Here is a 144179-nt window from a genome sequence, read left to right on the forward strand (position 1 = left end):
AGTTTTATAAAATCCCTTCAAGGGGTTTAGGAGATATAGAGCGGACACAAAATGGCAGGCTCAAACCTTTGACCTTGAGTTGTGACCTTGACCTTAAACCGACAAGGCTGACTCATGGGTTCTGCACATCGTCTTGATGAGGTGATCATTTGACCCAAGTTTCATGAAAATCCTTCAAGGGGTTTAGGAGATATTGACCGGACACGATTTTGAAAGACGGACGCAGACCATTCCTATAATCCCTCCGCCACGGCGGGGGATTAATAAGTATAATTCTAAGTAAAAAGGGGGCATAATTCATGAAATACTGGTACAAGAGCGATGCATCTTGTGTCATATGATGTGGGTGATGATGTGGAACAACTTCTACGACTTAAACTTGAAATTCTAAGTAAAAAGGAGAGATAATTCATGAAATACTTGGCTAGAGATATGGTCCTTGTGTCATATGATGTGAGTGATGATGTTGAACAACTATTTTAAGTTTGAATCAAATCCTCTCTGCAATAACAGAGATATAGTGCAGATGCGTCAACATTAACCTTAAATTCCAAGTAAAAAGGGGCATAATTCATAAAAAATTGGTGTCATATGATGTGAGTGATGATGTGGAACAACTATTTTAACAAATCCTCTCTGTAATAACAGAGATATAGTGAAAATGCATCAAAATTAACCTTTAATTCTAAGTAAAAGGGGGGCATAATTCATGAAAAATTGTTGCTAGAGTTATGGACCTAGTGTCATATGATATGGATGATGATGTTGAACAACTGTTTTAAGTTTGAATCAAAGCCATATAGTAATAAATGAGATAGAGTGGAAATGCACCAAAGCTTTACCTGAAATTTTAAGTAAAAGGGGGGATAATTCATGACTACTGGTGTGAGATTTATGGCCCTTGTGCCGTATCATGTGGGTAATGATGAGGAATAACTATTTTAAGTTTGAAACAAATTCATAAAGTAATTACTGAGATAAAGAGGAAGTGCATAAAAACTTTAGCCAAGGTGGGGACGCGGAAAGATGCTGACGCCGTGTCGAGTAGGTCAGCTCTCCATACCTTGTATAGTCGAAATAAAAACTCTACTATCAGCAAAGTATAGTAGAACCTCTCTTGAAACAAGTGAATGAAGTACTGTCATGCAATACAAAGGCACCTAATTTTCTCTACTGCAGTATAACATAATGAACTGATATCTGTCAATGATGTATAAACAATATTGTACCATATATACGAGGGTTGATCCAAAAGTAATGTCACTGTAGCTGTAAAATCATGTATAATGAAAGGAAATAAACAAAAATGCATACCAAAGTACCTTTATCTATTTCCAATATTGTCTAACAAGAGCTGTCACTATTGGTGACAAATGCCCCTGAGTAGGCCCAAGAATGCCACAGTTGTATTCGCAAAAAATCACATATCATTTTGTGACCTTGACCTAAGAGGCCTCGGTCATAAGTGTGACACATCTTCTCAATATGGTTAACATTTGTGTCAAATTATTTTCAAATCCTTTGATAAATGGCAGAGTTATGGACCAGACAAGAAACACCTTTGACTTCTAAGTGTGACCTTGACCTTGGAGCTAGGAGTCTGGGTCTAGCACATGACACCTCATCTCATTATAGGGAACATTTATGTCAAGTAATTTCAAAATCCCTTCATCAATGGCAGAGTTCTGGACCGGACAAGAAACAGATCATGTTAATCTTTGACCTCTAAGTGTGACCTTGACCTTGGAGCTAGGGGTATGGGTCTTGCTCATGTCACGTCACCTCATTATGGTGAACAATAATGCCAAGTAATTTCAAAATCCCTTAAAGAATGGCAGAGTTATGGACCAGACACGAAACATACCCTGTTAACCTTTGACTTGTAAGTGTGACCTTGACCTTGGAGCTAGGGGTCTGGGTCTTGCGCATGAAATGTCGTCTCATTATGGTAAACATTTATGCCAAGTTCTTTTAAAATCCCTTTGTGGATGGCAGAGTAAAGGACTGGACACAAAACAGACCATGTTAACCTTTGACCTCTCAGTGTGACCATGACCTTGGAGCTAGAGGTCTGGGTCTTGCGCATGACACTTCGTCTCATTATGGTGAACATTTATGCCAAGTAATTTCAAAATCCAGTAAGGATGGAAGAGTTACAGCCCGGACAAGAATTTACCGGACGCACACACTCACGGACGGACGGACAATGCCATATTAATATGCCCACCTTTGGGGGCATAAAAATATTGATAAGATAAAGACTTGCAGCGACCGCCGCACGTCACTTACTTTATTGATGTCCGAGATGACGTTTCTTACTAACTGCTATCAATATTCATTCCTTTTCAAAGTATCGTCTTTGATTTTCTATACAGCGCTCATGTCTGTTCATCAATTTACGGAAAGCAGCAACATACCAGTCCTTTGAAAGAGATGAAAATACATTTTAACAAATATTTTCAAATGATCAAGGTCCTGGAAAAAAAAAAGATGGACCCCTCGGAGATTATCTTTCAGATGGGGAAAAAGCGCAAATTCACACGGCGCCAAAATCACGGGTCTTCGGGTTCTCTGGCGATCCTCTAGAGACTCATTGCCGTCCCTGAAACGGTTATACCACCTGTATACTAGTCTCCTGTTTACTGTGTTTGGTCCATATGTGTTATTTATTGTCTGCATGGCCTCTAACGGTGATTTTCCTAATTTAAAACAAAAATGCAGAACAGCACGCTGCGGTGTTTTGTCAGAAATCGACATATTTGCTCTTAGCATAAACAAGCGTTAACACTGTATAGATATTTTCAACGAGCGATGACATCAATAAAATTTCAACAGCAAATGGCGGAGATACGTAATGTCATGTTGTAAAAGTTTCATATGATTCAGCGTGTTATTTTGATAAAGAACAGTGGCTGCATTTGACAGTTTTGTTAATGAACCAATGATATTTTAGCATGCGACATCGCTTTAGTGGTATGTTTTGAATTCAGCTGCATTTTAAACGAAAAAATGCCGGAAATAAATATTTTGCCATATTATCAGAACTGAATTTTTGTACATTTTGATATATTTTTATTATTATACGCAGATGAATAAGTGCACCATGGACGCAGTGACATTACTTTTGGATCAACCCTCGTACAATATGCTATAACAAAACACTTGAATTAAAATTTGCATATACAAAAACCTACGGTTGTTTATTGTTTCATAACATCTATAAATATAAACAAGAGTACCAGAATGTCACAATATACGCCCGTCATAGCAGATTTCTTTATATTAGCACCAGTATTTCCAATTATAAAAAAGTTATAATACAAGTTATTTATAGTAACAACAAAGGGAAGTTAATCCTAAAAAAAAAAAAAGAACCCCTGGGACGGGGTCAATTTTGACCCCGGGGTTATGATTTGAACAGATTTTGTAGAGGTTCACTAGGCAATGCTACACGTGAAATATCTTAGCTGCAGGCCTTCTGGTTTATTTTTAGAAATTTTTTGAAGATTTTCCTATGTAAAATCAAGTGACCCCTGGGCCGGGGTCAATTTTGACCCCGGGGGTCATGATTTGAACAAATTTTGTAGAGGTCCATTAGGCAATGCTACATGTCAAATATCTAAGCTGTAGGCCTTCTGGTTTATTTTTAGAAAATTTGAAGATTTTTCTATGTACAATCAAGTAACCCCATTGGGGCTGGGTCAAATTGGACCTGGGGGTCATGATTTGAAAAATTTTGTAGAGTTGCTAGAATGCTACAGTCAATTCACGTTCTCGTATATTTTAAAATTGCTTTGGATTTCATTTTAAAATTATTGACTCTTGTAAAAAAGTGATGGGCGGGCAAGTTTCCGGGGCATGATGGAAAAGTTTGTAGTACTAGCAATGACATTCTTCTAAGTCTAGGCCCTGGGGCCGGTCATTGACCGGGTTGATTTGATTTTGTGGTATAGGCATGCACAGTCAATATCTAAGTTAGGCCTTTTGGTTTTTAGAAATTTTAGATTTCTATGTAAATAATGACCTGGGGGGGGGTCATGATTGAACATTTGTGAGTCCATAGGCATGCTACACGATATTAAGTCAGGCCTTCTGTTTATTTTAGAAATTTTTAAGATTTTCTATGTAATCAGTGACCTGGGGGGTCAATTTTGCCCGGGGGTCTGATTACATTTGTAGAGGTCTTAGAGCTAATGAATATTAAGCTTAGGCTTGTTATTTAGAAATTGAGATTTTTCTAGTAATCAGTACCGGGGGTCAATTTTGACCCGGGGGTCATGATTTGAACAATTTGTAGAGGTCACTAGGCAATGCTACATGTGAAATATCTAAGCTCTAGGCCTTCTGTTTATTTTTAGAAAATGTTTGAAGATTTTCCTATGTAAAATCAAGTGACCCCTGGGGCGGGGTCAATTTTGATCCCGGGGTCATGATTTGAACAACTTGTAGGAGGTCCTCTAGGCAATGCTACATGTCAAATATCTAAGCTCTAGGGCTTCTGGTTTTGGAGAAGAAGATTTTTTAAGATTTTCCTATGTAAAATCAAGTGACCCCTAGGGCAGGGTCAATTTTTGACCCCGGGGTCATGATTTGAACAAACTTGGTAGATGTCCACTAGGCAATGCTTCACACCAAATATCTAAGCTCTAGGGCTTCTGGTTTTTGAGAAGAAGATTTTTAAGTTTTCCTTTTGTTCCATGGCACCAGGTTCTGCATGGAATCAATCTTGACAATTTTAAAGAGACCATCCAAGGAACATCCCTGTGAAGTTTCATCAAAATTGGCCTGTTGGTTTAGGAGATGTTGTTTAAAGGAAGTGTGGACGACGGACGGACGCCGGACGGTGGGCGATCACAATAGCTCACCCTGAGCACTTTGTGCTCTGGTGAGCTAACAAGAGGGTCATGATGACCCTGGATCGCTCACCTGAGTAATATGAGCTACATGTTTCAAATGTCAAACTGATGCTTAAATATCAAGAAAGTCAGTAGGTTACATTCATGGTCAATGAAATTGTTTTACGATCGGTGTGCGAAATTGTGTATGTCATCCAAATTTTAAAGTTGTATCTTAAAAAGCAATAAAGTAGGTCAGCAGGTCAAGGTCACAGTCAAGTGACATCATATTACTTGGGGTCATCAGGTAATTATAATTAAACAGTCTTGGAAATAGGATCAGATGATTTTTTAAGTAATTTTCCTATATAACTCACATAATAACTAAGTGACCCAAGGCTCTTTAACCCCAGGGGCATAATTTGAAAAATTTTGGTAGAGGACTACTAGACAATGCATCATACCAAATATCAAAAGCCTAGGTTGTATGGTTTCAGACAAGAAGATTTTTAAAGTTTATTCCTATGTTAGTCTATATAAAACTTGGGACCCCCAGGGCAGGGCCTCTTTTCACCACAGAACAAATTGAACAATTTTGGTTGAAGACCATAAGACAATGCTACAAACCAAATATCAAAGGTCTAAGTGTTGTGGTTTCAGAGAAGAAGATTTTTAAACTTTTTTTCCTATAAAAGTCTATGTAAAACTTGGGACCCCCGGGGCAGGGCCATATTTGACCCTAGGGGAATAATTTGAATAATCTTGGTAGAGGACCACTAGATGATGCTACATACCAAATATCAAAGCCCTAGGCCGCGTGGTTTTGTACAAGAAGATTTTCAAAGTTTTCCCTATATAAGTCTATATAAGCCATGTGACCCCGGGGCGGAGCTACATTTGACCCTAGGGGTATAATTTGAACAATTTTGGTAGAGGACCACTAGATGATGCTACACACCAAATATCAAAGCCCTAGGCCTTCTGGTTTTGGACAAGAAGATTTTTAAAGTTTTTCCTTTCGGTTGCCATGGCAACCAGAGTTCTGCATGGAATTCAATTCTTTGAACAATTTTGAAAGGGAGCCACCCAAGGATCATTCCTGTGATGTTTGGTGTAATTCTGCCCAGTGGTTTTCAAGAAGATTTTTTTTACAAATTGTTGACGGACGCACGATGCATGATGGACGATGGACATTGAGCAGTCACAAAAGCTCACCATGAGCCTTTGGCTCAGGTAAGCTAAGAAGGAGCTGCGTTCAATAAACGCTTGATGCCCCCGGTGGCATCCTTGTCGATACAAAGCAACCTAAGTTCAAAACGAGGTCAAGGTCAAACTGGGGTCAGGTGATGTTTGAAGATGAGGAATGGTCACAGGCTACATCTGTTTTAGTATCAATTCATTCTTGTAAGCGGTATTGATGCTAGACCAAGCGGTCCCATTTGGTTAACCAAGAGATGGCCCATATAAAGCAACCTAAGTCCAAAATGAGGTCAAGGTCATGGTCAAACTGAGGTCAGGTGATGTCTGAAGATGAGCAATGGTCACAGGTTACATCTACATTAGTATCAAGTCATTCTAGTAAGGGGTATTGATGCTAGACGAAACGGTCCCATTTAGTTAACCTCGTATGGATGGACGAACGAACGGACAGGACAATCACTATATGCCTCCCGCATCAGTAGATGCCGGGGGCATAACAAGGGTTCCTCATGGTGGTGAACATTTGTGCCAAGTTACATCAAAATCCCTCCATGTAGGAAGAAGACATGATCCGGACAGTCATTCTTGAATTTGACCTTTGACCTCTAAGTGTGACATTAATCTTAGACTTAGGGACCAGGTTCTTGCGCATGACAATCCGTCTCATGGTGGTGAACATTTGTGCAAAGTTACATCAAAATCCCTCCATGCATTAAGAAGAAATGCTCGGGACAAAGTCATCCTTGTATCTGACCTTTGGCCTCAAAGTGTGACCTTGACCTCAGACAAAGGGACCTGGTTCTTGCGCATGACACTCCGTCGCATGGTGGTGAACATTTGTGTCCAGTAGTTACAGACTGGAAAGGAAAAAAGCCAGTTTGGCATTTGACTACAAAGTGTGACCTGACCGTTCAGCAAAGGGCCTGGGTTTTGCGCATGACACATTGTCTCATCCAGGGGAATATTTGTGCCAACTGATATTTAAATCCTGTTTTGCATGACAAAGTTATAGACCGGACAGGAAAAAAATCCTACTGACCTTTTATCTCAAAGTGTGACCTTGACCTTTAAGCTAGGGTTCTGAGTGTTGCACATGACGTGTCATCTCATCATGGGGAACATTTATGCAAAGTAATATTGTATTTCGATGATGAATGCACGAGTTCTGGACCGGACACGAAACAGACCCTGTTCATGCCATGTTAACATTTGACTGCCAAGTGTGACCTTGACCTTTGAGTTAAGGGTCTGAAAGTTGTGCATGGCATGTTGTCCTATTATGGGGTACATTTGTAACAAGTAATATTAAAATCCCTTCATGGATGGCAGAGTTATGGACTGGACAGAAAAAAAAACCTGTTGACCTTTGACCTCCAATTGTGACCTTGACCTTTGAGCTAGGGGTCCAAGTTTTGCACATGACATGTCGTCTCATGGGGAACATTTGTGCCAAGTAATACTAAAATCCCTTGATGAATGACAGAGTTATAGACTGGACACGAAATAGACCCTGTTCATATCATGCTAACATTTGACTGCCAATTGTGACCTTGACCTTTGAGCTAGGGGTCTGAAAGTTGTGCACGACACATCATCTTGTTATGAGGTACATTTGTGCCAAATGATATTAAAATCCCTTGATGGATGGCAGAGTTATGAACTGGACAGGAAAAAAGCCCTGTTGACCTTTGACCTCCAATTGTGACCATGACCTTTGAGCCAGGGATCCGTGTTTTGTGCAAGACACGTCATCTCATCATGGGGAACATTTGTGCCAAGTAATATTAAAATCCCTTGATGAACGACAGAGTTACGGACTGGACACAAAATTGCCGACAAACAGAATGACAGACGGATGGAAAAACGCATTCCTAGTCCCCAAAACTGGTTTTCAACCAGTGGGAGACTAATAAGATAGAGAGCACTGACTAAATTAAGGAGCTTTAAATCTATTAATGTTCAATGTATTTCAATTAAATCATTTTGAGCTGTCTCTTCATCTCTAAATATCTGAACTTCTCTTGAATTATTTAATCCGCTCGAAGACTATTAATTTATTTGATGATCGCATCAATGGATTTAACGAGTCAGAGATGTAACAAATCCTTGAAAGAGCCCTCTAAAAAATTGTACATAATTTGCTAATCCATAAATGTTTTCGACGCAGGTTAAATCAATTTTAATCTCTCTTTGTTTTTATTTATTGCCTCTACAACCAATTTGAATCTTTTTTTAACTACTTTAATGCTTGGTACAAATGATATGAATTATTCCGTGCATTATTCATTTAGAGAGAGAGATACAATCAGTAAATGTGTGCAATAATTCATTTAAATTCAGCATTAATTAAGTTTAATCAAGCCGAGATGTTGAAATAATTAAGTTTCTCTGAATTTAGAGACCAATTCGTAAATAGCTTCAACCAAGGTCTAATTGTTTTTAGCCACTCTTGACCATTCAAATAGCCTCTACCTCAATTTAAGTATTTTAAGGCACGATACAAATAGGATGATATTGGTGTTATGGCACAGATGTGTGTTTATAGGACACTGGTGTACCCACTTCCTATCACTGTATGGTCACATAGTACTAGACTAAGTCAATGTTTGTATTACATATTATTTGGGGTGTGAGTCATCTTGGGTGGGGGTGGGGGAGAGATGGAGGGTATGGATACTACAAAACATAACAAGAAACACAAGATAAAAGAAACTCACAGAAATTGTTTTGAAAGAGGCTGGGGTGGGTAATGTGGGACGAATCCCAAATAGAATCATATGTGCACAACTTCACTTGCTGAAAAACATTTCTCCTGTTTCAAGACTCTAGGTTAAATACTTTTTGAATATTTGGGACACAGACATTTATGCACTTACTATATTTTTGACTAAGTCAAGGGCCACAACTCTGGTCTTGCAGTGTGAAATCCCAAGAAAAACCAACTCATATGCTGAATAATATTCCTTCATTGTTTCATGACTGTAGGTCAAATATGATCAAGATAATGTATATGCAACACTTTTAAGCATCATATGTATTTTTCCCTAAATAAAGGACCATAAGTCAGGTCTGACCCAATGGAATCCCAAGTAGAACACAAGTTGCACAACTTCACATGCTATATAACAATCCTCTAATGCTTTATGACCTGGTCAAATACTTTTTGAGATACATGAGACACAAATTTTCATGGCCTTATTGCATATGGTTTTACTAAATCAAGTGCCATAACTCTGGTCTGACTCAACAAGATCCAAAACAAAACCCCGGGTGCACACTTTAACAAGCTGAATGTAACAGTTGAACTAAAAATAAAATTTTGTGAATTTGGCTTTCAACATTGACATATTTGTTGCATTCAAATCAGAGGAGTAAACAAGAAGGCCATGATGGCCAAAGATCGCTCGCATGAGTTACACTGCTTACGTTTGGTAGGTTATGCAAGGAAGATGTCTGTGAAATTACTTTAAAATAGTACCAGTGTTTTCTGACTAAAATGTTTTATGTTGTTACTATATAAATGTGGGAGACTGTGTGTGTGTGAGCTGGGGGAGATAATATTGATCAAGAAGATATTTAAAGTTTCCACTACATACACACAGGGAAAGTGTCCACTCCAGACGGACATGTTCTGACAAAACAGATTAATTTGTAAAATCTTTGTAAAGGGTCACCAAAAAATTTGACACTAAGATTTTTAAAGTTTCCACTATATACATATAAGTAAAAGTGACCATGCCCCCTGGCAACCATGTTTTTTGGTGAATCAAAATAATTTGAACTATCCTATTAGAGGGTCCCACACAAGGACCATTTGTGTGGAAGTATTTTAAAATCTAGCTAGTAGTTTCGTACAAAAGATTGTTAAAGGTTCCACTTTATACATAAAAGGTTTAATTGACCACACCCCTTGGCAGCCATGTTTTTTATAAATCAAAATAATCTTATCAATCCTGGAAGAGGGTAACACAAGGACCATATGTGTGAACTCATTTTAAAATCAAGACAGTAGTTTTAAAGAAGAAGATTCTTAAAGTTTCCACTATTTACATATAGAGAAAAGTCACCATTCCTCTGGTGACCATGGTTTTTAACAAATCAGAATAACTTGAACAATCTTTGTAAAGATTCACACAAGGATCATTTGTGTGTAGTAATTTCAAAATTGGGCCAGCACTTTCATACAAAAAGCTTTTTAAAATTTCCACTATATACATATAAGGAAAATTGACCATGTCCCCTTGCGGCAATGGTTTTTAACAAATAAAAATAATTTGAGTAGTCTTGGCAGAGAGTCACAGAAGGACATTTTGGGTGCAATTATTTGAAAATCTAAATAGAATTTTAGGAGAATCTGATGTTTGAAGATTTTTCTATTTTTAGCCCTGGCAGCCCCTAAGCAACCAAGCAGAACTGTTTGAACAATTTTGGAAGCAGACCATCCAGGCTAAGTTTCATCAACTTCCACCACACTATACTCTTGAAGAAAAGTATGGATGGAAGGATGGATGGACAAATGGTGAGTGATCACAACAAAATAGCAACCTTCTTGAATGAGAAGAACTACAGCAGGAGGACATGTTCTTTAAATACTAAGTATTTACTTTGTCCTTGATGGCATTTTCTGTTCATTAATCAAAACAGAAACAGGTACAAAGCCAATATAAAAAGATTTTAGTTTTATTGCATAAAGAATATTGCACTGCAAAAAAGTTCATTATCATAATACAGATACAAGAAGAATGTCAACACTGTCTGACACATGCCCTTGAAAAAACACTTGATACAGTATCATATTACAAAGTTCAAAATGTAAAGTCCAAAAAAAAAATCAACAATATGCGCATATCTATTTGAGGTTGAAGACATTAACCAACTTCCATGTAATGGGGGAGACATAATAATCTTGACAGAGGACCACTACATGGTGCTACATACCAGATATCAAAGCCTAAGACCTGTGGTTTTGGATAAGAAGATTTTAATAGCTTTTCCTTTTGGGTGCCATGGTAACCAGAGTTCTGATGAAATTCAATTCTTTGAATTTTTTTTAAAGAAGACCATCCAAGGAACATCCCTGTAACAGTTCATCAAAATTGGCCTAGTGGTTTAAGAGGAGATGCTGTTTAAAGGAAAATGCTGATGGATGACCGACCATCACTGACCACAATAGCTCATCATTAGCACTTTGTGCTCAGGTTAGCTAATAATAACCGAACATCAAAATCCTGACAATATGTGCATATCCACTTGATGTCGATGATGTATACCAAGTTTCATCTCCATCAGATGGGAACTGTACCCAGATGGGACTGTGAAGTCCAAAAAGGGGCATAACTGAGAAAAAAACTGAGAAATGAAAGCCTCAACAATATGTACATATCTACTTCATGCTGATGATGTACACAAAGTTTCATTTGAATTGGATGGAAAATTTGGGAGGAGCTTAGTACATAGAGTACAAACCACAATAGTATGTGCACATCCATTTGATGTTAATGATGTAAACCAATTTTCATTTGAATGGGATTGAAACTGTTGGCGTTGAGAACATACGTGTGATGGGCGAATAATTCAAACACTACACTTCCCAGGCATTGGACCACAGGAGGTATAGTAAGACGAAGTACATCACAGTGACATTCACAACCATGGTTACATATGTATATAAAATTGCAAAAAGGTATAATTACAGTCAATGCATAAATATTAGGGCAAAACTAGGTAACCGCTTATCCAACTGAAATATCATGGTTCAAAATACCCACTCCCTGCACCATAAATCAAAAATTCATATTTAGAATCCTAAAGTTTAAATCGAAGATCATGGAGCTATGGTCAAACATTGTCTGTTCTAAAACTTGCATAAATAACATTCCTAATATAAAAACAATTTGAGTTTTCAACCTCAGCCTTTATCAAGATTAGAAACACTTTATAGTGTTATGTTACATCAATCTTTATGTATAATATTTCAAGGTATGAAAACACTTCCTGTTATGACTCAAGGTCATTCCCTTAATAACAGTTTACAAACTTACTACTGGGTATATGCTGCTTTAATATTTCAGTTGTTTTTAATAATTACTGGCATTATTGAAAAATTATTTATAATGCTTTTTCCATGATGGTTTATACTTTTATAATTATAACTAGAATGTGTCTGTAGGACACAGGGTGTGCCCCCCACTGGTACATTAGTCACAAATAAGGGGCAATAATTCAAATGTTTGCAGTCTTAATGGGGTATAGCCTCAACAAACATATTATGAAAAGGGTTCATTATTCTAGGCCCTATACTTTTTGAGCTATGAGCATCACAAACAAAAAATCCACTATTCTGGCTATTTCAAGGGCCATAACTCTGTAATAAGAGTAAGATTCTCAAGAAGAATGCCAAGAGTGCAAGGCCACATCATGATAAAGACTCCTGCAAGGTTTCCTGAATTTACATCTAATACTTTTTGAGCTAGGCACATAATTAGGTGAAAAAGTGCATTTTTTACTATTTCAGGGGCCATAACTTTAAAAATAGGGGTGGAACCAGCCAACAAAATTTGAGGTGTGCAAGTTTATACCATGATAAAGACTTATGCAAGTTTTCAACCATTTATATCAAATACTTTTTGAGCTAGGCGCGTCACAAGGTGAAAATGTGCATTTTTGACTATTTCAGGGTCCATGACTCTAAAAATAGGGGGCATAGCCAGACGCAAGTTCATATCTTGATATAGACTCATGCAAGGTTTCATCAATTTATATGAAATACTTTTTTAGCTAGGGGTGTCACAAGGTGAAAATGTGCATTTTTGACTATTTCAAGGGCCATAACTCAAAAAATAGGAGGCAGACACAAAGAAAAATAGGAGCTGCGCAAGTTCATATCATGATTAATACACATGCAAGGTTTCATGAATCTATATCAAATACTTTTTGAGCTAGGCGTGTCACAAGGTGAAAATGTGCATTTTTGACTATTTCAGGGGCCATAACTCAAAAATAGGGGGCGGAGCCAAATGAAAAATAGGAGGTACACAAGTTCATATCATGATAAAGTATCATGCAAGGTTTCATCAATTTATATGAAATACTTTTTGAGCTAGGCGTGTCACAAGGTGAAAATGTGCATTTTTGACTACTTCAGGGGCCATAACTCTGAAAATAGGGGGCGTACCCAAATGAAAAATAAGAGGTGCGCAAGTTCATATCATGATTAATATACATGCAAGGTTTCATGAATCTATATCAAATACTTTTTGAGCTAGGCGTGTCACAAGGTGAAAATATGCATTTTTGACTATTTCAGGGGCCATAACTCTAAAAATAGTGGGCGTGGCCAGATGAAAAATAGGAGGTGCGCAAGTTTATATCATGATAAAGACTCATGCAAGGTTTCATCAATTTATATGAAATACTTTTTGAGCTAGCCGTGTCACAAGGTGAAAATGTGCATTTTTGACTATTTCAGGGGCCATAACTCTGAAAATTGGGGGCGGACCAAAATGGAAAATAGGAGGTGCGCAAGTTCATATCATGATTAATACACATGCAAGGTTTCATGAATCTATATCACATAGTTTTTGAGCTAGGCGCGTCACAAGGTGATAATGTGCATTTTTGACTATTTCAGGGGCCATAACTCTAAAAATAGGGGGCGGAGCCAGACGAAAAATAGGAGGTACGCAAGTTTATATCATGATAAAGACTCATGCAAGATTACATGAATTTATATCAAATACTTTTTGAGCTAGGCGTGTCACGAACTTCGGACGGACACATGCACAGATAAGACCAAATCTATATGCCCCCACCACTCATGGGGGGGGGGGGGGGGGGGCACAATAAAAAACACCATGTGTTGCTTTACAGACGATTTTTGCATATTTGTTAAATAGAACCCTCTAAAATGTCTTTCAAAATTTCACCCATTGCAAAATCACTCCCAATGTAGCATCTTCACGAATACAATCAAGTATCAAAAATCCAAAATACCAGTATCCAAACACATACAAAAACAAGAGCTCGTCGAACAGGAAATGCCCCCCTTGATGCATTTAGTAATTGCACAAGGAACAGAAATTATATGCACACTGTAAATAAGTATATGTAAACCATGTGACCCACAGGGCAGAGCCATATTTGACCCTTGGGGAATAATTTGAATAATCTTGGTAGAGGATCACTAGATGATGTCATATACAAAATATCAAAGCCCTAGGCCCTGTGGTTTTGGACAAGAGGTTTTTCAAAGCTTTTTCCTATATAAGGCTATATAAACCATGTAACCCTAGGGGTGGGGCCATATTTGACCCCAGGGAAATAATCTGAACAATCTTGGTAGAGGACCACTAGATTTTGCTACATACCAAATATCAAAGCCCTAGGCCCTATGGTTTTGGACAAGAAGATCAGAAACCACTTAACTGTTCCTGGCCAATGTGACCTTGACCTTTGACATACTGACCTCAAAATCAATAGGGGTTACCTGCTGGTCATGACCAACCTCCCTATCAACTTTCGTGATCCTAGGCCTAAGCGTTCTTGAGTTATCATCCGGAAACTGTTTTACTGTTCAGGGTCACTGTGACCTTGACCTTTAACATACTGACCTCAAAATCAATAGGGGTCATCTGCTGGTCATGGCCAACCAAACTATCAATTTTCCTGACACTAGGCCCAAGCGTTCTTGAGTTATTGCCTGGAAACCATTTTACTGTTCCTGGTCACTGTGACCTTGACCTTTGACATACTGACCTCAAAATCAATAGGGGTCATCTGCTGGTCATGACCAACCTCCCTATCAACTTTCGTGATCCTAGGCCTAAGCGTTCTTGAGTTATCATCCCGAAACTGTTTTACTGTTCAGGGTCACTGTGACCTTGACCTTTAACATACTGACCTCAAAATCAATAGGGGTCATCTGCTGGTCATGACCAACCTCCCTATCAACTTTCATGATCCTAGGCCCAAGTGTTCTTGAGTTATCATCCGGAAACCGTTTTACTATTCAGGGTCACTGTGACCTTGACCTTTGACATACAGACCTCAAAATCAATAGGGGTCATCTACTGGTGATGACCAACCTCCCTATCAACTTTCATGATCCTAGGCCCAAGCGTTCTTGAGTTATCATCTGGAAACGGATAGGTCTACATTCCGACCGACCGACATCTGCAAAACAATATACCCCTCCTTTTTCAAAGGGGGGCATAATAACATAGAAAACTTTAATTAATGTCCTATTCTTAAACAAAATGCAATTTTTTAAAATTTGGATTGTCCCCAGACATAGAGTTGAAACTGAAAGCAGGTATTAAAATTAAAATTTAGCTAGGTCTACAACTGATAAGCAATGGCTGGAAACAGCTATAGCTATGCAGTGCTGCAGTCAAATAAAAGCTGACAAAACAAAATAAAAACAACACTCAATCTACAAAGACTTACAAGTCACAACCATTTAAAAAGATGTGCTTAGCTGTTTCCACTAAATAGTAGTGGTATTTTACAATCTTTTTATAACCTCAGAGCAGTACAAACAAAAATTTTCACAAAGAACTTCCCATTTTCTGAATATAAAAGCAGTCAAAATTCTGACAAAATGTGTGAGAGTTTTGGTTCTCGGTCTAACTAATCAACTAATGATGATAAACAAGACTTGGTGTACATAATTTCAAAGCTATAGCTATTAGTTTTCAAGAAAAACCAATGCCGACATAAGATGATCAAGTGACAACCTTTTTTAAAGTATCAGATAAACTAACTAGATGCCCACTGGCAACATGTCGAGGCTGCCAGCTGTCAAATGGACTAGGAGTTGCACATGACACCCTGTCTCATTGAGGCAAACATTTAGGTCAGTTATTTATAGTAACAACAAAGGGAAGTAAATCTTTAAAAAAATCTAAGTATTTATGCCAAATATAAACAAGATTGCTCCATGCATGTCAAAGTTATGGTCCGGACAAGCAAATCTGGACGGAAGCACGGACGGACGCCCATACACCGAACAGCCATTTGGACAACTATGTCTTCGCTTCCACAAGCGGGTTCGACAAAAATCAAATTATACAGCAAAAACTGTAATCAGATTAAGAATAACATTATATTTTTACAACTACACGGGCAATTTTATAAGTAAACCTTTATTAGTGAAATCATTTCCTAAGTAGCTTTGCTGGAAATCACTGCTTTTCTGGCGTTCCAAAGAGACTTTTATATTATAAGACAAAGGAAAGCTCTTTAAAGATATGTTACTTGTGTTGATACAAAAACCAAAATTAAACCAGAGGACCATGATGGTCCTGAATCACTCACCTCTTCCCACATGACCCAGTTTTGAGTAGGACGTCGTTTTTTTCTATTATTTGACATAGTGACCTAGTTTTTGAGCTCATGTGACCCAATTTTGAACTTGACCTAGATATTATCAAGATAAAAATTCTGACCAATTTTCATGAAGATCCATTGAAAAATATGGTCTCTAGAGAGGTCACAAGGTTTTTCTATTATTTGACCTATTGACCTAGTTTTCGAAGGTACGTGACCCTGTTTTGAACTTTATCTAGATATCATCAAGGTGAACATTCTCACTAATTTTCATGAAGATCTCATGAAAAATATGGCCTCTAGAGAGGCCAAAACGTTTTTTTATTTTTATACCTACTGGCCTAGTATTTTATCGCACGTGACCCAGTTTCGAAACTGACCTAGATATCATCAAGGTGAACATTCAGATCAATTTTCATGAAGATCCATTGACAAATATGGCCTCTACAGAGGTCAAAAGATTTTTCTAATTTTAGACCTACTGACCTAGTTTTTGACTGCAGTTGACCCAGTTTCAAACTTGACCTAGATATCATCAAGATGAACATTCAGACCAACTTTCATACAGATCCCACGAAAAGTATGGCCTCTAGAGAGGTCACAAGTTTTTTTTATTATTTGACCTACTGACCTAGTTTTTTAAGGCACGTAACCCAGTTTCAAACTTGACCTAGATATCATCAAGGTGAACATTCTGACCAATTTTCATGAAGATCCATTCAAGGGTATGGCCTCTAGAGAGGTAACAAGGTTTTTCTATTTCAAGACCTACTGACCTAGTTTTTGATCGCAGTTGACCCAGTTTCAAACTTTACCTATATATCATCAAGATAAACATTCAGACCAATTTTCATACAGATCCCATGAAAAATATGGCCTCTAGAGAGGTCACAACGTTTTTTCATTATTTGACCTACTGACCTACTTTTTGACGGCACGTGATCCACTTTCAAACTTGACCTAGATATCATCAGAGAACATTCTGACTAATTTTTATGGAGATCCATTCACAAGTATGGCCTCTAGTGGGGTCACAAGGTTTTTCTATTTTTAGACCTACTGACCTAGTTTTTGACCGCACATGACCCTGTTTCAAACTTGACCTAGATATCATCAAGATGAATATTCAGACCAACTTTCATACAGATCCCATGAAAAATATGGCCTTTAGAGAGGTCACAAGGTTTTTCTATTATTTGACCTACTGACCTAGTTTTTGATGGCACGTGACCCACTTTCGTACTTGACCTAGATATCATCAAGATGAACATTCAGACCAACTTTCATACAGATCCCATGAAAAATATGGCCTCTAGAGAGGTCACAAGGTTTTTCTATTATTTGACCTACTGACCTAGTTTTTGACAGCACGTGACCCAGTTTCGAACTTGACCTAGATATCATCAAGATGAACATTCAGACCAACTTTCATACAGATCCCATGAAAAATATGGCCTCTAGAGAGGTCACAAGGTTTTTCTATTTTTAGACCTACTGACCTAGTTTTTGATGGCACGTGACCCAATTTCGAACTTGACCTAGATATCATCAAGATGAACATTCAGACCAACTTTTATACAGATCCCATAAATATGGCCTTAAGAGAGGTCACAAGGTTTTTCTATAATTTGACCTATTGACCTAGTTTTTGATGGCATGTGACCCAGTTTCGAATTTGACCTAGACATCATCAAGGTGAACATTCTGACTAATTTTCATGAAGATCTTGTGAAATATATGGCCTATAGAGAGGTCACAAGGTTTTTCTATTTTTAGACCTACTGACCTAGTTTTTGACGGCACGTGACCCAGTTTCGAACTTGATCTAGATATCATCAAGCTGAACATTCTGACCAAATTTCATAAAGATCCCACAAAAAATGTGACCTCTAGAGTGGTCACAAGCAAAAGTTTACGGACCGACGGACGCACGCCGCGCGATCACAAAAGCTCACCTTGTCACTTTGTGACAGGTGAGCTAAAAAAAACAACACCCACACACCATGGGAAGAGTGCTTGATGAACCAAAAATACATGGTTAAATTATTTTTCAGTAAAACATTCTTGAATGGTCATGACCCAAATACAGTCATTTACATTTTCTTGCAAAAATGACATAGAATACGTCCTTGACCAATTAACATCTTAGCATTTGTTAAAATTATATTGTCATACTTGTGTCTTTGAACCAAGCTTTACTTGAATACTTGGACTCAATGTAATAAAACTGTCTGAAGAACAGTCTCAGAAATCTAAATCTGAATAGAAATTTAAGCACAAATCTGTAAACATGCTGGCAAGACTGTCTTAGAGCCTGTACAACAACAAAGTTGTATTTCATATAAATCCATATTCTATGTCAGAAATTAAGAAGAAATACATTTTTTCCACTGGATTACATAGAATTAAATATGCATAAACAACCGTTAGACCTTCGTCTGTGAGCAATCACATGCTTAATGAAAATTGTCCAAATGCTGCAGTTAACATAATGGAAAGCTCTGCAACTGTTTACTTAAGAAATAATAAGTTCCCAAACGTGGTTTATCATAGAATATTTATTTATTTATTTATTTGGGTTTTACGGCGCACTAACACAATATAGGTTATATGGCGCCAAACAGGACTACAAATTTTGGTTTCACATCTCATTTACATCGAAATAAAAACATGAGGTATGGAATCAAAATTTGCATACCTGCTGGAATCAATGAGTTACAGCAAAACCAAGTGTTAAGACCCTATTAGTCGCCTCTTACGATCATGCAAGGGTAAGGCAGTGGTTCCAGTTTCTTTTCATACATAGATTGTCCCAGAACTACATGGAGTTTTGGGTTATTATGCGTAAGAATATATCACGAAGGCCGTAGGCCTGAGTGATATATTGTTTTGCATTAGAACAAAAAACTTGGATTATTCTATGATAAATCACACTTGGGAACTTATTATTTCGATTCTAACACGACATACTAGTATCAACAGTGTTAGAAAAAAATGGTAACTACTTTTTACGACCATGCTACGCACCTGCATAGGATGACATCATTGCATGCGAGTGGTTTATTGCAGAATAACCGGAGATAGATTTTGCTCTACATGTATGTAGGTTATTTGCTGGTCGTGTTAGAATATATAATAAACAAGCTTATGGCAAAGAGTATAAGTTTATATAATTTCAAACTTAAAACATGAAAGATACTATAACAGTGGCATGGGTTGACTTTGAACAAAAAACACAATAACCAGTATTAAAGCTAATATAAATTAAATTCAACTAAAGTGACAAAACAAAATTGTCCAAAGACCAATATTTTATCAAGCTGCTTACTGACTAAACTGAGCACGTCTATGTCATTTTACAAATATATTATACAAACACACAGGAAACATCACAAATCATACAGAATTAACATAAGTTTGTGCTCTGATTCCAGCATTGAGCAATTCAGCATACAACACAATAAGTATCTGCTCAATTCAAGTCTTGCAAGTAACAGTCTCGCATGAAACAGTCACAGTCATGCATGTACATTACAGAACATCATATTTGCAAGCTTTTAACAAGGCACATAGTCCTAGAACACTCTCTCGCAGTAAAAACAAGAGGCATTACAATGTATCACATCATTACTTCACAATGACAGCCTTCTACAAACATGTCATCCAAGCCACAAGCAAGTCCTTGGAGCATTCCAAGTTCAGTCAAGAACAGCTTTCAGTTTAATATCATCAATAAGAAGTCTCGGAAGTGGCAACTCCTCAGCTTTGTGACTGATGTTATCACCCAAAGTCTGTCGAATGCACAAAACGGTGGAATCAAATAATGAGCGTGGTTCCTGCACATACTGTCGCAACTGTTCCAGGATGTCTGGTCTGTTTTTCAAGCATTCAGGAACTTCACTCGAATAATCTGACAAATACTTTATTTTCGAGACATTGTAACCAACTTGTACCAGAAGTAAAGCCATTTCCGGACATCCTTCGTGGATCGCAAGTTCGAAAGAGTCATACAGCATTTCATAATCGCTGAATTTAAATACCCGTGCCTTCCAGTGCAAATCACATGACCAGTTTAACAACACCTTCATTGTGTCTATATCTTTCTTTTTAATAACATGCAGCAGTGGTGAAATACCTCCAAAAACTGAAATATATGAATAGTAAAGATGTGTAAATTAATTTTTTAAGCTCTTCCATACTTCAATATTTTTGCAATTTGATATACAACTAATATCTGAATTGCTAGGGATTCACACTGTATTTTGTTCTGCTTTTGGAGATTATGCATCTCTTGAAATATTCACAAGTGCCTTAGAATTGTCTGTCTTTTTCCTTGCAAATATTTGCAAAGAAGTAAACTTACCACACAACCAACCTACAATGTTCTCTATGACTTTATTTGAACTAGTTTTTGACAGATAAAATTGATGCTCATATGACTAATTTAATCTATACTGATATGATAAATATTCATAAATTGCACATACTCATGAGGACTATCACTTAAACATGCTAAATATTTAACCTTCTATCTTCTAGCCTTGAAATTTATCTAAAATTCACATTTAACCCTAGAACTGGAGTACAGTTCACAAAATTAAAGGGGTAACTGACAATCTTCCTCCTGTCTAGTTTTGTCTATCAACAGGTGATTCATATAAAAATTAAAGTCTAACTTAAATCTACCTCCACATAGCTTTATGTACCAACAGGTGGTTCACAAAAATTAAGGTGTAACTTACAGTCTCCCTCCACCTTAGCTCCATGCACCAAAAGGTAGTTCACCAGAGAAGTACACTTGAAATTGATAGCAAGTATCAAAGGACTAGAATTCTCATATCTGAAAGAATACAATTTCTATGGAAATTATTATTTTCAAAAAATAAGATTAACAAAGAATTACCTTTATTCTTTTCCTGGTCCTCTACAGACAATATAGTGTAACAGCGATGAGAAGACTGATTTGTTTGCAGTACATAGATCGTAGCCAATGGCATAATCAGTTTACTTAAAATTGAGTGTATATGTGTTTAGATTAAGCATCTTTTTCAACAATTTTTCAGTCATATTAACAACTGTGTCCCCCTTGTAGCAGTGAGCATAATGCCCAATTTTATAGTGCTGCTTCACTAGAATGTCATGCCATAGACATGAGAAATTATCCCTAACCAAGTCACACTGTACCGACACCAGACTGACCAGTCCTAAAACTATCCTCTTAATGCTTAACGCCAAGCAAGGAAGCTAGTACCATTTATTCATGTCTCTGGTATGACACAGCTAGTGAGCGAATTAACCCACAACCTCCCAAGATTGAAGATTTAATTTATGAATCACCTGAAATTCATTCAGAGACCATTCCATTAAGAGACCACTTTTTAGCAGTCCCTTGGGCGTTCTCTTTATACAATGTCGACTGTATCAGTGCCAAAAACAAGACTCTGAATTTGAAAAATATTTCTTATTACTTTATTTTGACTTATAAAATCTGATAGCCATTACATTCTTAATATAGCATAAAAAGAATGACAATTTTTCTGATGCTGTATGAGTTGCTAAACAAACCACAAGAATTGTTGGAGGACATGTTAGTTCATTACAGTGAATAACTGTGTCAAGTTTCAATCTATTCCCACAGGAGGTTACTGAGATACCAGCTTCTGACCTGAAAATGAAGACAATATGCCCATCTCCTTTTGGTAGTGAATTCTCCCATGAAGTTTTGATGAATTCTAGACCATGGTTGCCGAGGAATACTCCGGACAGGAAATGGTTCTACAGTTTACCAATGTTGAATAATCAAAGGGCAATAACTCAGTGATAAATCATCCGGCCAGAACACGAAGATACTATGTACATCTTCTCTTGATAGTAAAGCTTCCTATGAAGCTTGGCTTAATCCCAACCAGTGGTTCCTGAGAAATACTTCTGACAAGAATTGTACTAAAGTATACTAATGTTGAATAATCAAAAGCAATAACTCAGTCAAAAATCATCCGACCAAAACACAAGACTATATGCGCATCTCCTTTTGACAGTAAAGCTACCTATTAGTATGGCTAAATTCCAACCAGTGGTTCCTGAGAAATATCCCGAACAACAGTTGTACTATAGTATACTATTGTTGAATAATCAAAGGGCAATAAATCGGTGAAAAATCATCCTACTGGAACAAGAAGACAATATGCGCATCTTCTCTTGATAAAGAAGCTTCCCATGAAGTATGGCCAAATTCCAACCAGTGGTTGGTGAGAAATACTATGGACAAGAATTGCCAAACAGACTGATGAAGCAGTGACAATATGCTTCCCCTTCGGAGAGAATTAAAACTTTACCAAATCGGTACACCAACACAAAGGAATGGGTGAGTGTAATAGCTCTATCTATTCTTTAAACAGTCAAGCTAAAGAGTCAAGGTAAAGACAACCAGAAATACATACTCCCAATAAAATTTATTCAAAACTTGCAAACATCAAAATGCACTCAGCAGAATTCTGTCATAAAATTTTGCATTCTAGTATGAATGACACACTGAAGTTTCTCGAAATACAGAATTTTATCTTCCACAAAGAGAATGCACTAAGCCATGCTGCAGACACTGATAATTCTCATTTTCTTCTGACTGGAGTGTCTTATTCTTTCTCAATATAATCTAGGCCTCTGATACCAAGAATGATCAATGATAGCAGATCTGCGCAGTATCAAGTTTGAACCACTAAAAAGCCCTGTAGTCATATAAGCTACATGTGTACATATTGGAACAAGTAGCATAATAGGAATGTAAAATCTGCTGTCCGTTAGTGTAAGATAATTGATGATGCACAGAACAAAGTTAGTATTCCTTATATTTTGTATCCCTTCAATAATTTTAAACTAACTTTACCCATTTCTCATGTACAACATCAAAAAGCATCGCCAAGGTGTCACAATGCTTATGTTGAAAATGTAAAACAGATCTATGTAGTTTAACCATTTCTTTCTACATTTTATCATGACAGACCTTTTATTTGTTAAAGAAATTACATACATCTAAGTCTTTATTTAAATATGTATTTGACAAGAATTTCCAATTTTTTATGATCCATATTCTTCTACTTTCAAGGAAAGTTTCATACAAGGGAAATAATAATCGATAAAAAATTCCAGCATTTGAAAGTGTGAAATTATTAGGAAATAGCCCAGGTTATAAGGCAGCAGACCACTAAAAAACATGTAATAGATCCTTGATAGTACAGTATAACACCAAGTGCCCAAGAGGACAAGGAGATAAGGAAATGATCATATTAACATGGGTTTAAGTGACCCAAATATTGAGAACATAAGGACACATACATAAGGAAACAGGAAGAGAACTACATGAACTGCTTGAGTGAAGTAGGGTATTTGAGTCATCAATGTTTGAATGAGCTGTGTTTCACTGTACATCATTAAACTTACCTATTGCCATCTAAGGATGATCCCGCCATGACCAGCATGTGCATTATAGTCGTAACATCTGGGTCGATCTCCCGTACTCCAGGGTGGGTTCGGATATGTTCCCAGATAAGGTTACTTGCAGGCGTACGTCCACTGCTGTCTACAGTATTAGGATCCGCACCACAGTTCAGAAGAAACTGCACAGTGGGGATGTTTGTGGACATTGCTGCTCTCTGAAATATACCAGAAATACAGTCAAACCTGTGCAGAATAGCACATATGAGCAATCACAGACTACCTTCAAATAAAGACTCCAATATAGCCCCCTTATACTATATCTGTGCAAACATTTATTTGGGTTTTACGGCGCACCAACACAGTATAGGTTATATGGTTATATGGCGCCAAACAGGACTACAAATTTTGGTTTCACATCTCATTTACATCTAAATAAAAACATGAGGTATGGAATCAAAATTTGCATACCTGCTGGAATCACAGAGTTACAGCAAAACCAAGTGTTAAGACCCTATTAGTCGCCTCTTACGATCATGCAAGGGTAAGACAGTGGTTCCAATTCTTTTCATACATAGATCGTCCCAGAACCACATGGGGTGCCTGTGCAAACAGGTAATGTGCCTGTTATCATGAAAATGAAATGATTTGGATTTTCCCCTTTTTTGGGGTTTACCATGCTATATCTTCCCCTTCAGAAAGCCACAGGTTGTTTTGAACAAGAGGGCCATAATGGCCCTATATCGCTCACCTGTTATCATTGCACTTAAGGACAAGAAGGTCAAAAAATCATATTCAAGATCAGTAAGTCCAAAGGACAGGAACAACAAAGGTAAAAAATTTAACCAAAAAGAAAAAAAAAATCTTACAAGGTACAGATATGTCAAAATACACCTAAAAATTGGTGGTACCATCCATGTTGTACCACAGAAAAGTGGTCTCGATTTTTCCCTATGGCCAATTATAAACCTAAAAATTGGAGGTACCATCCATGTTGTACCACAGAAAAGTGGTCTCGGTTTTTCCCTATGGCCAATAATAAAAAAGTTACTAAATAAGCTATTTATAGTAACATAAACGGGAAGTAATTAAAAAAAAATTATTGTAAGTGAACAAAAGAATCTGCCAAATAAAAACAAAAGCACTGCAATGCAACGCAAATGCAGAGCAATATAAACACTAAACAAAGTCATATGACCTTTGACCCCTAAGTGTGACCTTGACCTTGAAGTGAGCCAAACGAAACATGCACTCTGCATGTCGTTTCGATGAGGTGAACATTTGTGTCAGGTTTCTCTGAAATCCTTCAAGGGGTTCAAGAGTTACAGAGCGGAAGGGAAACTGCTAACCAACAGACAGAAAGACAGACAGACGGACACCAAGGCGATAACATAATACGTCCCTTTGGGCATATAAAAAGGAATCAAGAACTTATGGTGATACATGTTGTGTGCAAGTTTGGTTAAAATCAAATCATAAACTAGAGCTATCACTAAAGGTGATGAATGTACCCCCCGCATGCACTGACACAGTACATTGCAATTTGAAGCACACAAGACTGCATAATTATGTGGACTGTATATATATAGACTGTGTGTATACAGTATAGTAACAAACAAGAGCTGTCTCCATAGGATGACACATGCCCCCGATGGCACTTTGAATGAATAGTTATGGCCGATGTTAGAGTTTAGGACCTTTGACCTACGGACCTGGGTCTTGCGTGCGACACGTCGTCTTACTGTGCCGCATATTCATGCATAGTTATTTATAAAATCCATGCATGAATGACAAAGATATGGACTGGACATGCCCATCATTGCACTATCATGAAATATGACCTTTAACGTCTAAGTGTGACCTTGACTTTTGAGCTACGGACCTGGGTCTTGCGCGCGACACATCGTCTTACTGTGGTACACATTCATGCCCAATAATTTTAAAATCAAAACAAGAGCTGTCCGTAAGACAGCCAAGCTCGACTATTCGAAATATTGTCCCAGAGGCAGGAAAATATTACCTAAAAAGGTTAAATATCAAAAGAGTTTTAAGTCCAAAAGGGGCAATAATTTGACCAAAATGCATATCAGTTATGGGACTTGCTGCTATCAACTAGTTTTATAACCCCTAAGGCACATGTGAAGTTTCAATTCAATATCTGCATTAGTTTTGGAGATAGAAACTCGCATGTAAAACTTTAACCAAAATTTTCCAAGTCCAAAAGGGGGCATAATTTGGCCAAAATACATGCCAGAGTTATGGAACTTGACCCAGTGAGGTTGGTAATTGATCTAGAAAAAGAAAAAATAAGTTTCAAATCTATATGCCTTTTAGAAATAGCTGTATGTACTTGCACGCAAAACTTTAACCAGAATTTTCTAAGTCCAAAAGGGGGCATAATTTGGCCAAAATGAAGGTCAGAGTTATGGGATTTGCTGCTATCAACTAGTTTTATAACCCCGAAGACACATGTGAAGTTTCAAATCAATATCTGCATTAGTTTTGGAGATAATAACTTGCATGTAAAACTTTAACCAGAATTTTCTAAGTCTAAAAGGGGGCATAATTTGCTCAAAATACATGCCAGAGTTATGGGTCTTGACCCAGTGAGGTTGGTAATTGATCTAGAAAAAGAAAAAATAAGTTTCAAATCTATATGCCTTTTAGAAATAGCTGTATGTACTTGCACGCAAAACTTTAACCAGAATTTTCTAAGTCCTAAAGGGGGCATAATTTGGCCAAAATGAAAGTCAGAGTTACGGGACTTGCTGCTATCAACTAGTTTTATAACCCCGAAGACACATGTGAAGTTTCAAATCAATATCTGCACTAGTTTTGGAGATAGTAACATGCATGTAAAACTTTAACCAAAATTTTCTAAGTCCAAAAGGGGGCATAATTTGCTCAAAATACATGTCAGAGTTATGGGACTTGACCCAGAGAGGTTGGTAATTGACCTAGAAAAATAAAAAATAAGTTTCAAAGCTATATGCCTTTAATTGATGGCTGTATGTACTTGCATGCAAAAACTTAACCAAGGTGTGACGCCGACGCCGACGCCAGGGTGAGTAGAATAGCTAGACTATTCTTCCAATAGTCGAGCTAATGAAGCTGCTTTTGTGCAGACAAGGTCAAAATAGCTAATTTTGGCCCTTTCAGGGGCCATAACTCTGGAACCCATTATGTTATCTGGCCAGTTCAAGAAAGGAACCAAGATCTTATGGTGATACAAGTTGTGTGCAAGTTTGGTTAAAATAAAATAATAAATGAAACCACTATGGTGCAGACAAGGAATTGTTGATGCACGGTTGCATGCATGGGCTGACGACGGACGAAGGGTGATCACAAAAGCTCGGCCTGTCACTATGTGACAGGTGAGCTAAAAATCAAAATCAAATCACTGATAATGATTTTACTGTCACCTTGTGGTGAGCAACTGAATAGGCTAAAATACGATCAATCTGAACACAGTTTAAATAGTTCTGTGTTAATTATTATGTTATTTTAAATGCATATCCATAGATTCTCTCAAGGCATACTTGCATGCATGAAAGAATTATAGCTTCACATTCCTAGACAGAGCTAAATTTCTCACAGTTTGACATAAATGATGTTAACATATCTGAAGGAAATGAATAGCAAGAACCTCCTACAAGGCCATTTAATGCAATCACTTAAACTTAAGTGTTTGAAACATAGCGGAATCTTTGAACATACTTGAAGAGCTGTTCTCTTTGATTTAAAATCTTTTTCATCAATTTGTGCGCCAGCATCCACAAGTAGATCTACAATCTCTTCCATGTGTTCTGATTCCTTTGTTGAGCATATCTTCATCAACGGAGTGATACCAAATATGTTGAAGATGCTCACATCTGGATTGTACTTCAGGAGTAGCTTAACACCCTCTACACTGTCATTACCTAAGGGAAATAACATATGTCATCAATCCTGCCTAGAAGGTGTGTCTCAGTTAGAATGATTAATATGACACTCAAATGAAAAATAAATGATCAATATCTAATATATCATAATTATGATATTTTTATATTTGGAAATATGCTTCACTTGTAAACACCTTTTCACAAGCTTTCAAAAACAAGAGGGCCCTGAAGGCCCTATAACATTCACCGGACCTAGTTTTTACTCCAGATAACCTAGTATCTAATTTGGCTTAGATTTCAAAAAGACAAAATTCTGACCATGTTTTCTGTAAATCAAGTGGATCATTCACCAAGTTTTTCAACGATCTGACCAAGTGACCTAATAATAATTTTTTTACCAAAGTAACCCAGTTACAAATTAACCCCAGCTTTTAAACAGAACAAGAGGACCATGATGGTCCTGAATCGCTCACCTGTCCCCACATGACCCAGTTTTGAACTGAGTATGACGTCGTTTTTTCTATTATTTGACATAGTGACCTAGTTCTTGAGCTCATGTGTCCAAATTTTGAACCTGACCTAGATATCATCAAGATAAAAATTCTGACCAATATTTATGAAGATCCATTGAAAAATATGGCCTCTAGAGAGGTCACAAGGTTTTTTATTATTTGACCTACTGACCTAGTTATTGATGGCACATGACCCAGTTTCAAATTTGACCTAGATATCACACGGCTACTAAACGCTAGCGCCACCACCAAATTGTGGTGATAAGGAAAAGAGCTATCGACATTTCCGTGGTGCAGCTATCGCCCGTTTGAAAATGTAAACACGTGAGTAAAATTTATATTTTATCTTATATTTTTATTGACAGAACCTTTTTCAAAAATCGGAGAATGTAGTTCCGTGTAACAACACTTTAACTAGCGTTTGGCTGTGATTTCATTAAAATAATATGCAAATTGTGGTGTCAGGAGTTTTTCTCCCGAATCTGACGGTGGCACATTTTCATATCGGCCAGTATTCGAACACCATTCCGATTAATGGACACATTGTTAGAACATACCTGCGCATGCAAATTGTGTAGAAATGATAAATAACTATATACGTACACACCATGAATAATAGAATCTCGGGTTAGAAGAAATATTCCAGGAATTTTTAAAAGTGGTGGCGCTATAACTCTAGTGATGGCGCTATACAGTAGTGGTGGCGCTGTTACGGCATTCAGTAATACAAAATGATGGCGCATCCGGAACAAAACAAACACCAACATTCTCTAACTGATAATATTCCTGCAAGGAATTATGTTATTAAAGAATTTCAAAGAAAAACACGATCATAGTTTATTTGCCTTTATGAAACATTCTCTATCCAAGAAAACAAAAGAAAATACTCACAGACCCTTGAGACTCTTGTAGTCAAAATAAATTTCCTTTGTTTAATTAAAATGTTAATGTATAATTATTTCTAACCTTTAAATATTCTACCTAAATACAAACGTAAGTGTACTTTAAATTCAGGTCATGAAAAATAATAGCAATACTTTTATTTCAAACATATTATTATATTAAGATTCTGAAAGTTACTTGCCTTTGTATTTTTACGTCGTTTGCATGCATTGTAAACAAAAGACCCTACCTTCACAATTCTTTCTGAAAAGTACAGTACATTTTCAATTCCCATCGATTAAATATGATTAATCAATACAGCTTAGATGTACAATCTGAATCCATATATACATGTAGATTATTTTACGATCATGTACAGGTTACTACATGTATTTTGTTGAGTAACGTAATTTGGGTGTAGTGTGGGATAAGTTGATAACATCAATTATTGTAGAAATTTCCGTGGCTTGCAGTCAGACATTTTCATATTTTAAAATTGAATATATCAGCCACTAATCATATACAACAGCGCCACCACTACTGTATAGCGCAACCACTTGGGTGATAGCGCCACCATTTTCAAAAATAGTCGTGTTTTAACTTTTTACTGTGTTTTTCGTCATTCTTTGGTGTATGGGAATACCTGTTATTCAGTTCTACACGATTTGCATGTGCAGGTATGTTTTTACAGTGTGTCTTATCATCGGAATGGTGTTCGAATACTAGCCGATATGAAAATATGCCACTGTCAAATTTTGTAGAAAAGCTCCTGGCACCACAATTTGCATAATATTTTAATGAAATTACAGCCAACCTCTAGTAAAAAAGTTGTTACACGGAACTACATTCTCCGATTTTCGAAAAAAGTTTTATCAATAAAGAAATAAGATAAAATATAAATTTTACTCACGTGTTTACATTTTCAAACGGGCGATAGCTGCACCACGGAAGTGTCAATAGCTCTTTTCCTTATCACCACAATTTGGTGGTGGAGCTAGCGTTTAGTAGCCGTGTATCATCAAGGTGAACATTCTGGCGAATTTTCATGAAGATCCATTCAAAAGTATGGCCTCTAGAAAGGTCAAAAGGTTTTTCTATTTTTAGACCTACTGACCTAGTTTTTGACCGCATTTGACCCAGTTTCAAACTTGACCTAGATATCATCAAGATGAAAATTCAGACCAACTTTCATACAGATCCCATGAAAAATATGGCCTCCAGAGAGGTCTAAAGTTTTTTTTATTATTTGACCTACTGACCTAGTTATAGATGGCACGTGACCCAGTTTCAAACCTGACCTAGATATCATCAAGGTAAATATTCTAACCAATTTTCATGAAGATCTTGTGAAAAGTATAGCCTCTAGAGAGGTCACAAGGTTTTTCTATTTTTAGACCTACTGACGTAGTTTTTAACCACAGTTGACCCAGTTTCGAACTTGACCTAGATATCATCAAGATAAACATTCAGACCAACTTTCATACAGATCCCATGAAAAATACGGCCTCTAGAGAGGTCACAAGGTTTTTTTATTATTTGATCTACTGACCTAGTTTTTGATGGCACGTGACCCAGTTTAAAACTTGACCTAGAAATCATCAAGGTGAACATTCTGACCAATTTTCATGAAGATCCATTCAAAAGTATGGCCTCTAGAGAGGTCACAAGGTTTTTCTATTTTTAGATCTACTGACCTAGTTTTTGACCGCACGTGACCCAGTTTCAAACTTGATCTAGATATCATCAAGATGAACAATCAGACCAACTTCCATACAGATCCCATGAAAAATATGGCCTCTAGAGAGGTCACAAGGTTTTTCTATTATTTGACCTACTGACCTAGTTTTTGAGGGCACGTGACCCAGTTTCGAACTTGACCTAGATATCATCAAGGTGAACATTCTGACCAATTTTCATGAAGATCTTGTGTAAAATATGGTCTCTAGAGAGGTCACAAGGCTTTTCTATTTTTAGACCTACTGACCTAGTTTTTGACCGCACGTGACCCAGTTTCGAACTTGACCTAGATATCATCAAGGTGAACATTCTGACCAATTTTCATAAAGACCCAATGAAAAATGCGAACTCTAGAGTGGTCACAAGCAAAAGTTTACGGACGGATGGACGCTGCGCGATCACAAAAGCTCACCTTGTCACTTTGTGACAGGTGAGCTGAAAACATTGATAGAGTCTCACAAAAATCAGGTAGAAAAAGTGGCCTTTAAAGTTTTAATAAGGTCTTGCTGTGGTTTGAACTTGTGACCTAGTTTTCTGAATAGATAATCCAGTTTAAACTTGACTTACATTTCATAGCAACAAACATTCTGACACAGCTTAATGAAGATCAAATAGAAATTATCGCTTGAAGTGCATAAACATGACTTTTCCGTGATTTAACCATGTGACCTAATCATTGATCTCGTGTAACCCAGTTTTGTGGCCACTAGTGTTAACAAAGTTTTTCTATGTTATAATCAAGTGAGCTAGTTTTAGATCTCATGTAACTCAGATACAAACCAAACCTAGACTTCTTACAGACAAACACTGAAAATTGTTGACGACACAGACGGACAAAGGGTGGTCACAACAGCTGATCTTGAGCACTTTGTAAAAATTGCAATGAAATCAAAGAAAAGAGCTCTACAGACTACAGAACAAAAACAAGAGATGCCCATAAGACAGAGAGCTCCACTATTCGGCAATTTGACAGTAAAATGAATTTATGTCTCAATAAGAGACCTTTACTTTAAAAGGAAGATACACCAAGATGTAAAAAGACCCTACTACTCAGAGGGGTTAAAGGTCAAGTATGGAAGGGGTAATGATGATGATGGTAAAGATATATTCTGAGTTTCAATTCATTATCTTATATAGTACCAATGTGATGTCCAGAAAACGAAGTCTGTCAAAAATTTTAAGTATTAAAGGGGCATAATTTGGTCAAAAATACAAATCAGAGGTATGGGGATTGTTACCACACATGCAGATGATGATGATAAAGATACATTTTAAGTTTCAAGTCATTATCTTATATTGCACTAGAGTTATATCCAGAAAGCAAAGACTGCCATAACACTTTAAGTATGAAAGGGGCATTATTCTGTCAAAAATACAATTAGAGTTATGGGGATTGTAACCACACATGCAGATAATGATTACAAAGAAATATTTTTAATCTTAAGTCATTATCTTTTAAAGTACCAAAGATATGTCTATAAACGAAGCTTTCGAAAAATTAACATGAAAATAATTCCGAAGTATAACTCCTTGGTGACCTTGACCTTGGGTATAATGGGCCCAGCCCCTGAACATACTTTGTTTGTACGCTGGACAATGTTAATGTGAAGTTACAGTAAGATATAAGCAATAGTATCAAAGATATGACAGAAAAACAAAGGTTGCCGAAAAACTTTAACCTTGAAAATAACTGGTGACCTTGACCTTGGGTATAATGGGCCCAGCCCCTGCACATACTTTGTTTGTATGCTAGACAATGTTATTGTGAAGTTACATTAGGATATAAGCAATAGTAACAAACAAGAGGACCATGATGGTCCTGAATCGCTCACCTCTTCCCACATGACCCAGTTTTGAGTATGATTTGACATAGTGACCTAGTTTTTGAGCTCATGTGACCCAGTTTTGAACTTGACCTAGATATTATCAAGATAAAAATTCTGACCAATTTTCATGAAGATCCATTGAAAAAAATGGTCTCTAGAGAGGTCACAAGGTTTTTCTATTATTTGACCTATTGACCTAGTTTTCGAAGGTACGTGACCCTGTTTTGAATTTTACCTAGATATCATCAAGGTGAACATTCTCACTAATTTTCAAGAAGATCTCATGAAAAATATGGCCTCTAGAGAGGTCACAAGGTTTTTCTATTTTTATACCTACTGGCCTAGTTTTTGACCGCACGTGACCCAGTTTCGAAACTGATCTAGATATCATCAAGGTGAACATTCAGATCATTTTTCATGAAGATCCATTGAAAAATATGGCCTCTAGAGAGGTCAAAAGATTTTAATAATTTTAGACCTACTGACCTAGTTTTTGACCGCAGTTGACCCAGTTTCAAACTTGACCTAGATATCATCAAGATGAACATTCAGACCAACTTTCATACAGATCCCATGAAAAGTGTGGCCTCTGGAGAGGTCACAAAGTTTTTTTTATTATCTGACCTACTGACCTAGTTTTTTATGGCACGTGACCCTGTTTTGAATTTTACCTAGATATCATCAAGGTGAACATTCTGACCAATTTTTATGGAGATCCATTCACAAGTATGGCCTCTAGAGAGGTCACAAGGTTTTTCTATTTTTAGACCTACTGACCTAGTTTTTGACCGCACATGACACTGTTTTGAACTGACCTAGATATCATCAAGATGAACATTCAGACCAATTTTCATACAGATCCCATAAAAAATATGGCCTTAAGAGAGGTCACAAGGTTTTTCTATTATTTGACCTATTGACCTAGTTTTTGATGACACGTGACCCAGTTTCGAACTTGACCTAGATATCATCAAGATGAACATTCAGACCAACTTTCATACAGATCCCATGAAAAGTATGGCCTCTAGAGAGGTCACAAGGTTTTTCTATTATCTGACCTACTGACCTAGTTTTTGACAGCATGTGACCCACTTTCGAACTTGACCTAGATATCATCAAGATGAACATTCTGACCAATTTTCATGAAGATCTCATGAAATATATGGCCTCTAGAGAGGTCACAAGGTTTTTCTATTTTTAGACCTACTGACCTAGTTTTTGACCGCACGTGACCCAGTTTCGAACTTGCCCTAGATATCATCAAGATGAACATTCAGACCAATTTTCATACAGATCCCATGAAAAATATGGCCTTTAGAGAGGTCACAAGGTTTTTCTATTATTTGACCAACTGACCTAGTTTTTGAAGGCACGTGACCCAGTTTCGAACTTGACCTAGATATCATCAAGGTGAATGTTCTGACCAATTTTCATGAAGATCTTTTGAAATATATGGCCTCTAGAGAGGTCACAAGGTTTTTCTATTTTTAGACCTGCTGACCTAGTTTTTGATGGCACGTGACCCAGTTTCGAACTTGACCTAGATATCATCAAGATGAACATTCTGACCAACTTTCATAAAGATCCCATGAAAAATGTGACCTCTAGAGTGGTCACAAGCAAAAGTTTACGGACGCACGGACAGACAGACGGACGGAAGACGGACACCGCGTGATCACAAAAGCTCACCTTGTCACTTTGTGACAGGTGAGCTAAAAACAAAGGTTGCCGGAGAACTTTTACCAAAAAGGTCACGCCGACACCGGGGCGAGTAGAATAGTCCCCCTATTTTCTGAATAGTGGAGCTAATAAGTGAGCTATCTGAATCTGCCATTATGCCAATTACATTTATTTTTGTGTCATTTTCCCTATTAAGCATCTGTATACCATGTAACAATTAGATATTTACCTATGGCATAGTGTAGAGGTGTGTTTCCACTGGAGTCTTGCTGATCTACCACTTTCCTATTACTTTTAATAAGAAGTTCTGCTATTTCAAAGTACTCGATCAACATACACAACATCAGGGGGGTCTGGCCCCAGGATCCCTGGATATCTGCCTGTGCTCCATAATCCAACAACACCTATAAACAGCAGTGCAAATTTACTATTATGCTGACACCTCGATAGTACTTTAGAGAAAACTATCTTCAGAATTTCTGACTGTTTTATCTCTTTAACTACTTGAACATAGCTTAAGGATGAAATACTCAATTACCGGCAATATTAAAGTTAGAATGTTTTAACTGTTATCAGAATCACCACTCGTGGCAGGGGATTAACAAATCTGAGAGAAGTCTGTGCAAGGATACTGTGGATCAAGTTTGGTGAACATCAGTCACATTATTCATGAGAAGAAGTAATTTTTTCCCCTATTTTAAGCTCTGGTCAGGCATAACAAATTTGAGAGAGATCCATGCCAGGATGCCAAAGGCCAAGTTTGGCATAATTCTAACTAGCAGTAGATGTTTAAGTAACAAACAGGCTATGATGGCCCTAGATTACTCACTTGAGTTTCACAGACTGAACAGAGTATAATTTAAGAAGAGGGTCATGCACGGAAAATATCAGAAGATTCTGTGAAATTACTTTGAAATTTGGCCAATGTATTCTGAAAAGGTTTTCTTTAACACTATATGCATAATATGAAATACCATATACATAATTATATAAAGAAGTGATGACCCTGCTCTGGTAGCCACGTTTTCAACAAACTGGAATAATTTAAACAAATTGTTGATGGTGGATGCCAGACCATCCACCTATACTAATACCTCACCCTGAACCTTTGGTTCATGTGAGCTAAATAAGGAACATGAACTACCATAGATTTGAACCTGGGCAGATAAAACAAGAGCTGTCTCCATAGGATGACACATGCCCCCGATGGCACTTTGAATGAATAGTTATGGCCGATGTTAGAGTTTAGGACCTTTGACCTACGGACCTGGGTCTTGCGCACGACACGTCGTCTTACTGTGCCACACATTCATGCGTAGTTATTTTAAAATCCATGCATGAATGACAAAGATATGGACCGGACACGCCCATCAATGCACTATCATGAAATATGACCTTTAACGTCTAAGTGTGACCTTGACCTTTGAGCTACAGACATGGGTCTTGCGCGTGACAGGTCGTCTTACTGTGGTACACATTCATGCCCAATAATTTTAAAATCCATGCATGAATGACAAAGATATGGACCGGACATGCCCATCAATGCACTATCATGAAATATGACCTTTAACGTCTAAGTGACCTTGACCTTTGAGCTACGGACCTGGGTCTTGCGCGCGACACGTCGTCTTACTGTGGTACACATTCATGCCAAGTTATTTGAAAATCCATCCATGGATGACAAAGATATGGACCGGACAAGCCCATCAATGCACTATCATGAAAAATGACCTTTAACGTCCAAGTGTGACCTGGACCTTTGAGCTACCGACCTGGGTCTTGCGCACGACACATCGTCTTACTGTGGTACACATTCATGCCAAGTTATTTGAAAATCCATCCATGGATGACAAAGATATGGACAGGACATGAAAATTGCGGACAGACAGACAGACGGTTCAAAAACTATATGCCTCCCTTCGGGGGCATAAAAACTGATGTCATACTTTCATTCAAATGCTCTAATGACTGAGCTACAGGACTAAAGTCCAATGAAGTTCAAATAGCTACTATCTATGTACTAGCATTCTCATGTGCATTTCCCTTAATACTAGTATGCTAATAAATAGAAAAGTCACATTTTTGGCAAAATTCATTGTTCTCAACATTTACAGTGAAATGAGTAAAATACACTTATTATCTAGTCAGAGGGTAGATGACCACAGGTCTTTAAGAGAGTCCTTTTTCTGGCACTGAGTCTATTTCACAATTTCACATTTTACCTGTGAAGCATCAAATGTGCTGCTCACAAAATAATTACCTAAAACTAAATATGGTGTTGCAAGGAAAGAGTGACGTTTCGAATCACTGAAGAAATAGAAAATGTTCAAGAACTCAAAATTATCCATAGTTTTAGAACCTTAAAAAGTTGTCAACAATCATGTATAGCAAAAATAATCATAACTGACAAGTTCATAATTTTTAGAAAATCTTTTTTTTCTGACTAAGACAGGCCCGGATCCAGAAATGTTTGGCTGGGGGTGGGGGTGGGGGCACCAGTCTGGAATAAAGACAGCTGGGAGTTTTTTTGAAATACAGGTATGAAATGGTGGCTTCTGGTGCATTCACTGGTGACTGTACACCCCTCATTTTAGGGAGGTGAGGGGGCTCTCCCCCTGGAAATTTTTGAAATACAGACATGAAATGGGGGACCATTGGTGCATATTTAGGTCTAAATTTTGAGGTAATGGAGGAATTTCTCCCCTCTTGAATGGAAGTGGGAAAGGGGGAGGGGGGCTTTCCCCCTGGAGAAGTTTGAAATACAGGTATGAAATGGTGGCCTCTGGTTCGTTTCTGGATCTAAATTTTGAGAAAAAATTATTCCTTTGCCAAAATAGTTGGGTGCATCTTTGGTGAGTATAGGTCACTTCTCAGCCAACTGGTGGGGGGGCACTAGCCCCGAGCTGGCCCTGGATCCGGGTCTGCTAAGGTATCAGCAAGTCTAAGTTTTGCAAGTACATACTGAGTGCATACACTATAATTGTGTGAAAATTGTAGTTTTAAAAATTTCGATACCTCACAACGTTTATTAAACTAGAGTCTGGAATTCCTCAAATATGTGCACCTCTACAAGTATGGAATCTCGACATTTCTTTTAACCTTTAGCCTGCTGGTGGCAAGTGATTCTGCCTTTGCGACCATTGCAGACCAAGATCAGCCTGCACATCTGTGCAGTCTGATCATGGTCTGCACTGTTTGCTATTCAGTCAGTATCTTTTTGGTTAGCACCCCTTTTAACAGTTAATGGTACTGTCCAAATTGAAAGGTGGACCAGCCCATTTTAGAAATTTAGCAGGGTAAGGGTTAAAGATGTATTCCTCCAGATTTATGTCAAATTTTTGAGAAATTTAGAAAATGCTATCTACTAATTTCAATAGGATTCTTTTAACCTATAGCCTGCAAAATTTCTATAATGGACTGGTCCATCATTCAATCTGGGCAGTACCATTTATCCTTTGAAGGGATGTTTACTGAAAATTTACTGAGTGAATAGCAAACAGTGCAGACGATAACCAGACTGCATGGATGTGCAGGCTGATCTTTGTCTGCACTGGTCGCAAAGGTAAATCACTTGCCGGCAGCAGGCTAAAGGTTTTAATAAGTGAATCCATACACTTGAGAAACCCATTGACTAGAAGTCTGCTTCAAGATGGTGACTCCATCAATTACAGAAGCTATTAAATTGGTAGACTTAGTAATGCAGTACTTGAGACATGACATGTTGCATGATCATTTGAGCCGTGCCATGGGAAAACCAACATAGTGGGTGTGCGACCAGCATGGATCCAGACCAGCCTGCGCATCCGCGCAGTCTGGTCAGGCTCCATGCTGTTCGCTTTTAAAGCCTATTGGAATTGGAGAAATTGTTAGCGAACAGCATGGATCCTGACCAGACTGCGCGGATGCGCAGGCTGGTCTGGATCCATGCTGGTTGCACACCCACTATGTTGGTTTTCCCATGGCATGGCTCATTTAATAAAGTCTTTATTCTACAATTATTGAATTAAACTTCTTATATTACATTACTTAAACTTTTTCTGCTAAAAACTTAAGTGGATTTCCAAATTTGTCCTGAAAGTAACACATGTCAAATAAAAAAAATTGGGTTAGGAAACAATTACTCCACAAAAGATAATCATCAGCAGAATACAAACAAGCTGTTTTCTCATGAAATCACACATGGCACTGATCAACTGATAAAATGCTTCCATGCTCTTGTAAACCAGAGTCCAGGCACTAATCACACTTATGTCAGTAAGTGTAACAGGGACAGAGTATCTTCAATGATTACTGTGAAATCATTAATATATGTGGGGGCACTAATTTTCGTGGGTGAGGCAATCCTAGAAATTTAAACCCAAAGAACAAGTAAAAGTCCCATTCACTTTATGTTCAAGAGTTGAAATCCACAAATTCATATCTCCACGAAATAGCCATTTTGACCAAAACCCTGAAATTTCATGCACACAAAATTAAATTTTTTTACAGTAATTAGATCTTGTTTTTAGGTATGGCCAGACTTTTCTCTATTACAATAAAACTCTGTTATAAGGAACTTGTAGGGGCCCACAAAAAGTGTTTGCTATATCCAAGGTACACTATTTCCTTATTGCAAACATAGACAAATGAACAACATCTGACTTACAGGGATCAGGACGGGCAAAACTGTGATTTAAGCTATTGTTGATGTATTTAATTGCTTTTTTTTTTTAAATTAAAGTTGTCCTTTAATATTTATATTCATTAATAAATCATATTCATTAATAAATTGTATGATATTGATCTGTCATTGATTTTATTCTTATTTTTCATTCAAATTTGGGTTTTCAGCATTGGTAGTAAGAGAAAACATAGAATATATATATTTTTTTTTTTGTTAGTTCTTTATCACCTTGTTTGTATATCATGAAACACAGCCACAGTTTTTCTAATATCAGGGGTATGGAAATCCCAATATTTTTCATTTGTCCATGGACCAGTGAGACTTAACAAGAGCTGTCTGTTGACAGCATGCTCGACTATTCAAAGAACTGATGGAAGTATAGGGTCAAAATATTACCAGATTTTCCGAAAAGGTAAAAAAAAGGGCCATAACTGAGCTAAAGTCCTTGTCCTAGTTATGCAGTCTTGCCTAAATATGTAGACTATGATGGTAAAGAAGTGGTCAAAGTTTCAAAGCCATATGACAAACAGGTTAGGCAAAATATGGACTGAAAAATTTCACAGATTTCCAAGTTCAAAAATGTCCATAATTCTGCCAAAATAGTTGGCAGAGTTATGTACTCTTGCCTACAGATGATGATAAACAAGTGTTCAATGTTTCAAAGCCACATGTCAAACAGTTATGACAACACTGACTTGTACAAAAACAGAGCCAATTTCCAAGTCCAAAAAGGGCCATAATTCAGCCAAAATAGTCGACAGAGTTATGTTCTCTTGCCTTCAGATGGAAATCATGATGATAAGCAATCGTTCAAAGTTTCAAAGCCACATGTCAAATAGTTTTTACAACACGTGGACTTGTACGAAAACTGAACCAATTTCCAAGTTCGAAAAGGGCCATAATTCAGCCAAAATACCTGACAGAGTTATGTACTCTTGCCTACAGGTAGAGACTGTTATGATAAATAAGTGTTCAAAGTTTCAAAGCCACATGTCAAATAGTTTTTTACAAAACGTGGACTTGTACAAAATCTGAACCAATTTCAAAGTACAAAATGGGCCATAATTCAGCCAAAATACTTGACAGAGCTATGTCCTCTTGCCTACAGGTAGAGACTATTATAACAAACAAGTGCTCTAAGTTTGAAGTAAATATATTTGATGGTATACAAGATATTACAATTTCATACAAACTTTAACCAAAGCCAATACCAAGGTGAGTAGTACAGCTCTCCATAATCTTCGAAACAGCTGCAGCTAAAAATCTATTTCCTGCAGTCAAAATTTACTCACCCAGATTTTCAACATTAAAACCTGCATGAATCTGCCAATAATTCTTTATTTTGGACAATACAAAGGCAAACATAATACAGTGTATTACTGTAACTGACAAAAACCAAGCTGCCAACACTTTTACCTGTATGCAAGTCAGAATTTAAGTCACGTCTGCGAGGCAGTGGAACATTTAACAGAAATGCCCAAAAGACTGCCTATGCCAAGCCAAATCAGGACTCATGAAATTCTCTTACTCACAAGCTCTTTATGCTTTTGATTTTCCTTTTTACCAAACTGTTGATTCCTGTTTTAACAAAGAATTTGTGCAAAATTTCGCAAAAAATGTTTATATTTCCAGTTTCTTTTCGCCAAGTAACCATCATGACCACGTGCAAAATCATGTGACACCGAGACAAAGAACCAATCAGAACATGGAAAGAGATGCCAAATTAAGACGGAAAGGTATGGTTTTCCCAAAACTGCAGCAATCGAGAGGTAGATCAGGTAAAACATTTGTTTTGTACGCTAATTTTTAGCAGCGTTTCTAAATTATTCTTCCCTTTTCCATTTTAAATCTGAATATTTATGCTAGTACGCAGATAAAACGAATTTAAACTAGAAATGTGTCCATGGGACACAGATGCTCCCACTACATGACATTAAAATGACAATTTTTCCTAGGTCAGGGGCCATAACTCCTACAATACTGAATGAATCTGGACGCAAAACTCCAGGTGCACAACTGCACATGCTGACCAACATTCCTGTAAACTTTTGTGACTCTAGGTCAAATACTTTTGGAGCTATGCGCGACACAACATTAAAATGACCAATTTTTAACTAAGTCAGGGGCCATAACTCCTACATGACTGAATGAATCCGGACGCGAAGCCCCAGGTGCACAACTCTACGTGCTGACCAACATTCCTGTAAACTTTGGTGACTCTAGGTCAAATACTTTTGGAGCTATGCGCGACACAACATTAAAATGACCAATTTTTAACTAAGTCAGGGGCCATAACTCCTACATGACTGAATGAATCCCGACGCGAAACCCCAGGTGCACAACTGCACATGCTGACCAACATTCCTGTAAACTTTTGTGACCCTAAGTCAAATACTTTTGGAGCTATGCGCGACACAACATTAAAATGACCAATTTTTAACTAAGTCAGGGGCCATAACTCCTACATGACTGAATGAATCCGGACGCGAAGCCCCAGGTGCACAACTCTACGTGCTGACCAACATTCCTGTAAACTTTGGTGACTCTAGGTCAAATACTTTTGGAGCTACGCACGACACAAAATTAAAATGACCAATTTTTAACTAAGTCAGGGGCCATAACTCCTACATGACTGAATGAATCCCTACGCGAAACCCCAGGTGCACAACTGCACATGCTGACCAACATTCCTGTAAACTTTGGTGACTCTAGGTCAAATACTTTTGGAGCTATGCGCGACACAACATAAAATGACCAATTTTGTACTAAATCAGGGGCCATAATTCCTACACGCCTGGATGAATCCGGAAGTGAAACCCCAGGTGCTAAACTACACATGCTGACCAACATTCCTATAAAGTTTTGTGACTCTACTTCAAATACTTTTGGAGCTAGGCGCGACACAACACTAAAATGACCAATTTTTACAAAGTCAGGGGCCATAACTCCTACACGACTGAATGAATCCGGAAGCGAAACACCAGGTGCACAACTACACATACTGACCAACGTTCCTGTTAAGTTTTGTGATTCTACGTCAAATACTTTTGGAGCTAGGTGCATCACAACATTCTTGTCCGTTGTCAAAAAGTCCCGAGTTGGAAGAGTCGGATAGAGGAATTCCTCTCCCGTGAATATACTACACTAATAAGAGATACAGCTTGATTTTTCTCTACATTCTAATTAAAAATACAGCTAGGCTCCGTGCTATAAACAAACCAGACTTTGCTCTAAACTACAGTTTCGGGTCTGGTTCATTTTATAGATAATTAAAAACACCTACCATACCATGCAGTCACACTGCTAGTATCAATGTGTCAGTTTTCTGGGTATGTAAATGCATGCAACCATTCCAAATAAAGGTCATGCTCCATTTGCAAAATTGTTGTCATACAGTTTTCTACACACAATTAATAATGTCTGAAATATGGTAAATGAGGAATGATAAATAACTAAATATACTTAATCAAAGTATCACTATTAACTATCAAGCATTAATTTAATAACACAAAATAATACTACCCGTAGTCTGGCTTTAAGTTATTTTCTTAACAGTTTTCACTAATACCAGAGGGACATTGTGGCCCTAAATTGCTCATCTGAGTTTCACAGATTGCTTGAACAATTATGGTAGTGGGTCATGCATAGAAAATATCTGAGAAATTATTTCGAAATTGGGTCGGCATTAACCCTTTTCTGACTTTAACATTCTAACCATGTCACATGGAGATCAGGTAGAAAATGTGACCTCTATAGAGGGTTAACACGGTTAACCCAGTTTTGAATCTGACATTAACTGTAAAGGCAAATATTCTGACAAAGTTTTATGAAGATGGCCTCTAGCGTGATTACAAGGTTTTTCTATGACATGACCTGGTTTTTCGTCTCAGGTAACCAAATTTTGAACTTGACTTTAATCAGGGCTCCTGATAATTTTTTTGGCCTATGAGTATTTACTCAGCATATTTTTTGTGAATGAGTAAAATGGTAAAATCTGAAATTGACTAAGAGTAATTTTACTCAGGAAAATCTATGAATGTGAAGAAAACAGAAATCAGTTTTATAAGTTAAACATACTTACTGGGTACATAACACCCATGAATTGTTTGCAGTTCAGTTTCAATTCAATATTCAAGTTTTTGCTTCTTTTTTTCTCCCTTGGCTTGCTTTGGCTTCACACTCACTACTGAATCCAATATTCAAAATATACCTTCAGCTATGTTTTTGGGATCATTTTTGTTAGTTTAAAAATGCGTGTTTGTGTTTGTTCACTCTTACATTCTTAGAGAGAGAGACATTTTTGTTGTTTACTCCACACTGGAAGTTGATATTTTAAATGGACACCGCTTTAAAATACACTACCGTAATGTCAATATTAATTCCCAACTATTTGATTTACGCACGCATTGAGTGTATAATATAGTTGAGCCGCACCATGAGAAAACCAACATAGTGCATATGCGACCAGCATGGATCCGGACCAGCCAGCGCATCCACGCAGTCTGGTCAGGATCCATGCTGTTCGCTTTCAAAGCCTTTTGCAATTAGAGAAACCGTTAGTGAACAGCATGGATCCTGATCAGACTTGGCGGATGCGTAGGCTGGTCTGGATCCATGGTGGTCGCAAATGCAATATGTTGGTTTTCTCATGGTGTGGCTCAGTTTAACCTAGGTTTATTGAGTACCATTCAATGCGTGTGTACGTTCAATGTTGGAGAATTAATGCCTACCTGCTCTGTTACATAAAGCATCCAGACGATTCAGATTTTGTTTATGCTAGTAAAAAGTCATTGCGTGTGTTTCTGTAATTTCATATACGTTTTTATATGCTTAAAAATGATCAGACATGCGTATATGCATTATTTCAAAGTGTAATTTATGCTAAAACGCATCTTATCTGGAGCCCTGCTTTAATTTCATAGACATAAACTCTGATAAGATCTGGTAGAATATGTGTCCTCTAGTATGTTCATACCGATATGGTAGAACCTAGTGACCAAGTTTTTCACATCAGGTTAATACCCAGTTTTTATCTTGATCTAGATTTCATATAGACAATCACACAAAGTATTATGAAGATCAATTAGACAAGAGCTCGTAGAACATGAAATGCCCCCCTTGATGCATTCAGTAATTGCACAAGAAACATAAATAATTTGCCCACTGTAAACAAAAGCTCTACTGTTCTGGTTTAATGTGACCGTGACCTTTGACCTCAAAATCTAAAGGGGTCATCTACTGGTCATGACCAATCTCCCTATCAAGTTTCATGATCCTAGGCCCAAGCGTTCTTGACTTATCATCCGGAAACGGATTGGTCTACATACCGACCGACATCTGCAAAACAATATACCCCTCCTTCTTTGAAGGGGGGCATAAAAATGTGGCCTGTAGTGTTTAAACAAGGGTTTTCTATTATTTGATAAAGTGATCTATTTTGGGGACCTTAGGTTTCCCCATTTTAAACTTGACCTAGATTTCATAGAGACAAACAATCTGACAAACTTTTATGAAGATCATTAAGAAAATGTGGACTCTGCAGTGTTACCAAGATTTTTGATATTAATTGATCTAGTGACTTAGTTTTTAACCCTGAATGTACCAGTGTTAAAAAAATCAGTGTTTTATTGTTGGCTACATTCTGACCAAGACATGCACAGGGTGATCACAATAGCTCACCTGAGCACTTTGTTCTCAGGTGAGCTAAAAAAAAAAAAAATACTTCTACATCTATATAATCACTTCAAAACTTGGAAGATGGCTGCAAATTCAAATATAAATAAAAACTTTGCAATTTTAGACAGTACAAAAATTCCCTTATAATAATAATTTCAAAACAAACAAGGCTGTTCTCACACAGGTGACTTCAAATTTATTAGAGAAGTAAAAATTCTGTATCAAATAAACTGCAGAAAAATACCTTCACACATCTAATCCTGCCTTTCTCACAACATACATGTAAGAACGATTTAGCTGATATCCTTGCAGAGTCCTCGATCCACATATTTGGGTCACCGCCTTGCCGCAGAAAAGATTCAAGTCTTGCTGGACGGTCATCGCAGATTGCATGATAAACTAGTTCATCCATTATAAATATATATTGTCTCTCAGTTTTATACTTTATAATGTCTCTCAGTTTTTAACTTTTGTGCTACTGTAAAACAAATCATTATATTTAGAGTTAAACCATTTCTTTTTCTTAAAATGAAAGACTTAATAATGAAGTTAGTATAAACATCTAGCATGTCTAATGGCAAAGTGTTCTATCTCGTTAGTATTACTAATCAGGGATCAAACAGATATCAAATTCATGTCTTATAGTTAATCATGTAAACAAACCTTTTTTCTGTTTCTCCTTTTATTCCAAACCAGAAAGATCTTCTGTCAATTTGTGCGACATAAGGGAATTCAATGCTTTTGCCATAAAAATTGCTTTTATTATCATAATACAGAAAGCAACATCATAACTGTTAATCTGCATCCAAATTAACAAAATCAATCAATACTACAATGAAAATTCTGCTGTTACCTTTGCACATTTATAGCGTCCTTTCTCACAACATGTATGTAGAAGGTATTTTCCACTTTTGGCAGAAACGTCTTCAAGCCAAACATCTGGATTTGCACCATTACGTAACAGCATTTTCAATAAAATAGGATCATCTTTTATAACTGCGTGGTATACTTTCCCATCCATTCCACTGAAATTAAAGTACAGCATTATAATTGTACGAGTCTTGATATTGCTATTTTCAGGGTTCTTGCCAGAATTTTGTTATAGTCTGGCTCTCAGGAATTATAGCTGGGCACACTTTCAAGTGGTTTATTGAAATACGTATATTATTCTTTCAGTGAATTGAGATGACAATTAAATTATAAATGAAAAACCAAACAGAACATGCAAATTCAGTGAATTTATATCCACCGCTTAGGCCACACCAAACTGATTACCTGTTCATCGGATTTCCCGCACCAAATTGACGGGAAATGAAAAAAAATATTTTAATTTTTTTTTACCACCTGCACCTGGCGCATTTTTGGCGCTGGGTCGAAATCATTAGGAACGAAAAAAGAGGAGGAAATTCCAAAGTTTAAACGCACCTTGCTTGTAATTTATCAGAATATTGGAAGAACATGTTCTCTGACACAGCCACCGATTCGACTACGTAGTCTCCCTACCACACAGAAAGGCCTCAGTAGTATCAGTTTATTCAATTAAATTTTTAAATATTCGATCGCTTTAAAAATCGGGCATAACAAAATGGCAGCCTCCTATGTCTGCAAGTATTTCCAGCAACAGCTGTTGAGATTTCCCCGAGCTGCAGTTTTACAGCATTGTTTTAGGGCTGCTGCACTATACAATAAGATGAATCTTTCCACGTAAAACCCGCCAGGGGCATGTGTGTTTCTCAAACGCGGGTTTTTGTTTTGTTGATTGTTTTAACATTCTTTATTTGGTTCGAGTGATATTGAAGATGATACATGATAATACATCAGGAATTCTAGACATTTGCTTATATGTTACTCAAAAGTGTCAACATTTGTTTTTGTATACTTTGTATAATTAAACATTCAAAGTGCTGGATTTTCATTTGATTTCTGACCGTAAAACCCAGCCTGCTGACTTAGTCTCTTAGCACCGAATAGTACCACCTCAGATTACGTAGCAGGTTCAGTTGAGTACTGCGTGATCTGCATTTGTAATAGATACATGTTATCCAGCATTTTAAGGGTTAAGAGGTCTAATGTCACGAGCAGAGAAAATTGTTATATGAAATTTCAGAATAATAATAGCGCCGATATATTTCTTACTTTTTATTGTATGTATCACACATTAAAAATTCAAAGCTCCAAAGACAATGCCATCTGAATGTTACTTCACACACATTTGTTTTTCCGGCTTATGAACAGAAATACACTTAATCTGGTGTTAAATATGATGCAAGTGATTATTTTCTCTCTTTTCTCTCATCGCTCTTCGCTCGCTTCAAAAAATGATGATTTGAAAAAAAAATTAAAAAAATTTTTTTTTGCTTGCTCGCCCCAAATATTTTGGAAAAAAAATCCGAAGAACAAGACATCAATTTGGTGTGGCCTTAATAGGTTTTTTGTGAATGAGGGGACTATAATTTAAAAAAATTTTTTTTTCAGATATTTTTACAAATTTAAATATGGTATTGTGTTTCATGATGATCACTCATTATATAGGTTCCTTTGATATATTAATAATACATTTTTTTAACAAGTCAACAAATGATCAAGGAAAAAAACTGGTCAGAGGGGCATAACACCAAATGTGAGTAAAAATGTGCTCATTAAGGATTTTGTGATGTTTGGTGATTGTAGCTAAAGTTCTTTTTGAATTTAAGCATTTTCAATTTCAGACGAACGGACAGCCTTGCACCTATCATCCATATCAAACAATAATAAATTGTTAAATAGATAAAGTTAATATGTAAAATTATCAAAAACATATTTGAACAATTTAATATGATTTCTGTAAAATTTGACCAAAAAATGCAAATAAGGTGACAGTGAAAGAAGTTTGATATTTCTGGTTTTAGCGACCCTTAATATTCTTATAAAACAGTTCTATAGGACTGGAGAGATCGCTGTGACATCACACATTAACATCTGTTTATCTGATGGCGGGCAAAACATTATGTTTCTACACATCGTTTCTGTATGGGATCGGAATTTTTAATTTTAAATAACTTTTTCGCTCATTTATGGATTTTCAAAATTTAAAAAGTTTTGAAATACATACAATTTTCGTATTCAAATATATTTTTTAAATGAATACTGGTTTAAATGACAAATAATTTAAACAGTGACGTAGAGATGTTCAAAACTTTTAGAAAAGCACTGTAAATTAAGCGTTCATAATTATCCATTTTATTTCGAAATAATAATAAAAAGTAGGAAGTGGCTACGATTACGGTACTGTAATCCTAGCATCTGGTTCTAGGATAACAGGAGTTCCATATTCCTAGACAAACCTATGAGAATAGGCTAGGATTACGAAGTATTTTAAGACGCATCAAATTTATGTTAGGACATGCATAAATGACATTGTCATGATTGTTAACTTACATTTCACTTAATTTCCCTAAATATTTCGTGCTATCGATCGGCCGTTTTGGGTTAGTATAATCTTAATGGCGGTGCGCGGAAATATTATAGAATTATCTATATTTCGTATATACCTGCATTTTTTCATCAAGTCAACACAAATGGTATTTAATAACATACAATATGGTTATAAATCATAAAATTCAAAGTATAGAATTTTTTTTTAAATCTAACTTTTACACTCATATTTCTAATATATTTCCGCAAGCTGCCATTAAGATTATACTAACCCAAAACGGTGGATAGAAAACACGAAATAATAGGGCAGGCATGAAAAATTAAGTGAAATAAGTAAGTTTACAACATCATTTATGTGTGTCCTAACATATACTTTATGTCTCTTAATTACTTCCGTAATCCTAGCCTATCCTCATAGGGTTGTCTAGGAATACGGAACTTCCGTAATCCTAGAACCGGAGGCTAGGGTTATGGTACCGTAATCGTGCCTAAAAAGTAACTATAGTAATTAATAAATTGCTTGTTTTATAAACTTTCCATTGATCAAAAAATTATTGATATAATTTGTGATTTAAGAAACTAGGCTGTTAGAAAATCATTACTTTTTACAAAAAACATGGACGTTTGGCGTCTGCCCACCCGATCACTCTCTTATCAGGCCTCGACCTTAGCGGTGGACCGTTGGACCGACGCAACCAAAATAACGACAGGTCCACTAACTATCAAAAGTTGGGTAGACCGACGGTCAACCAATTGTCAGTCACGGTCTGCAAATAAAGTAAAACCCTTAAAAGTGAAAAATAGGGGAAAAATCATACCCATATCGGCGAATTCACAAAACGAATAAGTACGGCATTCTACAGTTATAAGCATTGGCGAGTTAAAGTCAGGAGAGCACGAATGGACTACTCCACCGATCGGGTGGTTCTTACGTGGTAACATTACCCAATTGAGAAATTACATCAGGCAAAATTGAATTTACCCGCGAATCGTAAAAATATCAAAAGTCATGCTGGTAATTTTCCATTCCACAAGCACGTGCGCCCTATCGTAATATCTAATTTACATCGCGGTTACTTTTGACACAAAAAAATGCGCGTAGTGCATTCATTTTTTATAATAATCGCTTCAAATTTTAAACACCGCTTGAGAACTAATACAGTTTGAATTCTTAACAATTTTAATAAGATATCGACAGGAATGTAGGCAAAATTCTTTAAAAACGATCAAATTTTCATATAATGTTTTGTAAAATTTCAAACAGCGCGATCTTGATTATTTATTTCTTTCTTAAAGTAAATAAATAGTACATACAATGGTAGTAAAATTCAGACTTTTTACTAGAAAGTACAAAAAACACAATTAAAAAATCTTAAATAATGAAAAAGTGGCAGCAATTTAAATACATGGAGTAAAACGATTTTTGGCAAACAGATTTCTGTTAGCGCGGCAGAATAGGTTACGTGACCTCGTGAACGTAAATAGAAATGTGGTTTTAATAAAAAGCACTGCAGTATGATGTCGTTGCGGGTTTTAATAAGTTTTAAATGATTCTTTGTACATGTATTTTTTGACACAACACTTTGTTAGATATTCTTCTCAAACAATAATGTCAAATTTCTTGAGGGCAAATAGGTCACAGAGGTAGGATATCCGCTATCATCGTTCACGGTTTGACACATTTACATGTCAGTTTATTCGGGATATTGCACATTCGCTTTATATAAATTATAAAAATTAAAGAAAAAACTTTTTTATTGATTTCTTCTCAATAATTTAAGGAATCGAGAAAGTACGATCAGACAGTGATGTGTCACATGGCGCGAAAACATGACGTAATGCCATGACAATCTCGGGCAACTATACCGCTTTGATCTCTATTTCAGATGCCATAATAACCGACACACTTCTTTTAGCTCTTTGAGGGGGTGTTAATTGATGATGAAAACACGGCCAATTTTTTAGTTTATCATCAGAATAATAACCGATAATTGTTAATGTTTTTTTTTCATTTTCAACACGGGTCGGGTGGATGATGATTATTGACTCCATATTTTGGGACACTTTTCAAAATAATTATTTTTCGGGATAACAGATTGCTACAGTCTTCCATTTTTAATTATTTTATAAATAAGTCCTGTTTCTTTGAGTCATATGAAGTTATGACGTCTACAACATCACAATTTATGTGATAGAATTGGAGGTCCACTAAAGTTTGAGCAGGTCTACTAGATTTTAGCAGTTGGTGGACCTGCTGGCAACTGCTGAAAAAAGTTAAGGTCGAGGCCTGCTTATCAGTTCTAAAAATAGAAAATACAAGGGATTTGTATACAAACACGATCTCTCCTATTAAAAAATTCTAAGTAGATATGTAATTTTCCATTTGTTTTAATTGAGAAAATATGTTTATTTTGTGGTTGGATATTTGGCCTAAATAGAGCACCATGAGAACAAATTATGTTCTTGGGCCTGTTCGTGTCGTTAGGGCTATTTCTATCTCTGGTCGGACACAAAAGAAAGAAGCGCCCAAGGACGTCCCTTATGTCGCTGCGAATATGAGAAAACAGGATAAGCCATTACAAGAGAATTTGGAAAGGCGTATCAGTCTTACTTACATAGATGTTTACTTCGCTTCTTCTAACCTACGCATTTTCATTTTGGTCCAGAGTCTGGACATCAAAGCGCCGCCTATGCATGTGATAAGTTCCCGTATACGTACTGTACGGTTAGTTACTTCGCACTGTTCAACGCCAGAAAAACGGGAGTAGAAGTAATCAAAGAAGAACAAAATACATATATAGCTCTTTGGAGTAATTAGTTTAATATCTAGAAAATGGGTGCTGGAGTTATTTTAAGGTCTTGAACTGTCTATGATACGTTTTGACTTGTACCCTAAATGCCTTTGGGTCAAAGTTGCAATACGGGCAGGACGGGTTTTAGCGGAAACCTGAAACCGGAAGTAAATATGTGTTCATGTCCTGCAATATTTCCACGAACTTCCCAAAGTTTTGATCAGTTAATATGTCTCTTGATGACAGGTTTCAGATAACAGGCTTAATGCAGAACATTTACCTCGATAACAGATAGTAAATATCCAGGAAGTATTAGCAATGACAAGTCGCTGGAGCCGATATTGCAGCAGTCTTGTAAGTAAAGAGGGTGGGGCACTAAGGTAAGGGTGGGGCAATTTGAAAACAAAACAAGTACGTGATTTTTGTATTTCTGTTTAACACAATATTTTTAACGTAGTTCTGTCATTTGTTGAGTGTATACAAATGCTTAGTATTCTCATCATGTAACTGTACACTTCCTTGCAATGATGAATGAAGGAAGTAACAAAAAACTTCCCTTTTTTTTATTACGACTGAAATTATGGCCTTGGTCTCATATACAGTATGTGTTCAAATGACAAATCAAGTGTGTTTTATGTTTTTACAGGGTGTTCTTGAAAGTGACAGTCGTGTCCTAGAATTTGACACATATCACAACCTTTTCAGGCTTTCTGTGCAAAATGGTGTCAGCTCTTATTTGCAGTCTTTCTGCTGCATATATATGGCTTGTTTTAATCTCTTTATCTATTACAAAGGAAGATTTTAGTCAGTATATGTTTCGAGTAATGCTAAAAGGAAATGTTGACATTTTGTATTATTAAAGGCAAAAGATAAAAATTGTCATGAAATTTTTGTCCCATTGAATTATGTGTAGGTTTCCAATCTCTCCCAACTTCACAGACATGAAGTTCACAGAAATGAGTTAATACTATTTTTTTGTCAAATGAATTTTGATTCTTTCATTGTTAACTTTGCATCTGAATAGGGATAACTAAGTATGGTAAAGTGTCAATAAGGATGTATGACAATCAAGTTTTGTTTAATACTACATGTGTCATAATATATTACGCTTTGTCTGATATGTTAAAGTTTGAATGTGTCTCAATTTATCACACACTCATTTATATTGATTTATAAGGTCCTAGACTCAAATCACAATGAGATTTGGTTTATGTTCTAATCTGGTTTATTTTTGTTTGATTGCTGCAGCTTTATTATGAATGGCATATATCAAATAAGAAAGCATTATGAATCACTTTATGACTACTTTCATCCCAAAGATGAATTGACATGATTTCTTTTGAAACACTAGGAACACACTACTCATTTTTACTGTTGTGTATATATAATATGAGTGTTTAAGGGGACATGACACAAGATGATCATCAGAGTTAAAAAAAAAAGTGGCATGGATTCAGTATAAATTTATACCATAAATATTTAAGTTGACATTTTATGAGTAAGGTAGATTGAAATGTGACTAAATTCCCTCCATTTGATATCCCATTTTTATCGCACGACAAACACTTTGCCAAGCTGAAAGCTTACATTTAAACTGAAACACTTGATTTTTTTTGTTTGCAGTGGGTCACTTTCAAAATAGGTTCAGATAGCAAATTTAGCTAAAAGGTCAAAAATGGCGCATCATATTTTGTGGCTGGAGCATAACTAAACAACCTTTGCAAGAAATTTAGGTCAAAGGTCAAGGTCATAAATTAAGCTCAAAGATCAAATCTGTCTGTCATATCATAATTAATTAATCATTCAAGGTATTAACTTCAAACTTAGGATTTAGGTAGGTGGTGATGAGATGATATGCAGAGTGTATGAACCAGGATGGTAGGTCAAAGGTCAAGGTCACAGCAAGGTCAAATCTGCCCATCATATTACGTGTCTAGAGCATAACTTAAAAAGAATATTAACCCTTTACTCCATAGAGATACAATAGTATTGATTATTGATACCCAATACACTCAGTAGCATTATCTGTACACTATCTCCATACAGGTTATTGGAGATAAAAAGCAAAAAAAACTTTTATTTGCTGTGTTACTCAATCAAAATTAGTTATGAATACTTGTTTTAAACCATTTAGCATCCAACATAATTTTATTTTTAGAAATTAAAATTTCCTTTCTGATGGTATAATTTCATAATTTTGGATGTAAATATTTTTCACAATAGAAAGCTACAAACCTAAGACTTTAGAAATATTATTTATAATTTAGTGTTTTTATGCATGTCACACAACAGAAAGAAATATTTTTACTGTTACAAATGCACAATTTTATTTAATTGAAGGTAAATGAAAAGACTAGAAAGGTCTGTATTAAGTGATTTTCAAATAAGCAAACCCATTTAATTATAATCATTAAAATCTACACCCCTACCAAACTTACAGAACTTCATAAGATCATTAAATTAATTAATTCATAATGTTTTGATAAGAAGCACTGATCAATGACACTTTCTATTAAAATTTGTTTAATCCACATCATTAAATAATGATGCAAACAAACACCTAATTGCTTTGTTTTGGACAGCTGTGCACAATAACACATCTTCCAAGGGTCAGGTCAATTAGCATAAATTCCATATGTTGACAAGTGATCTATGGATTTTAATGGTTGTTATGGTAACCACACCTTTTATTACACCAATCTTATGTCTATTTTTTACATAATTTGCCATAGTTGAATGATGAATGCAAATAATAATTGTTTTGGGTCCCCCTATTACTTTTCCATCCATCAATAGCTGTCCTAATATATAAAGTCAGTGTGATTTTCAGAAAATGCCACCTGAATTAAAAGTGATATTATCAATAAATTACAATATAACCACAAGATTTTCTGAAACTGATCTTTTATTAACAGTTTAACTTCACAAATATTGCTTTTGTGGGCTTCAAGTGCCAATATATTTTATTGGTATTTTGCATTTAAACTATCAGTGTAGTAGAATGCGATAAAATGCGTATCTATGGAGTAATGCATAGATGCGTTAAAAGGAGTATCTATGGAGTAATGCATAGATGCGTTAAAATGCGTATCTATGGAGTAAAGGGTTAAAGGTATTGACTTGAATTTGGAAAATAGGCAGGTGGTTCAGGCGATGAGCAGACTGCAACAATCTACATTACACCCCTCCCCATTAACTCCCCCGGGACCCTCCCCTGCCACCCCGCAAAAATCATTTAGTTTGCTGCCCTTTAATATCCTGTCACCACCACCATACACACACACCCTGCTTCCCACCCCCTCCCACTCATACCTCCCAGCAAAACAAAAAATCTTTAAATTTTGCTTTTTCTTTAAATTTGGTCTGTCCTTCTTTGATATAACCCTTTTGGCGTATATTGCCCAACTTGATGGAGCTCTTGTTGTTTTAAAATTTGAAAAGTTTGATGCAAAATTGGAGGCCAACTACTTTAAAATTTCTGGGCCTGTTTTCATCTATGTTTAGAGTATGGAACTAAGTTTCTAATATGCTAATTTTTCATTTTGCTCTGACATTGATAAATCTGCACAGAATTTGCAAGAAAATTTGCTTGAATCTTCATTCTGCAGGGAACAATGATTCAGCAAAATTTCAGCAGTATGAATATGCTATAAACAAAGTTATAGCAAATAAGTTTGTGTTTTTGTTAACATTATACATTTATTTTTTAGCCATGTAATCAACAGCAGAGGCCAGCCAGTAGAACAGTATATGTTGGAAACAAACACCCACATGATGAAGAAGTGTTCATCCCTGAGATATATCCGGATAACAAGATTGTCTCCTCAAGGGTATATAACCTTTACTTGTCTTGCAGACCGTTTTTCATCATTTTGGGAATGCTATAAACACCAGCATTAAAGTTTGAATAGTTGTTCGTCATCATTACCCACCTCATGTGGCACCACAACCACAAGTATTTCATGAATTATGCTCTCCTTTTAATTAGAATTTCAGGTTAAGGTTTGATGCACCCTTTCTCTATCTCTGTTATTGTTAAACTGATTTGATTCAAACTTAAACTCTTGTCCCAGGCTATTAATCACTCAAGTGATTATACCCCCACCAAACATGTTTGAGGGGGGTATATAGGAGTCAGTTTTGTCGCGTGTCGCGTCCCGTCCCGTCCCGTCCCGTCCCGTCCCGTCGCGTCCCGAAATCTATTATCTCAGTTATCACCAAATGGATTTGATTCAAACTTAAAATACATGTTCCACCTTATCACCCACATCATGTGACACAAGGTGCATAACTCTTGACACCAAGTTTTCATGAATTATGTCCCCTTTTACTTAGAATTTAGGGTTAATTTTGCTGTATTTTCACTCTATCTCAGTTATTACTAAATGGATTTGATTTAAACTTAAAATAGATGTTCCACCTCATCACCCACATCATGTGACATAAGGTGCATAACTCTGACACCAATTTTTTTTATGAATTATGCCCCTTTTTACTTAGAATTTAAGGTTGATTTTGATGTATTTTCACTATATCTCAGTTACTACTGAATGGATTTGATTCAAACTTAAGATAGATGTTCCACCTCATCACCCACATCATGTGCCCACATCATGTGACACAAGGTGCATAACTCTGACACCAAGTTTTCATGAATTATGTCCCCTTTTACTTAGAATTTAAGGTTAATTTTGTTGTATTTTCACTATATCTCAGTTATTACTAAATGGATTTGATTCAAACTTAAAATAGTTGTTCCACCACACCACCTACATCATGTGACATAAGGTACTTAACTCTGACATAAATTTTTTATGAATTATGTCCCCTTTTACTTTAAATTTAAGGTTGATTTTGATGTATTTTCACTATATCTCAGTTACTACTGAATGGATTTGATTCAGACTTAAAATAGATGTTCCACCTCATCACCCACATCATGTGACACAAGGTGCATAACTCTGACACTAATTTTTCTTGAATTGTGTCCCCTTTTACCTAGAATTTAAGGTTAATTTTGATGTATTTTCACTATATCTCATTCTGATTGGCTTTAGAGCCAAAGGAAGTAAACCTTTTTTTTAACTTTGTATGGAGTTTCTCACCTAAATTCCAGGAATTAGTCTATTTTTAGAAATCCTATTTTTAGATTTCAATATTTTAGGTATTTTTCTAACTTTTTTATTATAAGTCCTATGTAAAAAGTAAATACATTTTTCTGTGGTAACATGGGTCGGTAAGACACTTTTTTGTATTCACTTTTAGTGTATCTCTAATATTAGAGATTTAATATATTTACTAGTATTACTATACTAGTATTATACTAGTATTACTTACATGTGGAAGCCCAGGATGAAGTACTCCAAAGACTAAGTATTTTTAAGATTTCTTATGGTTGCCATTCTTCTGTGACAAGACCGTATGGTGGGGGTATGAGTCACTCCTGTGACAGTTCTAGTTACATTAGTTTCCTCAGATTTGCCCTATGTCACTACCAAGCGTGTTGTCTCCTTTGACAGCTCTTGTTTGCTTTGGTAACTCTATATGGGGAAAAAGCCCTGTCTGGGTAATTATGTCTCCCACCACACAGTGGTGTGGGACACAAAATGATTTACTCCTGCCTGTGTGTGTGTCTGTCACAAATCTTGTCCACGCTCTAAGTCGAACATTTCTCATCTGATCTTCACCAAACTTGAAAAAATGTGTTTGACCATAAGTCCTTGGCCAAGTTTGATAACTAGCCAAATCTGCCCAGGCACTTCGGAATTATGGCCCATGAATTACCGAAAATTGGCCTTTTTACTCTTGTCCACGCACTAAGTCGAACATTTCTCATCTGATCTTCACCAAACTTGAAAAAATGTGTTTGACTATACGTCCTTGGCTAAGTTCGATAACTAGCCAAATCGGCCCAGGCACTTTGGAATGATGGCCTGTGAATTACGGAAAATCTGCATTTTAGCTCATCTAAATTTTGAAAAAAATGATGAGTTATTGTCATCACTTGATTGATGTCGGTGTTTGCGTTGCCGTTGCCTGGTTACGTTTTATGTTTAGGTCAGCTTTTCTCCTAAACTATCAAAGCTATTGCTTTGAAACTTGCAACTCTTGTTCACCATAAATAGCTGACTCTGTTCATAACTCCATCCTGCGTTTTGCAAGAATTATGGCCCCTTTTGGACTTAGAAAATATCAGATTTCTTGGTTAAGTTTTATGTTTAGGTCAACTTTTCTCCTAACCTATCAAGGGTTTTGCTTTAAAACTTGCAACACTTGTTCACCATTAATAGCTGACTCTGTACAGCAAAAACGTAACTCCATCCTGCTTTTTGCAAGAATTATAGCCCATTTTGGACTTAGAAAATCAGATTTTTTGGTTAAGTTTTGTGTTTGTCAGCTTTTCTCCTAAACTATCAAAGCTGTTGCTTTAAAACTTGCAACACTTGTTCACCATCAATAGCTGACTCTGTACAGCAAGAAATAGCTTTTTGCAAGAATTATGACCCCTTTTGGACTAAGAAAATATCAGATTTCTTGGTTTAGTTTTGCATTTAGGTAAACTTTTCTCCTTAATTGTCGAAGATACTGCTTTAAAACTTGGAGCAATTATTTGGCATTAAAATTTGGCTCTGCACAGCAAGTACGGTGACTCTGCATTGCTTTTTGCAAGAATTATGGCCCCTTTTGGACCTAGAAAATCATGGATAGGACAATATTTCTATTATACAGAGACAAAAAAAAATCAGATGAGCATCTGCACCCGCAAGGCAGTGCTCTTGTTACTCTTGTCTGCGCTATAAGTCAAACAGTTCTACTCCAATCTTTATCAAACTTGAACCAAATGTTTTTGACCATAACTCCTCAGCCAAGTTCATTAACAAGTCAAATCACCCCAGGCACTTTAAAATTGTGGCCCTTGAATTACCCAAAATCAGCCTTTTTACTCTTCAAAGGTATATTTGTCATGTTTGTAGGGAGTAAGCAGTATATAAAGACTGACTTACTACTTAGATGATTAGGCCGTTGTGAGAGACATGCACTTTTCTCAAAAGCAGCTCTAGTTAATTAACTGGATTTATACCTAAATAAGGTGAAATATGCTTCCTAGATTGTGCTTTCCAAAGCTGGACCTCGATAATTTCTGCTTGCCAGTCTTAGGCTGTTTTCCAACTTAGAATGATTTATAAAACTAAAAGAAAAAAAATTGATTGGAGAAAAGAGAAGAACATTTTTGAATGGAGAATTTGGTCAGAAATTACAATAAAGTTATATGCACCTTTCATTCGAAATTTTCCTAAATGTCGGCTGATTTCTTAAAAATAGCTAAAAAAATCTCCCCAGGCCTGTAAGATGTACTTTATAACTTGAGTAACATTTTCTCAATAAAAATGATATAGTGGCATTTTTTCATTGTGCACAGAAATAAAATTCTTGAACATAATGCTTGTGCAATTTTCATATAATGCTGTTTTACCGACAGGGTGTGTAAATGAGGAAATTTTTAATTGAAAATAGTTAACTATGAATTTGAGCCACAGGTGCATGTTTGGTTAATTATCTTGTCAAAGTTTTTATGCCCCCGAAGGGAGGATATTAGTTTTCAACTGTCAGTCCGTTAGTTGTCATACAACGTTAACTTTTGCATGAAGGCACTTACCGCGAACCACTGCACCCAGGACTTTCAACTTAACATGCTGATAGTACTTATTGATGACACGACTCTACTGACTTGGGCCATCCAGTCAAAGTCAAGGTGCTGCAGGGGCATTTGTCAGCATTAGTGACAGCTCTTGTTTAAAAGCAATTATGCTTACATGATCTCGTTTTATTTATTCTGTTTTATCTATGCTCTTTTCAAATTTTCAGTATACATCGTGGAATTTTCTCCCAAAGAACTTATTTGAGCAGTTCCGACGTGTTGCCAACTTCTACTTCCTATGTGTTGGAATTGTCCAGGTAAGTATTTTGCAATTTTGGTGATAAAGTTCTGAGCAACAACCTAGTTACAATACATGCATGTTAATCTTCCCAGTGGTATTGGCTCTGAAAAGGCATCCTTGCTGTAACAGTTAAGCTCATATTTAAACATGTGAAGAACCATCTTTAGCTTGACTATTTGAAGAGTAGGTAGAGCTATTGCACTCACCCATTTGTTGACATCTGGTCATGTTTTTGCAACCCTTTTTTCTCCCACCCCAAGTTTCTTTTTGGTGGGAACAAGATTCGTCTATGTCCGTCTGTCTGTATCCAGATGTCTGCCTGAATTTATGTTATGCATATCTGAAAAGTATTTCACTTAGACTCATGAAACATCATAGGATTGTTCTTCAGCATGTAAAGTTGTGCATCTGAGGTTTAATTTGGAATTTCATTCAGTAAGACCTGATCTGCAATGCACAGGTTCCGCAACCTTTTTATAAACTTAAGCCCCTGTTTTGACTTAGCAATTTTTGGTTAAGTTTCTTTATGTAAGTTGGTATCTCAGCAATCACAGGTGGTAATGGCTTGAAACTAAGCACGCTTGTTCAGAGTAATGCTTTGAAATGAAATGCACAGGGCCCACAACTATGTTTTTGCTGTTTTACAAATATGTACCAATTTTTGACTTTTTTCAGCCTGAGCACAAAGTGCTCAAGGTGAGCTATTGTGACCGGTCATTGTCTGCGTGCGTCATCCATTGTCTGTCGTCCATCAACATTTGCCTTGTAAACACTCTAGAGGCCACAGTTGTGACCCAATCTTTATGAAACTTGGTCAGAATGTTAGTCTTGATGATCTCTAGGTCAAATTCGAAACTGGGTCATGTGGGTTCAAAAACTAGGTCATTAGGCCAGATCAAAGGAAAAGCTTTTGAACACTCTAGAGGCCACAATTATGACCCAATCTTTATGAAACTTGGTCAGAATGTTTGTCTTGATAATCTCTAGGTCAATTTTGAAACTGGGTCATGTGGGATCAAAAACTAGGTCACTAGGCCAGGTCACAGGAAAAGCTTGTGAACACTCTAGAGGCCACAGTTATGATTCAGTCTTTATGAAACTTGTTCAGAATGTTTGTCTTGATATCTCTAGGTCAAGTTCAAAACTGGGTCATGTAGGGTCAAAAACTAGGTCACTAGGTAAGATCACATGAAAAGCTAGAGGCCATAGTTGTGACCCAATCTTTATGAAACTTTGTCAGAATATTTGTTTTGATGATGTCTAGGCCATGTTGGAAACTGGGTCATGTGGGATCAAACTCTAGGTCAGTAAGCAAAATCAAAGGAAAAGCTTGTGAACACTTTTGAGGCCACAGTTGTGATTCAATCTTTATGAAACTTGGTCAGAATGTTTGCCTTGATGATCTCTGGTAGGTTTGAATCTGTGTCATATGGGTCAAAAACTATGTCACATGTCAGATCAAAGAGAAGCTTGTGAACACTCTAGCGGCATTAGTGTGACTCAATCTTTATGAAACTGAATCGAATGTTTGTCTGATGATTTCTAGGTCAAGTTATTGAAACTGGGTCATGTGGGTCAAAAACTAGTCACTAGCAAATCAAAGGAAAACTTGTTAACTCTAAAGAGCATATTTAAGTTTGAAACTGATGCAAATTAGTCAGAATGTTTTCTTGATGATCTATAGTTACAGGTTTGAATCTGTGTCATGTGGATTAAAAAACTAGTCACCTGGTAAATCAAAGGAAAAATATGTGAAACACTCTAGAGGCCAACAGTTGTGACCCAATCTTTATAATACTTGGTCAAAATGTTATGCTTGTGATCTCCAAGTCAAATTCGAAACTGGGTCATGTGGGGTCAAAAACTAGGTCAATGGCCATCAACTCTGTTGAGCGATATAGGGCCATTATGGTCCTCTTGTTTTTTTTTTGGTTTGATCTAAAATTTGACAAAGCAGGGTTACTGTTTTATGTGTATGTTTTTATTTATATTTTTTTTTAAGTGACAAGGCTTTTAAATAGTCAAGCGTTTCTGTTCCCGAAAAATGGTAAGAATTGGCAGCTTTTTAAAGTTTTTGAAATCTGTGATTCTGTTTAAATTGGGAATTTTGTAAAAAGTAATATTTAAAATGAAAATGTCTTGAGTTTATTTTTCACAAGGAAGTGGTTCAGGAATGACATTTCCTTAAAAAGTTCAGGTTGACATAGAGGAATTCACATACTTTAGAGTTTTTTTTCAACAAATATTATTATTTGCCTATTTCAGAGTAATATAACATGAATTAGCACTTTGAACTTACTAGTATCTGTGGGGACCAATGACCGTAAAAGCTTGAATGGTATATGTATTGTCAGAAATGTTTATCATTGATTTGAGCCGTGCCATGAGAAAACAACATAGGCTTTGTGACCGGCTGGATCAGACCAGCCTGCGATCCACGCGTCTGGTCAGGATCCATGCTGTTCGCTTTCAAAGCCTATTGCAATAGGAGAAACCATTAACGAACAGTATGGATCCTGACCAGATTCAATATTTACACTATGTTGGTTATCTCATGGCATGGCTCATTTGTTCAATATTTACAGTTGACGATTGACACTCCAGTGAGTCCTGTCACCAGTATTCTTCCTCTTGTGTTTGTCATCACATGTACAGCCATAAAACAGGTAAGTCACTGTATAGTAAGGTAGTGGAACCCATAAAGACTGTCTGCAGTTTTTGTTTCATTACATTTATATGCAAATTTTACATTTTCCTGTCATAATGCAAAAAAAAGACAGGTTTCTCCTGTGACCAAAGGATAGGGAAATATGATACAAAGAATACATAATCGCGGAAATTTATGAGTACAGGTCTACTACTGAAATAGCTGTCAAGTTGTAAAGTTGAAATTGGGGATTGTCGCTTTGATTCCGGTTTCTGGAGAAAAGTTACTAGTACTTTGGATTTGATTTTCATTTGTCAGTGAGGCCCTGGGAAAGCTTCTAGAATTGAAGTATCTTCTGTGTCACCCATATAGGCAACCAGTGGCAACTATATCAATATAAACTTAGAAACACATGTTATTTAGAAACTAGGGATGGGAATGAATACTGAAATCAATATTCGAATATTTGGTTTGCTATATTCGAATATTCAGCATGTTTTAATGGAATTTTTAAATCTTTATTAATTGATTGGCATATACACAATATATTCCGCTGTTTAAAATGTGAATCATCATACGTAATAAGGCCTAAAAATGTTTGTTTCGGGTTACCTGACCATACCTAGTTAGACCCGCCGATCCTAGTGTTTTATTTCACGACTCTGTGAGTATAATCATGAACATATTTAACTTATTCAAATTTTTAGAAGAAACATTCAAATCGATTAAAATTTAGACCGTTGCAACGTTATCTAAAAATAGCAGGTCATCCAATTCAAGCACGTGTCGCGCTATTGTATTACCGCCGCCATTTTGAAAATTTTCAATCGGCGAGTAAAAAGCCGACAAACTTAACGAAGGCAGACTAAACCTCCTTCAACATGATCATATATTATTTCTTGATTTTATTATAAACTACTTCAAAATTCATTTCAAATACGGCCAATTGCCCAGGCGCTGTGTGTTTGAGTTACCCAGGGGTGCTTGAGTTAACCTGGGTGCTTGAGTTAGCCTAGGTGCTTGGGTTAACTTGGGTGCTTGAATTAACCTGGGTGCTTGAGTTAACCTGGGTGCTTGAATTAACCTGGGTGCTTGTGTTAACCTGGTTGCTTGAGTTAGTCTAGGTGCTTGGGTTAGCCTGGGTGCTTGAATTGAGTTAGCCTGGGTGCTTGAATTGAGTTAGCCTGGGTGCTTGGGTTATCCTGGGGTGCTTGAGTTAGCCTGAGTGCTTGAGTTAGCTTGGGGTGCTTGAGTTAACCTGGGTGCTTGAGTTAACCTGGATGCTTGAATTAACCTGGTTGCTTGAGTTAGTCTAGGTGCTTGGGTTAGCCTGGGTGCTTGAATTGAGTTAGCCTGGGTGCTTGGGTTATCCTGGGGTGCTTGAGTTAGCCTGAGTGCTTAAGTTAGCTTGGGGTGCTTGAATTAACCTGGATGCTTGAGTAATTAACCTGGGTGCTTGAGTTAACCTGGTTGTTTGAGTTAGCCTTGGTGCTTGAGTAAACCTGGGTGCTTGAGTTAGCCTGGGTTGCTTGAGTTAACCTGGGTGCTTTTGTAATTAACCTGGGTGCTTGGGCTAGCCTGGGTGCTGTAACACGTTCAAAATTTGAATTTTTAAGTTAGATTAAGTTTTACCTTTGAAATAGTCATGCTAGTTTCTGTCTGATTTTAATACGTTTAATAGGTACACCATACAAAAAGAATGGAAGTGGAGTACGTCTTGATCAAAAACAGACAGTTAATAAAACTGAATTTTAATTAATCCAGCCATGTTTAATAGATATATGAGATGGTTTATTCATACCTGGCTAGGAACTTTACATACATAATAATTTGCATTAGAGCTATCATAATATTATATTGATTGCAACAAAGATGTTTTTCATTCTATTGGACATCCATATAAAGAATTATAGAGCTTCAAAATGTCAAACCAGAGGTTATGGGTTTGATTTCAGACAAAAAGGTTATCCTTGATTACTATTGTCTTTTTTGAGGGGCCTCTTTGGCTGAGTGGTTAAGGTCGCTGACTAAACCCAACAAGATAAAAATAAATAAATGTCTTTTTTGAACAAAGATTTAATGTCCATTGCAGTTATATAGTTAACCATTACTGTTCTAAGATGGGAAGTTGTCTTTGCACAAAGAGATTAATTTGGTACTTTAGGAAGTCCACAGACCATGTTACATTTAATATTTGAAAGAGTTTAGAAAAATAGCCTTTTGGGCTTTAAACTGAAACATTGTTTTACTAGTTAGAGACTAACAAATTCCATTGCGGACTAGTACTCAGTTTTCAAGTTGGTAGTCCTGTAGACTACTGCAGCTTTGTGTTAGAAAATATGTAAACTAATCCACCAGAGTGCATGCCCTTATGTCAGTTATAGATATATGTATTACTTCCTTCACTGATTATGTATTAAGATTACAACATATAATATTTTGTCATCTACTACATGTTGGACTATAATAAAATAATAAAATCTGGTTGTGAGTTACTAGTCCTGTTGACTAGCACAGTGAATAGTGAAAGAGTAAAAGGTTCCCTATTGAATTCAATACTAACAGTTCTGTATTCATTGTTTTACAGGGCTATGAAGATTGGTTGCGTCACAAATCAGACCGGGAAGTCAACCATAGAGAGGTTGAAATCATACGAGACGGGCACCTTACAACGACTAAATCAATGCATATCAAGGTAAATTACAGTTATATAATTATTATCTGATTATCTCACATTAGAATGAATAGATAATGATATATTATTCCATATTTGTTGTGTTGCTTCAACTGATTAAAACAAAGATGTTTTAAGAATAGTTGAAATGAAAAACAAATATTAAAATACTTTCTTATTCACATGGCAGAACATTTTCAGAGACTTATATTCCCATTGAGAATTATACCTCTACTGTGCAAAAAGTAATAGAAAATTGGTGTTAGCTTTTTTATAGCACAGGGATCCGTCACATGCTATGATAGAAGGGAAAAATTTCTTTTAAATGTTTTTTAAATGAAATTCAGGAACTTATCTGTAAAAAAACACAAAAAACACCCATAAACCACTTATGACTCTTTATATGTGGTTTATGGGTGATTTTTTTTTACATATAAGTTCTTGAATTCCATTTAAAAAAAACATTTAAAAGAAATTTTTCCCCTCTATCATAGCATGTGAAGGATCCCGGTGTTTTATAGGATAGTTAAATTCATTAACTACAACTCCCTGAATTATCTCCTTTTTGCTTCTTGCAGTGTGAATTTTTGGAACGTGAAATTCTTGTGCCGCCGTTTCTATCTAGCATTTGATAGGAGCATGCAGATTTCAACTGAACACTTCAAATACTTACTAAAATGTAGTAGAATAAATGAAAATACAATGTTATTGAGAACAGGCATGAGGAAAGGAAAGGAAGAAAGATTAGGACTAATTATATTTGGACTACTCGGGACTAGAATGAATATCTGACCTATATTTTAAATGATGGCCTCGGTAGCAAAGTGGTTGAGCATTTTGAGTGTGGGAGGTTGTGGGTTCACTCTATGGCTGTTTCATACCAAAAAATGGTACACCAGGTTCCTAGCTTGGTGCTTAGCATTAAGAGGATAGTTCTAGGTCTGATTAGCCTGGTGACAGTATAATGTGACTGGGTTGGGTATTGGAGAGATATTCCAGAGAGGCAGGACTATAAACTCTCTATACCTGTCATTTATATGACTGAATAATATTGAAAAAGACGCTAAACTGGAACATACACACATACACTAAGTTTCACTGTCTATTAAGAGTACTGTTATTCAATGAATTTATTAAATTTCTCATCTCGTTACAGGTTGGTGATATAGTACGTGTGAAAAGTAACAAAGGGTTTCCGTGTGATATGGTCATGTTGTCTTCCGCTGACCCAGAAGGAAATTGTTACATAACTACAGCAAATTTAGATGGAGAAACCAACTTAAAGGTACTGTGTGTGTAATTTTCATTGATGGTAATTTTTAAAGTTGGAAAGAAAGAAAAGATCAATGGTTAAGTCTTAGTTATTGAAAGGAATAACAATTTACAAATCTTTATGTGGATATTCTACATCTTTAATATGTTTTTGAAAAATATAGACATCTTTCTTTGGAAATGAGATTATAAATGATGCCGTCAGACATTTTAGTAATCTTTGAAATGGTTTGCTAAAAAATGTGCCCTAAATTACCCTGTTGTAAAATAGATACAAGTTGGTACATACATGAAGATGACTTCCTCAGAGTTACAGCAGTTACTGAAGGTCAGAAACCAGCTAGAGTTAAAAGAATTAAAGATTGTTTCAGCAGTTTAATTTTTTAGCTGGACTATTCGAAGAATAAGTAGAGCTATCCTACTCACCACGGCGTTGGAGTCACACCTTGGTTAAATTTTTCGTACCAGTCCACATTTTGACAAAGTCTTTTGAGGTAAAGCTTTGAAACTTTCAACACTTGTTTACCATCACCATATCCAGTTATAGGCAAGAGTACATAACTCCATCAAGGATTTTGACTGAATTATGGCCCCTTTTGACTTAGAAATCTTGGTTAAGTTTTTCATACCAGTTCATATTTTGTATAAAGTGTTTGACATATTGCTTTGAAACTTTTATCATTTGTTTATTATAATAGTCTCTATCTGTAGGCAAGAGTACATAACTCTGTCAACTATTTTGGCTGAATTATGGCCCTTTTTGGACTTGGAAATTGGCTCTGTTTTCGTACAAGTCCAAAACTATTTGACATATGGCTTTTAAACTTTGAACACTTGCTTATCATCATGATTTCCATCTGTAGGCAAGAGTACATAACTCTGTCAACTATTTTGGTTGAATTATGGCCCTTTTTGGACTTTGAAATTGGTTCAGTTTTTCGTACAAGTCAATGTTTTGTCAAAACTATTTGACATGTGGCTTTGAAACTTTGAACACTTGTTCATCAACATAATTTCCATCTGTAGGCAAGAGTACATAACTCTGTCAATTATTTTGGCAGAATTATGTCCCTTTTTGGACTTGGAAATCAATTAAATTTTTCATACCAGTCCATATTTTGCCGAACCTGTTTGTCATATGGCTTTGAAACTTTGACCACTTGTTTACCATCTTAGTCTACATTATGTAGGCAAGACTTCATAACTAGGCCAAGGACTTTAACTCAGTTAAGCCCTTTTTTGACATAGAAATAAGTTAAGTTTCTCATACCATTCCATATTTTGTCTAAACTGTTTCACTTTGAACACTCCATTACCATCATGGTCACACATTGCCATTTAGTGCAAGTCTTATCCAAATCCACAAATACAGGAACATTGTTTGTCTAATCTATTTTTTTCTTTTGTCTGAAAATCTGTGGTAATATTTTGACCCCATTCTTCCATCAATTCTTCGAATAGTCGAGCGCGCTGTCATCCGACAGCTCTTGTTTTGTTTAAATCCTGATTTTTGTGTAACAGTCCCTGAATTTTGTGTAACAGTTTCTATCTTTTGTATAACAGTCCCTGTATTTTGTGTAACAGTTTCTATCTTTTGTGTAACAGTCCCTGTATTTTGTGTAACAGTTTCTATCTTTTGTGTAACAGTCCCTGTATTTTGTGTAACAGTTTCTATCTTTTGTTGTGTAACAGTCCCTGTATTTTGTGTAACAGTTTCTATCTTTTGTGTAACAGTCCCTATATTTTGTGTAGCAGTTTCTATTTTTTTGTGTAACAGTCCCTATATTTTGTGTATCAGTCTGTCTTTATACCCCCACCAAACATGTTTGAGGGGGGTATATAGGAGTCAGTTTTGTCGTGTCCCGTCGCGTCGCGTCCCGTCCCGTTGCGTCCCGAAATCTATTATCTCAGTTATTACCAAATGGATTTGATTCAAACTTAAAATACATGTTCCACCTTATCACCCACATCATGTGACACAAGGTGCATAACTCTTGACACCAAGTTTTCATGAATTATGTCCCCTTTTACTTAGAATTTAAGGTTAATTTTGTTGTATTTTCACTATATCTCAGTTATTACTAAATGGATTTTATTCAAACTTAAAATAGATGTTCCACCTCATCACCCACATCATGTGACATAAGGTGCATAACTCTGACACCATTTTTTTTTATGAATTATGCCCCTTTTTACTTAGAATTTAAGGTTGATTTTGATGCATTTTCACTTTATCTCAGTTACTACTGAATGGATTCGATTCAAACTTAAAATAGATGTTCCACCTCATCACCCACATCATGTGCCCACGTCATGTGACACAAGGTGCATAACTCTTACACCAAGTTTTCATGAATTATGTCCCCTTTTACTTAGAATTTAAGGTTAATTTTGTTGTATTTTCACTATATCTCAGTTATTACTAAATGGATTTGATTCAAACTTAAAATAGTCATTCCACCTCATCACCCAGATGATGTGACATAAGGTGCTTAACTCTGACATAAATTTTTTATGAATTATGTCCCCTTTTACTTAAAATTTAAGGTTGATTTTGATGTATTTTCACCAAATCATCACCAACATCATGTGACACAAGGTGCGTAACTCTGACACCAATTTTTCATGAATTATGCCCCTTTTTACTTAGAATTTAAGGTTAATTTTGATGTATTTTCACTATATCTCAATTACTACTGAATGGATTTGATTCAGACTTAAAATAGATGTTCCACCTCATCACCCACATCATGTGACGCAAGGTGCATAACTCTGACACTATTTTTCTTGAATTGTGTCCCCTTTTACCTAGAATTTAAGGTTAATTTTGATGTATTTTCACTATATCTCATTCTGATTGGCTTAGAGCCAAAGGGAAGTAACCTTTTTTTAACCTTTGTACTGAGTTTCTTCCCCTTAAATTCCAGGAATTAGTCTATTTTTAGAAATCCTATTTTTAGATTTTCAATATTTTAGGTATTTTTCTAACTTTTTTATTATAAGTTCTATGTAAAAATAAAAACATTTTTCCGTGGTAACATGGGTCGGTAAGACACTTTTTTGTATTCACTTTTAGTGTATCTCTAATATTAGAGATTCAATATATTTACTAGTATTACTATACTAGTATTATACTAGTATTACTTATATGTGGAAGCCCAGGATGAAGTACTCCAAAGTATTTTTAAGATTCCTTATGGTTGCCATTCTTCTGTGACAAGACCGTATGGTGGGGGTATGAGTCACTCCTGTGACAGTTCTAGTTTGTGTAAAAATCTCATTCTTTTATGTAACAATCCTTATCGTCTTTGTAAGAGGCTTTTGAATGGTTTGCTAAAAACATGTGCTAGATTACCCTACAAGGTGGTATGTACATGAAGATGAACATGAACAATCCTTATCTTCTTTGTGTAAGAGAATTTTGACATTTTTCTTTCAGACACACTGTTGTACAATAGATACAAGGCGCTATGTACATGAAGATGACTTCCTCAAACTTACAGCATTTATTGAATGTGAGCATCCAATTGCTGACTTGTATTCATTTGTTGGAAACTTGACAATAGTTAAGGACAGTGGTGAACATATTGTTAAACCATTAGGACCAGAAAATATACTGTTAAGAGGTGCTCGGTTAAAAAATACACCATTTATCTATGGTAAGAGAAATATTTATCATTATGTCATTATTTTTTTCCCTTTTTATGCAGTTTGTCTTGATTCTTATAAAGGATAAAAAGAAGGTCAGTAGCATACAGTTGTGCTTTATTTTCCATTATCATGAAGAGTTTTTATGTCAGTTGACTGTAAATGACTTTCCATTATCAGCTCAGAGCATGTGCTTCTTTTTTTTCAAACTTTGCAAGCAGGTCATTTAAGAAGTTGCACATAAGTCTTAATTCTTCTTAGAAATCAAGTAATTTGCTATAACAGTTACCTTTCTACAGCAAATGATGTTTGCTCAAGATTGGGAATACTGTTTTGTCAGATAAGGGATGTAATATCACATAATGCAGCTATTAGCCATCAGATTTGATATCATAATGTTCTCTTACCTGTTTGTTTATTGCAGAATACGCAATGCTTTATTTTCTTTCTTTGTGTAACTGACAAGGAACCATGTAAAAATGCTAGATAGGACAGCTTTTAAATGTTTATTGATAAACTAAATAAAATGTTAAAAATCTGGATCAAAACTCTGCATGTCTGTTTAACTAAGAAGGTCATGCAGTAAATAACGTCACTGCCTGAATATTTTTTTAAAGTAAATTAAATAAATATAAATGTAATGCAACACAATGCAGGATTATCTAAGGAAAGACTTTGAGCATGAATGAACAGATTCCATTAATTAGTATTTCACCAGCACTTTTTGTTGTAACACATATACTGGGTTGGTCCTGCGATGCGATATTTTCACATTTATCAAGAAAGTTTTGAAATTATCATTTCTTTTATCAATGTCTGATAACAGCTGCAAAAGACATGTTTATCATCCTGTGTACCTGATTTTATGGTCTAAGCTTAGAAAACAGACATACCACAACATGAAAGGTGGCCCGATGGTCTAGTGGTAACACGCTAGATTGTCAGTCCAGAGGTCCATGGTTCGAATCCCGGTCCAGGCACTGGAAATTTCTGAGATGCTCTTAAGTGTCTCCCACCTAAGAGGCTAGTAATGGTTCTTCCCAGAAAAGACAACTTCGCCTGTATCAGTGCTAAACACTGGGCATGTTAAGGAACCAGACTGTCTATTCCCAAAGAGCTAGGCTAAGTTAGCCTGACAGGCCTGTACCTAAAAGGAGTTCTCTCTCTCTGTTCTGGGGACTTTGTCTGTCCCTGTGGTCAGATCTCTCTGTGTCTGTACAAGTAGAGGATGAATTTGGTGCCCTGAGTAGCTGCCTTTGCCCTATGGGCCTTTGAACGTGTTTATCTTGAAAAGGATGCTATATAAATCTGGTATAATAATTATAATAATAATACCATTGAAAACTATTTGAATTTTTTTGTTTGGTTTTACCAAGGAAGTCCTGTTTCAAAATATGACATGTTTCTTTTTCAGGATGTGCCATATATACAGGCCAAGAAACTAAAATGGCCTTGAATTCCAATACCAAAGTTACCAAGTTTTCTCGTGTTGAGAGGTAATATGTCTGATAAATTCTCCACTTCTCTTTACAATAAATAGTGGATTATTTCTTTGTTTCAATGTAATATCAAATTAACGTAAACCAAGTGAACACCAGATGCAGTATGAATGAACATGCTGTAAGATCATGCTGTTCATTAGTGAAAGATATTTTGAACTTACATGTAAACCAATCAATGTTGTTCCTGTTTCTTGTCGTGTTCAACAGTTTTGACCAGATTTTGCTCATTTTGTAGTTCCATACCAGAGAATAATATATTCAATATATTTCACTAATTCACTGAAAAGCATGTAATAAAACTTCTTTTTTTAAATTGATTTTGTTTCTCTTTCATGCATTTTCTTGCCTTCTGCATACGCTCGAAATTAGAATGTAATATCCATTGATGGCAAATTTTTCATTCTTGCAACTTTTATGCAAATATTTTGGTAAACTTTTATCATAATTCATTAAATCTGATCTAATTAATAGGTTTTTTTGTTATACTTGAAGCATGACAATTATTATCATTGCATGTGAAGATCATAGCATGTATTTTCAGTATTCAGGTAATACTGGTAATAAAATTTAGTGTCAATTAAAAACTCACAAACCACCATTTCTTTTCAAAATTGCCTGACTTTTTGAAGAAAAATAAGGCATATTTATTAAAATATCAACTTTCAATTTTTTCAAAAATAGGTATTTGTTTGCATTAGTTTCTATATGTATTTCTTTTTTTTCCAGACGTATGAATACGTTTCTCTTGATATTTCTTGTGATATTGTTGTTAGAGTCTGTGTTCTCTACATGTATGAAATACTGGTATGTGTTCAGGCCAACAGTAGGCCAGCCATGGTATGTTCCACAGATTGAAATTGATGCTCAAGTTACGGTATGTATCATTAAAATGATTTAAAGTGTTTTGAATATATGTACTGTAGTTCACTGTAAAATCTTCAGTAGGTATATAACTAAGGAGAATATCTGGTTGAAAGGGAAAAGATCATTTAAGGTGTAACAGTTAACTGGTGCCATATGGACTTAGTGTCATCATTTTCTGGCCCTTTGGGATCATGGAGTACATTCAATTTTACTACTTGCTATTATTTTGCTTGGTGACGTTCTATGCTTCCAGAAGACCATTGAAATTTTAGCTGGATTGAGACTAACACATTCATAAGACACATGTAGAGTCAACTTTTGCATTTCCATACAATTATACCTCTTTATTTTATGCTAACTAGTGAAATACTGTATTCTATCAGTTAAATATTTTTATATCTCATCACGTACACTGTGAAAATATGAAATCTATATATTCACACTGTGAGAAATATAGCTCCGCCCCCTCATACATTGTGTATGAATTTTAAATTATTTGCTTAAAACAGGACGAAAATTGTAGTCACACTTTGTTCTTTATAGTATATTTCTCGATTCAAATTATTTTACTTAATGAGAATTTCATAACGTTATGCAGCAAAAAATAAAATAAAATGGAACTTTATATTGTGTGCATCTTTCTAATGTCACAACACGTCTGACGTCATGTCTGAATAATTTGACACTGATGCAGTGAACTATATTTTCAGGTTAGACGGGTATTTGAAGACTTCCTTGCTTATATTGTTTTATATAATTACGTCATTCCAATATCATTGTATGTTACTATAGGTAAGTCTCTTTATTTCATCACAATATAGAGTGGTGGAACCTATGCTCACGTTATTCCCATGCTCGCGGTATTTCGATAAATATGCTCTCTGCAGAAGCACTGATAAAAATATTTTATCGTGCTATGTTCAACATCGGCCAGTGGTGAAATGCCTTTACAACAAACGTAGCGATAGCCGCTCACGTGACGTGTACAGCAGCCGATACATTTTACGCAATCTGTATCCGTCGCACAAATCTTACACAAATATGTCAAAATCACTCAACTAAAGTTAGTTTTTTAGAAACCATGCATTACATTCAGATATAAGATACATTTAAGAGCAAGATGCGATGAATGTGACGCCTGGCTACACAATGAGTGCCTTTCAGACCATGAAAAGATCGATGTTGATCTTAGTATTTTGACAAAGTCCAAATGGTTCTTTCTGAGATGTAGAGAGGAGTAAATTTCCTACACACAAAAGAAGTGTAGAAAACATTAGCGAGTTAATCACTGTCGTTTGTCTGAATCTTTAATACTTGAACATTCTGTTTTTAAACAACATTATTATACGTTTTTAAGCTTTGTTCCAATAATGACTCCATTCCTGTAAGGGAAATATACACATAGAGGCACATACTAAATTTTATCCTCATTTCTCTTGTTTTTCACATAATAAATGAGTAATGTTCTAAATATTATATTCACATATGCTTGTTTGTTCATTTTTAGCCTGCTGATTTTTTTTCACCCTTAGTTTAATCGATATTACATACCGCCAGCATAGGTTCCCTTTAGGGCGAATTTTCACCTTTTCACGTATGCCGTGTCGATAGCTCACGAGACGACTAAGTCACATGATGACGCACATCAACAACATTTTTCGATAAAAGGAGGATAACTTTATGTTTTTGCATTGGCAAATCGAAATAATAATTTTTTCTTGCTTCTTAAAAAGATTATATATGTACAAAATACCGCGAGCATAGGTTCCACCACTCTAGTATATAGTCATACCAGTCAGTCAAATTGCAGTGTATCTGTTACTAAGTTTAAGATAGTGGCTTTATTTCTTGATACTACTTAGAACAACTGAACATTTGATCAAAAGGTTCCAGAAAAGGAAAGCATCATAAATAATGTTTTTTTTTAGAAGTTACAAGGGGAAAACTGGACTTAAGATGAAACAAGACAGTTAAAATACACAAACAAAACTTCTTTAGTAACATCCATTTTTTTAAGACAAAGTTCAGCTGTTTCAAAGAAAAATGTTTGACCCCTTGGTTTTTCAAAATTTAGGTTAAATCCTTGTTAAATTAAATCCTTGTTAAATTTCTAATGTTAAGTTTCAAGTCCAGTAATACATTATGCAAATTGGAAAAATATGCAGTGACAGTTGTAAATGAAAATCATGATTTGGTCATAAATGCTGTAAAAATGGTAATGACCAGAGACTAATAATCTGTTAATGGTAAGTTAAAGCTTGAATTAACATGTACATCACTAAAAACATAACACTTAAACTATTTCATAATGAAATAATTTGAAATTAAGAAAGTGGTGACTGTCTACAATTCGACAAGTAAATTAAAATATCCCTAGAAGTCAAAGAAACCGTTGATAAAAGCTGTTGCTTTGTTTGAGATACTGATTTTATTCATGGCAAATTTTCAGAACTCCAAAAGTTTGTTGGTTCCATGTTTTTTGCCTGGGATAAAGATATGTTTGACCCGGGAACCAATGAACGAGCCAAGGCAAATACATCTGATTTAAATGAGGAGCTAGGCCAGGTAAATATACCTCTTTTGTGATATTTCATACAATTAGCATTATACTATATTATTTCAAAACAAACAAGATCTGCAGAAAATTTCTTTTATGCATATTTTAGAAAATCTAAAATGTCTTTTTAACGTTATTTTTGGGCCTAGCAGATTGAAATTCATTGAAATGAGGGAGCAGGAAAATTTCTGATGTTGCTTCACATTGCGCTTTACATTTTTGACATAATTATAGTAAAATTCTGGTATCTCATTTGATAATGAGGCATATGTAAACATGTGCAAGCAGTCTAAAATATTGACCTTGGAAAAACTTTGGCTTTGTTACTAGTATTTGTCACAGCAATTGAAGTACAAGCTTTGTACTATTGTAGGAAAAGCATTTAGACTAAATATTTTAGTTCTAAACTCCTTAAAACAACAAGCAAACAAATGAGGAATTAATATTTCAGGTGGAGTACCTGTTTACAGACAAGACAGGGACTTTAACAGAGAATGATATGCAGTTTAGAATGTGTTCTATTAATGGTAAAAGATACGAGGAACTTGGAGGAATGCTGTGTGAAACTTACCCTGCCGGCAATGCTCCCAACCCCGTACCCGTTCTCAGCGTAAGATCTCCGCATGATTCATAATCACCGTTATCTATTATTAAATTTCTTAGCCATCCCAAAAATAATATGTAACTTTGTTTTTCTTATTTTATTGTTTTGACATGTTTCTTTTAAGTTGATAAAAGGTAGTTGTTTCATTAAGCATTTTTAGAAGATTGTCTATCAGTCTGAGAATAAAACGAAAAATTGCTGGTAAGGAGTGGAGATGGAAGCTTATGCAGAGTCCTGTATCATGAGAACTGTTTTGTTTTGAGATACTAGTTTTGTACTGTGCAGAAAGCAATGATTCATTTTGCTATTTTTACAGCTGAAATCGAACCTGCATAGCAAAAAAATAGCTATATTTTCCTCTAAATAAGGTCATATCTTCCTCTTGTATTATAAAAGAAAACATTCCATAATATACATAGTGAATAATTTTATGAGAGTTGGAGTTTATATATTTTTCAACCTTAGTCTTCAAATTTGACTCACGACTGATGATTATGCCATAATGTGTTTACTTCTCAGGTGCAAAAGTTCAAAAGTAAATTGGCATCAGTTTTTGCAAATTGGAATTTTTGTTATCATGACATTCTAATGTCTAGGTTTCAGATTTGGAAATTTCCCTTTTTGGCATTTATAGCACTATATTTTCCACTGCAGAAAGCCACAGGTTGTTGTAAAACATAAAAACAAAAATACAAAGTACATTTATGAGTACTGTGAAATCATTAATATTCATGTGGGGGGTGGGGGGGGACTATTTTCCGTGGATTTAGTGGTTAAATCAGACCAGAAAACCAGTGAACAAAATTCCCATGTATTGTGTAGTATATATAGATAAACAAGATCTGGTGTTTATCACAAAAGTTGATAAGAATTTGCAGAATTTTTTATTTGTTGTATTTTATAAATCTTTAGTTTTCTATTTCGTAACATGTTTTTAAATATTTATATAACAGCCAAGTTTACCACCATTTGTAAGTGTATTTACCCTGTATATAAATGTCCTTGTGTAACTGCCTGAACACACACACTCACTCACACATATACATGTTTAACCAAGATTTTATATGTTTGAAACCACAGATCTTCCTTGAATACAATCATGTAATTGTTCTCCATAATTATACCATTTATTTCTTTACTTCCCTTTACCAAGAAGAAATGTGCTAAGTTGATTTTCTCTACCAAGAAAATGCCCCACAAGTTGATAAATGAATTAACAACTAATCTACTGTTTACAGCGGAACATGCTATGCTAAAAAGATAATTCATGAAGTGGTTTGCATATTCAAAAAAAATGTTCAGTGTTCTAAGTAAGTTGTGTCACGTCATGATAAGTAATGGCATATAAAGAAATGCATACCATGGTTCCAGTCCTTAGCAGTTACTTGTAATAGGAAGTAGTAATGGGAGCCAGATATGCCTGAAGTTACATTTTAATTCGTTTACATCAACATCTGTACAATATTTTCTGTAATTTTTATATTTGAATTGCCTTTGGCTTAATCTTTGATTTTGGAAAATCCCTACTTACTGTTACAGTATCCAAAAATATTTATACAAATTTGACCCTCACAAACTAACACTATCCCAGTCCATAATATTAAGGTTACTATCAGCACTGACCTAATTTTTAAGGTCTGCTTATGCACTGCAGTATAAGCATAAATTATGAAGCTGTCTTTGCATACAGAGATTGTGGGTTTTAGTCCCAAAAGGATTTCTTGGTGTAGGTGTAGTTAAAACATCAAATTTAGGTGGCCTATGTGAAACTGTGGTTCTGAGACTCTGCCCCTCTGCTCTGTTGGTTGGAGACCTGCTTGTGTTCTCATATAAGGATGTTGTCTATCTGGCTGGTTCTGCCTGCCTGTCTATAACAATGTTTGGGGAGTCACCTGGGTTCTTTCTTGACAGTTTAAAAGCTGGGAAGTCACTATATGACATGTATTGTGATGGTGTCAATAAAAACCCAACTCAAATGAAACAAACTTGATATGATTTTCAGGGATAAATCAATGTATAAAAGACTGTATTTATATAACTTGAATATTGTTTGTCTCAGAATATGTACTTCCAACATACAAACACTGAAAAGAAAACCATAGACATCTCGACACCTGAGTAAAGTTGCTCCATGTTAGCATTAAAATAGTTTTAACACTTTGTAATTAAATAAATTCTAAATTTAAACAGATTTTGAAATACAAATGCAACTTTTCTTATTCCATTAGGATGAGATGGAGACGTTTCTTACAGTGTTGGTTCTGTGTCATAATGTACGTGTAGATCACCCGAATGCTGCCGACCTCGGAGCCTCTACCATGTATAGCTATGGAGGATTTGATTATGAATATCAGGCATCCTCTCCTGACGAGAAAGCTTTTATTGAGGCTTGTAGAAGGTACGGAAATTTCTGGTAAACTTTGACACAAGTAACAACTTATACATAAAAAAATATGGGAAAAATGAATCGTGTTACACCATCAGTCTATGACTTGGTAGTTTTTGATGTTCTTTGTTCTGTGAAGTTTCTTCATAGTGACTGACTTAGAACCAGGTACTCCTGTTCTGTGTCGGTTGGAGCCCTGTTAATGTCATCATGAGAAGAAGCCGTTCAGCTGGCGTACAGAATGTTAGTGGTTCTACTCAGGCGCCTGTCCTTACCTGAAATGGTGCCTGTCCTTACCTGAAATGGCGGGCCTGTCCTTACCTGAAATGGCGCCTGTCCTTACCTGAAATGGCGCCTGTCCTTACCTGAAATGGCGGGCCTGTCCTTACCTGAAATGGCGCCTGTCCTTACCTGAAATGGTGCCTGTCCTTACCTGAAATGGCGGGCATGTCCTTACCTGAAATGGCGGGCCTGTCCTTACCTGAAATGGCGGGCCTGTCCTTACCTGAAATGGCGCCTGTCCTTACCTGAAATGGCGGGCCTGTCCTTACCTGAAATGGTGCCTGTCATTAACTGAAATGGCGGGCCTGTCCTTACCTGAAATGGCGCGCCTGTCCTTACCTGAAATGGTGCCTGAATGGGCAACTTGGGTCTTCCTGTACCATCAAAAGCTAGAAATTTCGGTATGACATGAATGATGTAAGTTCAACATAAAGCAAACAAGCTTAAGAAGTGTAAGAGTGGTACTTTTGATAAGAGCAAAATCACTCTGAAGATTATCATTTTTGTTAGCTTACCTGTTACAAAGTGACAAGGTGAGTGATTGTGACCGCTTGATGTCCATCATCCGTCAACAATTTCTAAAAAAAATCTTCTTGAAAACCACTGGGCAGAATTACACCAAACTTCACAGGAATGGTCCTTGGGTGGCCCCCTTTCAAAATTTTCCAAAGAATTGAATTCCATGCAGAACTCTGGTTGCCATGGAAACCGAAAGGAAAAACTTTAAAAATCTTCTTGTCCAAAAACACAGGGCCTAGGGCTTTGATATCTGGTGTGTAGCATCATCTAGTGGTCCTCTACCAAAATTGTTCAAATTATCCCCCTAGGGTCAAATATGGCCCAGCCCCGGGGGTCACATGGTTTATATAGACTTATATAGGGAAAACTTTGAAAATCTTCTTGTACAAAACCACATGGCCTAGGGCTTTGATATTTGGTACATAGCATTATCTAGTGGTCCTCTACCAAGATTATTCAAATTATCCCCCTAGGGTCAAATATGGCCCCACCCCGGGAGTCCCAAGTTTTACATAGACTTTATACTATTAGGGAAAAACGTTTAAAAATTTTCTTGTCTGAAACCACAACACTTAGACCTTTGATATTTGGTTTGTAGCGTTGTCTTATGGTCCTCAACCAAAATTGTTCAAATTGTACCCCTTGGGTGAAAAGAGGCCTTGCCCTAGGGGTTTCAAGTTTTATATAGACTTATATAGGAAAAAGCTTTAAAATCTTCTTGTCTGAAAGCATACGACCTAGGCTTTTGATATTTGGTATGATGCATTGTCTAGTAGTCTTCTACCAAAATTGTTCAAATTATGCCCCTAGGTTTAAAAGAGGCCCCGCCCTGGGGTTACTTAGTTATTATATGAGTTCTATAGGAAAAATACTTAAAAAAATCATCTGATCCTATTTCCAAGACTGTTTAATTATAATTACCTGATGACCCCAAGTTTTATGTTGTCACTTGATTGTGACCTTGACCTACTGACCTACTTTCTTGTTTTTTTAAGATACAGCCTTGAAATTGTGATGACATACACAGTTTTGCACACAAATCGTAAAACTGACTTTCATTGACCATGAATGTGACCTACTGACTTTCTTAATATTTTATCAACAGTTTGACATTTGAAACATGTAGCTCATATTACTCAGGTAAGCGATCCAGTGTCATCATGACCCTCTTGTTGTAATACTCGTTTTATGTTTCATTATCTGAAATACATCATATGAATTATAGATTTGGTGTGGTTTTCCATGGGACACATGATGACAAATTGGAGGTTACATTTAAAGGAGAAATGCGAAGATACAAACTGTTACATTCCCTTGAATTTGATCCGACGAGAAAACGCATGAGTGTCATAGTCCAGAATGAGAATGGTAAGTTGTAGCTTATACATAGCAGTTTGTACATAGGTTTTGAACTCTTGATGAATTGTTTTGTTATGAAATCATAGCTATTGTTAACTAGGGAATGCTGATACTGAGTTGTTGTTTAAAAGAACATGGGTACCTGTCCGGCCCGGCCTGCACATAATTTTCACAGGTATAGTTTATTAAAATTTATTAAAAATGTCCTAGGTTATTTCTTCAAGAATAAGTCTAAATGCACCATAGATGTTCTACACTTCAAAATTCTGCCTTCAAATACATTCTTGATGACAAAGTCCCCCATTTAAATGGATATCTGTCAAAATCCAGAATTATTTCCTGTATTTAAACAGATGTTATACTTTGTTGAAGAGTCTGTTGAAATTTGTGCATGGGGCCTCCGTGGCCAAGTGGTTAAGGTCACTGACTTCAAATCACTTGCCCCTCATCGATGTGGGTTCGAGCCTCACTCTGGGCATTGAATTCTTCATGTGAGGAAGCCATCTAGCTGGCTTACGGAAGGTCGGTGGTTCTACCCAGGTGCCCCCTCGTGATGAAATAATGCACGGAGGGGCACCTTGGGTCTTCCTCCACCATTAAAGCTGGAAAGTCGCCATATGACCTATTATGTGTCGGTGCGACGTTAAATCCAACAAAAAAAAAAAAAAAAAAAAAAAAAAAAATTGTGCAAGTCATTTGTAGTTTGAGCAAATGAAGCAAACTTAAGTTACAGTGTTTCCAGTATAATTAGTTCTGACTTACCAGAGAAACATGAAAAAGTGTTGTTTGTCAGTGATTGAGATTCTACTTGCACCTTCTGTTGTTGGAATGAAGTGATTTGGTCTATACTACATGTGTATCATATGATATTGTCTTTGGGACTGGCAGTAATGTTCATGAGTTCTAGCCATCTTTGTTAGAATAATACGTGTGTATATAGAGATACTGGACTGAACAATGAGTGCAGGAGAAGAGAAGTATTTAACTTAATCAGGTTCAAGTGAACAAAGTGGGACTGTAGATGATTTTGTGCCGATTGGAATATTTTCAGTTTGTGTAATGGAACATACTTTGTTTGTTTCAGATGAGATATATTTGTTATGTAAAGGAGCAGAAAGTGCCATATTGGACAGGGTGATAGAGGGAGATAAGTCTGGCACCCTGCTTCATGTCAATGAATATGCTGTGGTATGTTGTCTTGTGTGTCAAATTCACTTGCTTACTGTGTACAATTGTTAAAGTGTTGCTCTTCATGTACATGTACTATATCATGTGAGGGAGCTCCAGCCCCACCTATTTAACACAGTTCAATCACAGTGTTGTGTGAGGATTTGACAGAAAACAATGTGTGTGAAGTCATTCACCGTTCAACTCTCATTCATGTTTGGATGTAATGTTTTTTAATGGAAATCATAAATTAATTTACAATTTACAATCCAGGTTAGATCTTGTGTCCACAAGTGAAATGTTTTGATAGAAATATTTTTGTTTGTTTGTTTTTAGTGGTTTTAAATAAAAATTTACTCTGCTTAATAGTATGTGGCTAGTAAAATTAAATACCAGTTACCTGATCTTGCTTGGAATAATGCTGTGAGTGGCACTGGGATCTTCCTCCACTATCAAAAGCATGAGAGTAGATATAAGAGCTAAATTTGTGTGACTTTAAAAGCTAAAAATCACACTAAAATGAGCCGCGCCATGAGAAAATCAACAAAGTGGCTTTGCGACCAGCATGGATCCAGACCAGACTGCGCATCCGCGCAGTCTGGTCTGGATCCATGCTGTTCGCTAACGGTTTCTCTAATTGCAATAGGCTTTGAAAGCGAACAGCATGGATCCTGACCAGACTGCGCGGATGCGCAGGCTGGTCTGGATCCATGCTGGTCGCAAACCCACTATGTTGGTTTTCTCATGGCACGGCTCAAATAAGTTTATAAAATTGATTTTTGTGCTGTGATATTATGGCACATTTCTCACTGTTATATTTGAATAATGCACCAAAAATCATGTAAATATATTTTGATATTACACATACATTACAGCTAGGACTGCGGACCCTGGTGATTGCAATGAGACAACTGGAACCAGAAGAGTTTACAAAGTTTGACCAAATGTTGTCAGATGCAAGAAAATCCCTGCAGGACAGGGAACAAAAGGTGCTGTATCATTCCGCACAGTCTAGTCAGGATCCATGCTGTTCGCTTTTCAAAGCCTATTGCAATTAGAGAAACCGTTAGTGAACAGCATGGATCCTGACCAGACTGCACGGATGCGCAGGCTGGTCTGGATCCATGCTGGTCGCAAATGCACTATGTTGGTTTTCTCATGGCATGACTCAGTTAAAATATGATAAACAGAATTCATTTTGTCAGTAATACTCGCTGTAAAACCTTATGGTTAAGAGTGATAATACAGTTGTGTTGGTTGGCATTTAAGCCCAGTCAACTAGAGTCAAGTCATACCAGAGACTTTATAAAACTTTACAAGTATGTTCCTCACTTGGGGCTGAGCATGAAGAGTACTATGTGTAATTCTAAGACTGATCAGCCTGGTGTCAGTATAATGTGACTGGATTGGGTATAATGTTGTGTGTCTACAGCGTGATATTTCATTAAGGCAGCATTGTATTGTTACATATTGTGTTTACTGCTTCAAGAAGCATCAATGCTACATGACTAGATTTTTAAAAAGAAAATGCTTAATCTGGACACACATACAGTGATAATGCATTATTCAAATACCAAAGAAGGAACAAGGAATTATTCAGAGAAATTTTTAAGTTTTCAGCACCAAAAATTTGAAAGTCTTCCCAAACTGAAATCCCAAATTGAAATATCTTGTCTACCAATGCACTAAAGCTACTTACTTTGAAATCATTTTATTGTTTGGGTATAACATTTTGTGTTTGGTAAAAATTGCTACTTCATATGGGTTTCAAATTATGTCAGTATTGTCAAATTTGTCAGCTCAACGCAAGAAATAGATAACTGCATTGACTTTAAGAAGGACTTATTCACTTTTTGCGCTAAGGTGACGATTATTTTATTATTTAATTATTATTGGGAACTGTGTTTATTCATTGAGATTAAATATTGTAAATTTACACAACCGTGCCATCCATGAAAATTAATCTGACACAAATATTACTGATTTAACAGTAAAGAAGATGGTTTAAAGCAGACATTAACATTTTGTAAAATATTTTGCGTATTTAACATGTTCTTCCTTTTATTCAAACATTTGACACTTTGTAAATACGTGTTTGTATTGTTGTTTTTATGTTTGTATATATTTGATTTCTGCAGTGCAAACTGTAGTTTTTCTCCTTTTATTAGTTACTGTAATAATAATATTTTCATTAAATTAAATGTTATGTCAGATTTATTATTATTATTATCATTATTATTATTTATTTATTATTACAGCTTGCAGAAGCATTTGATTTTGTAGAGAGGGATTTCCAGTTGCTAGGGGCAACCGCTGTAGAGGACAGACTGCAAGATAATGTTCCTGAAACAATACAGGCCCTTCTTACTGCTGGTATCAAGGTAACTTGTTGCATTTAGAAGAGAAAATTTTTCAAATATCAAAATAATATTTTGACTTAGAAAAAATGATGACACAAAGATGCACAGGTAAACCTGGATTATCTGCCACTCGTGTTCAGGAATCACTTACTTTAAGAAGGCCTCCGTGGCCGAGTGGTTAAGGTCGCTGACTTCAAATCATTTGCCCCTCATCGATGTGGGTTCGAGGCTCACACAAGGGTTAAATTCTTCATGTGAGGAAGCCATCCTGCTGGCCTACAGAAGGTCGGTAGTTCTACCCAGGTGCCCGCTTGTGATGAAATAATGCGTAATGGGGCACCTGGGGTCTTCCTCCACCACCTAAGCAAAGAAGTATAAAATACACAGAATGGCAACTGGCTGTAATCTCGCGTGAGCTCGTGTCAGAACGTGATTCGGCGTTATCTTACTAAAAACAAACATCGGCGAGCATGCAGTTACAATTTGTACCTTTAAAACTACATTTAAAATACATGTTAGCTTCTAAAACAAAATTAGTTTAATGAGAAATGGTCTTAAGACACGAAGTACAGGGGGTTTTTTGCCATCGAAAGAAGCGTGGTCATACGGTGATAATTATTTTACCGATGAATAATTGCTTTCGCATACAAAATGGCGCGTGGAGAAAGCGCCACTTCCGGTAACGAGATCTCGTTTTTTTGTCATGGGAGGTTGGCGAGATTTGCTCTATATGCCTTTCAAGTTGCCAATCTATTTATTTTGTAGTTCTTTGACCTAAGTTACAGCAATAACAAAACTTGTATTTTGCACATTAAAGTCGAACTCTATAGTTTGGACTTAAAATATTAACTTGTACAGATTATGATGTTTTTAGCTCGACTATTCGAAGAATACGGGAGCTATTCTACTCGCCCCGGTATCGGCGTGAGCGTTAGCATGAGCGTCACACAAATGTTTGCGTACAACCCCAAATATTTTCAAAGTCCATTGAGATATTGCTTTCATATTTTACATACTTGTTAACCATCATGACCCCAGTTTGTAAAAAGGAGGAGGCAACTCTATCAAGCATTTTGACAGAATTATGGCCCCTTTTCAACTTAGAATATGCTTAATGTAATGTTAAAGTTTGCGTACCACCCCAAATATTTTCAAAGTCCATTGAGATATTGCTTTCATATTTTGCATACTTGTTTACCATCATGACCCCAGTCTGTAAACAGGAGCAGACAACTCTATCAAGCATTTTGACTAAATTTTGGCCCCTTTTCAACTTAGAATATGCTTAATGTAATGTTAAAGTTTGCGTACCACCCCAAATATTTTCAAAGTCCATTGAGATATTGCTTTCATATTTTGCATACTTGTTTACCATCATGACCCCAGTCTGTAAACAGGAGCAGACAACTCTATCAAGCATTTTGACTGAATTATGGCCCCTTTTCGACTTAGAATATGCTTATTGTAATGTTAAAGTTTTACTCATAGCTTATATTATACTATCAAGCACTGAGAATAGTCAAGCGCGCTGTCAACTGACAGCTCTTGTTATATGTATTGTGATTAGTTTGGGCAGTTGATGATGCACACTAAATTGTGGGGTTAGGAAAGCAGCATATGGTTTTAAAACTTTGGTTTATAATTGTATGTGCTTTTATCAAAGTATGTTTAAAAGTACCACGTTTACCATTATCCTCACTTCCTCTTAATTCATATTTGCTGACTGCTTAACCATATTAATATTTACCAGGTGTGGGTGTTGACTGGAGACAAAGAAGAGACTGCAATCAATATTAGTCATTCAGCCGGACATTTTTCTTGTGAAATGAATGAATTGAAAATTACACAACAGCAGTCTAGCTTAGACTGTGCCGAACTGATACGTAAACATTCCTCTACGTAAGTATGCCATTGCATTTTTATGATGTTTTTTATGCATGTGAAATGCTTATTTTCTAGTCAACTTGGGCCTCTTTTTTCTGTAATAGTTTGCAAGTAAAACCTTTAATTGACCTTCCTTTAATTGACCTTCTATGTATTATTATTATTCTAGATTTATATAGCATCCTTTCATCAAAAACATATTCAAAGGTACTGTGCATACAAAGGCAGCCACTCAGGGCCCCAAGTTTATCCTCTTCTAGTAAAGACACGTTTTTACCTGAGGTATAGAGCCAGAGAAAGCCTCCAGAACAGAGAAATGTTTATAACAGGCATTTCCCGTCAACTTAGCTCTTGCGGATAGATCCTTGATTCTTCATTGTGCCTGGTGTATGGCACCAATACATGTGAAACCCTCTTCCCTGGTATGACCGGGCCACCCATATTTGTCTGTAGAGTTTTAGCCTTTGTTTTTAAGTATTTTTCTGTGGAAAATAACACTTCACAACAAACATGCTTATATCTGGTCTTTGATTATTAGCCCCCTACTGGTTGAAAACCAGTTTCAGGGACTATAGGAATGCGCTTTTCCGTCATTCCGGCATTTTGTCCATCTGTCTGCAATTTCGTGTCCGGTCCATAACTCTGTCATCCATGTAGGGATTTTAATATTACTTGGCACAAATGGTTCCCATGATGAGACAACGTGTTGTGCGCAAATTTCGAACCTCTAGCTCAAAGGTCAAGGTCACAATTGGAGGTCAAAGGTCAACAGGGCTTTTTTCCTGTCCGGTCCATAACTCTCCCATCCATGAAGGGATTTTAGTATCACTTGGCACAAATGTACCTCATAATAAGACGATGTGTCTTGCACAACTTTCAGACCCCTAGCTCAAAGGTCAAAGTCACACTAAGCAGTCAAATGTTAACATGGCATGAACAGGGTCTGTTTCTTGTCCGGTCCATAACTCTATCATTCATTAAGAGATTTTAATATCACTTGGCCTAAATGTTCCCATGATAAGACGACATGTCATGCGCAAATCCTGGACCCCTTGCGCAAAGTTCAAGGTCACAATTGGGGGGTCAAAGGTCAACAGGGCTTTTTCCCTGTCTGGTCCATAACTCTGCCATCCATGAAGGGATTTTGATATTACTTGGTACAAATGTTCAAAAGTTCCCGATGATGAGACGATTTGTTTTGCGCAAATCCAGGACTCATAGCTCAAACGTCAAGGTCACAATTGGGGGTCAAAAGTCAACAGGGCTTTTTTCCTGTCCAGTCCATAACTCTGCCATCCATGAAGGGATTTTGATATTACTTGGCACACATATTCCCCATGATGAGACAACATGTCATGCACAAGACCTGGACCCCTAGCTCAGAGGTCAAGGTCACAATTGGAGGTCAAAGGTCAATAGGTTTTTTTTCTGTCGGGTCCAGAACTCTGTCATCCATCTTGGCATAAATGTTCCCCATGATGAGAAAACGTGTCATGCACAACACCCAGAACCCTAGCTTAAAGGTGAAGGTCACACTTTGAGATCAAAGGTCAAGAGGATTTTTTTCCTGTCCTGTCTATTACTTTGTCATGCAAAACAGGATTTAAATATCAGTTGACACAAATATTCGCCTGGATGAGACAACATGTCTTTAGCAAAAACCGGGCCCTAGGTCTAAGGTCAAGGTCATACTTAGAGGTCAAAGGTCAAATTCAAGAATGACTCTGTCCATGGAGGGATTTTGATGTAACTTGGCACAAATGATCACCACTATGAGACGGATTGTCATGCACAAGAACCAGGTCCCTAGGTCGTAGGTCAAGGTCATACTTAGTTGTCAAAGGTCAAATTCAATAATGACTATTCGGAGCATTTCTTCTTCATGCATGGAGGGATTTTGATGTAACTTGGCACAAATGTTCACCACCATGAGGCACCCTTATTTTTAGAATTTCGTCCCTTTGTTTTACTATAAATAGATTGATTATATTGTAACTTTTTTATTACTGGCTGTAGGGAAAAATCGAGACCACTTTTCTGTGGTACAACATGCACGTGTTACATCCAAATTTTAGGTGTATTTTGACCAATCTCAACCTGGTAAAGAGTTTCTTGTGGACTTACATTATATAGATTTGTTTTGGATTTTTTTTCTTTTAAGGATTAATTTATCTTTGTTGTTACTATAAATAACTTATATGATAACTTTTTTATAATCGGCCAAAAAATTCCATTTGAAAAAGAACTGTAGGTTTTTATATATGCAAATTTTAATCCAAGTGTTTTGTTATAACATAATGTATATATAGTACAATATTGTTTATACATCATTGATAGATATCAGTTCATTATGTTATACTGCAGTAGAGAAAATAAGATGCCTTCCAGTAGGGGACTTTGTATTGCATGGCAATACTTCATTCACTTGTTAACCATGTATTTTTATAACTACTTTAATATTTATGTTTTGATGTTGGTATTATTTTACCTCTAGTCTAGAAAATGGAGTCAGATGTGGCGAGAAGTTTGCTTTGGTGATAGATGGTGCTAGTTTGGCTTACTGCCTGATTGAACATGCTGATATTCTCTGTGATCTCTGTTTAAAGTGTTCCGCAGTTCTTTGCTGTAGAATGACCCCACTACAGAAAGCTGAGGTATGCCCTATCATTTAGTTTTACTCTTACTACTTTTATATCAGTAGTAGAGAAAGTTTTAACAAGTTATTATGTCTCCCACCATACAGTGGTGTGGGAGACATATTGGTTTACTCCAGTCTGTGTGTGTGTGTGTGTGTGTGTCACAAAGCTTGTCCGCACTCTAAGTCAAACATTTTTTATCCGATCTTCCCCAAACTTAATCAAAATGTGTTTGACCATAAGACTTCGGCCAAGTTCGATAATTAGCCAAATCGGTCCAGGCATATTGGAGTTATGGCCCTTGAATTTCCAAAAATCGGCCTTTTTACTCTTGTCTGCACTCTAAGTCAAACATTTCTCATCCGATCTTCACCAAACTTGAACAAAATGTGTTTGACCATATGACCTCGCCCAAATGCGATAATGAGCCAAATCGTTCCAGGCATTTTGGAGTTCTGGCCCTTGAATTATAGTGAGTAAACAGTATATAAAGACTGACTTGCTATTTAGATGATTAGGTAGTTGTGGGAGACATTCGCTTTTCTCAAAAGCAGCTCTAGTATTATGTTTACTTTTCTTGTGGACTCTTACCACTATGCCCTGATCTAGTTTGTTCTGTTTTGGTTCACTCTGACACTGTTCTGGTCACCTGACATTCAAAGCTTTTACTGACAGAGGAATGCTCTAAGCACCACAGTGAGCATAGTTTCAGGTAAAAACGGAACTTTGGACAAACGACTGACCTCCGGTATGCCAGTAAGATGGCTTCATGGTATGAAAGAAAGTGACACTTAATGCATAGCCTGGCTCAGACCACAGTGTATGGCAAGAAATTCCAAGTTGCTGGACCTCTGTTCTAAATGTTGAAGTAGAAGTACGAGAGGCTAACATAAATCACAGACATGTTAGAAAGTGAAATAAGTTCCTGCTTTTCTGTACCTAGTACTTTTTGTTTTCATTTACATTCCGTATTAACCAGAAATGTGTACTTGCTTGTAGGTGGTGAAGTTAATAAAGAATTCCAAAACAAATCCAGTTACTGCTGCCATAGGAGATGGTGCCAATGATGTTAGTATGATAGAAGAAGCTCATGTAGGACTTGGTAAGTTTATATGTGCTGTGTCATGACTAAAGGTGCCAACTATGATATGATAAAGAAGGAACATGTAAGATTGTGTATCAAAGTATGTTAATATATGAGCTGTGTCATGACAAATGGTGTCAGTGCTGATAATGTTAAAAGTAATAAGATTCCTATCAAAATAAAAAAAATTGGATGAGACTTACTTCTTTCTTAAAAAAACACAACACATTCTAGTTTGTATTTGGTTGTATGAAAGGACGCCGATCAGATATATTTCACAATATTGCAGGTATAATGGGAAAAGAAGGACGTCAGGCTGTGAGAAACAGTGACTATGCATTTGCGAAATTTCATTTCCTGATGAAGGCACTCCTTGTACATGGACATTTTTACTACATCCGAATTGCTAATCTTGTTCAGTATTTCTTTTATAAGGTATGTTTTGTATTCTTGACCATTAATGTTATGTAGGTTGTACATGCAAGCCAGAGGATAAAAGTCAACATATGGTAAATAACTACAGTAATTCCTCATGACTCTTAGCCAGGTTTATACAATGTGTGTTTTACTTTAGTTTGATATTCAGGAAGTGTTTGGTCAGTGAATTGAAACCTCTTGTTGGGTCTTTATCCAGTTTTAGACTGACATGAAATATGCGTATTGTTATAATCTTAAAGTTATTCAGTTGGGACAAATAACTCAAAAGGTATAACCTTACTCAGAATTGAGAAAATGGACAAAGTGTATGTAATAACTTGAACACTTTCAGTATGCTGACAAGTAATGTTTACTTCTATAGTATCAAAGTATATTTGATAACCACCTAGTTTGAACCAGTGACCCAAGAATTCTGGTTTGTTGACAGTTGTTTGAAAGTTTCCTGATTCACATTTTTGAGTGACTGCCTGTGCAGACAACATTTGCTGCCCTTATTTCCGGAAAGTTTCTTCTTAAATCCTTACCTGACCATATATCTAATTGTATACTTTTGAAGGTCTTGAAATGTCCTTGAAAATGGGTCCAAACTTGAAAAGTTCTGAAATTTGGTATTGCTTTAAAAAGGATGAGAGAGAGAAAGAAGATCAGAGAGCTAATGAGCGGATAAGAGAGTTTGGTATTTTCACTATTGGAGACTATTTACTTTTAATTTTCTTTACACCGTGACATTTACATGTCATGAGAATTACTTTGAAGGCCACTTCATACTAAATATGAAATGCTTCACATAGTACTCGTAGGCATCACAGTTACTTGACATTCTTCACAACATAATGTCAATGATAGATGGTGCATTAACATGAGACAGCTATAAAAATGTGTTTGATATAAAGTTTCTGTATACCTGTTTTGAAGTTTACTTCAGGGTTATTTTGTTTCAAGCATTACAATAACATGTCTTACTTTTCAGAATGTAGCATTCATCACTGCCCAGTTGTTCTACACATTTTTCTCAGCATTCTCAGAACAAGTAAGTCTGTACTGTGATGCATGTCAAGAGATGAGTTTATACCATTGCAAATGTCAAGGAATAAATCTATACTATTTCATATGTCAAGGTATGAGACTAGTATACCATTACAAATGTCAAGGGATGAGTCTGTGATGTGGCAAATTTCAAGGGAAACTATTTATGTTGTTAACTTAGTTGATTTATTCTCAGGAATTAATCTTGCTTGATATTCTGTTTATCAAAATTGAGAAGTTAGTCATGGCTAAATAAGTGATCTGGTTTGTCCTTAAACTGAAAAACCTGTTTGTTGAAAGCTTTTCATCAATATTTAGTGAATAATGATATAGTTGGGTTTCATACTTAGAGGGCTAAACATTGCTTTAGGACGTTTTGTCTATTTGGCTGTTAAAAGTCTTCAATATCAAGGTTCCAAACATTGAAAGTTCCACCAGATTTAGATAGAAATATTCACAAAACACTTTCGAAGTTCGAAGTACCTTTATTAATTAATTGGACATTTTCCATAAGTTATATATATTTTGTACATTGATATCCTACACATGTACTGATGGCTGTCAGTTAATTTGACAACAGTATTAAGACTTGTCTCTGTTTCATTTTTCAGACATTGTATGAGAGTTGGTATTTGATGAATTTCAACATGGTATTTACTGCATTCCCTATACTGATGTATGGCATCTTTGAGCAGCATCTGAAACCAAGTCTCCTCATGGGAAATCCAAAACTTTACAGGTAGAAATCTTTGTCATGCTGACTTTTTTTCAGATTTCTAGTGTAAGAGTTTTGATAAAGTAATAAGAAAAAGGTACATTTGATAAATCCTTTTGTAAAACTGTCAGCTTCTTTTTTGCAGCATATTTATTCAGTCATGACTTGTTATGGTTTTATAACTTCTCAAATATTCACGGCCTACACAACTTGTACATCTTCACTGATAATAGACTGCTATAATAGTTGAACAGTTTTAGTTTGAGAAAACATAAAAATTGTGTTTGGCAGTTGGAACTTCCATCCGTCCATCTGTCCATTCACAAATCTGGATCCTGCGATAATTCAAAAAGTAATCAAGCTAGGCTCATAAAACTTGATATGTGAATAGAGGGCAATATCGAGGGTTCAAAGGTAAAAGGTGATAACTGCCATTTTTGCCGAAAATGACATTTTGTGATTTTTCAAATGTACTTAGTGTCCTTTATATCTGGCAAAGTTTTTGAAGTAAACTTCAGTCCTTATTTGGGCAAAAATCAAAGAGGTATTTAGTGATAACTTCTTTTCAACAAACTTTGTAGAGGTAAAAGGTTGTAAGTGTACTTATTACCCTCCATTTGAAAGTTGCTGAAGAATCTGTAGTGGAAAAAGGTAATAACTGATTTTATTACCTTTTACCATTGACAGAATATTACATTCATACAATCCACAGTGCACTATCTGCTATCTCCTTTTCCCATGAAATTTCTGGGTTATTATGTAAACGTTTGAGTCGTAAACGTAGTGTTAACAGACATTTGTGGAAAGCAAATATTAGAAAAGAGCAGTGGTCGAAATGACGGGAGTACACAAGTAAAACTAGGAAGACAATCTGAGCGAGAAGCCTTAAGACAAAAGATTGCTCTAAGTGCAGATTCAAGTGTAACGAGAATATAACCGAAAATGAAAGACAGTCAATATTCAAAACATATTGGTCAATGGTTGATTATACAAGTCAAAGGCAATTTATTTGTTGCCATGTCGCCAATAAAGAACCAGAAAAGATTTCAAAAAGGAGAACAAAACAAAGAACTCTTTCAAATTCTTTTTTCTTCACTGTTGATGACAAAAGGGTGAGAGTGTGCAAAGACTTTTTCCTAAAGACACTAGATATCGGCACAAAAACAGTTGCAAACGCAGTAAAACAGAAGGCATCAGAATATCACAGACCATTTGTTAAAAGCATATCGAAAGCTTTCCAACTGTTGATTCTCACTTCACAAGAAAAGACTACAACAGGAAATATTTAACACAGAATTGAAGTGTAAGGCGAATGTACTTACTTTATGTAGAAAAGTGCAAAGAACAAAACAGAAGCTGTGTTTCAGAGGCTGTGTACAGTAATATTTTTAAAGAGTACAACTTGTCTTTTTTTCACCCAAAGAAAAATAATGTCCGGTCTGTAATCATTATGACACTTTGAAGATGAAAGATAAACTAGATGGTGCAACAAAAACATAATATCACGCACACCAAGAAAGGAAAAGAAAGGCCAGAAAAGAGAAAGAAAGTGATAAAGAAAGAGCAAGGAAAGATCCAAAATTTTCTGCGTCAGCATTTGACCTCCAGGCTGTACTCACAACACCGTGCAGTTTAACTGGAGAACTTTATTACAAGAGAAAATTGTGTTGTTATAATTTCCCATAAAGTACACCGACGTCACATACTACAAGTGGTACAAAGACCAGAACTTTGGCTCCATGAAAACCGACGTTTATGGTAAACGTGTTAATTGGCTTAATATAAAATGGATACAAGTTCGCAAAGACAGTGGACAAAGTATTTTTGTGAACTATGGATTTGATCCAAGTGATTTCAAAGAAATAAAGTTTATCCAGAAAAAGAGCAAAAGCAAAGAGAAATATCTCAAGGCGCCACGAAAGGCTTACAGAAAAAAAGCTTCCAAAATCCGCTGCAAAAAAGGCAGATCTGTTGTCACTTGTTGCTTCCGGGACGATTCCAAAAGAATATGAATCATACTATATGTCATTGCCCTGCAGCAAATCTGCGAAGGATGAACTTCCGTTACCTTCTGTTAGTGAGTGTGAAGACGACGTGTGAAGTTCATGAAATTAAGGAACAATAGTTCCCCCATCCAGTTGGACGATTGATATTATCAAATCGGCAACCATTCTATCAAAGATTTGTGTGAATAGCATGCCCTTGGAATTGATAAGTTCTGTCTGATAATATTAATGAACGGTGTAAAATTAAATTTTTAAACACTATGAAACTTTATTTGAATGAGGTGTTTTTAGCTCACCTGTCACAAAGTGACAAGGTGAGCTTTTGTGATCACGCGGTGTCCGTCGTCCGTCGTCCGTGCGTGCGTGCGTGCGTCCGTGCGTGCGTCCGTCCATAAACTTTTGCTTGTGACCACTCTAGAGGTCACATTTTTCATGGGATCTTTATGAAAGTTGGTCAGAATGTTCATCTTGATGATATCTAGGTCAAGTTCGAAACTGGGTCACGTGCCTTCAAAAACTAGGTCAGTAGGTCTAAAAATAGAAAAACCTTGTGACCTCTCTAGAGGCCATATATTTCACAAGATCTTCATGAAAATTAGTCAGAATGTTCACCTTGATGATATCTAGGTCAAGTTCGAAACTGGGTCACGTGCCTTCAAAAACTAGGTCAGTAGGTCTAAAAATAGAAAAACCTTGTGACCTCTCTAGAGGCCATATATTTCACAAGATCTTCATGAAAATTGGTCAGAAGGTTCATCTTGATGATATCTAGGTCAAGTTCGAAACTGGGTCACATGCCTTCAAAAACTAGGTCAGTAGGTCTAAAAATAGAAAAACCTTGTGACCTCTCTAGAGGCCATATATTTCACAAGATCTTCATGAAAATTGGTCAGAAGGTTCATCTTGATGATATCTAGGTCAAGTTCGAAACTGGGTCACGTGCCATCAAAAACTAGGTCAGTAGGTCAAATAATAGAAAAACCTTGTGACCTCTCTAAAGGCCACATTTTTCATGGGATCTGTATGAAAGTTGGTCTGAATGTTCATCTTGATGATATCTAGGTCAAGTTTGAAACTGGGTCATGTGCGATCAAAAACTAGGTCAGTAGGTCTAAAAATAGAAAAACCTTGTGACCTCTCTAGAGGCCATATATTTCATGAGATCTTCATGAAAATTGGTCAGAATGTTAACCTTGATGATATCTAGGTCAAGTTCGAAAGTGGGTCACGTGCTGTCAAAAACTAGGTCAGTAGGTCAAATAAAAGAAAAACCTTGTGGCCTCGCTAGAGGCCATATTTTTCATGGGATCTGTATGAAAGTTGGTCTGAATGTTCATCTTGATGATATCTAGGTCAGTTTCGAAAGTGGGTCACGTGCCATCAAAAACTAGGTCAGTAGGTCAAATAATAGAAAAACCTTGTGACCTCTCTAAAGGCCATATTTTTCATGGGATCTGTATGAAAATTGGTCTGAATGTTCATCTTGATGATATCTAGGTCAAGTTCGAAACAAGGTCATGTGCGGTCAAAAACTAGGTCAGTAGATTCAAAAATAGAAAAACCTTGTGACCTCTCTAGAGACCATACTTGTGAATGGATCTCCATAAAAATTGGTCAGAATGTTCACCTTGATGATATCTAGGTCAAGTTTGAAACTGGGTCACGTGCCTTAAAAACTAGGTCAGTAGGTCAAATAATAAAAAAACCTTGTGACCTCTCTAGAGGCCATACTTTTCATGGGATCTGTATGAAAGTTGGTCTGAATGTTCATCTTGATGATATCTAGGTCAAGTTTGAAACTGGGTCAGCTCCTGTCAAAAACCAGGTCAGTAGGTCTAAAATTATTAAAATCTTTTGACCTCTCTAGAGGCCATATTTTTCAATGGATCTTCATGAAAATTGATCTGAATGTTCATCTTGATGATATCTAGGTCAGTTTCGAAACTGGGTCACGTGCGGTCAAAAACTAGGCCAGTAGGTATAAAAAGAGAAAAACCTTGTGACCTCTCTAGAGGCCATATTTTTCATGAGATCTTCATGAAAATTAGTGAGAGTGTTCACCTTGATGATATCTAGGTAAAATTTAAAACAGGGTCACGTACCTTCGAAAACTAGGTCAATAGGTCAAATAATAGAAAAACCTTGTGACCTCTCTAGAGACCATATTTTTCAATGGATCTTCTTGAAATTGGTCAGAATTTTTATCTTGATAATATCTAGGTCAAGTTCAAAACTGGGTCACATGAGCTCAAAGACTAGGTCACTATGTCAAATAATAGAAAAAACGATGTCATACTCAAAACTGGGTCATGTGGGAAGAGGTGAGCGATTCAGGACCATCATGGTCCTCTTGTTTGAGTAATTGACTTTGTCAATCTTTACTTGTATACTACAGTACTGGTGTTTGTCTGACCTCAACAGTTTAATACTATACATTTCAATTACACTGTACGATTAAAACCGTGTAAAACTTTATTGTGTGTGAGGTTTTTGAGAGTATTTTTCCAATAAGCTAATAATCATGTAGTTAGAAAGTAATACTTGGAGTTGGGAAATATTTTTGTGAATGAGAAGCATTAGGTTGTGTACAAGTTTTAGTTTATTATTATGTTTTGTGTTCTTAATGACATTACGGAACATTGTACCAAGCAGGGACATAATTATATCGCAACAATTTTAACAACATCTTAATAATTCACAGAGGTAAAAGGCAATAAGTGCACTTAACACCTCTTTTACCACAATTTATCTAGAACTTTCATTGATATCACTTCAAAGGTAAAAGGTGCTAAGTGCAGTTATCACCTTTTACCTTTTCGAAATTATGGTTAGTCAGGGTCTAAGTACACTTAGAAACTTTTACCTCTGTAAAATGTCACTATTTCATTTTATAATTTCCAAACAAACACTAATTGTACCCCCCGGCAACAAAGTTGTAAGGGGGGGGGTATACTGGTTTCAGGTTGTCTGTCTGTCTGTCTGTCTGTCTGTCCGTCTGTCTGTCTGTCCGTCTGTCCGTAGACACAATCTTGTGCGCACCATCTCTCCTTATCCCCATGACAGAATTTAATGAAACTTCACACAAGTGATCAGTAACAACAGTAGTTGTGCATGGGGCATGTTAGGTTCTTTTAGAAAAAAAATTTGCAGAGTTATGGGACTTTGTTTTTTTTGTTACTATACTATATACATAGACACAATCTTGTGCGCACCATCTCTCCTCATCCCCTTGATACAATTTAATGAAACTTCACACAAGTGATCAGTAACAACAGTAGTTGTGCATGGGGCATGTTAGGTTCTTTCAGGAAAAAAATTTGCAGTTATGGGACTTTGTTTTTTTGTTACTATACTATATACATAGACACAATCTTCTGCGCACCATCTCTCCTCATCCCCTTGACACAATTTAATGAAACTTCACACAAGTGATCAGTAACAGCAGTAGTTGTGCATGGGGCATGTTAGGTTCTTTCAGTAACAAAAATTGCAGAGTTATGGGACTTTGTTTCTTGTTAACATACTGTGTTGCAATCTTGTGCATGCCTAATCTACCAAACCCTTACACACAATTTAATGAAACTTCACACAAGTGATCAGTACCAACCCTAGTTGTGCATGGTGCATGTTACATTCTTTTAGATAAATATTCTGCATAGTTATGGGACTTTGTTTTTTGTTACTATACTGTATACATACAGTCTATATACATACAGTCCACATAATTATGCAATCTTGTGTGCGTCAAATTGCAATGTACTGTGTCAGTGCATGCGGGGGGTACATTCATCACCTTTAGTGATAGCTCTAGTTATCATTTGCAAATCATACCCTGCAAGGAAAGATTTACAAGATATGATCCAAAATAGTCAACAAATATAGAAAAATCAAAATTTGTAAGTATATTTTTCGGAATTAAAAGTTTTACTAAAATTTATGTTTTTTGCGTTTTTCTCAATATGTTGAAAATGGCAGTTATCACCTTTTACCTTTGAACCCTCGATATGTAGATTATGCACATACATGACTTACACTTGTAGGTTGTTTTTTCACCAGTAAGGGACTTCCGTATTGCCACTGCAATACTCAGTCACTTGTTAAAGATTACTTCAAAGTTATTGCACATTCTTATCAAGCATTGCATTTAACCTAAGGGTGATTTTTATGCCCCCGGCATCTACTGATGCGGGAGGCATATAGTGATTGTCCTGTCCGTTTGTTCGTTCGTTTATCCGTTCGTCCATCCGTACGAGGTTAACCAAATGGGACCGTTTCGTCTAGCATCAATACCACTTACTAGAATGACTTGATACTAATGCAGATGTAACCTGTGACCATTCCTCATCTTCATATATCACCTGACCACAGTTTGACCTTGACCTTGAGCTCATTTTGGACTTATGTTGCTTTATATGGGCCATCTCTCGTTAACCAAATGGGACCGTTTTGTCTAGCATCAATACCGCTTACAAGAATGAATTGATACTATTACAGATGTAACCTGTGACCATTCCACATCTTCAAACATCCCCTGACCTCATTTTGACCTTGACCTCATTTTGGACTTAGGTTGCTTTATATGGGCCATCTCTCTGTTAACCAAATGGGACCGTTTCATCTAGCATCAATACCGCTTACAAGAATGAATTGATACTAATACAGATGTAACCTGTGACCATTCCTCATCTTCAAGCATCACCTGACCACAGTTTGACCTTGACCTCATTTTGGACTTAGGTTGCTTTATATGGGCCATCTCTTGGTTAACCAAATGGGACCGTTTCGTCTAGCATCAATACCGCTTACAAGAATGAATTGATACTAATACAGATGTAACCTGTGACCATTCCTCATCTTCAAACATCACCTGACCTCAGTTTGACCTTGACTTCGTTTTGGACTTGGGTTGCTTTGTATCAACAAGGATGCCACCGGGGGGCATCAAGCGTTTATTGAACGCAGCGCCTTGTTTAACTGTTCCTTGTCAAAGGTATGTATATTTACAGAAAAATAACAATTTTGCATGTGTTTTACTACCTATCAAATGCTACTACTCTATATTTCCAGGAAAATCTCAAGAAATGAAAATATGTCCATTCAAAACTTCATTTTATGGAATGGCACAGGTGAGTTCTATTTTTAGAAATAAAATGAAGTTATTTGTGCTTTAATGTTATTTTTCCTTAAGACCAATTAGGGTTGAAAAATGAATATGTGCTAATTAGATTAAATATTCCTTTATTTATAATGCTTTTCCTGACTTTTACCATATGCACAAAGGAGTAGCATTATTTATACTCCTGGAAATAAGTAGTGTAACAGTGATTACAAAATTGTTGTAATGAAGATGTTTTGGATGGAAAAAATATTAAAATACTGAGGGGCTTCCGTGACTGAGTGGTTAAAGTCTCTGACATAAAATCAGTTGCCCCTCACCGATGTGGGTTCGAGCCTCATTCTGGGTGTTGAGTTCTTCATGTGAGGAAGCCATCCAACTGGCTTATGGAATGTCGGTGGTTCTACCCAGGTGCCCGCTCGTGATGAAATGATGCACGGAGGAGCACCTGAGGTCCTCTTCCACCATAAAAGCTGGGAATTTGCCTATATGACCTTATAATTGTGTCCGTGCGATGTTCAATGCAACAAACAAACAAACATTTTATTACATTTTGCTTTCATGGTAAGCAGTAGAATAAATGAAGGACAGTGTCATAGTGCATATAGTAAGTGTAAACTGGATTTGTTCTTTGCATTGAACTAACATTCCCATGTTTAAAGATATGTTTTTGATTTGATTTGACTTTGCTCTAAGACTTTAGGTTATTATGTTCTAGTCAAATTATAGGGTATCCTATAGACAGTACTGATGTTACTTTTATGTGCTTAATGTACACAAGATTATTTTCCCTCTTTAATAACACTACATTTTCCATATTTCACCAGCAATCATAATACTTTCATATTATAAAAGATAATGCATTTTTCTATCTGTAAATGTCAGTTATAAAAGTAAACTATCACAATATTGTGAATTGTTATGCATGCCAAAAAAACAAAAACAAAAAAACAAAGAAATTTGAAACTGGGGTGTGATTGTTTTCTGCTGAATTGCAAAAAAAAGACATAAAAATTACCCAATTAGCAGTATATATGTTTATACTAAGTGTTATTTTGGTGTATTGACAGGTTTATGGCACTGTGTGGTTATGTTCTTTGGTTCACTGTTTCTCCTGGGGGAGGAGTGTTCATTGTTCTCAGATGGAAAAGTGAGTCTTCAATCTTAAAGCTACTTCTGTCACAGTTGGAATAAAAAGAATAAAACCTTCATTTTAACAGTATAATGTATATGATGTTGTTTATTATATACCTACCGATTTCTTGTATTTCACACAAGAATACAAGATTATGTATTCAACTCCTGTCAGATACTGAATATTATTCATTGGTTGGACTATTTTGTTTTGGTATGCCCGCCCGCTTAGCACAATAAGGAGAGTGCAGAGCTACGGATCGCATGTTAGCGAGTTCGAGCCCTGGGCAAGGCGTTTGTTCTCTGTAACGATTTGATAAAAGACATTGTGTCTGAAATCATTCATCCTCCAACTCTGATTTTTGTGGCAAAGTTGGCAGTTACTTGTGGAGAACAGGTTTGTACTGGTACAGAATCCAGGAACACTGGTTAAGTTAACTGTCCGCAGTTACATAACTGAAATAATGTTGAAAAATTGCGTTAAACTCCAAAACAACCAACCAACTTTGTTTTGGTTGCAACACTTCATGCATCAAAATGTTACCAATTCAAAAGAGTTTTCAGCCTACTTTTAGATGATTTAACAGTAGAAACAGCCATTTGTACACAAGAAAAGGACCACGAAAGCAGTGTTCTTTTTAGCTCATCTGATGTTTTGGAAAAATAAGATGAATTATTGTCATAACTTGATCAGCATTGGCGTTGCCTGGTTAAGTTTTATGTTTAGGTAAGCTTTTCTCCTAAACTATCAAAGCTATTGCTTTAAAACTTGCAACACTTGTTCACCATCAAAAGCTGACAATACAGCAAGAAGCATAACTCCATCCTGCTTTTTGCAAGAATTATGACCCTTTGACTAAAAAACATCTTTCATCAGCTTTCTTATATCAAGTAGCTTAAACTGCCACTTGTTACAGACTTAAGAAAACATAACTTCATCCTGCTTTTTGCAAGAATTATGACCTCTTTTGGACTTAAAAAATCAGGTTTCTTGGTTAAGTTTTGTGTTCAGGTCAGCTTTCTCCTAAAATATCAAAGCTATTGCTTTAAAACTTGCAACACTTGTTCACCATCAAAAAAAAGACTCTGTACAGCAAGATGCATAACTCCATCCTGCTTTTTGCAAGAATTATAGCCCCTTGTACAGAAAGAAACATAACTTCATCCTGCTTTTTGCAAGAATTATTTCCAGCAAGTACTGTAACTCTGCATTGCTTTTTGCAAGAATTATGGCCCCTTTTGAACTTAGAAAATCGTGCTCTTGTTAGTTGGTGCATTTAATAAATGGAAGTGTCTTTTGGTCTTACCAGTATTCCTTAGTTTATGCAATCACTCTGTGGGAGACTTAATTTTGTGACCTCTGGATAATTCAGATTGCTTAACTTAAGTGAGACCTGAAAAGTTTTCTGTCTACTAGATAGAAACTGAAGTTCTGGCTCAATGGTCTGAAACCAACTTGTTTTTTTAGCTCATCAGATCAAAATGTTGAACAAAATGGGGCTCGGAAAGTCATAAACTGTCAGATGTGGGAATTGACTGTGTTAATCTTTTGAGTCTGGATCTAAATAGTAGCCAAAACTTTTAATAATAGGTAACAGTTGAAATAATAATTACTTTGCATTCATGTTTTTTTTATATGTTTCAGATGATAGGCAACTGGTCTTTTGGGTCTATTGTGTACTTTGGGTGCCTAGTCACAGTCTGTTTAAAGGTATAGTTGTAATGTTATGCACACTAGAATGAAAAATGACCATTTTAAGTCCAAAAGGTATATAGATTTGTCTTTTAATTTTTTTTTTCAAAATATAAAAAAGGATTTTTTTTATTGCATGAAAATATAAAATCACCATCATAGTTGGAGAAACAATCGTTAGAATTTTCCAAATGAAAATATGTTTTTGGTTATGTAGCTAAAATCAATCACTGATATCAGAAGTAACACTCTTGATGATATGAGTCACTTAGCTGTTTGGGGAAATAACAGAATATTGTACAAAATACATAATGATTTTTATATGCATCAATCTTTATATATTTATTTGTTGCAGTTGTGTTTACACATCTACTACTGGTCCCTACCAATCTGGCTCAGCTTTGCCTTCTCAGCATTCTCGTATTTTGTCGGTACAGCAGTCTACAACTCAGTCTTATGGCCGTAAGTTGTGTGTATACATTAAATGTTCCAGTTGTTACATTTCATTTATTTTTAAAGAATTTAAGTTCTATTGTGTGAATTGGCTTATTTGAAAAACAGCAATGAAACAGAGGATAAGAACTGAGTTTGGAACCATTCTTAAAACTATAGCATCTGGTTGGTTGTTTCTGAGAATGCTCTCTGAATTGACCCATAGTAGGGCTGCTTTTTCAGACTGGTCTCCAAACTTATTATTATAACCTTGGATTTTGTTCACTAGTCATTGTGACCCAGTGGGAGTAAGATGAAAGACTCATGTGTTTTTTCCTTGATGACAGTTCCAACTGGATTTCTTTTTAGGCTGTATTTTGTTGTTCACATATCTGACAGTAAAGTATTGTTATTCTGTTAGAAATTTTTTTTACCTTTTGTATGCAATTATTTTCAAGGATGAGTACTTATCTAATATATTTTTATAGATATGGATTTCTTTATTTTCATACAAGTTTTCTTGCCAATAAGTTTTAGGTATTTTTGAGTTGTTTTTGTTTTTGTTGGGTTCAGCTCTGACACAATTATATGTCATATGAAGATTTTCCAGCTTTTCATGGAGGAAGCCCCCAGGTGCCGCACCAGGCATTATTTCATGACAGGGGGGCACCTGGGTATAACCACCGACCTTCGTTTGAAGTATCGTTTTGATGCTAGCTTGATGCAAGATTTTGATAAGTAAATGTTTTTTGTTTGTTGGCTGAAAACTGGAGGATGTGCCATGCAATTTGTTAGACAAGAATTTTTTACACAGAGAAAAAGATATTACAAAACATTTTTTTTTTTTTCTTTCAGAGAATTTTTTAGTGACCATAACTACCTGTTATATGTCTGGAACACTGTCCTTACATCTGGTAGTGTCTGGTTATTGGAGCTTGTACTCATAGTTCTAGCACTGGTACCAGACATTGTATACCGGGCATACAAGGATATCACTATGACAATGCAATTAGGACATCAGCGACAGGTATGTTTTCATGAATAAAAAATTGTCTTGGGGATTGCACCATGTGTTATTTTCATCTCAATAATTTTCTTCAAACAGCTAATTGCCATTAACTCAATTTTGCTTCTGCCATTGAAGTTTTTGATGTCTTATTGTTTTGTTATTATTAAAACTCGTGTGCTTTCTATTCATTTTGAGGATTGATGATAAAGGAAACAAAAAAAGTAAAATATGTATGTAAATGTTTTCAGTTAAATCTGTGTATTTAGGTAGACATATTTGTTTAATCTATTGTCTACTCTTGGCTAAACACAGAAAGAAATTGAAAATGTTTTTATCATTCCATTTCAGTATACATTTTAACAACAGTTTGAAGGAAGTTATAGCTACTTTTATTGAATTGCCTTGTATTTTACAGCTAAGATGTATGCAACCAATGGTTTGACCATTCCATAAGCAGTCAGTTGTAAATAAAATTACTTACCATTTAAACCATCTGTAGAAATATGGCTTACACAGCAGTATATGTCCTTTTCCATTTCTTTGGCTTTTGAAACTTTGTTGGCATGAAGTTGCAATTTTTTCTTTTTTTGTACGTCAGGTCTGGCTATTTTCTTGCCAGCAAATTTAGGCGTATAGTTATAAATATAGTTATAACATTGTTTATCTGTACTTTTAAGTGTTAGTTAATTTGTCTGCCTGAAACACTTCATGTCTTAGGTGTTAATATGACAAATAAAAAGGATTCCAATGAAACTATGTACAAAAATTTAGCCTGATTAGAAGATGTGTCAGTTCTGTAACACAAAGGTTTTTGAGGCCAGTCATTGGAAAGACACGTCATTGGCAAGGCCAGTCATTGGCAAGTCACTCATCATTGGCTAGTCACTCATTGGCAAGGTCATCATTGGCAAGGCCAGTCATTGATAAGGTCATTCATTGGAAAGGTCAGTCATTAGCAAAGTCACTCATTGGAAAGGTTAGTCATTGGCAAGGTCAGTCATTAGCAATGCCAGTACTTAGCAAGGTCAGTCATTGGCAAGGTCAGTCGTTGGAAAGGCCAGTCATTGACAAGTCATTCATTGTTAAGGTCAGTTGTTGGCAAGGTCAGTCATTAGCAAGGCCATTCATTGGCAAGGTCAGTCATTGGCAAGATCAGTCATTGCCAAGGTCAGTCATTGGCAAGGCCATTCATTGGCAAGGTCAGTCATTAGCAAAGTCAGTCTGAAACTGAAACTGCTTTATTTGATTAAACGCCTAATTTTACACATAGTATATTCACTGGCGTTGTACATTAAATTATACCAGATTTATATAGCGCCCAAGGCGCTTTACATAGTTCAAATGCAGCCACACAGGGCGCATAATTCATCCTCTACTAGTACAGACACAGAGCGATCTGACCAGAGTGAGACAAAGCCCCCATGACAGAGAGATCAGAAATCAGATACAGGCTTATCCGGCTAACTTAGCCTAGCTCGTTTCGAATAGACAGCCTGGTTCTTTAACATGCCCAGTGTATAGCACTGATACAGGCAAGGATTGCCTGGGTTCCTGACCAGTACACCTCTAGTTGGGTGGGAAACACTGAAAAGCGTTTCTGAAAATTCCCGAGGAGCTGCCAGGGATCGAACCCCGACCTCAGGATTGGAAGGCCAGTGTGCAAACCACTGAGCTATCCGTCCACCCACAAGTCATTGGCAAGGTCAGTCATTGGCAAGGTCATTCATTGGCAAGGTCAGTCATTGGCAAGATCAGTCATTGCAAAGGTCAGTCATAGCCTAAGGCAAGGACCCTAACAAGCAGGCAAGGGTATTCCACTACTGGGCATTTATTACTTACTAGTGGGATCTCTTGTTTCCTATTTAGTTAGAAATATATTATTTCTTGCCATATTTGATACAGATGGTTTTAAAGTTTTTGCTGCACAATTTGCCAATTTTGGTATAGGTATATAGCATATCTAGTCTCCAACAAGCATTGACATGAATATCTTCCATTTTTAATTTGCATAACCCTTAAAGGGACATGCCTCTAGATTTTTGTCAAATGTTCTGAAGTAATGATGAAATAAAGATGGAAAACAAAGGGAGTCAGTAAGTTTTAGGAAGTTTTAGAAATACACACTCATGTAGACTTAAAGGCACTGACCTCTAGATTTTAGCTAAACTATGTTAAGAATGCCAAATCAAGAGAAAAAAAACATGTCTGAGTTGTGAAAATTTAACCAGGACCCCGTGGAAATAAAAAATTCCCTGCTGTCTAGATGGGATAAATAATGATTGTTAAATATAAAGCTTTATGATAAAGGCAGTTTACCTCCAGTACCCCATTACAAACACTTTTCAATTTTTAATGGAAAAATCAGTAAAAACTAATTCATATGTGTTTCCATAACATATAATCTGTCAGTAACTATGTTTCAAAACCCTCTTAAGAAATATAGCATCTAAAAATTTCTTCTGTTTTTTTTGTTGTTGTAAGATCTGGAGGTCAGTGCCTTTAAAGTATATATAGAAAATCTGCCTACTGTTGGTCTGGCAGTAAGAAAGAAAGTGATGTGAATTAGGAGGAGTTCAGATGTACTGTATATTTATACCATTCTATAGATGTTATTTGAAAGTATTGCTATTACTATTCTACTGTATTCTACTGAGAGTTAGATGGAGGCATGTCCCATTCATACTGGCACATCATTATATGCTTCATAGGCATGGCCTATATATCTAGGTGCTGAAATTTCTTAGTCTAATTGTTAAATTGGCTCATTATAACAAATGACAACAACATCTTTTTCTTCCAATGCAGTTTGGAGTTCTGCAGCTTTATTTAATACTTTTCAAAATACTTGACTTATTTTCAGCAATAGATAAACATGATGATACAATGATAATTACTGACAGTTTCAAAATAACTTTTCTAGTTAGTTGGTGAGTTAAGGTGATCATTTCTACAAATAGGCAGGGCTGTCCATTATCAAAAGTTAAAGTAATTGTTATGGAAAAACTCCTTTTGAGTCTGACTATATCCAAGGCCTTTAAAATATCATGCTATGATTGTGTCTGAAAATCTTTTTTAAACAAAGAACATATAAAACTTTACTGCAAAAGCACTTTATTTTGAAGAGGATCTGCAAGAGAAGAATAATGTAAATTATTCATGGAAAGTTGCCTTGGAAAAATTAAAGTAATTCATTATTGTAGATAACAAAGCATTGAGCAATGCTGTGAAACCTTGTATTTAGGTATGCTTGCTTCCAGATTTATCTGTGTATGTTTCAAATATTCATTGTTTTTGTTAAAGGGGCATGAATTAAGATATGTAAGGGTGCAATGTGTACAATATAAACATTGCTGAATTTTCATAATCAGTCACCTGCGCTTTTTGGATATTTTATAAATATGAATGTACGAACACAATACACAGTTGTACCAGCATTACATTTTTATATCTTAGCAATAATGTGGATCTTTTCAACCAGTGTAAAGACCACCAAATAACAACAATTGGGCAAACAAAAACACACATTTCCGTCAAAGTGACAATAGCGTAACATCACACTGATCTTACATCACACAGTGTGTTCCTGCTGTTGACACTGATTACTGAGAAACAACAAGAGTTTTTTTCAGCCAGCATACATTTGACTGACATTCTGAGTGTCTGTGAAGACTTATTCTAGATTACTTAGGATAAGTGGATAAGTGGGATAGGTATCATGCAAACATAACTCTTTGTAAAATTGAAGATTATAATATGAGCCGTGCCATGGGAAAACCAACATAGTGGCTTTGCGACCAGCATGGATCCAGACCAGCCTGCGCATCCGCGCAGTCTGGTCAGGATCCATGCTGTTTGCTAACAGTTTCTCCAATTCCAATAGGCTTTAAAAGCGAACAGCATGGAGCCTGACCAGACTGCGCGGATGCGCAGGCTGGTCTGGATCCATGCTGGTCGCAAACCCACTATGTTGGTTTTCTCATGGCACGGCTCATATATGCCCACAAGTACTTAAATGATCTGAGGTATTTCTACCCAACAGAAATCAATGTATAGTTCTTGAGGCTGACTATTCCAATCAGGTACCTTTATTATCTAGTGGTCCACAAGGCTCTGTCCTTGGTCCTCTGCACTTTCTTATTTATATAAACAGTCTTCCATCTTCTGTCAGGAAAGACTGAGTTGATGCTTACATAAACACAAACAATTAAATTCCAGTCTGGATCTAAGGGGGTTGGGATGCAGATATACATCAGATTGCAAGAAATACACTTCAGATTTTAATATTTTCTTGTGGAGGCCCCATACCAACGCCTGCCTGAAGGGAAAACCCCTCCTCACTTGCCCTTTCACAGCTTGTATTTGTACACCTTACAGAAAATCCTGGCTATGCCTTTACATCAAGAATAAGACCAGAAAATATTTTCTTTATCTTTCCTTTGTCTTCATTGCAAAAGATACTAACACACCCTTATATTTTCTTATTTTATCACTTCTGCTGATTTTAGACCCATCAGCATTTCAGAATTCAGATTCACATTATTGATAATTATAGCCTATAGCACACATTGTAGTTCATCAGGATGTTTCTAGTATTCCAACTTTTAACACCATGAGTTGTCTTCAGACAGTCTCCTGCCACAAGTTGTGGTAACATGAGGAACAATGACTGAAAGAGCAATTTCTTGCTGTTGCCACTGCTTTAGGGGTTACGGATGTCTGAATATGCGATATTCATTGGACATAAAGCTATCATGACTTTGGCATAAATGGGTGTTGTTGCTTAACCAGTACTCTGCTAAATTTCTTTAATGAACTTGTCCATCTTTCAATTTGGACAGTACCATTAACATTAACCAAAAAATACAGACTGCATGGCGAACAGTGCAGGTTATGTATCCGTGCAGTCTGATCATGATTTACACTGGTTGCAAAGGCAGAATCACTTGCCACCAGCAGGCTAAGAGTTAAACTGTTTTTATTTGGTGTTATTTGTTACATAAAATATTAGAAAAGGATAGGTGACCAGTTATAAAATTGTAGTAGTGTTTATATACAGAGGTTTCATTAACAGAGTTTATACTTTAGTTTTGAAATACTGCTTGGCAATACGCTTTTACTGGAAATGCTGTTTGATTAATTGTATTTTTTTCTCTCTTTTAGCAGGACTGTGCAAATTCCTTGCTGCTTAAATGCTTGTTGGGTCTTAAATTAACTTTATACTTCTTTGTGTTTACTTTAGCTATACGAAGGATTCTTTTGAATAAGGTAAAAATGAGAAGTGAGTCACTGGAAATCTTGAAGTTATGTGTCTGCTTGACTGTAAGTCAACCTGCAATAGTATGATCATCCACCCATTTCCATCAGTGCTTGCTGTCTGAAAACTAGTCTAAGACTTAAGAATGACAAATGTCTAATTTCCTATAACTTTGTATGCTTTAAATCTGTACTGTTGAAATGAACCTTTACCCTGCTAAATTTCTATAATGGACTGGTCCATCATTGAGTTTGGGCAATACCATTTATTATTTGAAGGGGTGTTCACTGAAAATTTACTGACTGAATAGTGAACAGTGCAGACCAGATGTGCAGGCTGATCTTGGTCTGCACTGGTTGCAAAGGCAGAACCACTTGTTGGCAGCAGGCTAAAGGTTAATTAAGTACAGTATGATGAGATATTCAGTATGTTTAGATGAACAAAGCAAAAAGGAAATTAAGTATTTTCATTCAAAGCAGTAGTATAGACTGCAAGCAAGCAAATAGTAGCATACTTTGTTCATTTGCATCTGATCATGAGAGGTAATGGTAAGTGCAGCTTGTCAAAAGCCCTCTAGCACTAACATAATGAGCCGTGCCCACTACCCACTATGCTGGTTTTCTCGTGGCACTGCTCATATGTTGAACTCTATTATATTATTATTACATTGAAAAGACTCTGTGATCCCAATGGACAAGACTGAGTCAAACACAATTACAAGTGTTAAAATTTCTGACTTACAAAAATTATGTATAATGGACTGTAATATTTGTGTGTGCTTACCAAACAGAAATATATTATTCCTATCTGGAAAATGTGAACTGTATTTGTACCACAGTGATAAGGATGAGCCATAGATTTCAGGTGAATTTGTTAGGTGTCTTACTGACTGCTAGAATATTCTGTTAGTCTCTAAGGCATTTTGTATTATTGAAGCTGAATGAAGTACCAATATAAACATGGTTTTAGTGCATTTACCAGTGATTTGCTTCTCGTAGATTATGGGTGACTGCAGAAAAGAAAGGGAAAATGTTGCAGATGTTACTGATAGATATTGCATATATTTAATTCTTTTTCAAATATTTTACACAACTGTTTCAATACTGTATACTTCTTTTACATTGAAATGCATGTACATTACTTGTTTGAGGAGTGGTGAAGACAAGAAAATGAGAAATTTATGATATTATTGTGATATTATGAGACTTACAAAATAGTGGTATTTCTGGTCTAAAAAGCAGCCAGTAAATCAGTAATGTGTGTGTTATCCCTCACACCAGCAGATGGATATATATTTTCAGATATTCCTCACTTGTCTGTCCATCTGTTCTTCTGCCATCTTGTTTTTATCATGGAAAGGTTTATCACAGAGCTCATATTTGGTGTGAATTCACTCACTGCTGCCTTTTCTTTGAATTTTGTGGGAACTGGGATACTAGTAGTTTGATCCGAGTTATTGCTGACGATCTGTCTAAAATGTGTTTTTGTTTACATGTCTTTCATTGTCATTGTTTACATGTCTTTCATAGTTTCTATTCTTCCCCAACATTTATGTAGGGGGCAAATAGCGTTGCTGCTGTCCGTACATGCATATGTCCTGAAATATTGTGTGTCCATCTGTCCATCCGTTTGTTAGTTTGTTCGTTCGTCACAATGTTAACTTTTTGCATGAAGGCACTTTACTCGCGAACCACTGCACCCAGGACCTTTAAACTTCACGTGCTGATAGTACTTATTGAGTACGACACCTACTGACTTTGGGGTCACCAGGTCAAAGGTCAAGGTCACAGGGGCCAATGTTAACTTTTTGCATGAAGCCTCTTTAATCGCGAACCACTGCATCCAGGACCTTCAAACTTCACGTGCTGATAGTACTTATTCAGTACACGACCCTTACTGACTTTGGGGTCACCAGGTCAAAAGTCAAGGTCACAGGGGCCAATGTTAACTTCTTGCATGAAGGCACTTTACTCGCGAACCAATGCACCCAGGACCTTCAAACTTCATATGCTGATAGTACTTATTGAGTATACGACCCCTACTGACTTTGGGGTCTCCAGGTCAAAGGTCAAGGTCACACGGTCCAATGTTAACTTTTTGCATGAAGGCACTTTACTCATGAACCACTGCACCCAGGATCTTTAAACTTCACATACTGATAGTACTTATTGAGTACACAAGCGCTACTGACTTTAGGGTCACCAGGTCAAAGGTCAAAGCGCTGCCTGGGCATTTGTCACCATTAGTGGCAGCTCTTGTTTCTGTGATTATTTTTACCGTAGTTATGGCCCTTTAATAGTTTTGCTATTAAGAATATATAGAAAAATCTTGTATTCAATTCCTTATACACTTTTTGAAGGTGCCCAGACGCACAACCTTATCTGAATACAATTTGCTTCAAACTTCTGGTCGAACATCCTTCATGTGAAGATGGTCTTTAACAAGAAACTTTGCTATTTAGAGGATGGCATAGTATGTGTGGGCATCCTCATCCAATCGACACAATTCTAGTTATTGATTGTTAACCCCCAAGGAAATGATGTCAAAGAAATTAAAAAAAATATATGCAACTACAGTCATGTGAGATTCACAGCTGGTCAGAATGTTCATGACTGTTTTGAATTTGGGAGTCATTAAGTGGGAATAACTTTCAGCATTGCTAATACTATTAAGTAGCAGTTTAAATGAGTTTTTGGCTTGAAAAAATTCTCATATGTTAATTGAATGTTTGGTCTAGTAGAGTAGATACCTAGAGAATGCATGCTTGGATATTACATTTCATATGAAATTGAATGTTAGTATTTTTAAAATGGAAAAAGAAAGTTATTGTGGTAAAAGAATATAAACTAATAAAAAGGTTAGGTAATACATCGATGTCAACATTGCTGGTACATGTAAGTGGATGTAAATATAACTACATTACATGGGTAAAAGTGATAAGTACAGAAGTAGAACTCTTACCTAAGAGGAAGGTTCTCTTTAAACTGTTGTTATACGTCGGTGAGTAATAATTTGGTGTGTGTACACAAAATTGACATTGCAATGAAGGCTGGCCATACAGATCAAACATCCTGGACCAGTTAATACATCATCGTTTACAGTTAGAAATTTTATACGTAGAAATTTGCTTATAGCCGTTTTTTGTTAACATACTCAAAATTTAGGATATTGCCCTATTAACTTAAAACTGCAGAGCAACATTTAAGCAGTGATGGCAGGTATAAAATGAGAGTACTGCAGATAGAATATTTGAGCTGCACCATAAGAAAACAAACATAGTGGGTTTGCGACCAGCATGGGTCCAGACCAGCCTGTGCATCCGCACAATCTGGTCAGGATCCATGCTGTTCACTTTCAAACCCTATTGCAATTAGAGAGCTGTTAGCGAACAGTATGCATCTGGTCAGGATCCATGCTTCGCTTTCAAATCCTATTGCAATTAGAGAAACTGTTAGCAAACAGTATGGATCCTGACCAGACTGCGCAGATGCGCAGGCTGGTCTGGATCCATGCTGATCACAAATGCACTATGTTGGTTTTCTCATGGTGTGGCGCATTTTGGTGTTTTTAAATGTCCATAGCTTTGGTGAATACAGGAAAGGCAACATTATGTAAACAGGATTTCAGAATCAGAGCTAAAGTGGTATTGTGTTGTTATTTAAAATTACTCCTTTAATTATATCGAATATGTCAGAACTTAATTGCCTCAGTGTGAAAATTTAATTTGTGTGTCAATAGAAAAAATGCACTTATATTTGATATGTTTTGTTACCTCTGTGATTTATCGAAATCCCTTATTATGCATGATTATACATGTATTTAGTGTTACTGATTTCAGCTAAACAAAACTGAATGCATGAAAATGACCTTTAACCACCATGTTTGATAAAGAAGGAAAGGAGCGTGACAAATCCTTGTACTACTTTCAAGTTCATCCGATTCTGGAGTGTAGTTATATACATATTTTTTCAGGAATTCAGTTTTAGCAAAATCTAAAACGTATATTGAATTTGATTTAGAACAGGAAACGAGGGAAAGACAGATATACTATCAATTTCACTAAATCCTCAGGAAAGTTGACGATATCGCAGATAAATATCCTTGAGGACCTAGATAATCACAACATAGGTAATTGTGACAGGATAAAGTTTACTAACTTGTGTGTTATCACTGGGGACTCTGTCCATATCTGTTTCGGGAAATCCTGTAATAATTGGTCAACACATGTCTCATTTTCATACAGGCTGTTCAATTCAAGTTTTTTTTTACGTAATACAGGTCTTTTTTAAAAAAAATGTGTACTCTGCAATTGTTGAGCTTCCCCAAGAGTTAGTGTTCACATGTAAACATGGTGCTATGGTAATTACTTTATCAGGGTTGTATCACGGCAACATAATAGAAACTTACTGAACAGGATTTCCCAAAACAGCACTCTGTTGTTGTACACAGTGTGTTAAATGACATAGCTCTAAGGTCTATTTATATTGTTTTAACTGCCTATAATTTATTTATACAAATAACCACTGGCTTAGATATACTTTCTTGACTTGCATGCTTTTAGAGTGTAGATGCTTTTACTATTTTATAACACATTTTGTGATTAACCTTAACACTCCTTATATTGTTTTGATTTGTTCTTGAATGTAGTGAATTATTAATTTTGATATAGCATTTTGTGATTTACTTTGGTATTTTAAATCTCTTGATTCTTTAAGGTAAGGATTTGTACGGGTAGCTTAAATGTTTTAACATAAAGGGTGAAGGTTGCATGATATTTCTGGCTTTAATTTAAAATGGTCATATACTACTAGAGAAATAGCCACATCACACTTTATTTGGTTAACCCAATTTTACAGTTAAGTAATTTTTAAAATAACCCAAAATTAACATGACAGGTAAGAGAGGTCAGGTAAGAGGGGTCTCTGTGGCCAAGTAGTTAAGGTGATCCCGTACCTCTCTCTGCTGTTAAATTGAGATCTCTATAGGGTGTAGAATTCTTTCATGTGATATTGCCATGCAGCTGGCTTACTGAATGTCAGTGATTTTATCTTAGTGGCTACTCATGCCTGAAATAATGCCTGGATGGTCAAATGACGGTAAGTCACCATAATTATGACCTATAATTGTGGTGAACTGACTTATAAAAGAACAATTCCAACTAAAAGCAGTATTAACCATTTAGGAAGATGTGACAGTTCAGCAGATAGATATAAAACCATTTGTTATTTATATGGATGAACACATCTATCATTCCTACAAAGATCTGTCAGTAAGTAAAATGTTAGTATATTCTGCAGTAGTAATCCACTCATTAACCTTTACTCAGCAGAATTTCTAAAATGGACTTGTCTATCATTCAACTTGTGCAATGCCATTTACTATTAGAAGGAATGCTCACTGAAAATTTACTGACTTAATAGCGAACAGTGCTGGCCCCGTGTTCACAAAGCGTTTTCAGTCTCAGCTGAGTTTGATAATGAAACTTTATTTGTCATTTATATCAAAATAGTATGTTTAAAACTTAATTTTATACTCAAAATTATTTTCAAGTGGCTATTTAGTATTGGTGGTCTGTCTCAGATGGAATTTAACCTTGAAGTTTTAGCAAAATTGATATTAAAATATCAAACTCAAACTCAGCTGAGATCGAAAAATGTTTTGTGAACACGGGGCCAGACCATCCATGCAGGCTGGTTTTGGTCTGCACTGGTCGCAAAGACAGAACCACTTGTTGCCAGCAGGCTAAAGGTTGAATAAATGTACTTAAATGGAACTGCTCAGCTGCAATATTTTCCTAAGTGATTAGTGCACCAAAGTTCCTCTTTTGTGTTTGATATAGATGCTATCACTAAACACGTAGATTTTTTGAGTTTTTTGTACTATTTTGTCTTGCCACTGTAAAATAAGTTGTTGGCATTAAAGTGTGTCTGCACATCCAGGTGTTGGCATGTCCAGAAATATTCACTCATTATTTGGTTCAGTAGGTTTCCTTACATATAACAACATTTGAGCCGTGCCATGGGAAAACCAACATAGTGGGTATGCGACCAGCATGGATCCAGACCAGCCTGCGCATCCGCGCAGTCTGGTCAGGATCCATGCTGTTCGCTAATAGTTTCTCCAATTCCAATAGGCTTTAAAAGCGAACAGCATGGAGCCTGACCAGACTGCGCGGATGCGCAGGCTGGTCTGGATCCATGCTGGTCGCATACCCACTATGTTGGTTTTCTCATGGCGCGGCTCATTTATTTTGTTTTTTGTTAGCTTTATTGTTTGTAATTTTTTATCTAGATATAACACAAAGAGTATCATACAATTATATAGATATTATTGACCTTGAAAAATGATTTTGTAGGCTTGTGTAAAAGTTGATGTACAGAGATAAAATAGAAATAACACAGTTCCCTGTAAGTAGTAAAGGTTTGGAGGTGTTCTTTTTGTGTGAGGTGCTTTCTTACTAGTGAATTCAAGGTATTGCGATCATAATGTGTCCATCAGTCTGTGTGTCCAATATTAGCTTCCTTATTGCCCACATATCAATACATTTTTGACCTGTAATAAGATTTATCTGAAAATTTGTGTTTAAGTTTCAACTGTGATGGTAAAATATATATAGATAGTTATCATATTCATATATGTTGTTAAATTCAATGAAATCTCAATGAAAATGACTGTTCTGGCAAAAAGTATGTACATGACAGGTGAATGTTTGCATTTACAAAAGTAATGTAATTTAAGCTTGTGTATCTAGCATTCAAGTTTTGAAAGTGCTGTTTATCTTTTTGCAAATGGCCAGTACTTTCTTTCTGTATTTTTCTTTCAAAATTATTTATAAATAAAGATTTTATTGTTTCAACTGATAGAATTTACTAGATATTTGATCAAGTAAACTACTAATGAATATCTAAATATTCAGGTGAGCGATTAAAGTCACCTCTTCATGTATAGATATTAACTTTGTGTTATTATGCACTTACGGGTGATCACATTTTGAAATTGGAAACTTATGTTTTGTGTTAGTTTGTCTGTAACAAAATCAAGACAAAGATTATCATGAAATGGATATCAGTCGATCAATTATTTTAACTGTATCTCTAGAACATGTATGCTTGAAGTTATTTTTATCACAGCTAATAGAATTTAAAAGACTATTAATGGACAAATAAAATATATTTTCTGAATTTTAAGTGCAATGCAAATTTAATGTAGGTAGAAGGACAAAGACACAGAAATTGTTAATGTATTTATTTGTTTGTCTGCAGTTTTACTTTTTGTTTTATCTCTAGACTGGATATTATTTGCATCAAATGTTACTTGCACCATAGGTGGCGAAAAAGCAGTTTTGGTGGATTGTACAGTAGCCATCTTCATCAGGGTCTCATTAAAGTTTGTTGGAAAAGTTCTGCTTAACTGCCATTAGGGGCTACAAGGGTTTAAAATAGAAACACATTTAAACAAGTACTTCTAGTGATCTCCTGGGTTGCTGCTTGTCAAATGATCTGAGTATCCTTAGTCGGACCTTTCTTTATATTTATATGGGGCTACTCACTATACTTGGTTGAAAAAATCCTTTGATGGACTTTTTTCAAGTATGATCACATGGTTCTATCTGACTGTGCTTGTGAGACATTAGAGCTTGGCTTGGAATTTAGATACCGTATTTTCCCGAATTAAGGCCCCCCCCTCTAATTAACGCCCCCCCCCCCCCACCCATTTTGGAGGGGGGAAAAGTCAACAAGAACGGGAAAAAATCACCTACCTCATTTTTATAAGTACACATAATAAGTAATTTACTAAAGTCCAATGTATTAAAAATTAAACACACTTTTAAACAGTCCATGTACCATAAGTCCAAAACATTTGCACTAAGTACGGTACGTAACAGAAAATTAAACGGTAAATACATTTTTGATTTGTTTTTACACCACTCGCGCACACGCTTCCTGCTGACTTTAAACAAACTTGCAGCAATGTGTTTACGATATACCCTTTTCTTCGGCAGTTTTAAGAACTTTTAATTTAAAAGCAGGCACAGCAGCGTGTCAAACCATTGACATTGTGTATTGCGCTATTAGCTACCCGCATGTTCTAAGGAAAATGTTATCGGAGTACACAGCTGTTTGGGTCATGACGTAATGTGTAGTGTCGCGAGCGTGTCAAAAAGCCAGACATGGAATACACGAGGTACCGTATTTAAATGCATAAAAGACACACTGCATTAAATTGGATGCCAAATAATTACGATTTAGGGGGATTAAACATCTCAGAAACACTTTACAGCAAGTTTGAACGATGTTTTTAAGTTTTGTAAAAATTTTCATTTTTTTATTTTTTTACCTCAAATAAACGCCCCCTCTTTGGAAAATGTAACGCCCCCGGGGGCGTTAATACGGGAAAATACGGTAACAGTTTTGAATATTATCCAGTCTACTATTAAACTATTTGACTAGTATTTAGGTTACTATTTTAAAAATATTTGAACAAATTGTTTGCTAGTTAATGATTGCAAGTTTTCGCAAAAGTAATTCAAACAAAAATTGGACATATTTTAAGTAGATTTAATTCTCCTTTAAATTAGAGACAGAGCAAACATAGTGTCACTCGATAAGCATTTCATGTTCTATTTATACGGAGAGCTTTGCTTATTTAGTAGGAAAAGGAATATATCTCCATACAGGTGACTGTCTTTGCTTTCACCAGCACAGCAATAAGCATTTTGTTTACACCCCCATGATGTAGTACCCGATTTTGTACTTTTCACTGATATATTTATTGCATCTACATCAGCTTGTGCATAAATTATAGTAATTATAGTAATTGTTATACCCCCAGATACAAAGGATATGGGGGCTTTATTTCATGCATGACTGTCCATTGGTCTGTCCGTATTGGTGCCCGTTTGATGTATTCTTGGAAGATTTTTTTGTAAAACGTGCATCAGTTGTTAACCTCATCAAGACGATATGCGTAGCACACAGTCCAGGATACTAGGTCCAGTGTCAAGGTCACTTGGAAGTCAAAATTCAAATAGCTAAACTTCATGCACACTAACTCTTGGAACTTTTTCATTAAGCTAGCAACAAATATTAACCTGATCAAGGTGACAGTCAGAACACACATCCCAGGTTACTGGGACTAAGGCCAAGGTCACATTTGGAGGTTAAAGATCATGATCACAAGATTTTGCTGTCCCAGTATCAAAGTGGCATCTGGGGTATTAGTCACCTTTTGTGATAGCTCTAGTTTGTATGTGTTATAAGAAACTATTGGAAAAAAACTGGTATTTTAATATAAATGGTATATCGAAAGTTGATTCCCATTAAAAACATAGCTGTATTAAAATGTAGGTCCATGCTTTGTATGCCTATGAAATTTGTTTTAATATACTGAACAAAAACAAAACATATTCTAAATATTTTGGGGTGGGTCACCTGTAGATCTACAACATAAATTTTTTGCAGTGTATTTATAAGTTAATTCACTGTTGATAGCATTTGTTGTTTTATTGCATATACATTTATGAATAATTAGGATTATAATAAATAAGTTACCTTGAATTGAGTATTTGCTACAATTAGCAGAATTCTGTAGGAGTGCTACTTGTATATCACCATGATATATCATCATGACAATTAATTTAACTCGACAGATTGTACATATCTCACTTTTCATACACACTTCCAATAGGAGCCCCTGTAAGGAGTGTATCCGATGTTTGATTTATGTTAATGGATTGGGTTCAATATTTCCCAATTACATGACAGTTTTAAAGTAGTTTCAGTGACAAAACTCATTAAGTATAAATTATTTGATGGATTTTAGCAGTTTCTGGTCTAGAATGTCCTATAATCAGTCTTATTCCAATTTGGGTCTTAATTGTTTTATGAGCAATTTCGAGTGACATTTTTTCTTACACACTTGGCACAGTAAATAGATAAGCATATTCAAGACTGCAGGCATTATACATGTAATTCTGTTGTTTAGTTGTGTTTATTTTTTGTTTGGCTTCATTGTTCATGTTGTCAGTACAAATGTAGTTAAGTATTTTAACTAAGTTGTAACTAATTCCTTTTCAGCTCAACTGATAATGAAATGCTCATTAATGAGCTACTTATAAGCCTTTCATCCATAGTTGTCCTATCACGCATCAACAATTTTTTACAGTTAAAACATTGACAATATCATTTTTATAGTGTTTTAATGTTTTATTTTACATGTGCTCTCTGTTTTCCTTAATGCCATTAACATGCTATTGTAATGGTCCAAAACAGAAATCCAGACTTAACAAAAAGCCAAACTCTTGTTTGCGTAACAAGGTAACAAGTAGCCTTATTAAATAAGAAAATTATTTCATTTGACTATAAATAAGATGCTCTGTATCCACATGAACACCAAGTCATAGGAAAGTTTAGCTTTTCCAGATTGGATATTCCTCTCATTTTTATTTTGGGCTCATGGCTTAATGTAGTTATGTTAATGGAAGAATTTCAAAGATAATGTTGGTAAATATTTACAGCTATTTCAAAAAAATTATTGCTAGTCACAAAATTCAAGAATATTAGCAAAAATAAAACAGCACCTAGAGGTGTATCCAGTTTACAGTATTTCATTGTTGTCCTGTAATCAGTGAAGTTTGTTTTCTCTTGCAGATGGAGTGCGACTCTAGTCTCATACCACTACGTCAACTATCCTACGAGGAGACAAGGAAATTTATCTTCCCCTATGTTACACCAAAATCTAGTCTCCAAAATATACACAGCAATCAAAATAGGCCAAAGTTGATACAACCAAAGTTTACTGGCCGCTCACAGAAACGAAAACATGTTCTTTGATATTAGAATATGATTAAAGAATTACATTTGATATTAATAGTTAATCAGGCACAGAAAAAAATAATTTGTTTCTCAAACCCATCAGTTGGATTATTTTCCCAGTTACTCAATATTTTCATATGTGTATAACGTCCATATATGTTCAGAGAATAAACATTTTTTAGTAAAATATAGCTTCTAAAAGAATGTCAAGTCAGTAAGTGAATTAAGCTTATCCAGCTGCCCTAGTTGTACAAGTTTGCACAATTTTAAAGTCTAGACATTAATTTTAGAAATATTTTGTTATTTTCAACAATTTATTTTTTTTCATTTGAGTCAGTGTTTAGCATCTTGAAAATTGCTATTAGTATGTATTAATATTTTTTGAAAGCTGAACTTAATGTAACGGAAAAGATGCTTTGAGAAACACATTATTCGTAAAATTTTGCCAATATGATTATGCATGTAACATTTGAATAAGCAGATTTACTTAGCTAGTTCAATGTAATCAGACAGAAATTGTGGTTTTACTCTGTCTTGCCTTAAACATCTAACTCAGGGTGCCTTTGTTTTCTTGTGTTATGTGTTGTTCAAAAGTATATATACCAAATGTTAAATGAATGCTTAGTCCTACTGAAATCCATCCTGATATGATATTGTCTACTAGACCTAGTATTTTGTAGGGGTTTTCAGGGTACTGGATGTTTCTTTGTTTAAAGATGCTTAATCAGATTTTAGTCAAGAAAAAACATTTTTTTGATAAAGGAATTATACAAATATAAGACCTATGGTATTATACATACTGTTGTAGGAATGGCATTGGCAACTTTATATTTAGCTGCAAAGTATTAGAAGTGCAAGTTCGAATAAATATTATTACCTCCCTTTGCCTGTCTTGGTAAGGCAACCAAGATAGATTGGAAATAAAAGAATTACATGACTACATGCAGTTTTAAAACTTGCCTTTTGGTTGAGATTGTTGAAATATCCCGATATCCATCGATGCCAATTTGAAACTAGATGTTATTGAAAAAAAAAACATCAGCTTTTTTGATATTTTTGTATTAAAGGGAGGTAATTACAAAGTTTTATGAAATTCAGTCAAACATGTTTCTTATAGAGTAAAGGATCTTTTTGTTCCCTAAATAGATCACAAACATAATATATGAAATCTGAAAATGTAGAAACAAAGGTTCCTAAAATGTAATTGACTGCCTTTAATTGTTCTTAATCACTTTATTGATGAAGAATTGGTCCACCTTCATGGAAGGAAAAAGTTTCTAAACAGTAAAACTTGGTTGATTTATAAGGTCTTAGAAGAGAAGATAAATGTTGTGGAAATTTAATTACCAACATGGTTTTCTGCAATATTGAAAGAAATGATAACTTGTAAACTTGGAACAGCTTAAATTTACTAGATTATGATAACACACTTGATTGTACTTTATAGATGTGCCAACAGGCACATAGTCATACAAGATAGATCATATTTCTTGATATATTGAAGATTAAGTCAGGTTTATAATGCTGTGTATATTATGTGGTCTAGTCAGAATTTGTCCAAAGGTGTACATTAATTTTTAAGATATTATGTTATTTTTATGCCCCCGAAGGGAGGCATATAGTTTTTGAACCGTCTGTCGGTCTGTCCGCAATTTTCGTGTCCGGTCCATATCTTTGTCATCCATGGATGGATTTTCAAATAACTTGGCATGAATGTGTACCACAGTAAGACGACGTGTCGCGCACAAGACCCAGGTCTGTAGCTCAAAGGTCAAGGTCACACTTAGACGTTAAAGGTCATATTTCATGATAATGCATTGATGGGCGTGTCCGGTCCATATCTTTGTCATTCATGCATGGATTTTAAAATTATTGGGCATGAGTGTGTACCACAGTAAGACAATGTGTCGCGCGCAAGACCCAGGTCCGTAGCTCAAAAGTCAAGGTCACACTTAGACGTTAAAGGTCATATTTCATGATAGTGCAATGATGGGCATGTCCGGTCCATATCTTTGTCATTCATGCATGGATTTTAAAATAACTACGCATGAATGTGTGGCACAGTAAGAATACATGTCGCGCGCAAGACCCAGGTCCGTAGGTCAAAGGTCCTAAACTCTAACATCGGCCATAACTATTCATTCAAAGTGCCATCGGCGGCATGTGTCATCCTATGGAGACAGCTCTTGTTTGTGTTAATTCCTCCATTGTTTTAGGAAAATTGTTGTTTTTGTATATACAGGATCTCTCAGGCTTTTACAATATCCTTGCATCAGTACTAAATAATTGTTATTGTTTTCCTTTGGTAGCAATGGTTAGGACATACTCTATGTATATATGTCATTTGAGTAGAGTTACTTAGCTTTATTTAGGGATATGTAATCAGAATCAGACAGAGCTTTTTGAAATGCAAAATGAAAATATTTTAGAATGAAGAGAATGTTTTTTAAAGAATGTCTTACATTTAAGTTGAGAAAGTTAGATTTTTTTGTTCAAGGTTATCCATTTCTTTAATTTTGCATATCCCTGTTACATTATGAAGGGTGTAAGGAAGGTTTGTTCCAGTTAGAAAAGTAAATTAGCATAGCAAAAACATTGAAAGCTTTTCAATTACATTAACCTTTAGCCTGCTGGCGGTGATTGATTTTGCCTTTGCGACCAGTGCAGACCAAGATCAGCCTGCACATCCGTGCAGTCTGATCATGGTCTGCACTGTTCGCTAGTCAGTCAGTAAATTTTCAGTGGAAACCCCTTCAAATAAAAAATGGTATTGCCCAAATTGAATTATGGACCAGTCCATTTTAGAAATTTAGCAGGCTAAAGGTTAATTGCTCAGATATGTTGACATGTTGCTATTATGGAGATATGATTAGTTTTAGATTGTCCTATCAGAGAAAATACAGATTGTTCTATACACTAGACTAAGAACATTGTAGATCTACAGATCATGGGGTAACGACTTGTGAGTTCAATCTCCAGAGGAGGAGTATGTTCCGTGTCAATTTAACAAAAGACGGTATGTCTGAAGTTTTCTTCATCCTGCAACTCTTGATTCATGTGGGAAAATTGGCAATTACTTGTGAAGAAAGGGTAAGTATTGGTACAGAATCAAGGAACTCTGGTTAATTAAGTTAACAGCTCTTTGCATGTTAGATAGTTGAGATACTTTTAAAAAAATCAGCTACATGCATTTGTTGGTGAAATGTAAACAAACAAACAAAATAAGAGTGTGCAGTACTCATAGTTATTCATTATTTAACAGAATAAAATTACATTATATATTCATGATGCATATTCATATCTTAGTTACACCTATAGTTGAAATAATGTTTGATCTACTTTTACATATCAGTCAGATTTTTTTTGTCGTCTTTGACTGGAAATGGACTAGGGAAATAAATGCAAGATTTTCTATAATATTGACAAAACCAAAATACGCGGAGTGTTCCTGTGTTAAATACTGAGAAAATGTGGCTGTTGTTACGATAGAAAATTGTCTATTGTTTAATTTGCATAGTACCCATTTACCTAACTATGTTTTATGTGAGAAAAACAATTGAAAAGGGATATTGGTTGACCTTTGGGCAGCGTTGTTCACGGTAATATACCTAAGGGTAGGACAGAAAATGTACAATGGCATTTTTTTAGAACAAACATTCTTTACACCCTTTAGTTTTTGTATTCAGTTGATTTTAATTCATGTTTTACCTCATTGATTGTTATTGAGCCGTGCCATGAGAAAACCAACATAGTGGGTTTGCGACCAGCATGGATCCAGACCAGCCTGCCCATCCGCGCAGTCTGGTCAGGCTCCATGCTGTTCGCTTTTAAAGCCTATTGGAATTGGAAAAACTGTTAGCGAACAGCATGGATCCTGACCAGACTGCGCGGATGCGCAGGCTGGTCTGGATCCATGCTGGTCGCAAACCCACTATGTTGGTTTTCTCATGGCACGGCTTAAGTATAGATGTTATTAAAATGCTATGTACACATATTTCATGAAAATATATTTATTGATGTAGCATTTTTTTAGTATTGGTTCTGTTTGTATGAGTAATTAACAATGCAGTCATATTCATTGGTGTTATAGATATATTTTTACTATGCATGTATATTTTTGCTACAAAATTTGCCAGATTGATTACATGAAAAGTTTGTTGCATGTACATTTTTTTGTTGTTTAGTGATAAAATGTTTTTAAAGAAGCCCATTCTTATTTTTGCAGGTAAATACCAAGTCTATTTTAAATAAGTCGATCAATAATTAAATTTTGCTACTTGTATAATTTTCTGACTTGCAAATTCTTACTTTCTGTTCCTGATTCTAAAGAGAAAAGGCGTGAAACCAAAACATAGAACTATTTGATACTGAATTTGAGTTTTTCATTGTCAGATATGGATAAGTTATAATATTCAGCTTTAATGGAGATTTTGATTTTTTTAGCTTGACTTTACAAGGTATATTGAGAGCTCTCCTGCTCCTCCTGGCATTGGCATCCATGTGCAAGTCCACATCTTGATTAAAGTTTTAGTTCACTTTCAATTCTATTATTACTTGATGGATTTGCTTCAAACTTAAAATAGTTGTTCCCATCATCACCTACATCATTTGACACAATGGCCATTACTCTCACACCAGTATTTTATCAATTATCCCCCTTTTACTAAGAATTTCGGTACTTTGGTGCGTGTTCACTATATTTCTGTTATTTCTGAAAGGATTTGATTCATACTTAAAGTAGTTGTTCCACATCATATGACACAAGGTCCATAACTCTGACACTGAATTTTTTAGAATTTCAGGTTTATTTTGATGTACTTTCACTTTATCTTTGTTATTATTAAAGAGATTTGATTTAAACTCAAAATATTCATCCACATCATTGTCCTCATCATATGACACAAGGTCTTTCACTCTTGCACAAATATTTTATGAATTATGTCCCTTTTTGCTTAGAATATCAGTTGTTTTTTTGTTTGTTTTTATTTTGCTTTTTTACCCATATATATTGTTATTAAATGGATTTGATTCAAACTTAAAAGATTGTTCCACATCATTACCCACATAACAAAGTCCACAACTCTACTATTTTGTGAATTATGCCCCCTTTTGTACTTGAAGTTTAACTTATTTATAAGTTGAAGTTGTGAAGCACTTTTGCTCTATCACAGATATTACTAAACTGTTCAAACTTACAGTAGGTCTTTCATATTATTAGCCACAAGATATGACACATGAAGCATTACTCTTGCATAATGTATATTTAGTTTATGTTTTGATACACTTTCACATCTGTTATTACTTAATACATTTGATTTAGACTTGAACTATTTCCAATATTTTCATATGCACTGGAATCATCAGACACTCGAGTGGTAGCTCCACCTTCCTCAGATTTGCCATATTTTACTATCCAGCATCCAAATAGTCGAGCCTGCTGTCTCCTGTGACAGCTCTTATTTAATCAACTTGTGAACAAGTGGCTTTATAGACTAGAATACATAAACTATTCTACTTTTACTTTTAATCGAAAACCTTTACGATTTTCATTAAAAGCTCTGTTAAAATCTGAGTGAAGTGAAATGGCATTAATTTAAAACTTTCGAATTTGGAAGTGCTTGTAATAGAGTAACTGTAGGAAATGGCATTATAACCTTAGCCTGCTGGTGGCAAGTGGGTTTGCCTTTGCGACCAGTGCAGACCAAGATCAGCCTGCACATGCGTGCAGCCTGATCATGGTCTGCACTATTCGCTGTTCAGTCTGTAAATTTTCAGTGAACATCCCTTCGAATAATAAATGGTACTGTCCAAATTAAATGATGGACCAGTCCATTTTAGAAATTTAGCAAGCTATAGGATAATATTCAGTATGTTAATTCAGATTACTTGGTAAAACCTGAGATTCCTAGAATGAAAGAAAGATAAATGGCTTCTTTTACATTGGATAATTTATTCTAGGAGTTGAATTAAATGTCTGAATGCATACCTGCCAAATCACACAGTGGTCAAATTATATTTGTTATGCATACCTGGAAAGTGGGGTAAGAAAAGAAGTATGACTTTTATGAATTTTCTAAAGAATAACACAAATTTCAAAGTAAATTCAAAATGTCTGACACAAAACAAATCATATTCTACATAGTGAAATATAGGTAAATCATTTTATCATTTTGCAAATTAGATATTTTGTATAATCTACACGTATGTTTTATATAAAGTCATACAATATGTTAAACAGACAATTTTGAAATCCAGTGAAAGGCCTATTTCTATTTTAAATTAGCTGTAAAATTAAAGCTACATATCACCTAATATTTAGCTGCAGTGCCTCAAAACTATGTGATAAGTCCCAAATTTTATACTTGTAAATAATGTATTATATATTTGTTTTATATCATATTTAAAAGAAGTTAAGTGTTATAAAAGTGCTGAAATTTTTCATGTATATAGTATAGTATGTACTAGGCCTATATGCCCAAATGTACTTCGGATAAAAATTATCCTGTTAAAACACAATCATTGCAAATGAAAGGTTGTATGTTCAAGTCCCGGTGAGGATTATGTTTTAATTTTGATTGAATGAAGACAGGTAACATCTAAAAGTCTTTTGCTTCCACCTTAAAAACTCATTTAACATGAAATGGTAAAATTAAACATTTTAAATGTTATTTTACTTTTACAGTAGAATTACAGAACTTACTCTGTATATGACCTTGACCTTTGTTTATATTGTTAATAGGGTACAAAAGAGCTATACATTATTTGTTTTGTCTTATCATTGTTTACTTTGTTTTGTTATTGGTATTATTTTAAGATGAATGCCTTCAGATGTACTTCAGAATATTGAAGATCTTAAATGGCAAATTATTTGAAATATCAGAAATCATAAAAAATCCTGAACACACAAGGGGTCACATTTTTTGTATTTGATAACATGATAGAAAGGTTGTCTTGATGAAATTTAAACTGACTTTGAAAGTGGGTCATCTTTGGGCAAAAACTATATCACAGGATAAAGTCAAAGAACAACCATTCTTAGAATTCACATCTTTTGACTTGATCTTCATGAAACTGTCAAAATGTTTGTCTTGATGAAACATAGGAAAAGCTAGAAACTGTGAAATCTACAGTAGAAAATAAGATCAAACATTGAAAAACCTTGGTAACACTGTAGATGCCATATATTCCACTTGAACTACATGAAACTTATCAATATGCTTGTTTTGACAAAATCTAGGTCATATAGGGAACTTCAGTCTAGGGTAAATACAAGATCAGGTTAGCGATAGAGGGATTCCATTGTCTTCTTGTTTCATTAGCAAAACCTTGGCAAGGTTCAGATGGCAATTCGTTGAAGTATCTTAAACCTTGCAATTGTTAATTAAGGTCAAACAAGGTACAATATATTTAGGAAAAGGTTTAGAAAACACAAGGGGGCCTCCGTGGCCGAGTGATTAAGGTCGCTGACTTCAAAATCACTTGCCCCTCATCGATGTGGGTTCGAGCCTCACTCGGGGCGTTGGATTCTTCATGTGAGGAAGCCATCCAGCTAGGTTACGGATGGTTCGTGGTTCTACCCAGGTGCCCGCTCGTGATGAAATAATGCACAGAGGGGCACCTGGGGTCTTCCTCCACCATTAAAGCTGGAAAGTTGCCATATGACCTATCATGTGTCGGTGCGACGTTAAATCCAAAAAAAAAAGAAAAAAGAAAAAAAACATTAGTCTAGTTTGTGGATATGAACTATGCTATCTTCCAAGTTAATAATACATTACAAAATTACTATAGAATAGGAAAAATTAAAAGTAGTTTTTATCTTAGCTAAATGATATGTATGTACTATTTTTGATATTCTATAACTGTTGATGTTGTATAGCTAATGATTTTTCATACATGTTGTAAAAGTTTTGTTATTGTGATGTACATCTGGAGACATGTTCCTTGGAAATTCATCTCAAATATGTTAAAGCTAGCAATGTATTTTTGGCAAGTTGAGTTTTTCTTTTTCAATTTGTTCGTTTATTGAGAATGAGCTTTTGAATGAACCTGTGCAGCTTATACATTTTTCAGTTCTTGATGATGTTTGCAATATGCATTGCTTGGCTTCCATAATCTCTTTCTAGTGCTGCACCATTGATGAAAATAACACATTCTTTGTAAGTGACAAATTGTAGAAAATATAGCACCAAAGTTTTGATGTAGATTGAATTATGACCCAAAGTAAAGAGTCTTTGTTGACTTTTGTTTATAAGTTCACTCAATCATGTTCTGAAATCCAGTTTTATTTTATATTTCTAAGTCTTTTTGGTTAGGAACTTACATGTATGCATTATTTCTTGTTTTTAAAACTGCTTCCTTTAATGATTTTATTGGTATCTGCATAATAATATTCCATGTTCAAAACATTTTAAGGCCGTTTTGTATCATGATTATTGAATTATCTCTGTTTGAATATTGGTGTACCAATTTACCATCAAGATAATTATTTGTTAGTTACTGAGACTTTGAAAATGTGTTATTTTAGACATAAATGTAACCTGAACATTCAATTCTGAAACAAGAGAATCATGGCCTATGCCTAGGTTATTGTCTTGATTTTCAATGTTTTGGAGTTCAGATGCCTATGAATGGAACCTTGAGGATGATAGGCTCAGTGGTTAGATATTAAGTATCCAGACTACAAGTCATGGTAAATTAGATGACAAACCACATTATTTTCATATATTTGATAAGTCTTAGAGTAGATTTGATCAAATTTAAAATAGAATAGAAAATAAATGATTTTCTTTTTTTCCAAAGGATTAGTCTTTCTAAGGACTGCATCTAATTTGCTTGTTATTTCCAAAGGATAGTTTCAGAAGATACTACTAACAGTAAAGGTCTGAACATGTAAGTTCGCTTTGGAATGTCTTATTTCGGGAAAAACTATGCATTTAAGAAAGTTGTTTTTATCAATGCATCCTTGTTAACTTACTCAACAAAACTTGAATGCTTTAATTGTTGAGTATATTAACTAAGCTTACTATGTCTGTTATGTTGAATGTCATATATGCTATGATTAACCAATTGCCAATCAAAAAGCTTATGTGATTATGTTATGCAAATTAATTGTTATTTAATAAAAAAGTGTAATTTTCTAAACAAATGTTGTTGTTTGCATGTTTACATGACTGATCTGAACTTAATTTACCTATAATCTAAACATTGTCTGTGTCCTTGCAACTGTAATATAGTTTTGGCGTTGTCCATCTTACTGTCTGTCCTCCCAAAGCCAAAACTTAGTAAGGCTTAGCCACATTAATTTTTCTGTCCATCACAAAATGGTGCTGAAGACACAAAGTTAAGAAGTTCTGTCATTTCATATTCAATTTTTCATCAGTTATGCCCCCTTTTTACTTACATATCTGTTATTATAGAAGAAATTTGATTCAAACATAGATTAATTATTCGACTTCTTCGCATAATGGGCATAACTCTCACATCAATATTTCACAAATTACTTCCCCCTTTTGCTTAAAATTTCAGGTTAAAGTTTTGTTGCATTTTCACTACATCATCTTTGACTAACTGGATTTAATCCGATATTGAAGTATTTGTTCCACCATTACCCACATGATATGAAACAGAGGCTATAACTCCCTCATAATTTTAGCTCACCTGTCAGGCCTTCATACGACTTGGTCAGAATGTTTGTCTTGGTGAGTCCTATGCCAAGTTTATAACTGAGTCAAATGGGTTCAAAATCTAAGTCACCAAGTCAAGTCAAAGGGAAAGCTTGTTAACACTCTTGAGGCCACATTTATAAATCTGTCTTTTTGAAACCTAATCAGAATGTTTATATTGATGACTCCTAATCCAGATTCAAAACTGGGTCATGTGGGGTTAGAAAGTAGGTCACCTGCTCAAGTTAAAGGAAAAGCTTGTTAACATTCTAGATGCCCTATCTGTGACCCTATCTTTATGAAACTTGGTCAGGATGTTTATCCTGGTGGTACCTAGGCCAGGTTCGAAACTGGGTTATGTGGGGTCAAAAACTAGGTCACCACTCAAATTATATGAAAAGCTTGTTAACACTAGAGGCCACATTTATTATCCTATTTTCATGAAACTTGATCAGAAATTTTTATCTTGATGCTTCCAAGGCCAAGTTTATAACAGGTGAGCGATATAGGTCATCATTACCCTCACGTTTGTAAATTACGCGCCCTTTTGCCCAGAATTTCTTGTTAATTTTGATGCACTTTCGCTACATAATGGATTGTATTCAAACTTAAAACAGTTCTTCCGCATCATCATTCCCATGTCATTTATTATTCCCGTTCTTAAAATGTCAGCTTAACTTGCTTTTTCACAGCACATTATTAAATAGATCTGATTCAAACTTAAAAGATGTTCCATGTCATGTGACAAGGTCTATAACTCTGGCCCCATTAGTTAATGGATTATGCTCCCTTTTTACTTAGAATTTCAGAATAAAGTTGTGATGCACTCTATCTCAGTAGTTACAGCTATTCCAGCAAACGATTACTGTGTACCGAATACGAGAAGCAATCTCCAGAAAAACTACAGTATGAGGCTGCGAGGGTTGCTATGGGACTAACCCGACCTGTCTCCAGTGAAAAACTAATAATAGACATAGACTGGGTTTCATTAAAAGACAGACGTATTATTCAAAAACTAACTACTGTATACTAAGCAAGACGAGGAAAGCTGCCAGATTATCTGGCTCTTTCGCTCTGTCTCAGTTACTAGTGTTTGAATTTGTAAGACATGAAATAAGAGCCTTGGTCAGATTATACAGAGTTTGGGAGACCAACAAATGGATTTGACCTTAATGTTTCTTGAGAGAATAACTTCAGGAAATGTTGTCGAAGCACACATAATGAAATTCCATGTTTAACAAAACAGCAGACAGGGGCCTGTGAAGATTCTTTTTCACTAACAGCCTTTTAAAACAAAAATGAAATTTAAGGATCATTGTGTTGCTCCTTAAAACGCTGTGACATTGACAGTGATTTATGACCTTGGTAATTAGAAAGAGGTGTCTGAATCTTTTATTTGACCAGACAGTATTGAAGAAACAGACTAATCTGTCTCGGAACTAAATGTTTCATTGATAATGGATCATTTTTTTTTACCAAAATAAGGTGGATCAGTATCAGTGGATTTACCACTACCTTATCTCCAGCTAGGTCATTTCCTAGCATTTTCTTGCAAAAGCTGCAAGTAGGTAGAGACAAGGTGTTTTAAACAGGTTTAAGACCTGTAAATTTTGATTTCAGTCTAGGAGCCACTTCTTAATTTTCAACCAAGAAAGTTTAAATCTCGGTGCCAATACACTAGTTGCCTCAGCTTATCGTAACTAGTACTAATCTTCTTTGATGCACACAGCCTATAATGATATCTATAAAAACTGCTCTTTAACTCAAGGAAATACAACATGGATTTGGTCAGAATCCTTTTTACAATTTCGAAATCTTTGATTGTAAGGCTCACGAACAAGCTTATAACCTTTAAAGATTTAATCTTTGACAACATCATAATTTGAGCTTTTGTTTTTGTTTGGTTGAACGTCGCACCGACACGATTGTAGGTCATACTGCGACTTTCCTGCATTTATGGTGGAGGAAGACCCCAGGTGTCACTCCGTGCATTATTGTATCATGAGCGGGCACCTGAGTAGAACCACAACCTTCCGTAAGCCAGCTGGATAGCTTCCTCACTTTCTTCTACAGACAGCTGCGTATAAATTTCACTTGCTTTGCTAATAAGAGCACTGTAAAAGAATACTTCAATTTTCCTTGGGCCGTTCCAAAATGCATGAAATATTCATCAACGTCTTTTCTTTGAAAAGGTGGAACTAACGTTACATGTTTGGCGACATCAAAGTGAGAACTTGGAGAAGATTCCGTCCTTCTACTTACCAGTTCTAACTTTTTCATTTCTAATTCAAATTGCATTCGGTTTTCTTCGTTCCCTCTATCTATCTCTCTCCCTTGCATTTTCATCTCTCTTTCTTTCTTTTTTGTTCTCTTCATTTCTAGCTTTTTCTTCTCTTTCTTTTCCCTCACATACTCTTCCTTCACATTCTAACTTTATTTGCACTTCTTTTAATCTTAAATCCGACTGTGTTTCTACAATAAGTATCTTAGCAGATGAATAAAAAATATCTTCATCCAAGAAGTATTGAACAATAATATTCTTTATTTCTTGAATGACTTCCCTCAGAAATGCTTTTTAATTTTGTTTTTTGGCAGTTCCTGTGATATGCAGGCTCCATAACCTCCGATCCCCTTTCTAAATTCCAGTTTGTTTACTTCTGCCCATTGTTTTCTCGTTTGGGCAAACCCATTACTTTATCTGGGGATCAAACGTCGCTTTTCATGGAATTACGCGCCACAACACGTGTATCATTGAAGGTTCCGTGTGCACCGCCGTTTAAAAACATCTGCAGATGTCTTTAAATTGCTTTTTGTACTTTTAGCATGTGTAAATGTTCAGTTCTGCTCAACCCGGGGCTAGAGAGCATGGACGATAGCATGCATTTCCACTACCGTACATGAACAGCAATCAAACCGAGCCTGCAATATTTTTGTTTTTGTCGTGTTGAGCGGCCTGTGAAGTTTAGTTTTTGTTTAGGTGAAAATCATAGAGACAGTCAAATCGTCCATGCTGTGAGACAGCTGTGATCTTTAGTAATTTTTCTAACTTCCCCAAGATTTATAATCGTACTGAAGTAAACGAATTTCTGCACTAGGACAAATTTTAGAATACTTTAAGTGGTTCCTTTTTTATCTACAGGACTGTCTACTTTTAGGGTCAACCGCAGAGAGATGAAGCCCATTATGTTATATGTTATCACAATGTTAAAAAATCCAGGAACATTCTCAAAACCATATTTTTAAACAAGAGGGCCAATGACCCTAAAGCGCTCACCTGTGTACAAGGCTTCAAGTGTGTTTGTATAAGTACAGAGCTCGAGTTAGGTTTCTTCCATGTTAGCCTATATTATATATACATGTCACACACACTTTTGAACCTAGGGCAATAATTTGAACAATTATGGTAGACATTACAAATCTGATATCACACGCCAAATATCAAGGCTCTAGCTGTTATTGATTCAGAGAAGTGACCACGCCCCCTGGCAGCCATGTTTTTTTTCACGAATCGGAATTATTTGAACAATCTTGGTAGAGGGTCACACAAGAACCGTTTGTGTAAAATTATTTCAAAATCGGGCTTGCAGTTTCAAACAAAAAGATTTTTAAAGTTTCCACTTTATACATATGGGGAAAAGTGACCACGCCCTCTGGTGGCCATGTTTTTTGACGAATCAAAATAATATGAACAGTTTTGGTAAAGGATCACACAAGGACCATTTGTGTAAAATTATTTTAAAGCCGGACCAGCAGTTTCACACAAGAAGATTTTTTAAAGTTTTCACTATATACATAAAGGGAAAAGTTACCACGCCATATGGCAGCCATTTTTTTTGACGAATCGGTATATTTTGAAAATCTTGGTAGAGAGTGACATTAAGGACCATTTGTGTAAAATTAGTTCAAAATCGGACTTTCGGTTTAGGAGGAGATGTCGTTTGAAGTTTTATCTATTTTTAGCTATGGTAGTCCCTATATGCAATCAAGCGGAACCGTTTGAACAACTTTGGTAGAGGACAACCCAAGGAACATCATGGCCAAGTTTCATCAAAATCCATTTATTGTCGTTTAAACACAAATGTTGACGACGGACGGACGACTTGGCGTCCGGACGCACGCACGCCGAACACAGCGTGATCACAATAGCTCACAATGAGCACTTTGTGCTCGGGTGAGCTAAACACTACTATGAACTATATATTTCAAAACTGCACATTTGCAACACTTGGCCGGTTTCAATAGTGTGTGAATAATGAATAAACAACAACAAGTTATCGCCGAGGAAATAAGGAAAGATAGTATATCAAACGGATAATGTTTCTTTACAGATGACAATGTGTCCAAGAAGACCACCCTCATTAAGTATGCCCTTATTATTTGTTTTCTGAGGCCGATGGTGGTGGTGAGGTATACTATTTTAAATATTTGCAGTACCACGGTGTATGATCAAACCCATATTTCGTGGGTGAAACGTAAGATGCCTTCACTTATTCGGATGAAAACAAAGTATATTCATGGAACAGCAAATGAAATCATGCCCCCAAAACACTCCACACACGTAATTTGATTTTATAGTTACTACCTCGGAACATAAACTACCAGGAGTAAACTTGTATAAAGAAAAGGTGAATATATTCAGCAACTTTCTAGAAATAAGGCTTACAATGAGAGTACCGCGATGCACATGTGGGAAATAGGATTGTATTATAACCATTTTTTAAACATTCGTGTTAATTTCAACGTTTTTTTTTTCTGCAATTATATGTTTTACAAAAGAAAAACGCTATGTTCGTTTTTGTTTATAGTGTAGTAAGGACAGTGTGTCATCTACATTTTAAGGATGAAACCCTCCGTTATTTTGAAAGGATTCATGTAATATATGCTTCACCACACAAGTTCCTATTGATGTTCTATATGGAATATATGCTATTAAAACTAGTTTTAGAAAATACGCAGACCTAAAAATGTAGAATCCCGTAGAGCAAAAGCAGTCATTCAATATCTTTAGTTACACAAAAGCAAATATAATGAAGGTGGCACTAACCAGAAAATTCATCTATGTCTTCACAGAACTTTAAAAATGATGAATTTTGCAATTGGTAACTGTTTCCCAATGTTCTGTAAAGTACAGCTTATGCTGATACTAAATATTATCTAATTCAACAGCAGAAGAAATTCAAAGTAAATGAATGAATGAATGAGTTGGGTTTTACGGCGAACCGACACAAAAAGGTCATATATCGCCGAGAAAATGTTAAATGGATTACGTTAATTGCAAAGCATAAATAAAACCATTGAAGTAAAAGCGTAAATACATAAATAGTGTAAAAAATCAAATGCAAACATTAAAAAGTATAAAAGCGGTGATTAATAATCAAATAAGGTTCAGATTTTATGATATATACCTATTTCTTTCAAAAACTGCAAAATTTTGTCGGCTGAAATTTGCTCGTACAGCTCTTTTAGAGATTCAACATTGTAGTATGAGTTGCGCTGTGGATCGAAGTCTATACAGTCGATTAAAATATGTTTAATGTAAGTGGTGTTTGACATGGTATACATTCAGGTTGATCTTCATTGTTCAGCAAATACGATGAGTCAACCGAGTATGACCTATCCGACAACGAGAAAGAACAACTCCTCCCTGCGAACAGATCTTTTCCTTGGTGCCATTCACCTAAGTAGGTTTAATTTCACGAAGTTTATTAAACGAAGCATTTTTCCACGAGGACTCCCTTTTTGTTAAAAATGTTTTTGTTGATATTTGACCAAAAATCAAAGGGTTAATTTTAAATTTGTTTTGTTTTAATGAAAGTGATTTTCTTTGCGCAGTATCGCATCTTCTTTTCCATAATACCAACATGACGGAAATCCAACAGAATATGAGGGACTTTTTAAAAGATATTTCTGAACCCTGAAAAGAATTTTTTTGAAGGAGGATTTTCTGTTTTACGGTTTGATGATTGTAATAAAAAAGTGAGTGGGAAAAGTGAAAAACTTTTTTCATTATATTCTGAAAAAAAATTAAAGGGGCCCAAATCTTTTGCTTTTGTTTGCTGAAAAAAATTGTAGCGTTATTGGTAAGTAATTTTGATTGTGCAGAGGAAACGGCGGCACACCCAATTTTTTTGGGAATCATCTTTTGAACCATCTGTAAAAATGGGGAAATGTCTTTGTAAGCCGATTGATTTCGTTTATTTGGCTTAAATATTTAGGGTTGTTTCACCCTTTTTAAATTTTCGGTTTTCATACAAAAAAATGTTGGGAATTAAGAACCCCTGGTGGTGATTAAAGAACTAAATTATCTTTTACTCTAAAATTCAAAATTGTTTCCTTATAAAATTATCAATGGAAATCCAAAAGGTTTAATTTTTTTTGGGTTTTCTGTCAAAAGAATCGGGGTATTTGGGTTTAATTGTTTTTTGGCGGGGTTGGATTTTTTTGGCAGTACCCTCGAGTTTTGAAATGACAGTTTTTACGTCTGTTAAAGGGAGGGTTGTTTGTTTTAAACTACAAGCTTTAAAAACAGGCGATTTTCTAAATGCGCCAAGGCAATACGAAGCCTTGTTTGAATAGTTTCCAGATCTGAAAAATTTACGTTTTTGGCTGAACCAAAAATAACCAAACCGTAATCTAGCTTGGTTCGAATAAAAGCTCTATACAGTTTTAAAAAAACCCTTGCGACTGCCCCCCAATCAGTATTTGAAATTACCTTTAAAAGATTAAAAACGATTTCAAACTTTGGCTTTCAGGTTTTTTATGTGTGGTATAAAAAAGAAAGTTTTTATCAAAAAAAAACACCAAGAAATTTTGCTTGTCAACAACGGGCATTTTTTTTCCATTTGAAACAGTCGGGGGGTCACAATTTGTTTCCGAAATTTGACAAAAAGGGGACACACTGAGTTTTTGTTGGGGAAAATTTAAAACCATTTTCCATGGCCCAAGTTTGAACTTTTTTAAAACATCGTAATTGGGTTCAATCGTACGCTTTTTTTGAACGATAAACATATTGGGGAAATTAAAACATAATGAAAAATCTTCCTGGGACCATTTCACAAATTATTAATTTTATGCTAAAAAAGTGTGACAGTAAAATAAAAACCTTGTGGAATCCTGTTCTTTCAAAAGAGCAGAAAGGGTAGAACCAACCGTACTTTAAAATTGCGTTTTGATAAAAATTCGATAAAAATTTTTTGGAAGACGCCTTTTTAAAAACCAAAGTCGTTAAGATCTTCATAATCCCCTATTTCCAATGTATGTTGGCTTTTTCAAAATCAAAAAATACAGCATAAATTCTTTTTTAACAAATGCTCACGAAAAAAATTTTTTAGTGAAACAGATGATCAGTTTGTGTGCGCTGCTTGCAAAAACCGCTTTAAAAGTTTGTTTTTTTAGGCCTTTTGGATTCAGATACCAAATAGTCTAGAGTGTTCTACGTTCTGGTTTTTTCATAAAAACTGGAAAGTGCAAATGGTCTTAATTACGGGGGTTTTGTGCTATTTTTCCCGGGGTTTTGGTATTGGAAAAACTTGCTTCTCTCCGGAAATCGGAAAAAAATCCCCAGTTTTCCATTTTTTTTTTTAAAAATTTCAATAGGAGGTTGATTTTGGGGAAAAATTTTTTTAAAATTTGTAATGAATTTGGTCCGGACCAGCTGCGGTATCGTGCATTTATCAAAAAGGTCAAGCAATTTGTGAGTAAAAAAGATTTTTTATAATTTTCATCTTATTTGAATAAAAATTTTTAAAGGTTTGCTTTCTTTAGTCGATTTTATGTTTTGAAACCTTTTTCATAATTGTTTGATAAAGGTTTTTTGAAAAGGTTTTTCCAAGTGTATTGGCAATGTCCTTTTGCTAGATGCAATGCTGGTTTCTTTGTAAGAGGGGAAACATTAAAGTTTCCTTTTTCCCATTATTTTGCAAAATCATTTCCCAGTTTTTTTTAACCGTGCCCTAAAATTAGTTTTGAAACTTTTGATGCCATGTTTTTTTCTTGTTGTTTTATAGTTTGCGAGCTTTTGCTCTCAGAACCCTAATGTTGAAAGGGGTTTTTCTTTGTCGGCCGTATATTGAATTTTTTAAGGGCCGCTCTACTTTTTTCGAACGCAGTCTTACAATCATCATTATACCAAGGCTTTTTTTATTTTTACCTTTTTGAAGTTTTGGGAAATGGTTTGTCAGCATTATGGCAGAAGAACTAAAAACCCGATCAATGGATCATAAAAATTAAAAAATTCCCGTCAAATCATTTTTACATAGGTTTCAATTGTTTCCAAATCGCTTTATTAAATTTGAAATATAAAGGGGTGGTCTGGGGGCAGATTAAAAGTTTTAAAATAATAATGGAAAATGGTCACTCCCATGAAAAATTCTCCAGTACTTTCATTAAAAAAATCAAGAAAGATTTCGGTTTACAAAAAGTCAATCAAGCAAAAAAGTTATGTTGCGGATGAAGATACGTTTTTGGGTTTTTCATTTAATAAACAGAGGGTTTCTTTCAATAAAAAATTTCAATAATTTGACCTCTTGTGTTGCTGTAGAACAGCCCCAGAATTCATGATACCATTAAAAACTCCTAAGCAAAAAAAAGGTTGTGGTAATTGTTTTTTAAGATCATCAAGTTCTTTAAAATTTATTTTTTATTTGGGGGTATGTAAAAAACGAACGATAGTAATGGTCGATGTTTAAAGTTTTTCGTTTTTTGCAAAGATTGGATACTTGTATTTAGAACAATTTGTCTGGGGCATGCTTATTAATAAAAATAGTGTACCACCAGGGCGCCCTATCGTGTTGTGTTTATGAAGTTATACACTGAAAATTTTTTTGAAAGCTATTTTGTCGTTTCCCTTTAAAAAGTTTCACTAAAAGGGAATAATAAGGGGTTTTATTTTTATAAAAGAAAAGGAAAAATTTCTTTTTAAAATTTTTTTAAGTCCCCGGGAATTCATGGATAATTTTACTTTCCATTTCAAGGAAATAGAAATTAAACGACGGAAAATTAAAAATTTTTTGTTTCATTGACTCAGGAGGGACCTTTTTTATTTTCCCCCCCTTTGTGCTGGTTAAACTGGGCGGGGCAGATAATGGCGGATCGTTCACCTCCCCCGTTAACCGGTTATATCTAGGGAACGGGTTTTGGGTTTGTAGGGATCTTTGATCCCTTTTCCAAAACCCCCTCAGTTTCAAGGGCAATTTTTTGTTTGGGTGTTTGACTCACCCCACGTTGATTAGTGTTTTTATGAAACGTTTTTGTCGTGACGCGGGGGTACCTGAAAACTTGGAACATTTTTTATAGTGGTGGCAGTGTTGGTTTACGCTGCCCCTTTTAAGTTGAGTGCCCCTAAGGTTTTGCTGGTCTTTAGGCTTTTCATTTGGTAAGAAGTTTTTAGTTGGATTTTGTTGAGCAGTCATGAATTGTTTGGTTTCAGGCATCAATGCACTGTGTTGATTTGCTAGAGACGATTTAGTTTTTGAGATAAGTTTGTAGATGTTGGGATGTAAATTTGGGATTGGCAATTTGTCTTGCTTCGGGGAAACCAATGCCCTGTGTGAATTTGCATGAAAAACCCCCTTTTCGATTTTCCATGTTTTCAAACACGGACTTGGGAATGTGGTGTTGCAGTTCACACAACGCAATGGACGACTACAAGTGTCGTGGTCATGAGAATGTCCTCCTGTCCCCATTTTGGGCAAGTGTAATCGCCCTTTTCAGTTTTTTTCATTGTGCCCAAAATTAAAAAATAAAGCATTGAAAAGGATTGGAATATATGTTGTAACTTTTGTGTGAGGTACCCCTTTTTCGAATGAAGGAAAAAACGGAGTGCCAAATGTAAGAAAAATAGTATTTGTGTGAATTTTTTTTCCTAATCGCTTGTTTTTTTTACGTCTAGCAGCAGTGACATGTTGATTGAAAGGCCCTTTCCAATCTCCGTCTCCGAAACCCCTGCAAGGTCAGGACAACGAATGCCCCCTTTAGGTGTTCAAAATACGGTGTGCAAAGCCTTACTGGCCGGTTGTTTAAAATTTAAGTTTCGGAAAATAAATTTCGTGAATGTGAGGTTTTTTCCCAAATTCAACAAGCAGATCAAAATTCCCCCTTTTTTGACTGATTTCGGACCCAGCAAAGCCTTCGATGGTTTTTTCAATTATAATGGCGAAAGGCTTTACATTTTGAATGTTTCTCTGTGACTGGATCAAAAAAAAAACGCGGAAAAGCCCCTGTTTGGAAATGTATGGTCGGTGAGGTTCTCACCTTCCGTCCCTCAGAATCTGTTTCGGTATGCGGTGTTTTTTATTTTGGTTTTCCATATTAAATGTTTTAAATTTGTCACTCGCAGCCCCCACCCCCGGGGTTTCCAACAAAAGGGGTATGAAAAGAGCGGATATAAGCTCTTTTCATGTTAGGGTACTGTAGTGTATACTCGGCCAGGGATTTTTCAATCTTGTTCATATACAGTTTAATGCAGAAAAGCAAAATGGGTTCAAGGGATTGTTCCTACCCAACCGATTGGCCCTAACCCCGCTTTCTGGAAAATAGATGAAGACATATGAAAAATATTTTTTAAAAACATTTGTCGTGAACGTAATTGAAAGTTTATTTTGGGGCGTAAAAAGTGAAAAACAGAGAGTAAAGACAGGTTTTGTGTAAAGTATTTTTTTTCCAAAATTTGTTTGTGAAAATTTTAAAAAATTTGACATAAAGATGCGTTTGAAATAAGCAAAAGAAAAAGTAAAGTAAAAAGGGGAGATTTCTGGGCTTGGCATGATAGCCGATTTTCGTTCGGGCCAATACGACCGCCGAAAAGTCTACACCCAATTAGGGCCAAAGATGTGTATTGGCACCCAATCCCGGGGAAAAAAGATGCGCACATGCAAAAAGTAGCATCATCTCCCGGGATGCCCTGGGGCCCTAACATCCAGGCCCTCCTCTCCGGCTTCGGGCCGCCCCCACGGCAAAAAGGTGCTCCTTTTCGGGGGAGTCGTCCCTCTGATGGAGATGCCAGCATTTTCTATCCCCCCGCCGGCAAGGGGCTTAAAAATTTAAAATAAAGGAATCAGTATAAAACAAAAAATTTAGCACACGTCTTCCCAGATAACAGGAAACGGAAAAAAAAGCTTTATTTTCCCCATTTGATACGATACTTAGAAAAAAAAACTGTGCCTCTAATTTTTGAGGCCCCCATTAAGGGGGGTGACCCCGTTTTTTTGCCTCGTTTTACGCAATTTGGCGTGAGGGGCATCCCTACCCGCCTTACAATGAAAAAAGTATATAATATTTCCAAACAAATTTATCTAATTTCAGAAACACAGTAATCTATATGAAACTTTTAAAAAAATGAAACTTTTATTTTCTGTCTTCTGCAATCTGCGTAAAAATAACTACTTCAGATGTGCCAGTTACATTTAAAAGCATTATCATTTCAGTTATACAATAAAGGTAAACTTACGCATACATTGTTGATAAATGAGGTCACGACAAACCCGACTTACCTTGTTTATCCAAAACATATATAGTGAAAGTAAGGTGCTTAGCCGTAAAAGTTAGGTAAAGAAGCGAGTTTCATCCGCAAAATATAGATTTGATCATACAACTTGGGTATCAGAAGAAATAATCAATGTTACAATCTGAGATTGGTTAACAAAAAGTAGTCATGTAAAACAATTCATTAGACTACAATATAACTTGATTGTGACCAGCTTTTATTTTATTGTGTAGATGGAGGAAATGTAACAGATTAAAAATAGTTTTAAGAAACAAACCGTCTGTGAATAAAATGATGCAATTAGTTTCCAATGGCTATTTTAGGTGAATCCACGAGACGCCATACAGCTGGATCGAACTATGGGGAGTGCCCACCTGCTCACTTGTACAGAACGATTGAGATGCCATTTTCAGAAGTCTTCTAAGACATATTTGATATTCTAGTGGAATAAAAGTATCAGAATAGTACGCTGTTAAGGGTGGCTGTCTTAAAAATAAACAAGAGGACCATGATGGTCCTGAATCGCTCAACTGTTCCCACATGACCCAGTTTAAAGTATGACGTCGTTTCTTCTATTATTTGACATAGTAACCTAGTTTTTGTCCTCATGTGACCCAGTTTTGAACTTGACCTAGATATCATCAAGATAAAAATTCTGACCAATTTTCATGAAGATTCATTGAAAAAACGGTTTTTCTATTATTTGACCTATTGACCTAGTTTTCGAAGATACGTGACCCTGTTTTGAACTCGACCTAGATATCATCAAGGTGAACATTCTCACTAATTTTCATGAAGATCTCATGAAAAATATGGCCCCTAGAGAGGTCACAAGGTTTTTCTATTTTTATATCTACTGGCCTAGTTTTTGACCGCACGTGACCCAGTTTCAAAACTGACCTAGATATTATCAAGGTGAACATTCAGACCAATTTACATCAAGATCCATTGAAAAATATGGCCTCTAGAGAGGTCAATTTTTTTTCTAATTTTAGACCTACTGACCTAGTTTTTGACCGCAGTTGACCCAGTTTCAAACTTGACCTAGATATCATCCAGATGAACATTCAGACCAACTTTCATATAGATCCCATGAAAAGTATGGCCTCTAGAGAGGTCACAAGGTTTTTTATTATTTGACCTACTGACCTAGTTTTTGACGGCATGTGATCCAGTTTCAAACTTGATTTAGATATCATTAAGGTGAACATTCTGACCAATTTTCATGAAGATCCATTCAAGGGTATGGCCTCTAGAGAGGTCACAAGGTTTTTCTATTTTTAGACCTACTGACCTAGTTTTTAACCGCACGTGACCCAGTTTAGACACTGACCTAGATATCATCAAGATGTATACTCAGACCAACTTTCATACAGGTCCCATGAAAAATATGGCCTTTAGAGAGGTCACAAGGTTTTTTTATTATTTGACCTACTGACCTAGTTTTTAAAGGCACGTGACCCAGTTTCGAATTTGACCTAGATATCATCAAGATAAACATTCTGACCAATTTTCATGAAGATCTTTTGAAAAATATGGCCTCTAGAGAGGTCACAAGGTTTTTCTATTTTTAGACCTACTGACCTAGCTTTTGACCGCGCGTGACCCAGTTTCGAACATGACCTAGATATTATCAAGATGAACATTCAGACCAACTTTCATACAGATCCCTTGAAAAATATGGCCTTTAGAGAGGTCACAAGGTTTTTCTATTATTTGACCTACTGAGCTAGATTTTGACGGCACGTGACCCAGTTTCGAACTTGACCTAGATATCATCAAGTTGAACATTCTGACTAATTTTCATAAAGACCCCATGAAAAATGTGACCTCTAGAGTGGTCATAAGCACAAGTTTACGCACGCACGGACGGACGCACGCACGCACGCACGGACGGACGACGGACGCTGCGCGATCACAAAAGCTCACCTTGTCACTTTGTGACAGGTGAGCTAAAAAATAATCACGCATGTAATATATAGTGCATGTACTATTTAGTGTTTTAATGTTATCTTGTCATCCAAGTTCTGCTTCGGGATGCCATAAATATACAATCAAATGACAGAGAATAACAAGTTACTATGCCATTCAATATATTCCAAGCACGATATAGAAATACGCAGTTTAATATGGATATACCACTGAGGAATAAATATCAGCATAAAAATCAATAAGAAATTAACCACAAATTAAGCATGTACTTGAAAAGTTTCACAGTGTACTTTTTATTTCATGTAGCTGCAATAAGCTAGAGACTGGTTTTGGCTGGAACAGTGCAAGGACACAATTTTGCAGCAACGCTGATGTTGACAGTCACAATGTGTTCACAACGGAAATTAGTTTGAGAACTCGGACACTTCAACACTCCACTTATGTATGGGGAGCCAAAGTGTGGAAAGACTTGGGACTGCCCAGTGCATGGCAATCATTACAGGGTCAGATTCTGTCTATCCAAGGTATGTAACAACAGACATATTAAAACTGCTGTCACATAAATGTGAGCAACAATTCATGGAAAGAATTAAAAACAGTGTAGATGCCATTTGTTTTCAGATAAGGACTGCAAATGCTAATGATTTAAACATCAACAGAAAAGATGAAAGAATCTGAAAGACAGATAGACATACAGACAAGAGAATATCTAAGTGCGCAAGTCCACCCCACAAAGAAAATTGAAGGAGGGGGCAAACAAATGCTCTGGTGATTTGAATAAGGTCAGCGTCATTCAGGTTACTCTCCCCTTTCATTTTTTTTTTAGTTTTCACCGTTCCCCTCCTTGCTCCACACCACACCACACCTCAAACTCTCACACACACATTTCTATATTTTAGCTCACCTGAGCCAAAGTTCAGAGTGAGCTATTAGTATAGGTGGATGGTCTGGTGTCCGTCAGCAACTGTCAGTCTTACACAATTTACAATGAATGAATGAATGAGTTGGGTTTTACGGCGAATCGACACAAAAAGGTCATATATCGCCGAGAAAATGTTAAATGGATTACGTTAATTGCAAAGCATAAACCAATGAAGTAAAAGCGTAAATACATAAATAGTGTAAAAAATCAAATGCAAACATTAAAAAGTATAAAAGCGGTGAATAAAAATCAAATAAGGTTCAGATTTTATGATATATACCTATTTCTTTCAAAAACTGCAAAATTTTGTTGGCTGAAATTTGCTCGTACAGCTCTTTTAGAGATTCAACATTATAGTATGAGTTGCGCTGTGGATCGAAGTCTATACAGTCGATTAAAATGTTTAATAGTAAGTGGTGTTTGACATGGTATACATTCAGGTTGATCTTCATTGTTCAGCAAATACGAATGAGTCAATCGAGTATGACCTATTCGACAACGAGAAAGAACAACTTCCTCCTGCGAACAGATCTATTTCCTTGGTCCCTTTCACCTAAAGTAGGTTTAATTTCACGAAGTTTTTTTGAACAAAAGCATTGTTTCCATGAGGCTCCCCATTTATTTAAAAAATTGTATTTGTTGATTTTTGCCCAAAAATTCAGAAATTAGGGTTTAATTTAAATTTAAAGAGTGGTTTAATGAAAGTGTTTTTCTTTCCCTTGCGTTTCGCTTTCTTAAATTTCCCAAAAATTTCCAACAGGGACTGGGAAACCCCAACAGAATATGAGGGACTTTTTTAAAAAGGGTTTAGTTCAGGGAACCCCTTTGGAAGAATGTTTTGAAATGAGGGGTTTTTTTCTGTATTAAAGGTTGTGATTTGTTTTTTAATACAGAAAGTGAGTGGGAAAAAAAAGATGAAAAACTTTTTTCATTATATTCTGAAAAAAAAATTTAAAGGGGCCATATCATTTGTTTTTTGCTTCTGTTTAAAAAAAAATTTTTAGCGTTTTTTGGGTTTTAAACAAAAATTTTGTTTGATGCTGATGGTAACGGGGGGCACATCCCCTTTTTAAAACCCATCTTTTAAACCATCTGTATAAATGGGAAAAATGATCTTTGAAGCCGACTTGATTTCGTTATTTTTGGGATTTTGGATATTTCAGGGTTTGTTTCACCCTTTTTTTCAATGCGGTTTTCATATCAAAAGAAAATGGTTTGGGGAATTTTGAAACCATGGTGGTTTTATTTTAGAACTTTAAAATTTTCTTTTACATCATCAAATTCAAAAAACTGTTTCCTTCTAAAAATTATAATTTCGAAATCCCAAAAGGGTTTTAAAATTTTTTTGGTTTTCTGTAAAACGGAAAAGTGGTTTTTTTGGGGTTTTAAATTTTGTTTTATGAGCCCGGGTTGGGTTTGTTTGGGAGCTTAAATCTGGAGGATATTTCAAAGACGTTTTTACGGGTTTGTATTTAAAAAGGGGGGTTGTTTGCCCCAACCCTTTCAAGCTTTCAAAAGGCCCAAGGGTTTTAAATGCGCCCGGCAATACGAAGACCCTTTTTTAGGGTTTTTTCCAAAACATTGGGAAATCGATTTTTTGGCTGAACCAAAAAAACAAACCCCGCCGTAATTTGCTTGGATCGAAAAAATCTTTTACCCGTCTTAAAAAAACCTTTCGAAAGGTCCCAAACCGTAAATTTTAAAATTTTCCCTTTTAAAAAATTCAACGATTTTTTAAACATTTGGCTTTGGTATTTTATTTTTTGGGGGTATAAAAAAAAGCTTTTTTTTCAAAAAAACACCCAAGGGAAATTTTGGGTTTTGTTTAAACAAGGGTTTTTTTTGACCCTTTTTGAAACGTCAGGGGCACAAAGGTTTTTTCCGTAAAAGAAAAAGTGGCACACTTTAGTTTTTGTTTTGGAAAAAAAATTTTTAAACCATTTTCCAAAGGCCCAAGTTTGAAATTTGTTCAAACCGGGTGTAAGGGGGGTTCAATTTGTTTCCCCATATTTTTAACGATAACATATTTGAAAAATCATCAACCATTTTTAAGAAAAAATCTATCCCTGGTTTACAAAAATTTCCCTTTTTTTTTTAAATTTTTATGCTAAAAAAATGTGACAGATAAAAATAGAACCTTGTGGAAAATCCCTGTTCTTGCTCAAAAAAAGTGGAAAGGGTAAAAAACCAACAAGTTTCTTTAAAATTTCGATTGATAAAAAAATTTCGATATTAAAAGTTGGAAGACGCCCCTTTTAAAACCCAAATCGTTAAGATCATTCATAAACCCTATTTTTGGTAGTG

The 144179-nt window shown here is 35.8% G+C and overlaps 2 protein-coding genes across 12 annotated transcripts; one reads left to right on the plus strand and one right to left on the minus strand.

Annotated features, from left to right (window-relative positions):
• Positions 1–10699: 10699 nt before the first annotated feature.
• On the minus strand, positions 10700–45668 carry LOC123554047 (ankyrin repeat and SOCS box protein 10-like). Of its 4 annotated transcripts, XM_053548541.1 has the most exons (8): positions 44894–45033; positions 43055–43159; positions 42257–42393; positions 34540–34714; positions 27510–27712; positions 23799–24010; positions 21104–21201; positions 10700–20505 (listed from the first exon to the last, which is right to left on the minus strand). In XM_053548541.1, exons 3-8 carry the CDS (start codon positions 42257–42259, stop codon positions 20060–20062), a joined length of 1137 nt encoding a protein of 378 aa, XP_053404516.1. In that variant the 5' UTR covers positions 42260–42393; positions 43055–43159; positions 44894–45033; the 3' UTR covers positions 10700–20059. The 4 variants fall into 4 exon arrangements, with proteins under 4 accessions (XP_053404516.1, XP_045199842.2, XP_045199847.2 ...); XM_045343907.2 differs by lacking the exons at positions 42257–42393; positions 43055–43159 and adding an exon at positions 45503–45642 and having other exon boundaries at positions 44894–45127; XM_045343912.2 differs by lacking the exon at positions 43055–43159 and having other exon boundaries at positions 44894–45032.
• Positions 45669–50993: 5325 nt separating this feature from the next.
• Positions 50994–121522, plus strand: LOC123554046 (phospholipid-transporting ATPase IF-like). 8 transcript variants are annotated; one of them, XR_008371772.1, is made up of 31 exons: positions 50994–51209; positions 54566–54685; positions 58722–58811; positions 61381–61461; positions 64030–64137; positions 65273–65401; positions 68828–69047; positions 70451–70532; positions 71265–71412; positions 72113–72194; positions 73852–73967; positions 74411–74569; positions 76792–76961; positions 78976–79118; positions 80194–80297; positions 81152–81265; positions 82535–82657; positions 84387–84535; positions 87015–87174; positions 88156–88258; positions 88530–88675; positions 89649–89708; positions 90316–90443; positions 97493–97551; positions 98612–98691; positions 100321–100386; positions 100724–100830; positions 101656–101827; positions 111088–111191; positions 113419–113470; positions 117713–117785. XR_008371772.1 is itself a non-coding variant. In XM_053548544.1 (31 exons), the coding sequence occupies exons 1-30, from the start codon at positions 51174–51176 to the stop codon at positions 113433–113435; spliced, it is 3381 nt and encodes a 1126-aa protein (XP_053404519.1). In that variant the 5' UTR covers positions 50994–51173; the 3' UTR covers positions 113436–113470; positions 117713–117845. The 8 variants fall into 8 exon arrangements, 6 of the variants coding, with proteins under 6 accessions (XP_053404519.1, XP_053404518.1, XP_053404521.1 ...); XM_053548544.1 differs by having other exon boundaries at positions 111083–111191; positions 117713–117845; XR_008371771.1 differs by lacking the exon at positions 113419–113470 and having other exon boundaries at positions 117713–117849.
• The last annotated feature ends 22657 nt before the right edge of the window (positions 121523–144179 follow it).

This window comes from Mercenaria mercenaria, chromosome 7 (genome assembly GCF_021730395.1).
Source record: "Mercenaria mercenaria strain notata chromosome 7, MADL_Memer_1, whole genome shotgun sequence".
Taxonomy (NCBI): domain Eukaryota; kingdom Metazoa; phylum Mollusca; class Bivalvia; order Venerida; family Veneridae; genus Mercenaria; species Mercenaria mercenaria.

Coding starts and splice junctions, on each gene's coding strand:
- LOC123554047 (XM_045343907.2), bottom strand. CDS start 45,061: ATGGATGAACTAGTTTATCATGCAATCTGCGATGACCGTCCAGCAAGA. Junction 27,713..34,539: donor ACCTCTACACTATGCCATAG/GTAAATATCTAA, acceptor TATTTCCCTTAG/GTAATGACAGTGTAGAGGGT. Junction 20,506..21,103: donor AGCTAAGGTGGAGGGAGACT/GTAAGTTACACC, acceptor CATATATTTCAG/TTTTTGGAGGTATTTCACCA.
- LOC123554046 (XM_045343906.2), top strand. CDS start 51,174: ATGACAAGTCGCTGGAGCCGATATTGCAGCAGTCTT. Junction 72,195..73,851: donor ATCATTGTATGTTACTATAG/GTAAGTCTCTTT, acceptor GCAAATTTTCAG/AACTCCAAAAGTTTGTTGGT. Junction 79,119..80,193: donor CATAGTCCAGAATGAGAATG/GTAAGTTGTAGC, acceptor TGTTTGTTTCAG/ATGAGATATATTTGTTATGT.